The sequence below is a fragment of the Sporothrix brasiliensis genome (genome assembly GCF_000820605.1).
Source record: "Sporothrix brasiliensis 5110 chromosome Unknown Cont15, whole genome shotgun sequence".
NCBI classification, from domain to species: Eukaryota; Fungi; Ascomycota; class Sordariomycetes; order Ophiostomatales; family Ophiostomataceae; genus Sporothrix; species Sporothrix brasiliensis.
In genome coordinates this window covers 2,505,387-2,640,429 of record NW_024467134.1, presented here as the reverse complement: position 1 = coordinate 2,640,429, position 135,043 = coordinate 2,505,387, and the positions used below count along the sequence as shown (strand labels likewise).

General features: G+C 54.5%; 35 protein-coding genes across 35 annotated transcripts in view; 25 read left to right on the top strand and 10 right to left on the bottom strand.

Annotated features, from left to right (window-relative positions):
- The window catches only part of SPBR_05667 (dimethyladenosine transferase), a gene marked incomplete at both ends in the record, with an annotated part of 2,325 nt that extends 2,100 nt beyond the window's left edge, over positions 1-225 (top strand). The window contains 2 exons of the mRNA XM_040763930.1: positions 1-91; positions 196-225. The exon at positions 1-91 is cut by the window's left edge and continues 353 nt beyond it. Of these exons, the coding sequence (XP_040622492.1) occupies positions 1-91; positions 196-225 (121 nt within the window). The remainder of the gene's footprint in view (positions 92-195) is intronic.
- Positions 226-1,497: 1,272 nt separating this feature from the next.
- On the top strand, positions 1,498-2,947 carry SPBR_05905 (oxoglutarate/iron-dependent oxygenase; the record flags this gene model as incomplete). The annotated part of the gene is made up of 2 exons (XM_040764168.1): positions 1,498-2,504; positions 2,587-2,947. 2 exons carry the CDS (start codon positions 1,498-1,500, stop codon positions 2,945-2,947), a joined length of 1,368 nt encoding a protein of 455 aa, XP_040622491.1.
- Positions 2,948-3,513: 566 nt separating this feature from the next.
- SPBR_06054 (signal sequence receptor alpha chain) lies at positions 3,514-4,575 on the bottom strand (the record flags this gene model as incomplete). Its single annotated transcript, XM_040764316.1, has 3 exons — positions 3,514-3,814; positions 3,885-4,345; positions 4,513-4,575. The coding sequence occupies 3 exons, from the start codon at positions 4,573-4,575 to the stop codon at positions 3,514-3,516; spliced, it is 825 nt and encodes a 274-aa protein (XP_040622490.1).
- Positions 4,576-5,436: 861 nt separating this feature from the next.
- Positions 5,437-6,943, bottom strand: SPBR_05892 (uncharacterized protein; the record flags this gene model as incomplete). Its single annotated transcript, XM_040764155.1, has 2 exons — positions 5,437-6,364; positions 6,450-6,943. The coding sequence occupies 2 exons, from the start codon at positions 6,941-6,943 to the stop codon at positions 5,437-5,439; spliced, it is 1,422 nt and encodes a 473-aa protein (XP_040622489.1).
- A 2,139-nt stretch (positions 6,944-9,082) lies between these two features.
- SPBR_06171 (uncharacterized protein) lies at positions 9,083-9,818 on the top strand (the record flags this gene model as incomplete). Its single annotated transcript, XM_040764433.1, has 4 exons — positions 9,083-9,208; positions 9,244-9,450; positions 9,476-9,614; positions 9,760-9,818. The coding sequence occupies 4 exons, from the start codon at positions 9,083-9,085 to the stop codon at positions 9,816-9,818; spliced, it is 531 nt and encodes a 176-aa protein (XP_040622488.1).
- Positions 9,819-9,974: 156 nt separating this feature from the next.
- Positions 9,975-10,389, top strand: SPBR_06262 (uncharacterized protein; the record flags this gene model as incomplete). The annotated part of the gene is made up of 2 exons (XM_040764524.1): positions 9,975-10,067; positions 10,267-10,389. 2 exons carry the CDS (start codon positions 9,975-9,977, stop codon positions 10,387-10,389), a joined length of 216 nt encoding a protein of 71 aa, XP_040622487.1.
- An 865-nt stretch (positions 10,390-11,254) lies between these two features.
- On the top strand, positions 11,255-12,239 carry SPBR_06084 (C-8 sterol isomerase; the record flags this gene model as incomplete). Its single annotated transcript, XM_040764346.1, has 2 exons — positions 11,255-11,558; positions 11,902-12,239. 2 exons carry the CDS (start codon positions 11,255-11,257, stop codon positions 12,237-12,239), a joined length of 642 nt encoding a protein of 213 aa, XP_040622486.1.
- Positions 12,240-13,224: 985 nt separating this feature from the next.
- SPBR_05523 (leucyl-tRNA synthetase) lies at positions 13,225-16,988 on the top strand (the record flags this gene model as incomplete). The annotated part of the gene is made up of 5 exons (XM_040763787.1): positions 13,225-13,281; positions 13,360-13,386; positions 13,474-13,974; positions 14,040-16,322; positions 16,470-16,988. The coding sequence occupies 5 exons, from the start codon at positions 13,225-13,227 to the stop codon at positions 16,986-16,988; spliced, it is 3,387 nt and encodes a 1,128-aa protein (XP_040622485.1).
- A 2,261-nt stretch (positions 16,989-19,249) lies between these two features.
- On the top strand, positions 19,250-20,938 carry SPBR_05817 (uncharacterized protein; the record flags this gene model as incomplete). The annotated part of the gene is made up of 1 exon (XM_040764080.1): positions 19,250-20,938. One exon carries the CDS (start codon positions 19,250-19,252, stop codon positions 20,936-20,938), a length of 1,689 nt encoding a protein of 562 aa, XP_040622484.1.
- Positions 20,939-23,306: 2,368 nt separating this feature from the next.
- On the top strand, positions 23,307-26,662 carry SPBR_05552 (uncharacterized protein; the record flags this gene model as incomplete). The annotated part of the gene is made up of 7 exons (XM_040763815.1): positions 23,307-23,342; positions 23,470-23,497; positions 23,679-23,785; positions 23,873-24,460; positions 24,646-24,692; positions 24,734-25,133; positions 25,232-26,662. The coding sequence occupies 7 exons, from the start codon at positions 23,307-23,309 to the stop codon at positions 26,660-26,662; spliced, it is 2,637 nt and encodes an 878-aa protein (XP_040622483.1).
- Positions 26,663-27,019: 357 nt separating this feature from the next.
- On the bottom strand, positions 27,020-28,124 carry SPBR_06034 (uncharacterized protein; the record flags this gene model as incomplete). Its single annotated transcript, XM_040764296.1, has 2 exons — positions 27,020-27,988; positions 28,059-28,124. The coding sequence occupies 2 exons, from the start codon at positions 28,122-28,124 to the stop codon at positions 27,020-27,022; spliced, it is 1,035 nt and encodes a 344-aa protein (XP_040622482.1).
- A 1,808-nt stretch (positions 28,125-29,932) lies between these two features.
- SPBR_05596 (mhck ef2 kinase domain family protein) lies at positions 29,933-32,821 on the top strand (the record flags this gene model as incomplete). Its single annotated transcript, XM_040763859.1, has 1 exon — positions 29,933-32,821. The coding sequence occupies one exon, from the start codon at positions 29,933-29,935 to the stop codon at positions 32,819-32,821; it is 2,889 nt and encodes a 962-aa protein (XP_040622481.1).
- Positions 32,822-33,611: 790 nt separating this feature from the next.
- On the top strand, positions 33,612-35,284 carry SPBR_05823 (acyl-CoA dehydrogenase family protein; the record flags this gene model as incomplete). Its single annotated transcript, XM_040764086.1, has 2 exons — positions 33,612-34,864; positions 34,948-35,284. The coding sequence occupies 2 exons, from the start codon at positions 33,612-33,614 to the stop codon at positions 35,282-35,284; spliced, it is 1,590 nt and encodes a 529-aa protein (XP_040622480.1).
- A 1,720-nt stretch (positions 35,285-37,004) lies between these two features.
- On the bottom strand, positions 37,005-38,564 carry SPBR_05873 (cellular nucleic acid-binding protein; the record flags this gene model as incomplete). Its single annotated transcript, XM_040764136.1, has 6 exons — positions 37,005-37,153; positions 37,244-37,522; positions 37,610-37,638; positions 37,708-37,742; positions 37,890-37,909; positions 38,507-38,564. 6 exons carry the CDS (start codon positions 38,562-38,564, stop codon positions 37,005-37,007), a joined length of 570 nt encoding a protein of 189 aa, XP_040622479.1.
- Positions 38,565-43,666: 5,102 nt separating this feature from the next.
- Positions 43,667-46,098, top strand: SPBR_05654 (DNA repair protein sae2/ctip; the record flags this gene model as incomplete). Its single annotated transcript, XM_040763917.1, has 2 exons — positions 43,667-43,754; positions 43,841-46,098. 2 exons carry the CDS (start codon positions 43,667-43,669, stop codon positions 46,096-46,098), a joined length of 2,346 nt encoding a protein of 781 aa, XP_040622478.1.
- A 1,525-nt stretch (positions 46,099-47,623) lies between these two features.
- SPBR_05549 (uncharacterized protein) lies at positions 47,624-51,047 on the top strand (the record flags this gene model as incomplete). The annotated part of the gene is made up of 3 exons (XM_040763812.1): positions 47,624-48,829; positions 48,909-49,871; positions 49,959-51,047. The coding sequence occupies 3 exons, from the start codon at positions 47,624-47,626 to the stop codon at positions 51,045-51,047; spliced, it is 3,258 nt and encodes a 1,085-aa protein (XP_040622477.1).
- Positions 51,048-52,058: 1,011 nt separating this feature from the next.
- Positions 52,059-56,283, top strand: SPBR_05502 (uncharacterized protein; the record flags this gene model as incomplete). The annotated part of the gene is made up of 4 exons (XM_040763766.1): positions 52,059-54,890; positions 54,965-55,432; positions 55,477-55,974; positions 56,038-56,283. The coding sequence occupies 4 exons, from the start codon at positions 52,059-52,061 to the stop codon at positions 56,281-56,283; spliced, it is 4,044 nt and encodes a 1,347-aa protein (XP_040622476.1).
- A 431-nt stretch (positions 56,284-56,714) lies between these two features.
- Positions 56,715-58,225, bottom strand: SPBR_05890 (amidohydrolase; the record flags this gene model as incomplete). The annotated part of the gene is made up of 2 exons (XM_040764153.1): positions 56,715-57,851; positions 58,136-58,225. 2 exons carry the CDS (start codon positions 58,223-58,225, stop codon positions 56,715-56,717), a joined length of 1,227 nt encoding a protein of 408 aa, XP_040622475.1.
- Positions 58,226-59,591: 1,366 nt separating this feature from the next.
- Positions 59,592-61,341, bottom strand: SPBR_05791 (uncharacterized protein; the record flags this gene model as incomplete). The annotated part of the gene is made up of 3 exons (XM_040764054.1): positions 59,592-59,662; positions 59,905-60,451; positions 60,517-61,341. The coding sequence occupies 3 exons, from the start codon at positions 61,339-61,341 to the stop codon at positions 59,592-59,594; spliced, it is 1,443 nt and encodes a 480-aa protein (XP_040622474.1).
- Positions 61,342-62,796: 1,455 nt separating this feature from the next.
- On the top strand, positions 62,797-64,335 carry SPBR_05883 (uncharacterized protein; the record flags this gene model as incomplete). The annotated part of the gene is made up of 1 exon (XM_040764146.1): positions 62,797-64,335. One exon carries the CDS (start codon positions 62,797-62,799, stop codon positions 64,333-64,335), a length of 1,539 nt encoding a protein of 512 aa, XP_040622473.1.
- Positions 64,336-65,616: 1,281 nt separating this feature from the next.
- Positions 65,617-67,239, top strand: SPBR_05842 (MFS transporter; the record flags this gene model as incomplete). The annotated part of the gene is made up of 1 exon (XM_040764105.1): positions 65,617-67,239. One exon carries the CDS (start codon positions 65,617-65,619, stop codon positions 67,237-67,239), a length of 1,623 nt encoding a protein of 540 aa, XP_040622472.1.
- A 3,367-nt stretch (positions 67,240-70,606) lies between these two features.
- SPBR_05807 (er membrane protein) lies at positions 70,607-72,318 on the top strand (the record flags this gene model as incomplete). Its single annotated transcript, XM_040764070.1, has 2 exons — positions 70,607-71,386; positions 71,491-72,318. 2 exons carry the CDS (start codon positions 70,607-70,609, stop codon positions 72,316-72,318), a joined length of 1,608 nt encoding a protein of 535 aa, XP_040622471.1.
- A 2,286-nt stretch (positions 72,319-74,604) lies between these two features.
- SPBR_05649 (uncharacterized protein) lies at positions 74,605-77,059 on the top strand (the record flags this gene model as incomplete). Its single annotated transcript, XM_040763912.1, has 3 exons — positions 74,605-74,615; positions 74,752-75,640; positions 75,710-77,059. 3 exons carry the CDS (start codon positions 74,605-74,607, stop codon positions 77,057-77,059), a joined length of 2,250 nt encoding a protein of 749 aa, XP_040622470.1.
- A 2,630-nt stretch (positions 77,060-79,689) lies between these two features.
- SPBR_05471 (uncharacterized protein) lies at positions 79,690-85,433 on the top strand (the record flags this gene model as incomplete). Its single annotated transcript, XM_040763735.1, has 8 exons — positions 79,690-80,160; positions 80,263-80,397; positions 80,578-80,642; positions 80,717-81,501; positions 81,615-82,783; positions 82,846-82,989; positions 83,057-84,009; positions 84,080-85,433. The coding sequence occupies 8 exons, from the start codon at positions 79,690-79,692 to the stop codon at positions 85,431-85,433; spliced, it is 5,076 nt and encodes a 1,691-aa protein (XP_040622469.1).
- A 786-nt stretch (positions 85,434-86,219) lies between these two features.
- SPBR_05907 (folylpolyglutamate synthase) lies at positions 86,220-87,665 on the top strand (the record flags this gene model as incomplete). The annotated part of the gene is made up of 1 exon (XM_040764170.1): positions 86,220-87,665. The coding sequence occupies one exon, from the start codon at positions 86,220-86,222 to the stop codon at positions 87,663-87,665; it is 1,446 nt and encodes a 481-aa protein (XP_040622468.1).
- Positions 87,666-89,310: 1,645 nt separating this feature from the next.
- On the top strand, positions 89,311-90,588 carry SPBR_05962 (uncharacterized protein; the record flags this gene model as incomplete). The annotated part of the gene is made up of 1 exon (XM_040764224.1): positions 89,311-90,588. One exon carries the CDS (start codon positions 89,311-89,313, stop codon positions 90,586-90,588), a length of 1,278 nt encoding a protein of 425 aa, XP_040622467.1.
- Positions 90,589-91,416: 828 nt separating this feature from the next.
- Positions 91,417-92,436, top strand: SPBR_06065 (uncharacterized protein; the record flags this gene model as incomplete). The annotated part of the gene is made up of 1 exon (XM_040764327.1): positions 91,417-92,436. One exon carries the CDS (start codon positions 91,417-91,419, stop codon positions 92,434-92,436), a length of 1,020 nt encoding a protein of 339 aa, XP_040622466.1.
- Positions 92,437-92,569: 133 nt separating this feature from the next.
- SPBR_05981 (uncharacterized protein) lies at positions 92,570-93,806 on the bottom strand (the record flags this gene model as incomplete). The annotated part of the gene is made up of 2 exons (XM_040764243.1): positions 92,570-93,054; positions 93,134-93,806. 2 exons carry the CDS (start codon positions 93,804-93,806, stop codon positions 92,570-92,572), a joined length of 1,158 nt encoding a protein of 385 aa, XP_040622465.1.
- A 1,913-nt stretch (positions 93,807-95,719) lies between these two features.
- Positions 95,720-97,601, top strand: SPBR_05753 (uncharacterized protein; the record flags this gene model as incomplete). Its single annotated transcript, XM_040764016.1, has 2 exons — positions 95,720-95,783; positions 95,887-97,601. 2 exons carry the CDS (start codon positions 95,720-95,722, stop codon positions 97,599-97,601), a joined length of 1,779 nt encoding a protein of 592 aa, XP_040622464.1.
- Positions 97,602-98,895: 1,294 nt separating this feature from the next.
- Positions 98,896-100,749, top strand: SPBR_05763 (uncharacterized protein; the record flags this gene model as incomplete). The annotated part of the gene is made up of 1 exon (XM_040764026.1): positions 98,896-100,749. The coding sequence occupies one exon, from the start codon at positions 98,896-98,898 to the stop codon at positions 100,747-100,749; it is 1,854 nt and encodes a 617-aa protein (XP_040622463.1).
- A 491-nt stretch (positions 100,750-101,240) lies between these two features.
- SPBR_05594 (kexin) lies at positions 101,241-104,143 on the bottom strand (the record flags this gene model as incomplete). The annotated part of the gene is made up of 2 exons (XM_040763857.1): positions 101,241-102,327; positions 102,402-104,143. The coding sequence occupies 2 exons, from the start codon at positions 104,141-104,143 to the stop codon at positions 101,241-101,243; spliced, it is 2,829 nt and encodes a 942-aa protein (XP_040622462.1).
- A 15,103-nt stretch (positions 104,144-119,246) lies between these two features.
- SPBR_05468 (uncharacterized protein) lies at positions 119,247-125,175 on the top strand (the record flags this gene model as incomplete). Its single annotated transcript, XM_040763732.1, has 2 exons — positions 119,247-123,427; positions 123,504-125,175. 2 exons carry the CDS (start codon positions 119,247-119,249, stop codon positions 125,173-125,175), a joined length of 5,853 nt encoding a protein of 1,950 aa, XP_040622461.1.
- Positions 125,176-125,691: 516 nt separating this feature from the next.
- SPBR_06170 (RNA-binding protein 8A) lies at positions 125,692-126,431 on the bottom strand (the record flags this gene model as incomplete). Its single annotated transcript, XM_040764432.1, has 2 exons — positions 125,692-126,051; positions 126,117-126,431. The coding sequence occupies 2 exons, from the start codon at positions 126,429-126,431 to the stop codon at positions 125,692-125,694; spliced, it is 675 nt and encodes a 224-aa protein (XP_040622460.1).
- Positions 126,432-128,525: 2,094 nt separating this feature from the next.
- On the top strand, positions 128,526-131,488 carry SPBR_05584 (signal transducing adaptor molecule; the record flags this gene model as incomplete). Its single annotated transcript, XM_040763847.1, has 5 exons — positions 128,526-128,568; positions 128,652-129,628; positions 129,716-129,788; positions 129,872-130,198; positions 130,473-131,488. 5 exons carry the CDS (start codon positions 128,526-128,528, stop codon positions 131,486-131,488), a joined length of 2,436 nt encoding a protein of 811 aa, XP_040622459.1.
- A 447-nt stretch (positions 131,489-131,935) lies between these two features.
- SPBR_05529 (snf2 family helicase) overlaps positions 131,936-135,043 on the bottom strand; it is a gene marked incomplete at both ends in the record, with an annotated part of 3,708 nt that continues 600 nt past the window's right edge. The window contains one exon of the mRNA XM_040763792.1: positions 131,936-135,043. This exon is cut by the window's right edge and continues 600 nt beyond it. Within this exon, the coding sequence (XP_040622458.1) occupies positions 131,936-135,043 (3,108 nt within the window).

Genomic DNA, 135,043 nt, shown 5'->3' with positions numbered 1-135,043 from the left:
AAAAGTGCTGCGCGTTCTAGAGCAACTGGAAATGGCCGACCGGCGCTCCAGGCAGTGTGATGAGACAGACTTTTTAAAGCTTCTGGATGCGGTACGTCCTTCTCTCTCCGCATGTCTCTGTTCGATTCCGATTTTTATTTTTATTTTTGTCACCATCCCTTATCTGTGAGCACATTCTAATCAGCAAAACCACAGATGAACAGCGAGGGTATCCACTTCTCGTGAGCCAACATTGGCCGCGGGTTATGACAGTTTTGCAAAAAAAAAAAAGTTATAGTTACCTTGGGCACGTCTATGTTTATTGGATGTTTAGAACGATGTTTACGCCTATCTTTCTTTTATATTAATTTTCATTGTTTCTTTGTTTCTCCGTTTCTCCGTTTCTCCGTTTCTCCGCTTGACTGCATTTCTACATTTCATATTTTGACAGTTGCAAATGTCGGGCAGAACCCATGTCGTATCTCTTTGACTTCCGAGCATTTGGGTCTCTGGTGTGAAGAGTGGACGCCTGTCCAAAGTGGGGAAAGAAGCGACGGGTACTGTCGGCCTGGCCCGTTCCGAGATGGCTTATTGATAGGGCAGAGGAACATTGACCAACAACAAAGAACAGCAGGCAAAGCAACGAAAAATACATTGAATGGAGCAGCAAGCTGAACGAGAGCGGAACGACGAACATTACCAACTGGCCAAAGACGGGCGAATGTGAATCCCCGGTGAACAAACGGCCGGAAAGGGTTGCATGGCAACATGAGACTCTTTTTGCGCAACAAACTGCATCGTTGCATTTGTTCGCCGAATACGTCCCTTTCCTCTTGTTGCACTTTTGCTCTACGCTCATTCATAGTCTTGCATACAACTTGTCCGCCACTCCCACGGCGCTGTACCATCAAACAGCCGCGGCTGCGCAATCCATTCACCTTTTTTAACGAAGCCCCGTTGACTCCCTCGTGCAAGTCTTCTCAAACCGACGAGCAACGTCCGAGAGTCTGCCTCGGCCGCCCCAGCCAACGAGCATCGGCCGTTACCCAGCGGCAAAGTCACGATACGGGGCCTCCAATGTCGAAGAAGCCTGCTTTTGGCGTTGCACGGGGAATACGCACACATCGTGCCACTTGTCTCTGTCCTTATTTGGCCTCGTTTTTGTTGTCATCGTCACCGCATTCGGTTGCATGGACGTGCGAAAGTGGGTAGAGACAGCATGGCTTGTGAGGACACATGCGGGAGGCTACGGGAAGCAAAATAAAGAGAAACAAGCACAAGCATCTTGTGATACAGGAAGCCACCGAAGAGCTGTTCTCTCGCATCGTCTTGGCCTCATCGTGTGTGGCCTATCCCACTGTCATATATGACACGCCGCGCTCCCATCGATCTGTGTCGTTGCAGAATACAATCAGGTGTGTGTCTCCGCACAGTCTACTTCATCCAACTACTGAATACCGGCGCCTATCAGTTTTACCTTTGTATCATCTCACCTTACCCACGCAATAACCGGTCACAATGGCGTCCCCTCCATGCTCGCCGTCTGCTGAGTACGATGAAACATCCACCTTGGAAGACGTACGATACAGCAGCAAATCCGTTCCTCGTATTTCGTTACACAACTTTGAGGCCCGTGTCGACAGCGTCACGGCTGACATAGCCGCAGCCGCCAAACAGCACGGGTTTTTCATCTTGATCAACCACGCCATTTCACAAGCAGCCATCGACGCACAGTTCTCAGCCGTCGAGCGCTTCTTTGCACTGCCCGACGAGATCAAGGCCAAAACACCCTATGCGACATCGTGCAATGCAGGCTGGGAGCAAGAGACGACGTTCGTGCCGCCATCGGCCGGCGAGACTGCTGCTGCCAACGTGCAGCTGTCCAAAGAGGCGAGCGGCCAGTCCGACAGCCGGTACCAAAAGAAAAAGGAGATGTACTGCATGCAGCTCAACGAGTCGCGCATGGCAAGGCGGTGGGTATCCGACAAGGACCTGCACGGGTTTCGGCACCAAAGCCAGTCGTTTATGCACGCCTGCCACCTCCTTAGCATGCGGCTCATGATCTGCCTAGCACGCGGTCTGGGCTACACCAAGGACAACGGAAAGGACGACCACGTCTTTGCCAAGGCCCACGCCATGTCACGACAGGGGATCCAGACCGTACTGCGTGCGCAACGGTACTATGCCGTGGACCAGCCGCGTCGGCTGTCGTCGCGGGTACCCACCATGCCGACAATGCCGACTATGAAGACAACGCCGACGACACCGACGACACCGACGACACCGACGGCCACGAAGAGCCCTTCCTCGCAGTCCAACGGCTCTGCACACACCCAGATCGACCGTCCTAGCAGTGCGACACATGCCGCCTCAGACTGGTCGTTTTTGACGCTGCGGTTCCTGCGACCGGGCCAGAGTGGGCTCGAGATCTGTCGAGGCCGCAAAACCGTGACACGCCATACGACGAGCGCCAACGCCGAATGGACCAAGATTGAAATAGAAGACGGCGACATCGTCTGCAATGTGTAGGTTCTGGCTGGGAGGGTGTGGGGATCTCTATGTTATTTTCTTTAAGAAAAACACCGAAACTTATTCACCCATGCTTAGGGGCGATCTACTCATGCTCTGGAGCGACGACCAGTACAAGTCGACGCTGTACCGCGAGCAAGCGCCCAGCAATCCGGCCGTTGGCGTTTACGGCGACTGCTACAGCCTCGCGTACTGCAACCAGCCCAGCAGAGACTGTGTTCTGCAGGGTCCGTTGCGCAAGTACCCGGCAATGGCAGCCGGCAAACTGATGGATCTGGTGCGGAAGCGCAACATGGCAGAGCTGGAAGACAAGCGCCGGCGCAAAGAAGTTGCAGAAACGATTGCGGCGACGTCGGACGATCCCAGCGCAGTCGCTGGAACGGCCGCAGCTGCAGTTGCTTCGCATATGTCGTCATACATGGAGTCGTATTGTATGTGAGTCCGTGAGGGAACAGTTGTTTTCTGTTCGAATTATAGACTGTGACCGCCGGAACAATGTTTGTTTAATATTTTTATGTCTTGGTATTGTTTTGCTTCGAAACGTTATTGTTTTATTGTTTATATTTTCAGATCCTAGGACGGCAGGTAATCACAGACGCAAATCCAGGAAAAGGCAAAGGCATCTATAGGCAAGGGATTTGTCATTCTCGTCTTTTATCGTTTTCATCATTTTCTTAATTCTTTCCAGTTTTGTTATTTATTTTGTCGGCCTATTTTCCAGCCCATAGATTTATATTTTTGTACACCGGATTCGCCAGTCCAGGTAAACGAACCGAAAAAAAGAAAAATACCATAATAATGAAGACGATCACCTCAGCCGTTCGTAGTGTTCTTTTTATGTAGTGACAAGACAGATCGAGAATGGACAATCTGTGACATGTACAGCACATTCCACCTTCAATAGTTGGTGCTCTATAGTCTCTGTAGTCCGCCGTATCGTTCCCTCCAGACACGCATCCCCCAAAGACATCCTTTTATACACCATTTGTATCTTATCGGACCATCTTACTCGGCAGTGGCCTTCTTCTTGGAGGCACCGCTCTTGACACGCTTGGCGACGGGGCGGTTGATATGGTGGGCGGGGATCCAGCTGGCGTCAAAGTCCTCGGCACCGGTACCAGCGCCCGTCGACTCGTTGCCGGACAGTGCGTCGGCGCTGGCAGCCTCAGCAGCAGCAGCCACCTTGCGGGCTTTGCGGCCGCCGCTGGAGCGCTTGGCCTGCGGGAAGAGAGCCTCGATCCAGGTCTTGTAGACAAAGTACAGGGTGGCACCGAACACACCAGTCAGGAAGACGTAGAGGAAGATGCTGCACACGTTAGCGGGGAAGAGAGAGAGAGAGAGAGAATACGACGGAAGAACGCCACGGAATCACGCACATCTGAGGGTCAAAGATGTTGATCGGGGGGTCGACAATGGTGGCGGTATCGCTGTGGGCAATGACCTGGAACAGCTGGCCCTTGGCGTTGGTGACAATGGCCATGAGGTCGAGGCGCAGCTCACGGGGCTGCAGGTCGAGGACAAAGTTGTAAGGGTAGCCGCGCTTCTCGCCAGGCTGCAGGACGGCGTCCTTGGAGCTCTCGAAGCTGACGGTGGTCAGGTTGACGACAATGTTGGCGGAGGGGGGGACGCCCTCGGGGAGCGGCTGGGGGTTGACGAGGGCACCGCCGAGGATAGAGACGCGGACGGGGCTGTCCTCCTGGTTGGTGATCTCGACGATGGCCTTGGTGGCGCGGCCGTTGATGAGCTTGAGGCCGAAGATGTCGGCCTCGGGGAACTTGGTGTCGACGTCAATCTTGACCTCGGCAGCGGCCTTGCCGGCGAGGGGTTCCTCGACAGCCTGATTGACAAAAAAAACATTGTTAGCAAAACTGCATAATGCGGCAATGCGCAAAATGAAGCAAATGAAGCTTCAATGACGAGAAAGGCCCGATGGGCCGCGCACAGAAAGCCGCCGAAGAAGCTTCAACGAGCCCGGGAATGCCAATTGGCAAAGAGCTAACTCACCGCAGCGGCACCGAGAACCTGCAGCGCGAACAGCGCGACGGTAGAGAGCTTGAAGGAAACCATTTTGGACGATGAGAGCGACGGGGGGAGACGAAGAAGAAAAAGAAGAGAAAACGGTAGAGTGCGAAAATCCAATTAAATAAGGATACCGAAAGAAAGAGAACCGAGACCGGACGAAAAGAAAGAAACGGAAGGCTGGGAAAAGGACGTCGACAACGACGAATTGAAGTCCAGGTGGCTGGTGGAGGAAGACAGAAGACGAAGAAGAACAAAAGGGAGAGAATGGTGGAGAGAAGAAAGGGGTTGCGATGCGAAGATGGATTCGATCTGAGTCGTGTGCGGTCGCTCCTGCGCGTTGAGTTGTGCGTCGCACGAGGGAAGGAGCTATGTGGAGAGCATGGAATTCGGGGTTCCAGGGCAAAGGGGGGCGAGGCTAAGGGCCATTGGCAGGCGCGACACAGAAGCTCTGGAAGGAACGAAGCACAAAAGTGTGAAATCTGGCCTTCTGAAGCTCCTGCCAGATGGAAGTGGAGCCCTGCGCCGACTTGGCTTATGTAATGAAATTTGTTGAGCTCAGGGCATACAGCAGACACTATGAACGCAAACCGAGTCGTTTCAACTCCCAAGTGCCAATATCTCTCAACCAACACCTCCGAGACCACTCGCGAATACTAATGCAACCAGACTGTTCTATGCAGATGATCGAGCTACAAAGAAAATAGATAGCGATGATGCGCAAAACGCCGCCGACTCGAGAGGGCGGACACCCTCGAAACATGACAAAATTCTTTATTAACCAAGAAACCATTCAAGGGAAGAGAAGACAAGGGAAGAGAAAATAAGAACACGAAATAGAAAAACGGCCCTGATGACTTCTCGTCGACCGCGACCACACCTCCCTCGCTGTTCGACTACACCCCCACATTATGCCAGCTCCCGCAGCTCGCCGTCGTTCCGCTCCGTCGGCAGCTCTGCCACATCCAGCGTCGTCGGCACAGGTCCGCTGTGGAAGCCCATGCCGGGCTGCGGCGGCGGCGCGCTGTAGGGCGAAATGGTCTCGTTGGGGCTGATGTGGCCAGCGCCGGCAGGGGCGACGGCCGCCGCGTTGTAGGCACCAGACTGGGGCCCTTGGGCCAGCGGGGGGCTGCCGGCGGCGGAGGGCGCATTGGGGTCGAACGGCTGCTGCTGGCCGTTGGAGAGATACGGGTCGTAGGCCTTGGCGTCCTGCTGCAGGGGCGGGGACTGCTGCGGCGAGTAGCCGGCGTACTGGTTGTTGTACTGCTGCTGCTGCTGGGGGTCGTGGTAGGCGGCGGCACCGACACCGGCGGCAGCACCACCGGCGGCATAGCCCGCAGGGTCGCCGCCAGGGCCGCCATAGTACGGTCCCTGCTGTGGCTGGCCCATGGGCGGCGGCGCACCGCCAGCGTTGTTGCCGTTGTTGTTGACTTTGTTTTGGTTGCTGCGGCGGAGCAAGAAGAAGGCACCGAGGCCAATGAGGCCGAGACCGGCGACGCCACCGACGACGCCGCCGGCAATGGCGCCGGTGTTGGACTTCTTGCCGTTGTTACCGCCACCATTGCCGCTGCCGTCGGGCGAGGACGACGAGGAGGCCGAGTTCGACGCGGGCGAGCCGTTGGACGTCGTCGGAGACTTGGTGGACTTGCTCGAAGACGAAGACGACGGAGACGAGGACGACATCGACGAAGACAAAGATGAAGATGAAGAGGCCGAGGTGGGCAGGAACCAGACCTTGTCGACAGCTTGGGTCTTGCCACAGCCAAGAAGAGTGTAGCCGGAGAAGACCGAGTCCGCATAGTAGTGTGTCACACACTCGGGGTACGCGGAGTCTCCACTGGAGAGGGGGAATAAGGGAAGGTGTTAGCATTTTGCTATAAACAAAAAAGGTCAGCAACAGCGGGGCGCCGAGAGACACATACCACCACAGGGTGTACCCGTTGCTGGTCGTGTACAGCGAGTGCTTGGACGAGGGATAGCACGTCGTTGGGAGGGGACAGGCCGTCGAGGTGTCCGGGCAGCAGCCGGCAAATTTATTGATTGAGTTGGCGACGCACTCCTGATACGTTTCGCAGTAGAGCGAGATGCTGCTGATGCCGCTGAGGTAGGCGCAGGTGTTGTCGGTCGTGTGGCGCTTGGCGACGAAGCGCGGATCCAAGGCCGGCGGGGGCGTGGTGGCAGGCGGCTCAGGGGCGTCGACATAGTCGTGCATCGCAGCCTGGAAGCTGGACTCGGCATCGCCATAGCCCTCGCCGGCAGCAATGAGGACGGCAGCGGCGATGGCCGTCTCAACAGGCGGCTGCCAGTTGCGCTCAACGTTGTGGTGGTCGTAAAGGGCGCTGCGGCGAGCCTCGGCCGCGGTGGCCAAGCAGGCGGCCGCGGCGACGGCCGTCGCGACGTGTGAGAACTGCTTCATATCCTCCTAACAGCTGCTGTTCCTCTAAATAAACCGATTCGTCGTAGTCTTCTCGGGCCTGGAATATTATTGTGAGCGCGCGTTCGGGTAATTCGTTATGTGGTTCTGTGCACGACGGAGCGGATACAGCCGAAGCTCAATCTATTTATTTGGTAAATAGGAGAGAGCGTGGGTGCATGGTGTGAAGGCAATATATGCGCACACACGGCACAAAAGGGACGAAGAGAGTGTCGCGGAACGTACACGATGAGATTCAACGGGATGCTGTGCAGCAGGATGCAACCAGACGCAAAAAGAATCAAAACCAAAACCGCAAAACCGTGCGGGAAGAAGCAAGTCAGAAAACAAAATCGAGCACCAAGAGAAAGGGGCCAAGAAAAGCGCAGGCCAAGAATTGCGGAACTGGGGAAATGAATGGTGAGAAAGCCTGCCCGACAAGTCTTGCTGGAACTGAACTGACCCGACCAGGGTGCGGCAGTCTGTCTGTTGTAATTACCACGACGAACACGAGTAATACGCCTGTTGTCCGTACGAAGCAGAACTAGCCCGCTCCGCTTCCAGTTCCGCTCAGCCTCACCACCCTGCCACGACCGTTGCATGCTTGCAGACTGCCCACACCACCCGGTTGACTGGTTCGTGGGAGCGGCGGCAGGCGGACTCAAATGTTTATTACAGAGGATTCAAACGACGGTAGGGCATATGGTCGACAGTGACAGCTATCTCGATATGACCCCATCGTCAACAATGACGATGGCGAGATGCAATTTGCAATGCTGCAGCGCCGAGTATTGTCCTGCGTTGCATCACACTGACCAGCACAGAACAGAAACAACAGCCGACACCTCCACAGTCGTGGGCAGAAACGAGGCGTTGTGCTTCATGCGCGGCGTTTTCTTGCCCACATGGCATGCTGTGAGGCAGAACCGACGAGAAAGGGGGTTGTGGAAATAGGGGACCTGAAGCCGCGTCGCAGAAGTGGCTACGGAAAGGGCCTAGTGCGCTGGGGAATATTGATTGACACTGGCAACAAAGACAGAACAGGCAAGAGAGAGGGTGGGAAAGACCGACCGCGGTTACACCTTGGGCTGGAAGCTAGTGGCCATGGATACGTGAGAGGGAAAGCGCTGTTGGGCTGTGCCTTCTTGGTTTGTCGTGCGCGCCCATGAGGAAAGAGCCCTGGCCGACGATGACGTTTTCTGGAAAGAGCGATGCAGCCCTGGCTGTTGAAACGAAACAACAGCACAGCCAAAAATGGCGAATGAAACGAAACAAAATCACAAGCGAACCGAATAGAGGTGCCCGTTCGACGAGATGCGCGTAAACCATTCAGTAGAACACGGGGGAAGCATCTAAGTCCGCTGTCCCCTTGTCCACATGGGACCCACCTAAAGGCTGACTGCGCCCTGAAGCGTAGGCGAAAAAGGCGCCTTTTAGCTATTTTAGCGGGGCTGAGGGCTGAAATTGGGTAGCGTCTGCGTTGGTCTCCGTTTTTCGCTCACCACCCTTTCTCAACTTTTGCATCTTTTTCTCCTCATTTCCCGCCTGTTCGCCCGCCATCTTCTACTTATCCTACTTGCGGCTCCCGTTGTTTGTTAACTGTGGTTTTCATCTCGTCCGCGCGGGTCTCGCCTTTGTTTCGCTCCAAAACCACACCAAACCTTATCCTTATTTTCTTGGCGCGGCGCCAGCTTCCCAGTTTTTCTGCTTTCTACAGTCTATTTTGATACGAACATCGCGAGGACCTGTAAATCGGGTCTCTTGGCCTGTTAGTGCGGGCTTGTGAACGTTACATGCACAACACCGTGAAAACGTGGCGCTGTTTCTCTCAGCCACCTTCTCTCACCTTGCTTACCAAAAGCCCTGCCAGAAGCCTGGCCAAAGTCTGTCCGGCCGAATTGCGCGTTGGAAGCTCAGTAATAACGTGGATATGCGGCTCTGCGTGGGTTTCGTTTGCTGGAGATGTATACGAAGTAGAGAATGCTGAGAAGATGGTTCCAGACTCTTGCCGACACCTCGAATAGACGGTAAAGGACATGCCGAATGCTCTAGAAATCACTCTGACGCAACAGCTGCTGCTCAACTCTTGACTGCCGCGTTCTTCGTCCTCGATGGAGGTCGTCTACGGTGACCGGCACGGCAATGTCGCAGGATGCGGCTACGCGCGACTTCGATGCAGAGCCACAAGGTCCTGCGCCGGCACGCCGAGATTCGACCAAGACGCGCCTGGATCTTGCTGGCGCCGTCGAAGAAGGAAACATGAGCGACGTTCGCAACATCGTTACCCGCAAGCTTGGTGACAGAGACGCCGACACCGCGTCAACGACGATGCCATGGGCTACCGTCTCATCCGCCAGGCTGCCGTACCTACCGGTGCGCCGCCAACGGCGCCGAAGAGTGGCCTGTGCATCCGTCGTATACTCGACCATGGCGCCGGTATGAATGCAGAGGGCACCGGCTGTCAGCTCCGCGCAACTGCCGATCTGTTGCTCGAACGCGGTGCCGACTGTGTCTGTCTTTCATCGTCGTCGGCAGAATGTGGCGCGACATCTGGCAACGCCGTATATCATGGGCGTCTTGATTTCAGCGTACATGTCGTCCAACAGGGCACTTGTGCGGCTTCAGCTAGACCTAGACCTCGTCTTTGATGTCGACGAGGTGTTCGATGAAAGAAGTCGGAAATTGAGCACATCAGCAAGGCTATCGTTGACGTGCACATCCAGCGTGACAGTTCCAAAGGTAACCAGATTGTTGCCTAGAAAGCTCTACTGCTCTGACGCCCACAGAGCAAGGAGCGGTTGGCATCCACCCTGTCACAGCCTACAGCACGAACAAGAACGGGTCGGCTCCGCCAATGTTAAACCAACAACTTAGGTGACAACGAACAAGGCCCAAGAAGCCAACGTTATAACTGCAACTCGGACTGCGTCCTACGTTCGCTGCAACGTACAACGCCGACGAGGCAGGACATACTTGTCGTCCGTCCGCCGAGATAACGCAGGAACTGGCCAAGCAGCAGGACATTGCGTAATGTATGGCCATCGAGGGTGCCCAGGGTCCGCTGTTGGGCGGAAAGTATGGCAACCTGGACATGTCTGCTCGCGACATTGCGAAAGATCTTCGTGCCGTCCGTGTTGGGAGGAAAAGGAGCCAAAAGGCATGCCCAGAATCACCCAGGAGGTGACGAATGGTCCCCATAAACAGAAGCTGCATACCTAATGCCTGTCATCAACAGAATTGTGTGCTGTTGCCCGCTCGTTTTCGGGTTCTGTCCCGTGCGTTCGTGCGGTTCGCAGGTTGTCTGGCCCCACTTGTTTTCTAAGCAGAGTCCGGATCGCTTTGATTCCGAGAGCTTGGTCTCGTACGAGTTGGCCAGATGCAGCAGCACCGGCTGCGGGGACGACCTCCTTCTGGCGTCCACCGCCAAGCAATGTGCCGAGACAAGCTGACAGCACGGCATGCATTTGACTATCGCCGAAGCAGCCGCAGCTTCACTCTTGCGCTGTAGAAACGAGTGCCTGCGGGCTGCTTGATGCGACATGTCGTCGTCACAAGCCACGACAGTTGCTTGGCAGCTGCAGCGCAAGTTGGTGAGGCCGGCCGCCGAAGCCTCAGTATGTCCATTGTCTGTTAGTTGATTCCAAGTGCTGCGTCTTGGACCAGTCCGACAGCCACGCTGCAAGTTCAGCGCACATGGCAGAAACGGCCGCACAAACAGCAGAGTAATGGACAAATTCCGCCGGCAACAATGCTGACGGCTGTCGCCCCTCTCTCTGCGGTTGGTCGTTGATTCCATGTCTGCACTTCGCTAATTGAATTGCAGACTGGCCAGGTCGACTTACAGCGTTCAGCCCCCGCCTTTGGCTGCAACGTCGGACGTTTTATGTATGTCGTGCATGTGCTCTGTTGTGTGTTTTTCGTCGTGCTTGATTTCGGTTGAGAAAAGGCAAGCTCTCAGCGTCCGAATACGAGTCCCGGACACTTATTGTAGCTGGGCAAAAACAGCAACTGCGATAAGTGGGGCGGCGTTGCTGAGAGGCTCTAATAAGTGGGCCTGCCAGGGGGAAAATCAGGGTCGGCAAAGCATGCGCTTCTCCCACGGCATTTACCACTTTCCAGATCTTTTCGCAGGAGCTTCGCGCGGATTGGCAGGCGCAAACCACACCTGCTCGATAAAATTGGTGGCTCGTCCCTTCCCTTCGTTTTTATATATCGTTTCGTTCTTTCCCTCGTCGCTCCTTTGTCTTTGTCTGCTCTCCACGCTCGTTTCCATCTCACCAACCGTCCTCTTCGTCTCTCCCCAGCACCGCCGCCATGAAGGTCCTTGCCATTGTTGTCGCCGTCCTGGCGTCCCTCGTCTTCCTGATCGAGAAGAACCTCGACTCCTTCTACATCTTCGACACCGTCCACCTGCACGACCTGGCCCAGCGCGCCGTGGCTGCCCACGGCAACGACACGGGCGCCATTGTCAACTTCATCACCAGCGAGCTCAAGGGCCATGCGAAGCTGTCCTCGTACGTCAGCGACAATGGCGAGTGGATCCTCAACAACGCCGGCGGTGCCATGGGCGGCATGACCATCCTGCACGCCAGCATCACCGAGTACCTGATTGTCTTTGGTAGGTCCCGATCTTGTTTTTCTCCTTTTGTTCTCCTTGTGTCTCCTTGTGTCTCCTTGTGTCTCCTTGTGTCTCCTTGTGTCTCCTTGTGTCTCCTTGTGTCTCCTTGTGTCTCCTTGTGTCTCCTTGTGTCTCCTTGTGTCTCCTTGTGTCTCCTTGTGTCTCCTTGTGTCTCCTTGTGTCTCCTTGTGTCTCCTTGTGTCTCCTTGTGTCTCCTTGTGTCTCCTTGTGTCTCCTTGTGTCTCCTTGTCTCCTTGGGTTCTCCTTGGGTTCCTTGTGTTCTCCCTTGTTTTCTCTCCCCGCCCTCTACCGCTGCTCGGCATAGACCACGACTAACAAACAGGCACCACCGTGGGCACCGAGGGCCACACCGGCCGCCACACCGCCGACGACTACTTCCACATCCTGACCGGCGAACAGTGGGCCTACGTGCCCGGCCTGTTCCAGCGCGAAGTCTACGGTCCCGGCGAGGTCCACCACCTGCGTCGTGGCGACGTCAAGCAGTACAAGATGCCCGAAAACTGCTTCGCCCTCGAATACGCCCGTGGCTGGATCCCTCCCATGATGTTCTTTGGCTTTGCCGACGGCTTCTTCAGCACCCTCGACCTGCCGACCCTGTGGCGCACGACGTACGTCACGGCCGTCCAAATGATTGGCAACCTCCTGGTTGGCAAGATCTAAGGGCGCAGGCCATTTGGAGAGGTACATAACAGAAAGTAAAAACAGCGTTGGATGAAGAGAAGATGGTGGCAGGACCGGACACAAGGCAAACTAGGACGACCCTGCACCCCGTGGTTGTGGTACAGCGCAGCTACTATCTTAGGTCCATGCCGCGGGCTGTGTGTAGGCACTGATTTATATTTCTTTTGAGGATCGGTGACTGTCACTCCACAGCGTCCTGTACAACTAAATATACGACTTTTAATATACAGATCTTGGCTGCAGCTATTTGGGGTATCATACGTCGGCAACTTCAAGTGCGTTCCTTGGTACCGTCGCCAGACCAATTCGACTCATAGCAAGCCGCCATCAGCAATACGGCTCAGGCTTCAGATCACGAGTCCTTTTACATCAATGACTCCAAAATACCCAGTAAAGAGTCTCAATGGCGAGAGTTGTGCTTTGCAAAGAGTATCCCGTTATGGAAACAGTGCATGTGATTCTGAGTCACGAGAGCGCCGATAAGAGTCTTAAGCAGCCTGTCATAAAGTGCAATCCTTCAATGCGAAACAGAAAGTAAGAGATCGCCTCCAGAGCCAGGCATTGTTTCAGCTACATTGTGGGAAAAGCGCCTTGTGATCAGAGACGTCGTCTCTCTTGCGCCTCGCCCAAATGGACTTTCCGTTTTGGCGTGACTCAAATGGGTTTGTTCCTGCCCAGAAAAAAAAGGGCGGTCAGAGGCGGCGATAAAATACTGGCCAACGTCGCCGCGGGGAAGGCACGGCTGCGAGTCAGCAGAGGAGAGGGGCATGTTTCCTATTTTTGTTGCTGTTAGCGGGCTAAAGTGCCACCAATTCAGCCTTTGGCGCCCGTTTCACAGGTGCTCCTTCTGGATTTTTTTAGACGTCCTTTTTTCGTCGCTCCTGCCTTTTCCTGAGCCTTCTTCTCTCTGCAACATAAACACATCGTCACCACTTTTTTTCAAATCTGCCCGCAGACCGACAAAATGGACGGACAGGACGCCAAACCCCTGGCGGCTGACCGTACGCTGAAGCTGGAAAATGTATGCTGCTGCACCACTCTTGCGCTCAAAGAACGTGTCTGGACGCTGATATGACTGACTCTCTTGACTCCGAAACAGACGGAAAAACGTGACACTCTGATTGCCGTAAGTCGAAAACCCGTCCACCGTCCACTGCTCCTCTCGACCCATATGCGCTTCGAATCAACGTCTGACCCTCTGTCTCTGCTCTAGGACGAGCTGCGGTTCCAAGATGAGTGGGCCAAGGCCAAGCACTTTGAGCAGGATGCTCCCCTGCCCTCCGAGCCCGAGCAGGACAAGCTCTTCACGACCATGGCCTACCCCTACATGAACGGCAGTCTGCACGCCGGCCACTGCTTCACATTCTCCAAAGTCGAGTTCATGACCGGCTTCGCCCGCATGGAGGGCCGCCGCGCCCTGCTGCCCCAGGGCTTCCACTGCACCGGCATGCCGATCAAGGCTGCCGCCGACAAGCTGACGAGAGAGGTGGAGATGTTCGGCCAGTTCTTTGAGCGTGCGCCCGGCGCCGAAGAGGAGCAGGGCCTGGCCATCCGCCCCGCGGCGGGTGCTGAGGCCCCTGCTGCTGCTGCTGCTGCTGCTGCTGCTGCCGACGCGGCTCCCGCAGACGCCAAGGCGAAGACGGACATGAGCAAGTTCAGCAGCAGCAAGAGCAAGGCTGTCGCCAAGAGCGGCAAGACCAAGTACCAGTATGAGGTGGGTACTTTTCGGAAGTACGTGTACGTCGGGCCACAATGGCCGCTAACAGTGGCGTTCCCCAGATCATGGTGTCCCTGGGCTTCGACCTGAAGGAGATCCACAAGTTCACCGACCCCGAGCACTGGCTGCAGGTGTTCCCTGAGCGCTGCGAGACCGACCTGCGCCGCATGGGTGCCCGCGTCGACTGGCGCCGCTCCTTCGTCACCACCCCCGCCAACCTGTACTACGACGCGTTTGTCCGCTGGCAGATTACCCGCCTGCGCGAGCTGGGCAAGATCAAGTTCGGCAAGCGCTACACCGTCTACAGCCCCAAGGATGGCCAGCCCTGCCTGGACCACGACCGCAGCTCCGGTGAGGGTATCACCGTCCAGGAGTACGTCGCCCTCAAGATGAAGACCCTGGCGTGGTCCGAGACCGCCAAGCAGATCATCGGCGACAAGATCCCCACCGACGCCGATGTCTACTTCGTCCCCGCCACCCTGCGCCCCGAAACCATGTACGGCCAGATTTGCTGCTTCGTCGGCCCCAGCGTCGCCTACGGCATCTTCAAGGCCCCCGTCGCCGGCAAGGAGGGCAAGGAGGGCAAGTTCGAGTACTACCTGTGCACAGAGCGCGCTGCGCGCAACATGGCGTACCAGAACGTCTTGCCGTGGGGCGCGTTCGAGTCCGTCGTGCAGCTGATGGGCTCCGACGTCATCGGGACCCTGGTCAACGCCCCGCTGTCCGTCTACGAGAAGGTGTACATCCTGCCCATGCAGACCCTGAAGCCCACCAAGGGTACCGGAGTCGTCACGTGCGTGCCATCCGACAGCCCCGACGACTACGCCACCGTCACGGATCTGCTGCGCAAGCCGGAGTACTACCACATCCAGAAGGAGTGGCTGGACAAGGACATTCTGCCCGTCATTCAGACCCCCTCGTCCGACCTCATTGCCAAGTTTTTGGTCGAGAAGCTGAAGATCAACTCGCCCAAGGACACGAAGCTGCTGGAGCAGGCCAAGGAGCAGGCATACAAGGAGGGCTTCTACCAGGGCACCATGCTGGTCGGCGCGCACAAGGGCACGCCCGTACAGGACGCCAAACCCCTGATCCGCAAGCAGCTGCTGGATGCCGGCCTGGCCTTCAACTACGCCGAGCCCGATGGCGAAGTCATCTCCCGCTCCGCCGACGTATGCGTTGCCGCGTACCTGGACCAGTGGTACCTGAACTACGGCACGACCGAAAACGGCGGCGACGGCGAGTGGTGCGAGCAGGTGCTGGACGCTCTGGAGGACGGCACCGTCAACTGCTTCTACCCGGAGGCGAAGCACGCGTTTGAGCAGACGCTGAACTGGCTGGGCCACTGGGCGTGCTCGCGCTCGTACGGCCTGGGCACCAAGCTGCCGTGGGACGTCTCGCAGCTGGTCGAGAGTCTGAGCGACAGCACCGTCTACATGGCGTACTACACCGTCTGCGTGTACCTGCACAGCGACATCTTTGGCAAGACGCCCGGCAAGGCCTCCAAGCCGATCACGCCGCAGCAGATGACCAACGAGGTCTGGGACTACGTCTTCTGCCGCACCGACGCGGTGGAGAGCGACATCCCCAGGGAGGACCTGGAGGGCATGCGCCGCGAGTTCCAGTACTTTTACCCGCTGGATGCGCGCATCTCGGGCAAGGACCTGATCAACAACCACCTGACGTTCTGCCTGTACCACCACGCCGCCCTGTTCCCCAAGCAGTACTGGCCGCGCGGCATGCGCGTCAACGGCCACCTGCTGATCAATGGCCAGAAGATGAGCAAGAGCACGGGCAACTTTTTGACGCTGCGCGAGTCCACCGAGAAGTTCGGCGCCGATGCCACGCGCGTCGCCCTGGCCGATGCCGGCGACGGTATTGAGGACGCCAACTTTGAGGAGTCGGTGGCCAACGCCACGATTCTGCGGCTGTACGAGCTGCGCAAGTGGGCGCAGGAGACGGTCGCCGACACCACGCTGCGCACGGGCGAGCTGGGTCTGTTCGACAAGATGTTTGACAACGAGATGAACACGCTGGTCATCGAGACCAAGAAGCACTACCAGGACACCTTCTTCAAGCTGGCCCTGAAGAGCGGCTTCTACGACTTCACCGCCTCGCGCGATTGGTACCGCGACATCACCAAGGCGTCAGGCGACGGCATGCACCTCGACCTGGTAAAGCGCTACGTCGAGCTGCAGGCGCTGCTGCTGACGCCCATTGCGCCGCACGTCTGCGAGTACCTGTGGCGCGATGTCCTGAAGCACGAGGACAGCGTGCAGACGGCGCTGTACCCGACCGTGCCGGACCCCAGCCCAAGCCTGACGGCGGCCCGCAACTACATCCGCAACGTACGTTCCTACCCCCCCCCCCCCCCCCCCCCCAGCATGAATGCCATGACCAAATCTGTATGACTCTATGAGCTCATGTAATACTGACTACTGAATCTGTATGACTCTATGAGCTCATGTAATACTGACTACTGACGCTGCTACTAGACCACCTCAAACATCACGGCCGCCGAGGGCCTGCAGACGAAGAAGCTGGCCAAGGGCAAGGCCATTGCGTTCGACCCCAAGAAGGCCAAGAAGCTGACCGTCTTTGTTGCCGACGCCTTCCCCGAGTGGCAGGACAAGTGCATTGAGGTCGTGAAGCAGGTGCTGGAGGCGACGGGCAGCATCGACGTCAAGAACGTCTCAGGCAAGCTCGACAAGGCGGAGCTGAAGAAGTCGATGCCGTTCATCCAGGCGCTGAAGAAGCGCATCGACGGCGGCGAGGACGCGACGGCCGTGTTTGACCGCAAGCTCGCGTTTGACGAGCTGTCCACGCTGGAGACCATGATCCCGGGCCTGAAGCAGACGGTCAACAAGCTGGAGACGGTCGTGGTTGTGTCTGTCAAGCCGGGCGCGACGTCTGGCGTTGTGCACAAGGGCGAGGGCCAGACGCTGGATCCCCTGCCGCAAGCGGCGGCGGCTGCCACGCCGGGCAACCCGAGCTTCCTGTTCGAGAACGCGTAAGTGACTAGACATGGAGAAAAGAAATAGAAAGTAAAAAAGGTGACTGAAATCTACACGGAGGATTTTGGACGTATCAGGTTAGGGTAGAGAGGCATATTACCCCTTTGTGTTTTTATTTTTATTTGTCGCGCTTTTTCCAGTGTTTTTTTTTTTACATAAAATAAGAAAAAATAAAATAAAAGAATACAAAAAGGAACACCAATATCTGGTTGGTTATAAGATCCAATTACTCCGTATACTCTGTAGAGCATTACAAAACGCAAAATCGCTTGCCTCGCCTCAAGTTACCTTTCATCATAGAATGATCTGCGGGTTTTCGTGTTGCGAACCGCGTTTTCCTCAAGAACGGCTCGAGACGTTCTGGAATGGTGACAGGTTCGGCAAATGTAGCAAATGTAGCAAAGGTAACGAGTTGATGTGCGCGTTGACACCAGTTTTTGCGCACAAAATACAGCGATTCGGTGTTTGATGGACAAGTCTGATGGAGACGTTGTAATCAGCCCGATTGAGAAAGTCCGACAAAGGGGCTTGAGCGCTCATCCACAAGCGGTTGTGAAACGGCAGGAACGACAGCAGTGCTGGCCAACGCTCCTGCCTTTGCGCTGCCGGAGAGCAGTTCCTTCCCGTCTTTCGTAGAATTTGTGTTGTCACCTTCGTACCTTCCTGATCTGCTGTCCATCCCTTCCCTGCGGGTTGAAACTTTTGGATGTGGGCAGTTTTGCCGGCCGCGCTTTCTCGACCCGTTTGCGTCTGCTTACATGTACCAGAGTTCTTACACCTGCCAAACGCACGTTCCGCTGGAGGCCGCCTCTAAGAAGAGGCAGGCGCCATCGGGCAACTGCCACACCCACTGACAGATGTGGGACCCTTACGGCTAATTTGGAGCCTAGCAATCCAGAGCAGCTCCTGCAGTGGAGACGGAGGAAAGCTGTCGCTCTGGAACAGCTTGGCAGCTTGATCAGCGACAACTACGACGACAGTGTTCAGACGCTTCCTTGAACTGTTCTGTACGAGTCGTTGGATTGAAGTCGGCTGTCTCATTGCACGATTCCACTGCTCAGAAGAGCCTGGTGCAACAAAAACGTTGGAGCGTGCCAAGCGGAGAACGGTGTCTGACAGTCGCGCCTTCCCAACGTTGTATCCTCAACTCACAGTGGGGCATGTACACACGTGCGCCTAAAACTGCCCGGGAGGCAAGAGCGCTGCGACACTGCAAGCCATCGAACTGTCCATCTGCAAAATGTACATTTTGTCATTTTGCTCTTGTGCTCGATTCCCTGTTCCTATCAGTTCCCTTTCGCGCCCCTTTCGATATTGCACGCGACCTTATCGTGCCAACGGACGAGTTAGGAAACCCAGCAGCGCAGCCAACACGGGGCTACGAACGGGCACGCAAACAGGGGCAGTTTGATGCGAGCAAGACGCAGCAACAGGAGGATCTACGGCAAAGACGGCAAAGACGGCACGAAGAAACAGGAAAGCAGAGAGAAAGACAAGAAACACCTCAAATCGAACAAAATACGCGACCCGACCGATCGCCGCCCGTCCAAGAACGCAACGACTTTCCCAGGCGTGCGCCCCCCCCATTCTTATCTGCTGCATCGAATCTTGGCTTGTGTGGAGACGCATCTAATCTTCTGGGTTTTGTGTTTCCTCCACCGCCTCCCCCCTCTTCCTCGTTCTCGATTTGTGCAAGATTTCGGGGTCCGAGGTTGTGCTGCCGAGGGGCGGCGCTTTGTCGCTGACTCTGCCGCCTGTGGTCTGTGTGTTGAACACCGGCTTCTCTCTTTCTTTCTTTATTTCTATTTTATTTTTATTTTATTTTTATTTTATTTTTATTTTATTTTTATTTTATTTTTATTTTTATTTTTTATTATCTTATCCTGCCCTGCGCTTGAGACCTGCAGCTCCTTCCTCTTTTCGGTTTCCGCGAGACCCTCTCCTCTTTCCCTATCCCGCATTCATCCAATTTAATGTCTCACATCCACCCTCACAATTTTATTTCCATCTAAATTGACTCTTTTCCTCCGCACAGCTACTTTGCATCTCCTCCTCCATTTTCACTTTTCTTTTCTTTCTCTTCCACCTTCGGTTCTTCTTTCGCATGCGAACTACATCGTCCCGTTAGGCCAGCGACGTGCCTCTTCTGATAGACTTGCCATTCGAAAGGAGCACCTCGCCAAGCTCCACACAAACAACACCCAAAACGCTTCGCCTTTTAGTTTGAGTTGTGGCCCAGCGCCGAGGTACACGAACAAGCCATGGAGCCCGACTTGAGCGCCAGCATCACAAAACACCCTCACCCCTTCCGGCTCGAGCACTCGGCCCCGGCGAGCCGCTCATCGTCGCGCACACCAGGCGCCCTGGACCGCATCGACCGCACCGATCGCAGCACCGGCCAAAACAATGCCTCTAGTACAGGCGTTGATTACAAGCCCGAGGAGGACGATGGTGCTGCCGTGGAGCGGCACCAGGCGATCCACCCGGGGAGCCCCAGCGAACAGAGCGCGATGAGCAGCCAGACAGCCGGCCGGGTCACCGATGTCGAAGGCCAGACGACGGTCGGTCCTGGTGGCGCCGGGCGTCTGCCGCATGTCCTCGCCGAGAACGACCCGTACGGCCTGTCGTCGGCCTACAAGACCGACAAGGAACTCGAACAAATCCAGTCGACCCTTACGCAGAGGAAGAATGCCAAGAATGCCGCCGGTGTAGGGAGCGGCGGCGACGGCGGCAGCGGTGGAAGCAGCCCCGGTGGCAACACCAGAGCCGACGTGGGTGTCGTCAGCAGCAGCAGCAGCAGCAGCAGCAGCGGGGGACACGCCAATGGCCCCGGCGGCCAGCAGAGGAGCAACAAGGGGCTGTTGGCACGGTGTTTGCCGATCCCGTTTCCGTCCATTCGGTTTCCCGGCATGCCGTCGTTTGCGCGCCGCGCGCTCCAGAAGCGCAAGCTACAGGGCTTCTACAAGTCGCAGAACGCCACCATCGAGAACATGCTCAAGAGCGTCGAGGAGCACCAGGCCGAGGCCCGCCAGGAGCACGGCGATGACCAACTGCGCTACCGCATCGCCGTGTACGGCTCGTTCGCGGCCAACCTGATTCTGGCTGCGCTGCAAATCTACGGCGCCGTGTCGTCCGGCTCGCTCTCGCTCTTCACGACCATGGCCGATGCCATCTTCGACCCGCTCTCCAACGTCACCCTCATTGTGTCCAACCGCGCCGTCAAGCGTGTCGACCCGGCGCGGTTCCCGTCCGGCAAGGCCCGCCTCGAGACTGTGGGCAATATCGTGTTCTGCTTCCTGATGACGGCCGTCTCCTTCATTCTGATTGCCTTTTCCATTCGCGAGCTCGTCGAGGGCCGCTCCCCCGACGAGGGCGACACCAAAAAGTTCCACCTGCCGTCGGTGCTCGCCGTGGCCATTGCGTTTGCCACGAAGCTCGTGCTGTTCTTTTACACCTGGGCCATCAAGGACCGCTACAGCCAGGTCAACATTCTGTGGCAGGACCACCGCAACGACCTGCTGATCAACGGCTTTGGTCTGTTCACGAGCGTCGGCGGCAGCAAGCTCGTCTGGTGGATCGACCCGGCGGGCGCCGTGCTGATTGGTGTCATTGTGTCCACCATCTGGCTGCGCACGGCCTTTGCCGAGTTCCTGCTGCTCGTCGGCGTCGTCGCGTCCGTCGAGACGCAGCAGCTCATCACCTACGTCTGCGTGACGCACTCGCCGGCCGTGCAGCAGATTGACACGGTGCGCGTGTACCACTCGGGCCCGCGCCTGATTGCCGAGGTGGACGTGGTGATGCCGCAGGACGCGACGCTCGGCGAGACGCACGATGTCGCAGAGGCGCTGCAGTCGAAGTTGGAGTGCCTGCCGGACGTGGAGCGCGCGTATGTGCACGTGGACTACGAGACGACGCACAAGCCCGAGCACGCCTACAAGAAGGACCTGTGAGGAGGCGGGGCGGGAAAGTGTGTGGCCGAAGGGAGGTCGGAGAGTGGCGTTGTAGATGCTTTGGTGAGGCGTGTCTCGGTTGGTTGGGTTGGGTTGGGTTGATTATTTGATATTTCTCTGTGTGATACTCCTCTTTGTTCTAGATCTCTCTCCCAGTGCGCAGCATGATTTTCCTTTTGCATTTTTGACCACGACCGTACGAACACGACACTGCCTTTGAAACAGAAAAGCTTCAAATAAAAATGCTTCAAAAATACAACATACAGCTGCATTGCGGACAAGCACCCTGCCTCCCTGCTTTGCAGAGTGAAGGGCCATGTCTGCCACAATGTCACGCGCGCACATTGCGTTGCAGACGGAAAACCAGTCTTTCTGCAGCGTCCTCTGCCGTCATCAGCTAGATGGCGGCTGCAGCGGAAACTCATGTCCAGCAATTGCAGGTTTTACGGCAGCCAATGGAGAGGGGGCAGCTGCTCGCCTCCGCAGCCGACGTTATGCGGGGAAAGCTGCAGCTCGCAGCAAACGAGGCGATGGGCGCAGATCAGCGGAGCATTCTTTGGCTTGACATGCAAAACATGCTCTGCTGCCAACAGCCTGAGTGGTGGGTGGTGCTGCAGAAAGTGGAGATAGTCGGAGATGGTGGCAGTCTCTGTTTAGCTGCCCTACCTTCCAGCGGGCGCGTCTCCTAGTTTGGCAGCTAGCGTTGGCAGCGGGATCTGGCAGCTGGCAGCGCGCTCGACGCTGCTTTTCATAATCCAACGTAGTCTTCAGAATTGGCTCTTTCCTATTTTACGGTAGCAGACCCCGATGATTGACTTTGTCTGGCCAGAAAAGGAAAGTCCCGGAGCCAGGGACAAGGCTGCCAAAGACAAGGAAACTGGAAGGAGCGGACGAGGTAAAACGAGTATGGTGTGCAAAGTAAGATGAATGACATGGTTTGAGGCTGTCTTATATGGTTCTGAATCGCATTCCGCCGTTGGTCTCGGGTGCCTTTGCAGACGAGACAGCATCTGCCAAGATTAGACAATACGCCTTCTCGAGACATAGAGGGATAAATACGACGCAAAAGGATGGCCTTGTCCCAAGCTTCATCAATCCAAGGCAATATCTGAGCTTGGGAGGTGCGAGGATGCGGCAGAGGGCCGAGAGGCAACTAAAAGCTGCACTGTGTCCAAATACCACCACCTGGAACTTCTTAATTGCAAAGCATTCTAGAGGTGACAAGAGAGTCCTGCAGCTCAGAATGTCAATGTAGTTTGCGGTGTCAAAGCCGCCGTCTTGCTTCCTTCCCGTTTGAGAGCAGCGATGTTGTTGCCACGAACTTCTCTCAAAGATCAGTGGAAGGAGCCCCCGATGCGCCGACCCGTTGGTCTGGCCCGCTGGCTCCACCAAACAATCCAGTCATGGACTAATTACGAAATATATAGCAAAAGCTCTGGCCACCAGCAAAGACAGGGTTCCTTTTCCCAAACTGGCCTAGACGGAGAGGAGGCATTCGCAAAAACACAAGGAAAAGAAAACAAGAAACAAGAACGAGCGAGAGAAAGAACGGCTATGTCGCCTCCTCCACTCTTACATGCCTGCACACATGCATACATGCACATGGTCACATAGCACGACGTGCCTCATTTTCTTCCTCTTGTCTCGATGCTCTCCGCATTCTATCCTCGCCGTGTCGAAGCTGTGCTGCATCAAACAGGCGTTCTTCCTTTGTCTCTCTGGCATCTCATCTTCGCCTTGGTACCTGCCTTCCCGTCTGCCGTCCCAACGCTCTTTCCGTCTTGTCCTCCCGGCTCCATTCTCCAGCTCCTTCCTCCAGCCGGCTCTATCTATGTGGTGACGCCACTTTTGTACATCATTTGTGTATTTGGTGTTGCTTCGTGTTTTGTCTCGGTCGACATCCCCTCTTTCCTGGCTAATATCGCCTGCGTGTCTCCGCCCCTCGGACCTCTCTTCATTCCTCTCCTGACTGCTCCGTTTTCTTTCCCTTGTTCTCTTTGCTGTTTTCTGTACAAGTCTCAGCCATTTGGCGGCTTCTCGTCTTGCCGTCGTGTTTTGGCCCATCGCTCTTGCCTCGCGGTTCCTGGTGTCTCGCTTGTTTAGCTCCAGTCGCCCTTTCCACTGCTCGTTCCTCACGCCTCGCGACCCACTTATCGGGCAACCACCACCCCTAACAACCCCCCAAGCTCATTTAAAGCTCCGCGTCGCGGCTCCTTCTTCCGGACGCTCTTTCTTTCGCTCTTCTTGCCTTGTTGCCTTCTCGTCTGCGTGATTTTTTGTTGTCCTTTTCTGCATCGTCCATTTTGCTTTCGATTGCTTATCGCGCTTCACTTCTCCCCTCAGGACGCTCAATCGCTTTTCCAACGCGATGGCTCTTCAGAGTGGGGAGGACATCTACGCCACGGTACGCATCTTTGTCTCAGCTTCCCAGACGGTGGTCACCTGTCTCTCCCCCGCAAACCGCAGCGACATCGCCTTTTAATATTTATGTTTTCTCGTGAGATTAACATGCTGATGACGCCCCATTGCAGCTTCTTACGAGCGACACGTACTTGCCAGGTATGTTTTGGTTGAGACAACTGAGATTCTGGGCTTATTGTTGCGAGGCCGAACTGAGCTCTCGAAGCTCCGGAAGCTGACCGAGCTCCGGATCGCGAGACCTCCTTTCGGCCCGGTTTACAGCTGCACGTCTTCTTTTGTCTGCTTCGGTGCACGTGCTAAAGCCCTGTCCACCCTCCAGGCGCCCTTGTTCTGGCCCACTCGCTCCGCGATGCCGGCACGTCCAAGAAGCTGGCCGTCCTGGCCACGCTCGACTCCGTGTCCGCCGAGGTCATTACCCAGCTCAAAGTGCGCTCCCAGCTCCCAGCTCCCAGCCTCGTCCTTGTTCCTCTTCCCACTCCTCGGCTGTGCTTTCTTGGCAACTGACACGCGCAGAATGTGTACGACTACGTGATATCCGTGCCGCGTATCAAAAACGAGGCCTCGGCCGGCAAACTTCACCTCATGAACCGCCCCGATCTCCACTCCGCCTTCACCAAGATCAACCTCTGGAAACAAGCCCAGTTCCGCAAGATCGTCTACATCGACGCCGATGTTGTCGCGTACCGGGCCCCCGATGAGCTCTTTGACCTCCCCCACGCCTTTGCCGCAGCACCAGACATCGGCTGGCCCGATCTGTTCAACACCGGCGTCATGGTCCTCACACCCAATGTCGGCGAGTACTACGCCCTCTCTGCCATGGCCCAGCGCGGCATCTCTTTTGACGGCGCCGACCAGGGCCTCCTGAACATGTATTTTAAGAACTCCTACCACCGCCTGCCATTTACCTACAACGTCACTCCGTCTGCTCACTACCAGTACCTTCCGGCGTACCGCCACTTCCAATCGAATGTCACCATGGTCCACTTCATCGGCTCCGACAAACCATGGACCCGGGGCCGCGGTGCTTCCCACGGTGGCGGTGTCTACGACGAGATGGTCGGACAGTGGTGGGCTGTTTACGATCGCCATTATCGCCCTGCTGTACGTTAGCTCCTTGTTGGTCTTCTATGGGCTTGGCGCCCGTTCCATATTATATGGCGTACTGACATGACCTTCCCCTGACAGTCCCCTCCTCCGAAGGGGTCCAATCTTCCCGCGAAGAATCCACCCCCAGAGATTGTTCAGTACTTTGTGAAAGGCGAATATCACCCGACCATTACGTACAGAATAACTCCCGGCGAGCCCTCCTTGGATCTCGGGCGCTCGACATACGGTCAGCATTCAGAAACTCTGCCGCCTCCTCCCCCGTCCCAGTCGTTTTATGCGTCCCGCGAGCATCAGCACCTGCAACATTCCCCAGCACCAGCAGCACCACCACCACAAAACAATGAACATGACCATGGACCACCTGACCAGCAACCTCATTATCCTCATCACCACCATGAACATCAACATGACAAATTTCACAGTCATCATGATCAAAACCAGTCCCATGAGCATGATCGCTCCGAACCTGCTCCTCCCCCAGCGTCCTCTCTTTTGTTTCAGCAAGACACCTCGCACCACCCGCCCCATGTTGTCTCTTTTGCGATTTCTGATGGGAACACGCGCACTGAGACTCGAGAAGACCAGGTTCCGGGTCCACAACCGGGAACGTCTCAACCTCCGGCACAAGAGCAAAAGCATGAGCCAGAACGACCCCCAATGGAGCCCAGTTGGGATGCTCAATGGTATGTTGGCCGCTGTACTGAATTATAGAGATCCCAAAATGAGACGTCTTGCTAACATGCTGTCCTTCTCTTTTTTAGGCAGCCACCGCCGACAAATGCTAAACCGGAGGCAATGAACTTCCCGCAGACCCACTACGAAATGTCCCGCGACGCAACGCCGTTCATCCCGCCGCCGCGGTACGCGAGTCCGCCGCGCGACATGTGGTATGAAGTGCCAAAGGCGGCCCCTGCCCCTGCGCACGAGCGGCCGGCAGCCATCTTCCCATGGGAGACGCACCAACCACCAGCGACCCGTGTCTTTGCCGAGCCACCGCCGCCACCAGCCCCCTTATCTGAACCGACCCGAGCCGAAACGCATTCGGGTCAGTCGGGCGACCATCCACACCCTTCCTTCCAGGAGCCAGGAGCTGAGCCATCTATGACCACAGGTTCGCCCTCGATGGATTTGAAGACGGAGCCCACCACACCAACCATGCCATCGACCGCTCGTGACGTGCCGCCCTCTGACCCCTGGGCGTCGTTTACGCGAACCAACGCTTGGGACGGGGTGCCCCAGATCGAGCGGTACGTCGACGCTTTCCAGAAGCAGCACCGCCGAGTGAGGAGCCGTGGCCAAGCGCCCGGTGGCGGTCTGCGATCAGGAACCAGTGTCGGTGACGTGAGCGGTGGCGGTGGCGCTGACGACGCCGCCTCCGCGCCGTGGAGGCGCGGCTCCAAAGTCACAGACTTCCCCAGCGAAGTAGAACGACCCAGTCTACCCGTCACACCAGCGCCGATTCGTCGATCCAGTTACTGGGGCAGTGGTGGTCCCAGCTTTGGCACAGACGATGACGATGCGGAAGGCGGTGACGGCACGCACCTGCTGCCGGCTGCCGATGGTGTGCCGAAGCAGGCCGACTGGGTATGTGTGCATGGCGTAGTGTGGACGCCGGCAGACTGCCTCTGCGAACATCTGCGACGCTATCGTATTGCTGGTCTTGGCGATCATAGCGATCTAAAAGACCAAGATCGTAGTGATGACCTGAAACGTACTAACAATCTTGGGAACAACAAGGATCCGGCCACGCAGCTGCAGAAGCTGGCCAAACAGCAGTCAGAAATACTATTCCAGAAGCTGGGCAACGCCGGCGATGCCGACCGGGGTGAGGCTAGCGATGCACCCCGTACCATCCCGCTGCGGCCGCTTCCTTTTGGATCCGAGAACATCGAGTCCCCAACCTATGTCGCCCAGGCGCCGCCCGCCGTGGTCAGCCCGAAACCGATCAAGCCCGGCGGTCTCGAGACCAGCTCAGTGCGCAGCATTTACGACCAAAGCAGTAGCAACAGCGGTGCAGCAGGCGCCGGCACGGGCGGCGACGACGTTACCATACCGCCCAATACCTCGGACACAAAGATTGCCGAGCCCTCGTATCTCGGCCCCGGCATCGTTTTCGAAAAGGACGAGAGCTACCCCGAGCAGGAAGTGGCGGCAGCGCTGCCCTCGGAAGAGGAATTGGATGTACTGGATACATGAGAGGTTTGTTTCCCTTTGTTTTGCTGCTGTATTTCTTTTGTTTTGGCACTTTTTGAGAGGAGCGGGGAAGAGACTTTGGAAGCAAAATTGGATAATGGCATGATAGGGAGGACATCAATGGGTCGGGGACGGTGCGAGGCACCATTGTACTGTACGATGGTAGGACTATTGCATGTGTATGGCATATATTTCTTTCTTCCCTCTCTCGTGGCCTCATTTATTGTCGCCCACTTTGTCGGCGATTCGTACGGCAATAATGCATGTATGGAGGGTATATTTCAAAACACTATCCAACGGAAATAAGAACATCCTAATAAAGCACACAATCCAGGTGTCCTTCGCATAACAACTACAATCTTACAGCTTTGACTCGGCCGCAGCAGTAGCAGCAGCTGCCTCCGTAGCAGGGGCATCTTGCACAGCAGGAGCGCCGTCGGTATCGGCAGCAGGAGCAGAGACAAGGGCGTCAGCAGCAGCACCAGCCGCGTCTTCCTTGGCACCGCCGGCGCGCTCCAGAATCCAGTCGCCGACCTCGCGGTAAAACAGCTGGCGGTCCGCCAGGGGCTCGCCGTGCAGCTGGTGCACCCACTTCTCGTAGCTGCGGAAGGTCTTGTCCGGGACGGCCGTTGCCGACGTGTCGAACCACTTCTTGCTGGCGACGAAGCTGGTGCACTTGTCGGCGTCGCCGTGGCCCACCCAGATGCTCTTGACGCTGGGGCCCGGCTTCACGCGGCCCTGGGCAATCTCCGTCACACGGTCCAGCAGGGCCGCCAAGCCCTCGAGGGTGCCCGTGTCGTGGCACAGCGGATCGGCCTCGAGTGCGGCCCGGATGTCCTTGTCGCGGCTGAGGTACGCGACGGGGATCTTGTTCTTGATCTGGAAGTTGGGCAGCAGGCGGCTCGCGAGGCGGCCCACGGAAATCTTCAGGGCGCTGGGCTCCTCGCCGGCGGGGAACCCGAAAAAGGGCGCCTCGAGCAGCCAGCCGCGGACCTTGGACACGACCTCCGCCTCGTGCGCCGAGCCGGCGGGCGCCGCCATGAGCGTGGCGACCTCGTTGCCGCCCATGGAGTGGCCGGCCACAAAGACGGGCGTCTCGTCGCCGAGGTGCGGCTTGATGAAGGCGACAATGTCGGCCAAGACCGTGGCCGTGGGCCCCGAGCGGCCCTTGTCGGCGGGTTTCTGGACGCTGCGGCCCCAGCCGCGCTGGTCGAAACCGTAGACGGCGATGCCGCGTTCGGCGAGGGTGGGGAAGAATTCGCGGTAGTTGTTGATGTGGTCGCTGAAGCCGTGGATGGCGATGAGCTTGGCACGGACGGGGCCGTCAGGCTGTACGAGAAAGGGGGAGGTCAGCTCGATGTTCAGTCCAGAAGCAGACCAAAGGCCGGCGGCGACTTACCAGCCACGTCTTGGTGTACAGCTCCTGGCCGTTCACCGTAAAGGTGCCTTCTGAAATGTTGACCATTGTGGCGATGTGCAAAACCGCAAAGATTAGAAATGGGTGGTTGGAGGAGTCGAAACGCTGTCGAACGATGGGGGAGAGGGTGCGAGAGGATGTGTGTGCAGGGCGATGGCGTTATACGAGGCGTTTGAAGAGGGATGGGCGACGTATGGGACCAAAATGCACGTGAAGGTCAGATTGGCAAACAAGCAACAGCTTTTGGAAGGCACAGTGGAGAAACGCAGCAGCTGTCGCGTCTATTGTGGGTCGATCCAGCAGCGCGGTTGGTGGGGATTTGGGGAGAGCTTGGAGCGGGGATGGGCACTAAAGTCTCGGGGAAAGATGGGCTGTGATGGTCAAAGGCGGAAAGAACGAGCGGGAGGAAAGAGCATTCCGGAGTGAGCCCAGTGTTCGCGCCATAGCTCCTTCCAGAGACATGACTACTCAGGCCAAACGCCTCACAGCAGCTACATCGTGGTCATTGTTACAGTACACCAAGGACGCCACGCCATGATATACTCTGTAGAGAGCAATGTCGAAAGCAGTACAAATCTTGCAGCTTGACTGAAGGTCCGACGATGCGCCTTATTGCCCGTACGACGTTCTCCGTGTCTGGTAGGCGTACCTGCCCGAATAGTGGAGCTTGTTCGGCCTTAGCATCTTGTCTCAGGGAGAGCACATATGCTCTACGACGTAGATATGCTATTACGCCAAGGCTACCAACTCGGTAACCTTTGTCGCTTCCCGGTGGGCAAGCTGTATCGATTGCACAGCTGAGAAGCGGAGAAGCGGAGAAGCAGCCGCAGCTGCAGCCATAGCCATAGGAGATGTAGCAATCTTAACTTGCCGAGACGTTGACACGGTTTGAAGCGTTGAGATGCAAGAAGACGTTGGCCAATGCTTGCACGAGGCTTACGCACGGCACCATGAGCACTTGTTCAAAGGACACGACGGACGTTTGCGCGTGGAGTGATGTTGATGGTGCCGCTGTTCTGGCTGTCGGATCTCTTGATCTTTCCCACTGTGACTCACTAGTGCAGTTCTCCGGACGGGGCGCAGTCGTGCCTTCCCTCGAACCCCAACCCAACAGCGTCACTTGCAAGGCAGGAGCCATCCCGCTGTCCCAAACAAACCCCTAAACGCAGATCGCCCGTCCAGTTCGCCTTGTTCTCTTCGACCGAGCCTCAGTCTCAGTCTCAATCTCTCGGTCACGATCCCAGTGAGCCAGTCTAATCGCTGCCCAATGTCTGCCTCTCGCATGGCTGGTGCATGTTTTCTCCTCGCACCATGGCTCCGCCTCAACACTTCCCCGTCCGACCCGCCTGCTGCCATTACACCACCAAAAATGCTACGACGCGAGATACAACCAACAAACAGCAAAGGATTCCCTTGTACGGAATCCGTCGTGCACTTGACGGAATTCAACTAGCGGTCCCAGCGATGTTACTCGCTGATAGGTAGCTGCGTGCTGCGGTGCTCGTTCGCCTGACTCCACTCCCTCGACGCGCAGTGGTCTGGAGACAGCCATAACCGTCCGTCCAGTAATCGGCGTCAAGGCAGCCTTGCCAAGAATCGAAGGACTCATTCGGCTGCATTGCCAGTTGGCACATGCGCTTGGATAAGGAGAGGCATCGGGGAGGCATTAAATATTTGCGTCTCTCCTGCTCTCGCAAAGTTGAACTCGTCTTTGCCTGCTTGAAGATTCTCAGGCCATTTGTTGTTTCTTTTATCGTGATTCTTCCACAAAAAGGCATCGACAAATTTACACTCACTGAAACCGGAACCAAGTCAGCTGGACACGGGCTTGCTTTCCCATCACACCACATAACATAATGTCCGCTCCAACACAGCGCCCCCGGCGCTCGTCTGACCTAGCGCTGCCTCCGCCATATGAGGCGACTGATTCGGCCAACAGCGGTGCAGATATCGACACGCACAGCGAACAAGCACCAGGGGCCACCGAGTATCCGGACGAAAAGGCCATTCTCAAACAGCGGGATGCCCAGCAAAATGCAGCCTCCCGTGACAACGCCTATTCCAACCCGTACACCAGCCCGGTTGCCAACCAGTCCTCTCAGCGGGGCTTTTTCCGCAGCTCCATCAGCAACCTGCGGGAGACCTTTTCAGGGCCCTGGACAGCAGCCGAGCGAAACGCCAGCCAGATGGAGCAGTTTGCCCGGCGCCTCGAAGTTCAGAACCGGATGGGGCCGTCCGCGGCCGAGGCTGAAAAGCGAGTCCTGCAGCTCCAAAGCGACGCCGCGCAGGCTAGCACCCGCGCCGGGCCCCGCGTGTCGACGGGCATCTTCAAGGCCTCGTGCTCGACCGACCTGCTGTTTCTCATTGACGCCACAGGCTCCATGATGCCCTACATCGAGGCCGCCAAGATCCAAGTCAAGGAAATTGTCAACGACATCAACCGGACATTCTTCAATGAAGCCGACGTGCGCGTGGCCGTCGTCGCGTACCGCGACCACGGAGAAAAGAAACACTTTCAGTTTCTGGATTTCACCGCGGACGTCCACAAGGTCTTCAAGTTCCTCGACAAGCTAACGGCCTATGGTGGCGGCGACACCGCGGAAGACGTCCTGGGTGGCCTCGACCAGGCACTCAAAGCGTCGTGGAAGCACCAGACACGGTGCATCATGCACATTGCCGACGCGCCCGCCCACGGCTCCAACCTGCACGACATGGGCCGCGAAAAGGACCACTTCCATATGGTCGGCAAGGAGCCGCATGGCCTGCAGTACCAGCTGGTCCTCAAGGAGATGATCAATCGCAAGCTCAACTACGTGTTCTTTCGAATCAGGTTCATCACGGACCGCATGCTCTTTTCGTTCATGATGGTCTACGGCCAACACACGACGGCCTGCAATCTTCATCGCGAGAACAAACATGCCCTCGAATCCCGCCGGTGGTTGAAGAGCCAGACGGCCCGCAACCGGGCGCAGATGCAGCGGGCGTCGTCGGACAAGGAGTACGCGGAGAAGAAGATGCAGGACGAGGGCGGCCTCTACTTTGCAGAGGTGCAGCTCGGCAGCAGCTACAGCTCGCTCCGCCACCTGGTCGTCAATGGCGTCACGGCATCCTCATCGCGGACTGCCGTGCGTCTGTCATCCAGCCTGTCGGCCAGCGGCAGACGCAATCGGCCGAGCATCACGAATTCCAAGCTGGCACACCAGAAGGCACCGCTCAGCGATCTGGCCGAGGACGACGAGGTGGATGTTTTCGAAGATTGCCGCGAGTGGCTGAATGGGCGCGACGTTCGTGGGGCCCGCGATGCGACCGATGCCAGTACGCTGGCCGAGACGATTGTCGAGGCCGACGAAGAGGACGAAGAGGGGAAGGACCCGGTCGAGCCAAACAAGCCAAACCCCTTTGAATTTGACACGAGCGAGCCGCAGTGGAACGTACCGGGCTGGCTGGACCATACCATGCACGTCAAGGCCTTTTCACCGGATGTGATTGACATTGCGCCGCCAACGACTGCCTCGGCAGGCCAAGCGAGCGAAGCCACTGCTGCTGCTGCCGCGCCTGGAGCTGCTACATCGATTCTTGACCGCATGATGCTGAGCGACGACAACATCCGCATCAGCACAAACGAGCTGGTCATCCTCCGGCGCACGAAGCCGTTTGCCCAAGGCGCCCTGCGCTTCGCGTCGTATGCGCGGACGCGAGAATCCACCAACCCGCTGGTCGTCAAGACGTTCAAGGCCAACGGCAAGCGGCTGGCCGATCTCGCCGAGGACATGCGCATGCAGGCGCTGTGCAAGGCGTTTGCGCTCGAGTTCAACAGCCTGGTGACCAGCGAGGCGCACGCGCTCGACTTTATTGTGGTGACGTGCCTGCAGCCGATGACGGCGGACGGCGTCGTGTCCAGGGGCAGCAGCACGGCCCGTGACGAAGAGACACAGGAGTGCCTGTCGCTCGAGCCGATGCTGGACAACGGCCGCTATGTCAAGTACAACAACAACTGCGGCGGCGTCAACGACGACAGCGGGTCCGAGATCAGCAAGGCGGCGCAGGCCTTTTCGCACTTTACCTTTGAGCGGTCGCGGGGTGAGCTGCTCGTGGCGGACCTGCAGGGCGTCGACAACGTGCTGACAGACCCGGCCATCCACACGCGGGACCCGCACCGGTTCGTGCTGACGGACACGAACCTGGGCGTGGACGGCTTCAAGCTCTTCTTCTCGACGCACACGTGCAACAGCGTGTGCGAGACGCTGGGCCTCCGGTCCAAGTCGGAGATGTTTATCAGCAACGCCTTTGACTACCGCACCGACTGGCCAGCGATTCCCTACCACCACGCCACGGCCGTCCACGGCGCCGCCGCGACCAGCAACAGCAGCAACAGCAGCAACTCCGGCCCCAATGCCAGCAAGCGCTCCGGCAAGAACAACGAGCCCGACACGCTCGTCTGCTGCTCCAACAAGCTGTGCAGCAAGATTGTGCGTGTCTCGACGGCCAAGAAGACGCCGCCCAGCTTCTACTGGTGCAACAAGTGCTGGCCGCAGCTGCGCTCGTCGACGGTCAAGCGCGTGTGCGCGACGCCCGGCGCGTTCCACGAGTTTGAGGTGTCCAAGTTCTTCTTTGAGTCGCAGGGCCAGTTGATGCCGCAGACCTGCGCCGCCCACGGCGGCATGCCCAGTCTGCCGGTCGCCTTTGATCCCAAGGCCAAGGCGCTCGCCTTTTTCAAGCGCCGCCGTCCTGGCGCCGCAAACTAAGCGGGTGCGGTCGGTGGGCATGTGGCGTGTCTTGTTTTCCATTTCTCGTGATTCCCATTCTTGTCGGAGGTTCGTTTTGGATTGTGGTCTACTTTGTCGGTTTTGTTTTCACAGCATAATATGTGTATAAAATATCGTTTTGCGTCATGAATTGTTTGTTTCCAGCATGTTTGTTCACCGAATCATGTTATATTTCTGCAACATTCGAGTTCCGCGTCTATGCATCTCTGGTGATAAAAAGTGTACTGAGGTATTGGTGGTGGTAAAAGCACTCCATATTCAATAAGAGCCTCATATGAATGCCAAAGTGAACCGTTCCTGGACGACTCCCACATTCGGAACAGCTAGGCGAGTTTACTGGCACGCGAATGTGGAGCAGGCTGTGCCGTTCGGCCAATCATACGGCGTCTAATGTGGCTATCGGTCAGCGGGTCTGGGGAGCCCAGACACCAGTTCCGTTTCTGGGGCGTCCCACTGCTGAGAGCCGAGGCACAACTCGTTGTAGGTGTGCTGACTCGCATAACTGGCGACTCTGATTACAGAAGGTCCGGCTGGCGTCGGGGTAGGCCACCAGTGGGCGTCTTTGAGGGGAAGGCACGATTGATGACCACGAACGTCGCTTGCCCTTTGAGTAACTTGTCTTGTTTCTGTTCCTTCTTTGTGTTTTCCTTTTTGTCCTCTTCTTTTCTTTTTCGCTCCCACATCCCTACTTCGTCTTCTTGCCGAACCAACACAATCCGCTGCGTCACGACACCCCCGATTCTTCCACAGATTCCATCACATGCACAAAATGCCTATTCCGGACAAGACGTTTACACGGGACGAGGTCGCCGCGTCGGCCAAGAAGCTGACGGCCGAGGGCGGCGACGATGCCCCTGTGCTCTTCATCATCGACGCCGTCGTCTACGATGTGGCCGACTTCCTCGACGCGCACCCCGGCGGCGAGTTCGTGCTGCGCCAGGTCGCCGGCAAGGACGCCACGTCGGACTTTTACAACCTGCACCGCCAGGAGGCGCTCGAGAAGTACATTGACGACCTGGCCGTCGGCACGATCAAGGGCGAGACGCCCAGCATCGTGCGGCCCAAGCCGGGCGACCTGTCGCTTGTGCCCTATGCCGAGCCGCTGTGGCTGTCGCCCGTGTTCAAGACGCCGTACTTTAACGACTCGCACCGCCGGCTGCAGCGCGCGCTGCGCCAGTTTGTCGACACGCACGTCAAGCCCGAGGCCATTGAGAAGGAGCGCACGGGCGAGCACCTGGGCCAGCCGCTGATTGACAAGATGGCGGCCGCGGGCATCCTGCACATGCGCCTGGGGCCGGGCAAGCACCTGCACGGCGTGCGGCTGCTCAAGAGCGAGGCGAACCCCGACGGCGTCATGGACGGAAGCGAGTTTGACTACTTCCACGACATGATTGCGGCCCAGGAGTTTGTGCGGCCGGCGTCGCGCGGGTTCCAAGACGGCAACATGGCCGGGCTGACGATTGGCCTGACGGTGGTGCTGCACTACTCCAACGACGCGGCGCTGCAGAAGCGGGTCATGGAGGAGTGCCTGACGGGCCGCAAGAAGATTTGCCTGGCGATTACGGAGGCGTTTGCGGGCTCGGACGTGGCGCGGCTGCGCACGACGGCGGTCAAGACGGCCGACGGCAAGCACTACATTGTCAACGGCACCAAGAAGTGGATCACCAACGGCGTGTTCTGCGACTACTTTGTCGTGGGCTGCCAGACGGACAAGGGCATGAGCGTGCTGCTGGTGGAGCGCGGCGAGGGCGTCGAGACCAAGGCCATCAAGACGAGCTACTCGGCCGCAGCCGGCACCACCTACATCACCTTTGACAATGTCAAGGTGCCCGCCGGCAACCTCATGGGCCAAGAGAACAAGGGCATCTACGTCATCCTGGCCAACTTCAACCACGAGCGCTGGGGCATGGCCTGCGCCGTCAACCGCTACAGCCGCCTCGTCGTCGAGGAGTGCCTCAAGTGGTCGCACCAGCGCCTCGTCTTCGGCAAGCGTCTCATTGACCAGCCCGTCATTCGTCTAAAGTGAGTCCCACATCACCATACATGACACTATACATGGCACCATACGTGGCACCATCCATACGCGTGCATGGCTAACCGGACAGGCTCGCCAAAATGATTGCCCTCGTCGAGAGCCACCAGTCGTGGCTCGAGACCATCACCTACCAGATGTGCAAGCTGCCCTTTGACCAGCAGGCCAAGCACATGGGCGGCCCCATCGGCCTGCTCAAGATGAGCAGCACCCGCATGGCCCACGAGATCGCCGACGAGGCGGTCCAGATCTGGGGCGGCCGCGGTCTCACCCAGACCGGCATGGGCCGCGTCATTGAGAACTTCAACCGCACCTACAAGTTCGACGCCATCCTGGGCGGCGCCGAGGAGGTCCTGGGCGACCTGGGTGTGCGGCAAGCCATGAAGTTCATGCCCAAGGCCGTGCTATAAGGAGCTTGTCGTGTTGTAAAGGGTGATGGTGATGGTGATGGTGGACGTGTTTAGATACGAGGGCATTTGAATAGCATTTGAATAGCATTTGCGTAATGAAATAGTTTGGACGAGTCGAAATGGGTTTTTCTTTTTTTCTCAAATTTACATTGATTTACTTGTGATTTAATTGTTAAGTGAATCGAGTAGAATTTTCAGTGTTTGGATTGATTTTAAAAACATATAATATTTTTTTTAAAAAAAAAAATGAAATGAAAAAAAATTTTTAATTAATACTCTATGCCTATAAGGATTCTGTTCTATTTCATTGATTCGTCCTCACAATACACATTTATTCAACAACACGTGCCAGGCCTCACGGAAAATAAAACCTTTTACACCCGCCAAAGCCAAAGCCAAAAAAAAAAAAAGACTCCTGCAGAGGAAACCCTTTCAATAAAAAAGAGCATTATAATCCGGATGTTGACAACATGGAGGATCTAACGTGGGCCATGCTGGGGATTTGCGACAGCGCTGTCTGATGCGCAGCAGCACAAAAAGGGACAGGACACGGAGCGGAGAGAACGAGTGAGGGTCGTATGCAGGAGAAAAACGGTCACACGCATCAAAAGGGGTGGAAAACGGGGTGAGCAGCTGCAGCGGTTCGTCTGATCTCTCTGCCCCTCTCCTTCCTGCCTTGCTGCGACCCTCGTCAACCACACCCCAATTGGGAAGGCCCGAGAGGCAGACGGGGGAGAAGACCAGAAGGAAAGAAGGCTGGACGACAATATGGGATTACCCACAGACGTCGGAACGCCACACGAACCTTGGGTCTTCTAGAACACCCCTGCTTCCGTGATTGCCGTATTAGCCACCGAACGGATCAAACATCACCGAGCCGAGAGTGAACCGCCAGTTGCCTCTTTGGGACGATTTGCACTATACACTTTTCACGTCACACTTTTCTCTTTTCACTTTTCACGGCACGGAAGAGTTTGATAGTTAACTGCAATTTTTTTGGTGGCCTCCTCACAGGACGACCACATCATTGACGTGTGGTCCGACCGTTTTGACTCCGTTGGTAGAGAAATCCCTTTGCAAACGTTTCCATCATCCAGCGTCTTTTGCGCAAAAATCAGTACAAAGTTCGTTACGTTCAAATTTCTCGTGCAGAACATGGGAAAACGTGAAAGACAACAGAAGAATGCGACATGCGACATGCGATATGCGAAATGCGAGTGAAAAAGACGACAATTTCGGCTGTTGGACAGGGGGGGCAAAGTGGAAGACGAGAGAAAAGACACTTGGAAGTGACAAAATGAAACTTGTAAAAACGACGAAAATGAAATAACGACACAAGGAGAATATGAGAAGCATCCCGAAGAACAGCAGGAAGACGTCGAAAAAACACAGAAAAATCAAAGAATAAATCCCTTTGAATCACAGAGATCCCGTCCGCTTTTGTGTATCCAGTTGCCCATGTTCATACCATGCCCGACCCGTTTTGTGAACCTTTGCGCGTGAGCGGACAAAGGGTGCTTCCACAAGGAAAAAGGGAAAATGTATCTTGCCAACCTCTCTCCATCGATCTCGTGACTAAGCGCAATTCAAAAGAAGGCTGCTGCTTCGCTCTCTGGTGTACAGGGATTGTGGGTATGTCCGTTCTTTTCGTGGCCGAGGTGAGGTATGCCTACGATGAGCATGCTGCCGCTAAGGCAAGGCTACTGCTGGCATGGCCTCCTTAGTTGTTGGGGCAGTCGGCCTGGATGTGGCCGGGCTGCTGGCACTTGTAGCAGATCTTCTCGCCCGAGGTCGAGGCCTTGGGGCAGTCGCGCGAGAAGTGGCCGGTCTCGCCGCAATTGTAGCACTTGCTGCCGTTAACGCAATCGCCTGTCAAATGCTGTTAGCAAAAGTGTTCCGTAGGACTATACTTGTACGCTTCTAAGTGTGTGCGTGCATGGAAGACTCCGTAGTACTTACGCGACATGTGACCGACACCGCCGCAAGAGTAGCAGGTCTTGGCAGCACCACCGTACGAGCCGTAGCCGCCCGAGCTGCCGCCGTACGAGTTGTTGTAAGAGCTCTTGGGGCAGTTGCGAGCAATGTGGCCGACTTCACCGCACTTGTAGCACTCGGCGCCCGACGACTGGCCACCACCAGGGGCACCACCCGAGCTGGGGCAGTCACGGGAGATGTGGCCAGCCTGGCCGCACCGGTAGCACGTCTTGGTATCCTTAGGACCTTCCGGGCAGTCACGGCCTATCAAGCATAGTTAGTTTTCGAGATTCGAGTGCGCATGTATAAACAGCCACAAATGCTGTACGCCATCACGGGTTCAAAGCTTACTCATGTGACCCTCGTTGCCACAGTTGTAGCTGGACAAAGAACGTTAGCTAATGTCGTCTGAAGGATGGCAGTACTGGCTGTCAGAACAGGTAACATACCACTTAGCAGCGCCACGGTTGGGGCAGTCACGGGCCTGATGAAAGGAGTTAGTATATCATTCGCAAAAGGAGGCGAGGAATCGTGAGATCCGCTGCAACGGCTGGAAGGCCGAAGCCGATCCCCGGGCCTCGAAAAATCCTCGAGACATGCATCGCGGCCCGAGAGCTTTATTTTGTCATACCTGATGGGTGGTAGCGCCGCCTAGACGGGTGAATGGTCAGCCTTGTTACTCCACACATGTACCAAATCAAGACAGAAAACGCGGGAAAATGGAAATATGAAGATCTGGGCAAGGCACCGGCTCCTTGGGCCTGCCCATACATGTTCACAACATTGAGAATGGGGCCTGGTGAAGATGGGTGAGAGGGGGTGGAGGCCGCCAATAGGAATTGCGTGTGGCCCGTCAAAGAGGCCATCAAGGTTGCTCGAATGACAATCTTCGGCCTCTTAAAGTAGCTTGGGGTGCAGACGACTGCGTCTTGTTCGGGAATACCCGAAACTAGCACGATCCCTCAGATCTGGCATCTGGGCATGGAGTATGGGGTAGATGTGTATTAAACAAAGTCGATGTCGCACGCCAGATGTGTGTCAAGTGACGACAACATGAGCTGCAATGGTGCAGGAACGGCAGTGATGCCAATGCATGGCTGGCCCCCGCCCCGCTTTGAGGGGGGAAAGTCCGCTTTTAGTGTAGTTCAGATTTTTTCGTTTTTCGATAACGATATTTTCCTGGTTGGAATCTCGCGCGGTGCCGATAAAGAAATCAATGCAAAAGAGCAGAAACAATCACAAACTTACAGCTGAAGCAAGCTCTGCCGCCGCTCTGCTGGCCGCCCTGCTGACCCTGGAAATCCATTTTGATTGTTGGTGGGAGGAAGAAACTGAAACCGTGGGAGGAAAAGTAGAGCAAGTCGTGGAGGATCGGATGTCTGCAAGTGCATTTGTTAGCTGTAATTCGGCGACAAGCAAGCGAGACCGCAAGGCCAATTGGTGTTCCAAAAGAGGCTCGAGGCCTGAAGATTCAGGTCCCGGTAGACAATAGACAAAGGCGAGGAGGAGAAACGCGTATTCGGTGACACTTTCGTGGGATCTGACGCGGCGAAGAGGTCCAAAAGATCTCGATCGCGGTGAGGGGAGAGGGGGCAAAGTAGCGTTGGGGGGAGGTACAGCGGAGGAGCATACAGACGCAAGACAGCTTCACAGAGGGTAATGTCGTGATGCGTAGGAAATGGGACAATGGAGGGTACTCACGAAAGACGGTTTGCGTGTGTGTTTGTTTTGGTTGAGGACAAGTTTGAGGCGAAGAGGCTCGAAAGTGGGAAGTGGATTTGTAGAAGGAGGGGCAACGGTTGAGATTTTATGGTTTGGTAAGATTTTTTTTCTTCTCGTTTTTAGTATTTATTTTTTTTGGCGTTAGTGTCGTTTTGCTGTCTGAAAACGTTTAGGGCTATGTTGGCAGGAGAGAAGTAGCGACTGTAGCGAAAGGCAGGAACGAAAAACGTATGGGGAAGGCACGCGAAGATATGAATCGAGCTGGAGGCGAAGAAAACGAATGGGACGGGAAGGCACGAAGGAGACATGGACGACTTGCTCGAGGAGTTTATGTAGGGAAGGTACGATGGACACGAGGATCCACAAGGACGGCGTGGAAAGTGAAAGCGGACGTCACAGGCAAGAGGTGAATGTGCAAAGCAAGAGCGAGCCAGGACGTGCGTGTCAGAATATGCGAGAACGACAACGACATCAAAGAAATGCATGTGTTCCCTACAGAAATATCCTCAGAGACGGCAAGGGTGAAATGGAGTGGAAAAAAGGAAACGCAAAGACCAACGGTACGGAACAGGCGTGGGATGGGTCGGACGAAACGGGCGAGAGGGTGTGGAATGGCACTGCAGGGGAACCACAGACGAGATCTTCGTGGGAACCTGTGCAGACGACAGCGAGATGCATCTGTGAGTTCGGAAGGGGTGTGTGGGCAATGTGGTGGGCGGTGGGATATGGCTCGAGCGCGCGGATGACGCATGCAACCAACTAACAAGGCCAAGCGAGGACAGTGCCGAGCTGAGAACTTTTTTCGACTTGCGCAACGTCGCGAGGAGGAGATGACGAGACGGCAATTTGTGACGATTTGTGGCGAGAGGCGACTGACAGACAATTCTGGTCGTTTCTTTATGGGTGAGGACGCGAGTGACGGACCATGGCGAGATGCTCTCTGCCCTGAGCAGACCCCTGGTCCCTGTCGATGCCACCCGGCCAGGCAAAGCTGCGACTCTGAGTCCCTCACGATACTCATGATCGCTCTTATTCGCCTTCCACGACCCCTTCCACGACCCCTTCCACGACCCCTTCCATGACTCCCTTCCACGACCCCCTTCCATGGCTACTTCATGTCTTTCATTTTGATCCTCGTCCGCCCTGTTCAGGCTGCACTGAAGCGGCCTTCCATCGTCTGGATCAAACCGACGGGGGTGTGTCGGCCTTCGCATTTTGCCATCTGCCATCTCAGATCACAATCCCCCCAGCTCGGCCAGCACCTGGCGGATCGTCGTGTTCGTCTTTTCAGCGACAGCTTGCCAGGGTCCGTCTTCAACGTCTCGCGTCACCAACCCAACCGGAGATGCTCAGACCTGCGAATCTGCCTTTGCAAATTTGTCATTTGTCCCGTCTGTCTGTCTATCTGTTTACCTGACTGTCGTTTTGCTGGTCCGGCGGTAGGCGACGAATGGATGCGCCTTTCCCCGGCCCACAACCACACAAGGACGGTCCTTATGTGGACGCAGCAGCATCGAGAACCACGGGTTTGTCTGTCTGACCGCGTGGGATATCGTGCGTTGGGGCAGCATGCAGCGCACGTTGGCGATACGGCGGTGTTGAGAGCGGCATATTGCCTTGTACTCTGGATGGGGTGCTACAGTGTTTTGTCTGTCGTGTAACGGCCGTTTAGCAATATGCGCCAATTGGCCCTGGAGGTGCTTTCTTGTTGGGAAGAGATGGGTGCTTATCGCTTTTGATCCGTTCTTGTTTCCGACCCTTCTTACTGTTTGTCTTTGGTTAACAGAACACCCCCCCCCCCCCCCCCCCCCCCAAAACGGCTTCCCACCCCTGGTTACGGCTCGTATTGCTCCGGCATTACCTCCCGCCAAGCAAACAAATCCTTCGAACGGAATCTAAAACGACACGCCGGCGATATGCAGGATACAAGGGCCAGACGAAGTAAGGCGACGAACAGCCTTGAGCGGTCAACCACAAACGAATCTGGAAGGATGGCCAGAATATGTTGATATTGACCGGGATAGCTGCTCTCATGCATGTCGGAGGCAGCCTCGCCCGTATATCCACGGAGACGGCGGTCGGAGCATGGCACTCGCAACGCTGTGCAGCATACAAGTATATGATCAAATGGCAGTGGCCCAGAAGAGGTAAAGGTCGGATGCGTTGCACTCACGGTGCTCCTGTTGGCTGCCGCTGTTGAAATTGGCAAGCCTTGGACGACAGTTGGTGGTCCAACGGTTTTTGAGCGTGGTTTTGCGAATCAGCCACAGGTGGCACCGTTGCTGTTGCCAATGCTTTGGAAACTGCATTCTAGAAAAGGACGGAGTCGGCGATGAATGCCTTCCCCCCAGCCTTGTCGTTTGACCCGTGAATCTCGCCACGCGCAGTCAAACTCGGGAAAGAGGCATGCGGAAGAAGCCAAAAGAGCCGCCTCGAATTATGCCGCCAGTTCCATGCTGACGATCCCACGAACCGCCTGTTGTCGAACGACGCGCTGAGAGACTTGCATTTTAGCGACCGGCCAAGATGTAGGAGAGCTTGTGCTCGGTCACGAGGATCTTTCCAAGCTTCCCATTCCTCTCAAGCTTCTTTGTTGAAGTCTCGCCAAATATCCATTTCGCCATGTCCGTTACTTTCTAGGCTTGGTTTTGTTGGCCCAGTGGACGAGTGCCATCCCGCTCTCCCCGTCGAACGTGTCCCAGCGCAGCCTGATCTTCGGTGGGGTCCGTGTGTTTGCCATGGTTGGCGTGCATGCTCGGTCTGATGTGCCTTCTGGAAGCCTTCCGAGCTTGTAAGGTCCGGCTTGGCAAAATGTGCACCCTACCCTTTGGGTTCTGGAAGCTTTCTACGTTCGGCACTGTGTCATGTGCCTTGTACGACTTGGTGGACGAGCTCTTTTCCCTTTGGCTCTCGTTTTGGCGCGAGCACTCGTCGTTCTCCCTGCGAACTCGCTTCGGTTTGATTGTCTGACCTGCGGCGTGCTTTGCCTGGCAACTTGAGATGGGTTCGGACAATGCTGCTCTTGGCCAGATCTTGCCGCGTCTTGTTACGTCTGCCAATCTGTCATGTTCTGACTTTGCGCCCGGCCGGTCGTGCAGCAAATCCTCGTCCCATCTTCGTCTGGTTTTTATACTTTGAGAATCCATGGCTCTATCGTGCATCCGACATCTGCTCTTGTGCCTCCCTTGGCTACACACACGGCGACCCCGTCCGGCTGCGATCAGCCTAAGCCTACAGAGCGCCATTGCCTTGCGCGTCCGATCGTGACTATCGACAGATCATGCCATCTCTTTGCATCTGGATCTGATCTGGTTCCTACCACGGAATCGTTCGTGCCACGAGATAACGGCTGTCTCTGACCGATCCGCTCGCGGGCCTTCCAGCTCCCGAAGTCACCAAGATGAAGGACATGGCATTTCGACCTGCCGTTGGTCATTCCAGTCTCGCGATGCAGCCGGGACGGAATCTGGTAGTGTCCAACTTTTTATCTTTTCACTCGACCACTGGACGACACCGACCGTGGAGATATGTCTCCAGTTGTGCCGTGTCCATACAAGTGCAGGCGCCAGTCCGTGAATGTACGGATCATGGCAAGACACAGACGTCCGTACATGGGACTTGAGCGAAAGTGAGCTTCAAGAGAACGCCCGTTTTGCATACATGGGAAAATTCAAAAGGCAACGTTGATTGCCGCCGCCTTGTCACAAATGATCCCACGGGGTTGAAAGAGGAGGGCGAGTATCCTACACGAAGACGACGATCACGGAGGGCAGCTGTGAGAGTGGCACTTTCTGTGTCGCCTGATGCTTGGCTCGCCTTTCACGGGCCGCCACACCGTCTTCACCTGGGAAGATTACACCGTTGATATGCCTTCGACGCCCAACGCCGAGAGGTGAGCCAGCGGGCGGCTTCTTGGCATTTGTTCACCGAGCCACGCCGACGCTGGCAGAAAGAAGGAAGATGGGAAACATGAACAGCTCACAGGGCAAGGTGTGATATTATAACGGGCCAGAAATTATGCGTTTTGGCATACGATAAGAAGAAAGACTATCATGTCGTTCAGAAACGACCGCGAGCCGTCAGGCTGTTGGCTTGGTCCCTTTCCTTTCTTTGTTCCTTTTGTGTCTCTTCTAGGCAAGGCTACAATGCATATTTTACCTAGCATTCTGACTTCCTGTAAATGGTATTACAGAATGTGCCAAAATCCGCCAAATTGTGCTGGATAGCCCTGATGTGCTACTGTAGGGTTTCAGCTTAAACGGCGTGGTTTTACGTGCAGCTGGTGCGGCCGTGAGAGGCAAAAAGGCTACGGGTATGGTTTTAGGGGTGGATCAGCCGAAACAGTGCCATCCAAGTGCTGGGAGCGATTGGCAGGGGCGGTTCTCCATAATTATGCGATAGAGTATTGCCCTGAAAGGCCACTGAAAACTTGGGGCAAAGTGCTATCACGTGCCTTGGCGCGTCAAGAATATAGTGTGGAGAACGCGGTCGGCGCGTTGTGCCCCACGCGTCTACCAATGACAACGACGAGCAGTAGGGACTTTCGCCGTCACAATTCGACGACGACGCTCCTGGGCCACGACAAAGGAGGACCAAACGCCTAATGAAGTGGTATGCTCGGTCGAAAAGGATGACTTTGATCTGACGCAGCACCGCAACGGCAGCCGCATTCGACAGCTCGCGGTCATGTCTGACGCCGTCCGTCAAGGGCGGCCAGCCTTGCTTCAGGCAATTGAGCGCGCGTTGGATGGAATGAACGAGAAAGTGACAGCAGGTGAGTTGGGGAGAGACGATGGGGGCGCACTGCACATGAAGAAGCGAATGGCGTGCTGACAACGGCCATCGATGGCCGGCGTCCAGACTTTCAGAGGCGCGACGAAGAATGGCGGCAAAAGTACAACAAACTGCGAGCAGACTCGCAGGCATCGCAGGGGCAGATGGAATCCGAGATGAGCCAGCTGCGGAGTCAGGTTGCGACGCTGACAGATTCTCTTCAGCGGTCCGAGGCCGCACGGAATGCCGCGCACCAGAGTGGGCCGGTCACAGCAGGCGACGTCAATTCACAGGAGAGCATGTCCGAGCTCGTGCAAGAGCTTCAGGAGGCCCTAGAAAAGTCGAATATGCGACATGCGGTGGCCAAGTCGCAGCTCGAAGAAGTGGTGGCGTTGGTTCGGAAGCGCAAGGCCGAAACGCTCCGATGGGTGGAATATGCCGACAGCCTCGAGGTGAAAATCAAGAAGCTGGAGAAGAAACTGGCCGCGGCCCGACAGACGGCCGTACCGCTCGAGGACCGTACATCCACGCCAGCAGCACTCGATATGGTAGAGAAAACACAGCCACAGCCACAGCCGCAACCGCAACCACAGGCCGAAGTCACCAAGCCGACCCTGAGCGCTAGTTTCACCTCATCGGAAACATATTCTTTCTTGGGCCACCCGACGGCGGACGATGACGGCGCTGAGCCGGAACTGCCGCCACAAAAAGTCCCTAAAGGGACCCGTGCGGATGGTGCGAACAACGAGACTGTACCGGACTCCACACAAAGCGAGCCGTCGTCAGACGCGGCGCAGCCCGACCTTCCCGACCTGACCGCGCTTCCCACGCCGCGTGCGACCAGCTCAGACGACGTTGCTGGCCATGTGACGATTAAGAACGAGCCGTCCTCCGACGGGCCTGAGATCATCTGGGAACGAGTGACTAAGAAGCTCAAGAAGGGCGCGAACGACCGATCGAACGACCGCCAAACACCGCAGATCCTGCCGGCGGTGAAGCGAGAAAGCTCCGACAACACGCCTCGGGCACTGGGTTTAGCGAACTACCGGGAGTCACAAGAGAGCATCGACCTCGACGAGGGGCAGCTCACAGTGCAAACACCACGGAAAAGGCATCTCTTTTACCAGCAACAACTGCTCTTGGAAAGAGACAACAGCGACGAGTCGAGTCCAGCTGCGTCCCAAGAAAAGCCCGCAGATGAGCCAGGCGCCCAAGTCTCCAGGGACACTGAAGACTCCAAGCCCGCTACCGTAGCAGCGTGTCTGGTTCCGCAGCCACCACCTCCCGCGCGACCTTTGCCGTGCACGCCATCTACGCCGCTGGCGCCGATTTCTGGCAACGTCCGCCGTGGGCCCAAGGACCCGGTGAAGGGCCTTACGTCTCTGAAGCGAGGTATCGAATCGCTGGCTGAAGACAATCAGGCCTACGACTCGCCCTCTGTCACTTCAAAGCGCACGGCCATGGAGCCACCGAGCACGACAAGACAGACTCGACTCCGCTCGCTGCTTAATTCGCGGCCATCCGAGCCGAGTCCTGTTTCGTCGTCGCTTCCACGAGCAACCGCTATCCCGCGAACTCATGGCGGCACAGACAGTCCGACTGCTGGTCTCTTTGGACGGCCACCGCCGACGCGGAAGCTGCCGCATCTTCGCGATGACGACAACGTGTCTCTGCCGAGAACGCCCAGCGCGGCTCCTGCACGACATGCTGGCACGCCCGCGGCCGCGGGGCTCGCTACACCCACCACAAACCCATTGACAGCGGCGCTGCTGGCCGCCAAGGCCGAGAGCACGGCCAAGAAGGTGTCGTCGCCCCTGCGCGGCCGGCCCGTCGACCGCCTCAAGCTGGACGACTTCAAAATCAACCCAGCCTTCAACAACGGCGAGACGTTTGCGTACAACGAAGTGGTGCGCGGCCGGGCAGACCGTGCCGGCCTGTCGGGCTGCACCGACCCGCAGTGCTGCGGCAAGGCCTTTCGCAGCATGGCGACGTCCGAGCTGGACGCCGCCGGCCCCGCCCATCTCCGACGCTCCGAGTGCCTTGTCTTGATGGAGCGGCACCTGGGCGACGGCGCCTACATGCTGGGCCAGATGTCGCCCGAGGAGAAGAAGGCGCTGTGGCTCGAGGCGCGCACAAAAGAGCTTGCTGACAAGTACGGCAAGCACCGGCACCGCTTCCACCGGAGGGCGTCGCCGCCCGGGTTCTGGGACACCGACTTCCCCACCACCCAGGACGAGGAGCACAACCGAGCCGAGGCGGACAAGGTCGAGCGGATCACGGTCCAGGAGCGGTATCGGGAGGCGATGCGGTCTGGAGGCGGCCGATGGATGTTCCGCGACGAATGAAGCGGGCAAAGGGGCGCGGCAGGTCTACAGAACAATTCACAAACGACACGAGCATGGCGACGGCGCACTTTTGTGGCTTTCTTTTCCATTTTCCTGTCCCATTTTCGGGTTGTATTGCATGTGTGGCCTGGAACATCCAGCCAGGGCTTGAGTAGCATAGTTTCTTTCGGTGTCTGTCCTTGCATGCATCCGACACTGCATATGATGCACGATGCCATGCAAGTTGACTTGCATAATGGACGGCCGAAGCGATGTCCTAGCTTGCAGCATAGCAATGGTTCTCTGGTTCCAACGCATCTGCTTTGTTCATTGCGCTTCTGTATTGTTGACGCTGGATAGGCTTTGATGCAATGTAAAGTTGTCGCTACCACGGACTCATCGCTCCGGGGAAGCTCCTGCAATGTCGTGCACGTGCACATTCACTGGCTGACCAATAAACGTATGTTTTCGTATTAGTCAGAAAAGACGCAACGGGCCCAATAATTTTTGTGGGGAGTGTCGTGCGCCTGAAAAAAAAGCGAAAAGGATCCAACGCGTGGGAAGGAGCGAATGGCAGCGCCCAGAACCTAATGAATGAGACAGTAGCGAACGACAGCAGAAGCCAGGCGCACTCCACTCAGTGACGGTCTTTCCTTCCCTTTTCCGCACTCCTTCCTCGGCCAGCCTTTTTCATCCTCCTTCCCCATCACCATCCATCAAACCTCGATGCCCTCGCCGAGCATCGCCCGCCCTCCTTCTTCTCCCCCTTTTTTTCTTCTTTTCCTTCTTGACGGTCCTTTGTTTCCAACCATTTCTTGACCCAGTCCTTTTTTTCTGCGTGTTTTGTTCGCTGTTGTTCCTTTTCGACGCTCATTTCCCCTATTCGCGTTCTATTGCGCCCTGTACTTTTCTTCGGCATCCTTGTTCCTGATATCGAGAGGGCAACCCCAAAAAAACGACGACACGACAACGCATCTTTTGCTTCCGCAGAGTTTGCCAACGCATCGCACCATCGCTGCGATTCGACGTTGGAAGCTTGTCGACGGTCGCTGCGTTTGCTACTTCTTTTTTTCGACTCGGTATTGTTTGATACAGTGCGATAACCACTCGCCGCGCCACACTGTGACGCACCAACAGGCATAGCAGGCGTTCTGATTCAAGGTTTGGTTTCGTTTCCTTGCAACACGAAGAAGCCGTCCATCCCCGGGAGCATTTTGGATTATTCTAGTTCGTTTCCTTCCTCTACACTCGACCGTGCGATCGTCCTCTGTGCATCTGCATCCGACAAGCATTGCACATCGCCCTTTTTCCCGCAATCTCAACGTGGCGCGAAAGCCTTGCCCGTCACGAAACACAATCATTTCCGATCGCGCCATCTTGTTTCTTCCATCCGCACACATCCACGCGACTCTCCTGCCGCTCTCTGCGACTCGCAACGACTGCGCAGACAGCCTTCGACCCCGAAAACCAGAACGCTTGGCGCGTACAGTTCCATTGTGACTGTAGGCCTCCAGGCGACGCGGACACATTTCCCCAAGCCGGCAAGATGAATAACAGTCATCTGCCGGCTGGGCGGGCCGGCCTCGGAGCCAGTGCAGCGCAAGGCATGGCCGACATACCGGGCGGCAGCTTCGGGACCACCCAAGGGAACAACGGTGCCGGTAGCGGCAACCACAATGTCCAGAACGGTCACAACAGCCACAATAACCACAATGGCCACAATAGCAACAATAGCCACAATGGCCACAACGGCCACAACGGCCACAACGGCCACAGTGGTCATAATGGCCATCACGGTGGCCGCGGCGGCGGGCCGCGGCGAGGTCGCCACTACGGTAACAACTACAATAACCAGAACAATGGCCAGTACGGCTACAACAACCACAATGGCCCGTACCAGCAGCAGATGTTCCAGCACGGGTACATGCCCCTGTATGGCAGCCAGCAGTTTGGTTATCCCCAGATGCCGTACATGCAGAACCAAGCAATGCCCGCTCCCTTCATGCAGTTCCAACAGCAGCAGCAGCAGCAGCAGCAACAGCAACAGCAGCAGCAGCAGCATGGTCGCCCTGGTATGCCGGGTCAATTTGCTCCTATGGGGATGCATCCGCCGCCGCCGCCTCCACCACCGCAGTCGCAACAGCATGCTCCTCTGGCTTCCCACGCACAGCACCCGCAAGGACTGCCACATAACATGCAGCAGCCGCATTTGTCTCCCTATGTGCGGAACGCCCAGAATGTGCCTCTTGTTGTCGCCACGCCTCAGGCCCAGCAGCTGCCGCCTCCGTATCCTCTGCACGGCATGATCCCTCAGCAATCTCCGCCAGCTGGCATCGCGTCCTACCAGCCTCCTCCCATGCAGGCATCGATGGGCCTGCCTCCTTCTCTCCCGCCGCATATCCCTCTAGTTGGCCGTGGCGATGTGCCACACAACAACGCCATCGTTAACGCCGCCGCCGGCAACCCCTATACACCGAACGACAACCCTCCTCCCGCCTCAATACCTTCGCTCTCGACCCACTCTACGACCACCCCGATGTCGGCCATATCTACCCAACAGAACGCCCCGCCTGCCCCTGAAGGCAATGCCTTCACTCCCTCTACGGACGCGGGACCTACTCCGACGTCCGAAGCGGATCCATCTTTGCTGCAAGAGAACGTCGAGTCCTCCCCCGCTGTCCAGGCTCCTTCCGAGCCAGAGGCGCCTGGTGTAGCAAAGGCCTCTCAGCCTTCAAAACGTTTCAGAGCACCAGTACGTTGTATCTTCCAACTCTCGTGACGCGAAGGAAAGAATTTGAAAATTTGAAGCTGACCATGATTTTTACGTAAAGCTACCGTGGTACTCCTCGCCCAAAGAGGCCTTCCCGCCGAGACGCGCAATTGCACGCCGGAAACGTCGGGACATGGGTGGCTTTGAGAGTGTTGAGCTGCCTCCCAGCCAGCACGAGGCTGTAGCAGCCACCGTCGCTTCTACTACCGCGCCGCAGACCCCCAAGCCTGGCCCTGCTTCCACCTCCGCCACCACACCTAGCCCTGCCAAGGCATCTGTGACTAGCCCAACGGCTCCCGCAGTTCCCGTGATTCCTGCTCTTCCTGTTCGCGCAGCTGCCACAAAGCCAATTACGGATGGCCCTGTGGCCAGCGCTACGGCAATAGAGGCTCCTGAACTGCCACGGGAGGGCGAAGCTGCTCCTGTTAACGGCGAGGCTGCGACCAACGGCGACGTCGCCGAGAAGGCCGAGAAGGATGAGCCAGCTGCCGTTCCGGTGCCGTCGGGCCCCAAGCTGTGGACTGGCCTGTTTTCAAAGGCCGCTGCAGCAGGAAACGCCGGCGTGAACGGCGCCGCTGCCACCAACGGTCATGCCGCTGCCAACGGCACGAACGGTTCGACTGGTGTCTTTGCCAAGTCGAACGCCAATTCGCTGGCCGAGGCGGTCTCTTCATACCGTGTCGGTACCGCGGACAAGGTGGCTTTCATTGAGCCGCGCGGTCTGATCAACACGGGCAACATGTGCTACATGAACTCCGTGCTCCAAGTCCTCACGTTCTGCATCCCCTTCTACGACTTTCTCGACCAGGTTGGCCAGAAGGCGGTGTTTAGCTTCAAGAGCGAGACGCCCATGATCGACGCCATGATCATGTTCCTGCGCGAGTTCAAGGTCATCGACCGTGCCGACCCCGCGGCCCTCCAGAAACGCCTCAAGAGCGATGACCTGGAGCGGTACGGCGAGGCTTTTACCCCTGAATTTGTGTACAACGCCATTAAGCAACTGCCACGATTCTCCAGCATGATTGTAAGTTGCACCCCCTGCTGCGAACACCCTTCTCCCCCGACCGAGCGTAGCAGAAGCAGCAACAGAAGCTAATACCATTCTCTCCAGCGTGGTCATCAGCAAGATGCCGAAGAGTTCCTCGGCTTCCTGCTCGAGACTCTCAACGACGAGTGCGCCAAGGTTCTGCAGGACGTGGCCAACGCGGCCAACACCAACGGCTCGTCACCCACGTCTGCACAGGCCACGCCGGCTCTTTCTGTGACGTCTGACGGTGCTGACCCTTCCGGAGGTTGGCTCGAGGTTGGCCCCCGGCAGCGCGCCGCCGAGACGCGGTCATCGGGACACGCCATGACCTCGCCCATCAACAGTATCTTCAGTGGTCTTCTGCGGTCGGAGCTGCGCGTTCCTGGGCGCAAGGATTCCGTGACCCTGGAGCCGTACCAGTCTCTGCAGCTACACATTGACTCGCCCGAGGTCCGCAACATTGTCGATGCGCTGCGCAACCTCACGAACCCCGAGATTCTGCACGCCGACTTCAAGTCCCCCCAGGGCAAGGACGTCCGCGCAACGAAGCAAGTGTTTATTGAGGACCTGCCGCCGGTCCTGATTCTGCACCTCAAGCGCTTCCAGTTCGACTGGCAGGGCAACGGCACTGTCAAGATCTGGAAGAAGATTGGCTACCCGCTGGAGCTGGAGATCCCACGCGAGATCTTCAGCCGCCGCAAGCGCAACACGTTCCTGTCGGAGCCCCTCCCCAAATACCGCCTCAACGCCGTCGTCTACCACCACGGCAAGCAGGCCAGCGGTGGCCACTACACCGTCGATGCGCTCCGCGAGGATGGCCGCGAGTGGATCCGTCTGGACGACACCGTCATCCGCCGCATTCGCCGCGAGGAGGTGGCCCAGGGCGGCGCTGAGGAGTCTGCTGGCTCGAGCAGCTCGGCGCCGCCAAGCAACCCGTCCAACGCCGTCAAGGCCACACCGAACCCAGCTGCGGGCAACCCGAACCGCTTTGCTGGCATGGGCGAGGAGGAAGCCGGCGACAGCGACAACGACTGGAGCGCGCCTGTCAACGGCAATGGTAAGAAGTGGAGCTCGGTCGCGAATGGCGCGACGAGCCCCAAGAACAAGGCGCCCAAGGAGAGCATCAAGGACAACAAGGTTGCATACCTGTTGTTCTACCAGCGCATCAACTGAGCGGTGCCCGCTCCGAAGGGCGTAACGGCAACGCTGCAGATGGGCGTATCCACTCACCCACAACGCTGGCATCACACACAGCAACAAACAGCACAAATCGTACGACGCCAACTACCCCAAAGCGAATATCGAGCGACTCCATTCCCTGGTCACACATGCATTTGCATGACATATGGACGAACTCTCTGCGCCCCCTTTATTTAGACGAAGACGTTATTGAGGCGTTCAAGGTAGAACCGCGGGATCTCGTTCCCATGCCATGTTCTATTAATTTCCCGAAGAAAATAACGGAAGGACGGACAAGACAAAACGAGCAGACAATTTTGGACCGGCCACAATGCTGCCAAGGAAACGTTGTTTATAGACAAGAGGATGATGAAGAGAGCAGGGCGAGAGGCAGATGGAAGATGAGAGGCGATGATGTGTTGTTAAAAAAAGCAAAAGGTATTGTTTTGTCTTTTTATATTCATGGAGCGAAGAATGGTGTTTTTTTTTCTCTGTTTTTCTTCTCGGTCTTCCTCCAGGTTGGCTCTCGTATCTGGCGTCCTTTGCGAAGGATGCTGGGAATGTCACTATAGACAACAGTACTACCAATTTAATAATTCATAATCTACGACATACAAGTATTCAGTTTGATGCGTGCAATGCAATGGTGGGAGATGAAAGTGATGCCAGTTGATGCCTGAATGGATGGTCTTGATGGTGACTACCGAGTCGTCTTGATCACGTGACTCTCAGTCGCGTTGTGCGGCGCGCTTGAGCTGTGGAGGAGGTGGCAGGAGCTAAGCTTTTTTCTGAGGAAGGTACACACCCAGCAACAGAAAGACTCCAAAATATCCAAACAAAACAATCCAGCGTCAGCTTCAAGCTGCCTTTTCGTCGTCTGCAAAACGCCCAATTGATGCCATCTGATGTCAACGATATTGCATTAGCGACAAGCAGTCGAGCCTTTTCACTTTTCATTCTCCGCGCTTCTCTTTCTGCCCTCTCGCGCCGTCCGCGTAAACGACAATGCCTAACAAGTTTTCGCTGCCGGACGACGACGACGACGACGGCGGCTTCTCGTCGCCGGCCACTCCTGGTGGCGGCTTTGGCGGCGGTGCCGGCGGCGGTCGCGGTAGCCTGTTTCGCTTTGATGGCGGCGCCACATCTTCGACAACCCCCGGCGGCCTGCCACCGCCCTCGTCGGCAGGCAGCTTCACACCAGCTGGCGCACCCTCGGCGTCGTATCTGGGCAGCTCCATGATGCGGGGCGTGGCGGGCACAGCCAAGTCCACGGGCTCACCATTGCCATCGACCTCGCGGAACATCTTTGCTGCGGGCGGCGGCAGTTTCGGCGGCTTCAAGGCAGGCAGTGGTGGCGGCAGCTCCAACTCACCCCTTGGCCGCTCGATTCAAGGTAGCAAGCCCACCTTTGGACCGGGATCGACACGGCAGCCCTCGCGACTAAGCCAAGTGATGGCCGACGACGACGAGGAAGATGACGAGGAGGAAGAGGAAGAGGAGGAGGAAGACGAAGACGAGGAGAATGAGGAAGAGGAGGATGAGGATGACGATGATGCCGAAGGCGAAGACGAGGAGGACAACGAGGCCTACTACCGGCCACGAGTAGCAACAAAGGTTCCTGCCAACCGGAGCCGTGCTCCCGCTTACCAAAACGACGAAGACGGCGAAGACGACGACGACGACGAGGGCTCATACGACGACGAGGAGGATGCAGAGGGTGAATACGACGAGGAGGAGGAGGACGAGAACGGAGCGGGCAGCGACCCATGGCTCGACCTGGCGCAGAGTGCCGTCCGAGAGCGTGCCTCCTTGCAGGGCCGCGCGCCATGGATGCCTGCCGGCGGCGAGGCGGACGGCGGCGAGGGCGAAGTCGCGATGGGCGGCACGGACGGCGTTAACAACAGCGACCTGCTCACCTTTGCCACGCCTGCCATCAACGACCGCATTCGCAAAGAGGCCGAAGACATTTTCCGTGCATCAGCCGCCCGCAGCGGCGGCGGCAGCGGTCGTCTTTTGGGCGGTGCTGCATCGACGCGCGGACCCCGCGAACTCAAATACGCATCCATTGCCAAGAGCATGTACGGCCAAATGGGCTGTGCCAGCCTGGCCGAGGCGCCACAGCTGATCCGCCAGACAGAGGTGCAGATTAGCAAGCTCTACAGCCAGGGCGTGGGTGTGGAGGACAACGCGGACCGGCTTGACCAGGCTCTGGCCGACGCGTCTGCACAGCTCGTCGCCCTTTGGCAGGCGTACGCCGACAGCCTTCCGGAGACGGCGCACTCCGAGCACGACGACGAACAGTTCGCAAGCATCGGCCCCGGGCCCGACGCGAGCGCGTTCGAGAATGCCGCGTATGTTGCGACGGTTGCACTGCAGCTTCACCACACGCGCAGCACGGACAACGACACGGGCGTGCTGTCGCCCGAGCCGCTGACCGAAACCCTCTTCCGCTGGATGGCCGACTACCACAACGTCTATCCCGACCAGGTGCATGATGTGCTGCAGTTCCAGCCCAGCCCGGCCTCGCACGGCATGTTCTGGCAGACCGTCTTTGTGAGCCTGCTGCAGGGCCGCGTCGAGGACGCCGTCGAGCTGCTGCGGGCCGGCGGCTGGGACAAGGTGCGGCGTGCGGGTGTGCAGGCGTACAGCGGCCGCGCCCTCTCCAACGTGGAGCGTGCTGTGCAGGAGACGATTGCGATGCTGGACACGTGCCCGGGCAAGTTTGGCAGCTGGGACATTTGGAACAGCGAGTGGACCCTGTTTCGGATCCGTGCCAAGGGGGCCCTCGACCACCTACGACGGTTTGCTGAGGGAGGCCGAGGTGCCGGTGCCGGCACCGGCACCGGCAATGACGACGACGACGACGCCGAAGGCGAGGATGAGTTTGGCGAGCCATACCGGGGCGGTCGCCAGTCGATGGCCGGCATGGCGCGCAAGGCCGAGAGCCAGGTGCCGTGGGACATTTACGAGAACCTCAACATTGTGTTTGACATTGCCCTGGGCTCGCGCGAGCGCATCCTGGGCGTCTCGCAGGACTGGTGCGAGGCGACGCTGGGCCTGTTTGGGTGGTGGGACGAGACCAAGGTAGCGCCGACGCCAAACGCCCCCAATTTCGGCACGAGCCGCCACGGCCAGTCGATGTCGATGACGATGACGCTGCGCGGCCACGCGGCCGGCGGCTTGGACGGCGCAGCGTCGACCTTTGCGGACTACCTGGACCGGCTGACGCGGTCGTTCCGGGCGACGACGGAGGCTGGTCTGGAAATCAACACCAACAGCCCGCTCGAGGTGGCCCTGGCGTGTATCTTTGAGGACAACCCGCGCGGCCTGCTCGGCCTTCTGCGGGCCTGGTCGCTACCCGTGGCCTCGGCGGTCGTGGAGATTGCCGCGCTCGGCGGCTGGCTGCCGACACAGTCGTCTACGTCGGCTCTGGCGACGGCACTGGGCGGCCTGGACATGGAGGACCTCGAGGTGCTCGGCGTGGACCCGACGGACCCCGACGAGTCAGACGGCTTCAAAGACAACACACTGGTCCAGTATGCGCAGGCCCTCATCAACAACAAGGAGCTGCAGCCGACGGGCGACGAGGAGGCGGACAACGAGCGTGAGGAGGCTGCCGGAAGCAGCGATGCTTCGCCTGCCAATATGGACGGCTGGGAACTGGCCATTCACGTCCTCGGCCGCATGAACTCGCAGGAGCGGGCGGAGGAGACGATCGGCGAGCTGGTGCGGACGATCCTGCTTCGCTTGGACGTGGACTCGGGCGCGACAGTGGACAAGATCTGGCGCTTGCTGAGCGACCTGGGCATGTCCTCGTTCGCAGAAGAAGCGGCGGAGGTAAGAGCCACCCATTCTGAAGCAGACACATACACACATACACACATACAAAAACACTGACACTGACGACGTAGCACTACGGCTACCTCCTAGCCAATAAATCGTACCGGTTCGGCGAGGCGGTGTGGTACTTTGCCATTGCCCACCGGCCCGGCAAGGTGCGCGAGGTGATGAACCTGCTCATCTCGTACTCTCTGGTGCAGTCGGCAGCTTACCCCCTCGAAGCGGACCTCGACGACTACCTGCGGCGCCTGCTGTTTGAGCGCAAGACGTCTCTGGAGCAGCTGGCGCGGCGCGACCTTGTGGCGGCGGAGCTCCTTGGCCGGCTGCTGAGTGGCTACGCGACGCTTCGTCACTTTTACAACGTGCGCGACGACCCGTCGACGGATATTCCGCCTGTGCGGCGGCGCACGGCTGCGGCTGCGGCTCTGACGGCCGTGATTGCGAGCGCCGACGACAACATCCGCGGCGGGCTGTACGACGCCGCACGCGACGCCGTGGTCTCTGAGGATTTCCTGTTGGCGCTGCTGGGCGAGGCGCTCGTGTTTACCGAGGCCGTGCCGAGCACCACCGCCGTGTCTGGCAGCCCATCTGGCCGCCCGACGCCACGTCGGCCGGCCACGTCACGGCGCCGCCCGTGGTGGCCGCCGAGACGGTCGACGTGCTGCTCAAGGCCGTCGAGGACCTGCAGACGCTGGCGGGCTCGCGCGTGTACGCGACCTGCGACGAGTTCTTCCAGGTGGTGCTGGCCAGCGTGCCGGGCGGGCTCAAGGGCTCATCGCCGGCCGATCTGCTGCGCAAGACGACGAGCGACCTGTCGGCGGCGTCGGGCGCCTCGTCGTTCCTCATGACGGGCAGCTCCATGCTCGCGAGCCAGCTGCACCGCAGCATGTCGGGTGCGCGGACGAGCGCGCCTGGTTCCGTGGCGTGGCCCGCGTCGTCGGCGTCGACTGGCATGCAGCGTGGCTGGGACTGGCGCAGCGGGCTGCCGGCCAACACGACCGCGGCAGACGTTCTACAACGGGTGCGGGTGGGCCTGAGCCGCGCACTGGCCCGGCTGTGGGTGGCCGAGGCGGACGAGATGGTGGGTTTGCCGGTGATTGGCAGCAGCGGCGGCGCGTCGTCGCTGATCCTGGGCCGGTCATAGGATCGCCGGTTGCGGGAGGTGTGCAGCGAGGCCCAGCGCATGCGCAGGAAGCGGCGTGTGGCCGACATGGAGGACAGCGAGACCGGCGTGGCCGAGGCAATTGTGAGGGCCAAGAGCGAAGAAGAAACGGAGGACAAGGAGGACAAGGAGGACAAGGAGGAGGCGCACTTCAGATTGGGGCACGTCCAGGACAACAAGACGGAGAGGGCGCCCGTGGCGGCGAGAGACATTGAGGGTTTATGTTGATGGACGTGTAATATAGAGGGCATACGCGATTTATCACCAGTCTTGTTTGTCTAATGTGTCTTGTTGTTATTTTACTTTACATTTTTTCATCATGATACTTACAAGGGTGTGCCTGCTCGGCTTCTTTCTGTTGGCTATTGTTTACACCCCTTTTCATGCTTTGCAAAGCGTCACTCGTCTATAAAGATCCACGGCACAGCGCTAGAAAAAGCACTGCTGGCCATACGTCGATTTTGAAGAACGATCTTTTATTCTCGAGGTCAAAGTTTTGACGTCGTCACTGCCGATCCTCAAGCACGCCAATCAAGTCACCGTGCATTGACTACAAACATTTGTTGCGTGCCAGGGTCTAGTTCCTCTCTGTACGCTATATATGCCATATATACCGTATATGCCGTATATGCTTGTTATATGCTCGCTACAATGCACACTCAGTCGTGCCTCTTTTGCTCCTCAAACGCAGCCTTGACATCCGCCGCCAGCTCGTCGTCGACGAGGAACCGGTAGCCCACTGCTGCCATGCCCTCACTGTTCTCCAGCGCACGGTCAAATGACTTGCGCAGTCCAGCGCCCCTGGCAAAGTTTTCCGTATGGGGAAACGCCCCGCCCTCGGACGGAATGCCGAACATGCCGTGCCAGCTCGGGCACTCGTATGACACGTTGCCCTGGTCCGTCGACGCCGGCGTCGTGTGGTCCGTGTCGCACAGCACCTCGCGTCCCAGCGCGCCCATGGCCTCGACAAACGCGTTGCAGATCGGCATGTTGGCGCGCAGGTCGGCGTAGCCCCCCAGATCCTGCGTCGCCATCGTGCACCCCGTCGACTCGGCTGCGCCCGCAAAGCACTTGACTGCCCGCTTCTGCAGCGCCAGCGCGCCCGCCAGCGTCGGCGCACGCACGCCGTACTCGAGCCGCGCCGCGTCGGGAATGATGTTGGACTGCTTGCCGCCGTTGGTAATGATGTCGTGGATCCGTTCCTGGGGCCGGATCTGCTGCCGCAGCACCGAGATGGCAGTGTACCCCGCCACGGCCGCATCCAGCGCGTTGACGCCCTCCCACGGCGCCAGCGCCGCATGCGCCGGCTTGCCCTTGAAGTCGATCGCGAAGCGCGCAATCGCCAGCGTCCGGTCGAATGCGTTTCCGTACACCGACGCGGGCCCGAAGGCTGCCCGTGCCGTCGGATGCATCATCAAGCACGCGCCCACGTCCTTGTACGCGCCCGCCTCAATCAGCTTGATCTTGCCGCCGCCCGACTCCTCGGCCGGCGTGCCCAGCAGCCGCACGCGGCCTGGCGCCCCGCTGGCCCGCAGCGCGTCGACCACGGCCAGGAACGAGCTCAGGCCGACCGTCGCAATCAGGTTGTGGCCGCAGGCGTGGCCGATGCCGGGCAGCGCGTCGTACTCGGCATTGAACACGAGCACGCGGCCGCCCGCGCCGTACTCGGCCTCAAACGACGTCTCGAGGCCGTATGCGTGTGGCGTCACGCGCACACCCTCGACTGTGCTGAGCATGCCAACAATCGCATCGTGTGCACCGGCCTCTTTGTATGCGAGCTCGGGGTTGTTGAAGATCTGGTGGTTTGGAGACCGCTGAAGTTAGTCATCACCAGCACCAAGACCGGAAGGAGGGCTGGCTCCCAAAATGGAAAGACGAACGTATGCACCTCCTGCCCGGAGTCGAGACGATTGTATTTGGCAGTCGCTCTTTTGTTCCTTCCGAAAACAGTGTTCGGCGTAGTTGGCAAGAACGGCCCCTGAATGCCACAAAACATCGCCAGCTTGCATTTCAGCAACTCAACAAAAACATAAGAACAAAAAAAAAAAAAAAAAAAAATAGAACGCACCTTTTGACTCACTGCCCACACCTGCTCTGTATAGGCCACCAGCGACTGCTTGATCATGGACTTGGCTGCCTCCATTGTATCCGTCTTGATGAGTCTGGTCATTGTCGCTCTACAGTCGCAAAATTCGATGATCCGGCCGCTTTTATGTCGTCTTCTCGAGCCGACTGTATCTGCCTCGCCTGGGTTTTCGTCTGTGCTTCGCTTCGTCGTCCATCCTCACGTCGCTCACATTGCCGTCGACAACTGCCTCTTATATGTCGACAACACCCAGCACTCTCAAACAGGCTCCTTTGCGGACCCCCGCTGCCCAGCCGCAAGCTTGACACGTCCCTCGGCCAAAGCGCGGACGCACGGCAACCCCCAGCGGCAGATAACTTGCAGGAGGCGGCGTTGCTCCGCAAAGATAGCTTGGCCGCTAGGGGCGGGCAATACCGGGTACCTGGAACTGGCGCGGCGCGGCTCGGGGTTAGCTTATCCTCCGCGACTGTCAAGTTGATAGTCGGCGACGCGAAACAGCCGCTTATCCTCCCCGGACGTCACAGTCCTACACGTTCTGCTTTTGTTTCCAGTCGTGCCTGGGCATGCCTGGGCGTTCATCAGACAACCCCAGACCGACCTCACTAGAGTGCGTAGTCAGGCGCCCAGACTCGGCTCTCTTTACGGAAAATCAGAAGCTCCGCTCGGGGCAATTCGTCGTCGACATTGGTAGTTGGTGGTACCACATCCGACGATGGCGTTCTCCTTGCCAGCGGCTTCCCCCGCCTGGCCGGCTCCGTCGCTGAAATTGGCGGCGATCGCGGTGGCGGAGCAACTTCGAATACGCCTTTGGATGTCGGGAAATTTGTGATGTTCGTTATGGTAGTTTTTTTTTAAAAAAAAAGTGGAAGAACATGAACAAAAAAGAAAAAAAAAGAAAAAAAAAAGAAAAAAAAAAAAAAGAAAAAGGGGAATAAAACAAAATCAAGTGTATATGAGAAGAAAATCAACTCGCTTAAAAAAATATTCCAAAAAGGCGAAAAGGATATAAACCAAACCCCCCAAAAAATTGAGATGATACGAGATGGTTGTGGCCGTAAACATTATGCCACATAGGGTGTCAAGGAGACGTACCAACCAATTTTAATGACTGGCGCCTCATCTTGGGAAACCACCGGGAAGATTCCAGGAAGATTGTGACGAATGAGCAACTTCCTTTCCTTTCGGGTTCGACTTCCTGTTGTCTTGGACTCTTTGTGCGGTCGCCATTTCTCCCCGTTGTGCTAGATCTTCCCCGTTGCCTTTGCGAGCCTCTCTGAGCCGACCTGGAGGATCGGCCCAGCCATTCACGTCTTGGGGCACTAACGTCTCATAGTTTGGCCGTCTTGTAAGGTTTTGTTCCCTGCCTGCCTGCGCACCCGGCTCCGTGACTCGTCCTTGTACCAGCATGCCGGGGCCAGGCCTCGACGCAAGATTCCCTGTCACCAACCTGTCAGCTTGTGTCGCTGCTGCCCTGCCCGCTCTGGCAAGTTCCAACCGTCTGCGTTGCCGCGTCCGTGGGTACTGCACCAGCGGGAGCCGTTTTGACACTGGGACAGCTTCTGCAGGGGTTCGAGCGGCCCATGCAGTAGGCACATTGGACGGGCCGGGGTCTGGCTTCATCAAGCCTGCTTCGGGGATACCGGTCATTTCCACAGACACTACAGAAGGCGCTGTAGCTAAAGGTTTGATATATTTTGTTGCTGTTGTTAGGCCGCGCTCGCCGAAGAAATACTTAAGCATCTGAGCGGCCGATGCTCGCACACAAGGGTCCATGTGCACCATCCAGCCAAGATCAGGCAGGCCCGCTGCAATCGCCGGGATGGCAACAAGGGCTAGCCTGAACTGTGTTCTAGTGTCACTGTCACATGTTGGTGGGAAGTTGAAATTTGTGTGAACGTCGATGACTGTAGCGAAGAGAGACCAGACGTCCATTTTGGGACTCTGGGCATATGGGCTATCGTCCCATGTTTCTGGGGCCATGTAGAACCCTGTTCCGCCCAAGCCCACGGCCAGCGTTGTGTGTCTCGCCAAGCCAAAATCGGCCAGCTGAAAGATGTAGTTTCCGTGTTTCGATTCGTCAAAATAGAGAATGTTGTCTGGTTTGATGTCACGATGGCATATGGATTGCGAGGCCAAGTAGTCTAGGGCAGAGAGTATCTGCTCCAAAACCCGGTTACATAGGTCGTCGATACTGCAGAGCCTATTTGGGGAGTTTTGTAGATTGCGAAGAGTCCCAGGCCGCATCGGCATGAAGATTTCGGGTTTGGGTGTGTCCATCTGGGCATAGCCGAGGTACTCGATAATGTTCCGCTGCCGGCACTGTTAGTTATGCCAATGTCTCTCATCGACTTTGCCAACGCTGTACCAGTACTTACGTGCTTCAGCTTCTGCAGTGTTTTCACCTCATTGTGAACGGATGCCCGTGCATACTCGACATCACGCTGACTGTCCAGCTTCGTGAGGTCGATGACCTTAATGGCAAACGGGTCACCGGACTCACGATCCGTAGCCTGGAAAACACTACCAAAGCTGCCTGCATCGAGCATGTGGCGTTCTGCCCCGGGGGCCTCGCGAAACAGGGGGCGATTGGCTGTATGAATTCTCGTGTTGTGCCATGTGTTCAGCGTCGAGCTGTCGTAGGTCGGAAGATCGCAGGAGCGGGCAAGTTTTTCGCGCTCCACGGCCTTCTGATACTCGCGTCGAGCAAAGATGCGCCATACCTCGTCCTTGGACTGCCGCACCTCGCGTTTGGGACACCAGGCGACATCGAAACTGTAGACACCGATTTTGATGTTGTACGGCTGCTCGAAAACAAGAACACAGTCCCCCTCGACCACATCTCCTCGTCCTGTGTCTGCCACTGCTCCGCTTTCTCCGTCATCCTCTACAGGCTCCACGGTGACGGACGATGCATTCTTTGCTCGTACCGAGAGAAGAACAGCAAGTGTATCGGGGTGAAGCTCAAATGCAACGTGGATGGACGAAATATTTCTTCCAAGAAGCCTTATGTCGGCCGTTAGGCCACGGCCAAGGCGTGCCATAACGCGACCGGGCACTTTCGAGACATGGTATCCGATTTCAAGTCCTTTCTTTCCATCAGTCGTTTCCGATACAAAACGCCAGTTTTCGCGAAGGTCCAGAATGGGAAGAGACTCTTCATTCCGTGGTACCAAATGAAAGAACGTATCAGGGTGAGCCATTGCGGCAGATATGTGGCGTGGATTTGTGAAAATGATGAGTTGTGGTAGTTGTTGGCACCAGAATTAAAAACGACAGTCTCTGGGGAAGGGGGAGAGAGACAGGCAGACAAGGAGGAAAGAAGAGAGGAAAAGACAAGGAGCATATGGTGAAGAGAGAAGAATTTAGAGAGGAAGCAGAGTCGGAGTATATGACTGGAAGGTCACGACGGAAAGTCACGACAGAAGGTCATGGCGGGAAAGAGCGCTGGGATGCAGGACCATGGCAAGGTGGAAACAAGAAGGAGCGGACAAGGGGAAGGAAGAGCCGCAAAACCCAGCACTGCCAACTAAACGAGGCAGGCGCCGCACTCCTCGCAACCGCCCTTCAGTTTGTGTCTTTCGTGCCATGTTTCAACGACGGCGGTTGTTGAGGCGCAATGGTTGGTGTAGGAGGAGAAAGTCGCAATTTGCAGCATGTCATTTCTATATTTACCGCCGCAAAGAAAGCATGGGCCGCTTCACGTCCAGCCGACAAATGTGACCAACGGCGTCCTCATAGCGCATGGGGTCCCAAAATAAAAGCAAGAGAGTAAATAGAAACGATAGATCATGGCCGTATTTCAACACGCTGGTGGTGTCATAATATGGTGTCCGTTGAAGAAACAAGTTGGGACGCAGGGACGAGCGTGATTGGCTCAAATCCGTCACGTTGATGCCAGATACACGGCCGTCCACAGTAGGACAGCGCAAATTGGAAGTCACCCTGGTTTCAGCTCTGGCTGGCCTCACCTCTGGGCCTGCCAGAGTCATAATCACGAACCATACTCTGCGGGTCTCATCGGCGAACGCCGTGTTTCCATCATGAAAGAGTCAAAGAGGAGATATTGAGCAACAGATCAAGATAGTTGGCAACCCATACCACGGCCATGCCGCAACCGGTGTCACCGCAATCATCATAAAGAGATGGACGGTATTTATATCGTCGCATTGCACGCTCAATGAAGTCGATTTTAAACGCCCTGTCTGGATCGACAAAAGCGGGGCCTTTCTGAGTTGAGTGGCTGTGGAGACTCCGAAAGCCGTTTGCGGCAAAGAGTGGATATAGCGGATTTAGTGAGTTTGGCGCTCGGCCTACGCGTAACGCGGTGTACTTACGGCGTCTTATAGAGTACAAAACCGCGGCTACCGCCCACAAAGCTTACAGGCCACAGGGACTACAGGGACCGCAGGGACCACAGGGACCACAGGGACCACAGGAACCAGCCACCACAAGACCATCGCTCTTTCCGCAAATGCCCATCAAGGCAAAGCCATACCTTCCTTCCCCAAGCGAATGCCAACGATTATGCTGGAGAAGAACTTGAGAAGAGCGTACAACTGACCCTCAAAACAATGCAGTCACCGACACGACACCAACAACAGACGAGAACACTGAACACTGAACGCTGAACGCTGAACGCTGAATGCTGAACAGCCATGCCTCCCCTCTACGACGCGATGGGCCTCGCGAATGCGCTCCGTGAGGACGCGCTCCCCGCTCTGCAGGCCCTCGAAGACCGACCACATCTACGCGAGCGCGGCCTCCGTCGCTTTGAAAGCGACGAGCCTCCTCCCTACGAATCATCCACCGAATATGACGAGGAAGATCTACTTTCACGGGTCATGCCGGCTGGCGCAAGCGAACTGACTCAAGAGGATCGCGACATATTCATGGCGCCGCTTAACGAAAGCGAACGTCGCTCTGTTGCGTCGTTTTTGTTCGGAAAGTATGAAGCCGGTTCGCGGTTTGCATTGGAGGCGAATGTCCAGCGCGACCGTATTTGTAGTTGGGCTAAGCACCATCCCAACCCGGACGTGCGCCGCCTCTTGGCGCCTCTTGGGTCTGGGAAGAAGCTTCAACTTGCTGAGCGGCGATGCTCCATCGTTGCTCGGCACATTGTCAAGCGGCGGTGGGAGAGGCTTGGCGTGTGGGGCCCAGAATGGGGCATCCCCGATAGTGGTTGCCATTTCGATGACCCAACATACCGGCCTGCTCGCTTGGGCCCATGGCCAGGCGAATTCGACCAGGCATCCGACTACCATCCCGTTCGGCGAGCTGCTGAGTTGCGCCAGGGTCTTTACCACGGCGAATATGCCCCGGTCCAACCTCGCTCGCACTTGACCGCGTCGTCCTCGGATTCTCAAAAGGAGTCGTTCATTACGTCCCGCCCTTGGTTTCAGTTTTCCTTGGAGTCTGTAGAGTGGTTTTGCAGAGCTGATCGTTTCGACAATCGTGCAAAACGCACCAGTTTCAAGAGGGACACATACCAGCGATGGGTGGACCGTGGTGATTGGCAAGACAAGTGGAACCACCAATTACATGGCAAGAGTGTCGTCGGCTGGAAATGGCGCCACGAGAGTCCAAGCCCGGAGCCGGACGACCTTTCGGACGTTGAAGATATTGCCGGCCTGGAACTTACTCCCTCTGAAGCCGATGCGTTTGACAACATCCCCAGTGCACCTCCGACGCCACCACCACGACCGCCATCACCGATTGATCTTACAAAGCCGCCGACGAATCCCTTTGCGAGAATGATGCAGGACATGAGGCGGGCCGAGCTCGCGAGGGAGGCCGCGGCGGCAGAAGCAGCGGCGGCCGCAGCCGAGGCCGCGGACGATGGCAACGCTGCTGGCGACGTCGCTTCTTCGTCCCAGCCGGACGAAGAACGTCCGGGCGGTGATCAGCTGCCACATCCATCACTGCCGCAGCCGGCGCCCACGCGGGCCTCTCGACGGAAAAAGGCAATGCCACCACCTCAAGAGCCACGTCCACTCCGGCGCAGTGCTCGCATCGCCGCCTTGGCCGCGCGACAGCCACCAGCGCCAGTGAAACCGCAGCCAGCGCGGCAGACGCGCCGTGGAAAAGGACAACAACCGGCAAAGCAAGCTGCCACGGCAGACAATAGCCGGTCGAAACAGAGGAAAGGAAGTGCGGGCATCAGAAAGCGGAAACCCGCGCCGAAGCGTCGGCGTTGATGGTTGAATGGTGCATGAGCCGCCAGCGGTGGACACGGCAGGAAGGATACCAAATGTTTTTTCAGTAGCTAGCGGAGACGGCCTGGATTTTTTAAATAATGAATGCAATGGAGATTGTCAGATGGCATGGAACGTCAGCTGCTTTGACAGGTGACCGTGGACTGGACTTGAAGAGCCTCGCCATAAGCCGTACTTTGCTTCAAAGTCGATGTACAGATAAAGCCCATGAGCAGCGGCAGAGAGTGGCATCGGCCAGCAGATATGTAGGTACTGCAAGGAGGAAAAGAATGCAAATTGAACACAAATAAGACGGGATCGTTGACTGCACGTAGATGTTCAAGGAGACAACAACAGCATCATCATATCGGTTCCAGACATTAACGACACACCAGCTCCTTCGTGCTACCTAAATATCGCAGAGGAGACTGTCTCATGGACACTCTTTCTTATAGACACTCTGTCTTATGGAAACTTTTGGCCGCTCATTGTAGCCCTGTTGCGCGACCCGTGTCCGTAACAGTCTCCTCAAAGAGGTTCTCGCCCGGATGTCTTCTGAGAGCCAGACTGAGCCCCGGTGCGTGTCACTTCAAACCTCGTTGTATACGACGAATTGTGTGCAGACTTTTGTGTTGTTATTTTTTTTTTTTTTTTTTTTTAATAACCACTTCGATGTCTCGTTCATGTTCACCCCGGTCGCCCTTTCCTTAGCTGTCGCAACTGTGTCGCCGTTCCTTCCTGATCGCTGCTTCCTTTTTCCCCTCTTTTTTTCCCCGACCAGCACAAGCTCTCCTTCGCACTAGCACCAGTTGTGGTCAAGCGCCAGCCAGGCCCAGACCGACCCGGCGAGCCGGCGAAGCACGCCCTGGCTTCTTTAGCTTTGCCGCGTTAGCTCTTGCCGCCCCACAACTTTCGGTTATGGATCACAGGTTTTTTTTTTTTTTTTGTTGAGTCAATTTTCCTTCTCCTCTTCCACACCTCTACCCTCCTCGCCTCTCCCTTCTCTTCCATTTCCTGTCCTTACTTTCACTTACGTCCCCTTCCCCTTCCCTGTCCCATCCACTCCGCCTTACGTCACCGGCCCCTTGCGGAATTTGCCCCCATCTGCCCTTTCAGCATCGCGAGATTAAGATTGAGATTCGTTTGCCTCACCTCTTCTGACGATTGCAGAGAACAGACAACCAGGCTAGCACGCGTCCCATTGCTTCCTCTGGCTGTTGTCTCCTGTGGCTGCCCCCTCCTTCTCCTTGTCACTTCACAGACAGCACAGTTTTCCGAGTCAGAATGGCTCCCCAAGACGCCGACGGCCAGGAACCGGGTAAGAATGGCATCGTCACCTCCTCACTAGCTGACGAGGGCATCGCTACGGCCGCCCCGGACATCGTCGAGTACGACACCAAGTGCGTTGAGCGGGTGTACCGCAAGCTTGACTGGCGCATTATCCCGCCGTTCTGGGTCCTCTACTTCCTCTGCTCGGCCATCCGCTCCAACATTGGCATCGCCCAGACCATGAACGCGGCCCAGGGCCACGACCTGATGAAGGTGCTGCACCTGTCGTCCAAGGACGTCTCCACCGCGCTTGCGCTCTTCTACGTCTCGTACGTCGTCTTCGACTTTCCCTCCAACCTGATCATGACCCGCCTCAGCCCCCGCGTGTGGATGGCCCGCATTGTCTTCGCCGTCGGCGTTATCGGCGTCTGCTTCACGGCCGTCCAGGCCGCCTGGAGTCTCAAGCTGCTGCGGTTCCTGCTCGGCGTCGTCATTGCCGGCATGTGGCCCGGCATGGCATACTACCTGACGCTCTTCTACCCGCCCTCGCGCCTGGCCAAGCGCATTGGCTACTACTTCACGGCGGCCCAGTTGTCGGCGTCCGTGGTCGGCCTCGTGTCGGCCGGCTTCCAAAAGATGGACGGCCTGGGCGGCCTGGTTGGTTTCCAGTGGATGTTTTTGGTGTACGGCCTCCTGGCTGTCGTTCTCGGCGTTGCTCTGCTCTGGTGGCTGCCCGACCGTCCGCTGCCGCCGGGCACCGCGCGCCGGCCCCCGCATCCCCTGTTGTCCTGGGTGCCGCGGTCGCCCGAGGCTCTGAGGGGGGAGGATGCGCTGGTCCACTACCACGAAATGCGCCGTGTCTACCACCCGCGCCCGTGGACGGTGCGGGACCTGCTGCATGTGCTGATTGACTGGCGCCTGTGGCCGCTGGTGCTCATGTACTTTGGCGTGGTCGGCGTCGGCATTGGCACGCAGCTCTACGGCTCCGTGATTATCAGCGCCATCAACCCCCACTTTAGCAGCATTGTCGTCAGCCTGCTGTTTGCGCCCATCTGGATCATGGACCTGGTTGCCATCCTGCTGGTCACGCCCATCTCGGACCGTTTCCACCGGTACCGCGCCGCCTTCTTTTCGGCCGCCGTGTGCATCCAGATCGTCGGCCTCCTCGTCGTGTCGTTTGCGCCCGGGTCCAATCCCTGGGCGCGCTACGGCGGCATGCTGATGCTGGGCTTCGGTCTGGGACCCACGGTGCCCATCTGCATGACGTGGACGGGCGAGATCTTCCAGCACCGCCACGGCGAGGTCGGCGTGGCCGCGGCCTCGGCGCTTGTGTCCGGCCTCGGCAACCTGGGCAGCATCACGACGACGTACGCGCTGTACACGGGCTGGCCGGCCGATGCGTCGCCCAAGAACCCGCACCAGTTCCGCAAGAGCAACCTCGTCATGATTGCTATTCTGGTGGTCAGCATTGCGAGCAGCTTCATCAACGTCGTGCTGTTGCGCCTGTTTGGCAACAAGCGCCGCACCCCGACGAAGGCGGCCGACGACTCCAACGACGACGAGGTCCTGGACGGTGCTGCCCGTCGCGAGGCTGTGCAGCGCGGCTTTACGCGGATACTGCCGGTTGGCGGCAACTAGAGAGCGAGCCCCGTCGTTTGTCCGCCTTGCCCCTATCTCTGTTCAATTTTCAAGAGACATCATTTCAACAGCCGCTCGAGGGCGGGCATACGCAATGACACAAGGATGGCCTGTGGAGATTCGATCCCGCATCCTCAAGGCAGCGCAACCTGCCGCCAGGGGCTCAATTATGTTTTAACCCTTTCCTTCGATTTTAACGCCACCAGCCTGCCTTGCCATTTTATACGACACTTTTGAAAACAGTCTTTTTATTCAACGCGTCTTCGTCGCCTCAGTTTACAATCATCTTTGACCAATAGATCGTCTTTTTGTTGCTGTCTTTATGACGACAATGCTAACGCGCTATCGTTGGGACACAAGCAAAGGACGGTCCCTGGGCTGATGGATTGGATGCTTGTTGTTCGTGGCTGGATTCTTTCTTTGCCACCTCTTCTCTACTTCCTTTCTTACTTCCCTTCTCTTTGCTTTTCCACAAGCTGGCTGGTCGGCAATTTTTGTGGCTTCTCTTATTTTCGTCTTTCCTTTTCTTTTTCGTTTCTGCATCTGCATTTTTTCTGCGACTACATTATGATACCCCCATTTGTGTTTGAATGCGCTGTCGGACGGTGACGACGAAAACAACCAACCATTGTTGTTTTCAGCCATGTCCGCTTTATTTTTACCTCGAGGTCTCCCCCGTATTTCTCTATTCCTTTTTTATGGTACTTAACCATCTTTTGCTCTCTGGGGGAGACACTCGAACCAGCAACAGTGCTACTACGCCATTGCTGACAGAAACAAGGGACGGCGCGTTGGGACCGAGACTCTGCCTTTGCGACAATGCTCACTACGCTATCGCTTGCCGGTCTCGTGGGTTGGGACTTGCTTTTTTGTCTTTTTGTTGCGTCTTGTTTTTACACTTGCAAATCTGTACTTTCTTGGTACAGTTTTGGATACATATTACTTATCACGTAGCCTTTTTGATAGACTCTTCTCTTCTGCGGTTTCTGCCCATGCGGCTCGACCCTGCCAATATCAAAGCGCTCTTTGTTCGATGTCGTTATTTCGAGTTCTGCTGTCCTCTATGATCCACCGTTCTTGTGGTGATGTATTATGTGAAATGCACCCGCACGACGACCGGGCCGCGCCGATTGCTTCGACTTGTTTGGTGGGCGCTGTGTTTCAAGAACGTGACGAGACGTGAACCAGTCAAAATAAAATCCCAAACAGTATGACCGCACTCTCCACACCGCTCGGCAGGATTCTCGCTTCCTCGTCGCCCCGTCCAGCCAGAAGATGGCCGCCGTCGGTTGTGAGTCCATCGCTGACGCATCCCACTCCGTCCACTCAACCCACTCCGGTACGTAGCTCGCGGAGTCCACCCACACGCACAACCCACTCCCCAGCCGCAGCCTGCCACGCCGCCGCCTCTCGTTCGCTGCTCAGTTCAGCTCTTGTCAGCTCGTCTTCACCGCATATTTGACCGCACAGATCAGCAACGTGGGGAAAACAAGCTGCAAGGCGATTGCAAAAAGAACATGCCCAAACGCAACGACAGAGCCTGCAGACTATCGACTCGTACGGTGTAGCTTGTCCGCGGGAAAATATGCAGGAAATTCAAGAACGAACCTCTCATAGGCAAAGAAAAAAGTAGACAAAGTGAACAATCCTCAGCTCGCCTCAATCAGGGTATAGAAAAGAGAAGAAAAGAGGTCAAGAGCCCATGCGAAGAGAAGAGACTGCGTCAAACAATCACAGAAACCGACAATCCTTGCGATTCTCGTCGTTTTTCAGCTCCCATTCGGTCTCGTCTTCTTGTCTCAGCGTACTTCTGTACGAATTACTTCTCTCCTGCTTCGTACCCGGCGTTGGAAGAGATCTGGCGTTGCACCACACACACAGCCATATCTGAATCTCGATGCTAAGTGTGGTGGCTTCAACGGAGACCTCCGCACCGTCTGCCAGACACACCATGTTGGAGAACGTCGCAGTTTTATCCAGACTCGCCCGGTTCCTTCCCAGGCACGCGCCGAATCACACCAACTCGATGGAGTAGCACTGCATATCTTCCCTGTATGAGGGGAACAGAGGAAAGAGGAAAGTGGCACGCGACTTCCACCTGCCCTCCAGCGATCAAATTGCGTGCAAAAATCTCCATCGGCTGGAGGCATGTCAATCACTCCTTCCTTTTCGGCCTCGTTCGCTATCTTCATCCTTGGCCTCTTCTCTCCTTCCTTCCATCTTCATTACAACAGAGTATTTCGTACTTTCCCTTAGCAGCCGTTTGCCCCTTCCTATTCTTTGCTCCAGCGGCCCAGTCATCAGTGCCTGTAGTTCACCCTGAACGCTGCCCCCGCCGTCCCCTATTGGCACGTGAAGATACGGTACCACCAGCCCAGCAGCCCAACCCACCTGCCGCTAGGATTGCGACCTTCCGTGGTAGCGACTTTACTAGCAGCCTAACACCTGCAAGCTTCACACCTGCACCTGCCCACCCAACCACCATCCATCCACCATTCACTCTCCACTATCCACTTTGAAATTTTTGGAAAGTGCATGCTGCACGCCGCCTAGCTCCCCGTAGCAGTTCCTGCCTATGGCGTGTGCCTGCCACGTCTTGACGAGATTAAGTCAGAAGCTGTTGAAAAAAAAGGACAATTAAAAAAAGGAAAGAAAACCTCTCCTTTGTCACTCTCGCATCAACACTCCTCGCCTCACGACGTCTATCCAGATTCTTTCTTGCGTCCCGCCTACCAGCCCCTTCCCTCATCTTTACCTCTTTTTTCTGCCAGTCCGTCGCAAACGGCTTCCCCCTTACCTCGTTTCGCGTCCGCCCTCACTTAAACCCCCTCCCTATTCAATTTTCTTCGGCGCTCTTTTTCTTTTCTTCTCCTCCCCCGAATCGGTCAGAGCATACGCTTACACCCTCTCGAGGCGCAAACGACACGACGAAAGAACCGGCCACCGGAACAGAGCAACACCAGGCGGACAGAACGACCCGCTTGCTCGACCAAGCTTCGGCGTCAGACGCGGCTCCTCCTTCATCTATAGCCGCTACAAGATCCTTCGCTCGACCTCGCCGAACGCGACAAGAGACGCCAGCGAATCGCGACACGACGATCTTGCCGGTGCTGATACTCTTTTGTGCGGCCTTCACTGTCCCGCCGTCTCGAACCCCACGACACGGCCAGCGATCGTGCTCGTCCTCGCCTCCTATCTTCCGTCCGAGTTGGGGCTTGACAAAGAGTGACCTCCAAAGCGCGCGCTGCGCGGTTCTCCGCGCGCACGCTCTGGGCTGTCTCGACATCGACATCGACATCGATAGTCACGCCCTTCTTTCTTTTCTCGATTTCTTTCTCCCCCGTGTCTTGCCGTTTTTCCAGACAACATGTTGTGGATATTTCGGGTGCTCTTGAGCACCATCTTCTTGCTGAGCGTCGTCCTCTCGATCCCAATCGCCTTTGATGTCGGCGGTCGCGACGCCGGTCTCGCCTACAGCTTGGCGCTCTTCCTCTACTACAGCGCCTACTCGTCCATCAAGATCGCCGTGCGCCTCGTCGCCCCGTCCGACCGCGCCAGCGCGCAGCGCCTCCGCTGGACCGTCGCCGCCACCCTACGCCTGTCGCAGTGGGTTGTCATTCCCAGCCTGCTGATCTGGTCCTTGAGCCGCTTCTCCATCGACGCAAGCAGCACCGACTGGGTCGCCCGCACCGTGGCCCACGTTACCGGCGGGGAGAGTGGTGCCAGCAAGGTCGTAAGCAGCGTCATCGGCGCAAGCACCGCCGGTGGTGTTGGCAGCGGCGGCGGCGGCGGCGGCGGAGGCGGCTTTGGCATCTCCAACTTTTTCGGCCTCATCAGTCGAGGTGCCAGCAGCAGCAGCAGCAGCGTCAGCAGTAAGATGAGTGCTAGCGCGTCTGCCAGCGCCGCCAGCGCGAGTGCCTCGTCCTCCGTCTTTACGAGCCGGCCGGCCAGCACGAGCTGGAGCGACTGGATTTTTGGCCGCGGCGGTATTGTCGAGTCGGCGGCCCTGGGCGGCTGGGACAAGTCGCTGCAGTACTCGAGCCCTATTTTCCAGGTCCTCGAGGGCTTCTGCACACTGCTGGTCATCCAGGCCGCCGGCCAGATCACACGCTGGCTTGTCAACCGCGGTCGAAGCGATTCATGGCTGGTGCGTAGTTTCTGCCACGGGCATCCACGAATCCGACGAGAGCGTTGCTACACTGCTCTATTTGCTAAATGGCTCGATGGCTAACATGTACTGCGTTCGTATAGATAATCCTGGTCGTCTTTTCCGGCTCCGTCATTGCGAGCGCCGTCTACTTTTTGTCGCGCATTGCCCGCTTTCCGCAAATCGACAACATCGACGCCATCCTCATTGGCGTCACCATTACGTCGGTCGTGTTCTTGTCGGCCTACGGCATCGGCAGTGGCCGCGGCAACCCGGTCGAGTCGTCCCTGTTGTTTGCGTATGTCGTCTTGTGCGTGTACCAGATCTTCACCGACTACCAGCCGTCGTCGCCCGAGGCCGCGGAGCGCCGCCGGCAGCAGCAGCAGCAAGCAGCCGCGCTCGAGCCCGAGTTCCCGCCGCTGCCGCCCATCATCATGGCGTCCTACTCGACGCTCGTGCACCTGCTGAGCACCTTGCCGACCGCTGTTAGCTCCGCCCTTCACTTTTTGCACGCCGCCTTCCAGACCATTACGCCGTCCGTCATCATCTCCCTGACCTACCGCATCATTGTCTTTTATTGCGCCACGCGCATCATCCCCGCCGTGCGCGAATCCGGCGCCCGTGCCCTGCTGCAGGAGCCCACGCTCGAGGACTCGGACGCCGCTAGCAAGCTGCTCGGGTTCCTGTCGTGGTACTCCGCCTCGATCCTCATCGCCATCTACACCAGCTTGCTGTTGCAGCACTTTACCGTCGCCTCCAACGCGGCTGGCCACGACGCCGGCTGGTCCTTGCTGCGCGCAGGCGAGATCGCAGGCGGCACAACGACGCGCTGGGTCAATGTTGTGGGCGTCATGGTGCTCTACGCCGTCGAAATGTACCTGGGCAGCGATGACATGGACGGCGGCCTGACCAACCACTGGAAGATGGAGTAAAGATGTTTCTACGTCCATGTCGCTTCCTCTACCACTTTCCACCTCAACAGCTCTGGACGACATAGTCATTCACGCACTGCGTGCTACAAGTGCAGAACCTCAGAATCTCAGAACCTCAGAGCCTCAGAGCTTCAGAACCTCAGAACCTCACACTCGGCTTCTAACATCCTAGGAACGACATGCTGGATACCCACGTCTCAAACATGACAACCATTCACACCTTTTTATCAAAATTTAAATCCACACTCTTAGCACAATCCATCCACCCCTTCCTCATCACCCTTTTGCCATCTCGTTTTATTTGATTTTTAGTTTTCTTGGTTTCCCTCCTCGTTTGATTCGCCTATTTTCTCCCTGATGCTGACCCTATGACTCTCGTTTTACTTTTCTATTCTCTTTGTGAGAGGGTGTTTATATGGCTCGCTTTAATTATGCAAGCAAAATTACACGGCATACACCATTTTCACACCTTATACCCCGCTTTGTTATTGTTTCGCTTTATGTCCTTTTATGTCAACTATGTTTTCGTTTTCTTCCTTTGTTGTTTTTCGTTCTGGGCCTTATGCCCCGGTTGCGTCAACTCCTACGGCGGTATTATGTATTAAGAAAGGGCTAGGCGGCTGGTTTCTTTGTTTCTCGTATTTTCTACTCCTCCATTCACGGTCACCGGTTTTCTTCGTGTGTCACCTTTGATGTTCGTCCTTTATGCAAGAGATACTATGCATTAGTAACTTGGTAACGAAACGGTATGTCTTTCTTATGTCATCTTTCTCCTGTCCTCATCGTATAATTATTCTTTGTGCCTTTTATGGACAGTTAGAGCATCGGACCAGAGGCTCACCAATGTATTCATGTATTCAAGACGCTCGAAACAAAAACAAAGCACTTACACTATCAAGAGCGAAGCAAATGATGTTTATTCAATTTATTTATTTATTTTAAAAAAAAATCGAGGACGACATTTGTTTTACTGACATAGGTGATAGATCAACCTCGTTATAAGTGACCACAGACGAGGCTGTTACGTCACGGAGGCTTGAAAGACTCAATAGCCAACGCAGACCAGTGAAACCGTGTGCATAGGTTCGTTGCCAGATTCACTTTAACCACCTCTGTGACGCAAATCGCATAAAAATGGGGCATAATGTCGTGGACAAGACCTATGGGCGCGTTTCACGCTTTTGGACGGAAGGAACGCGACTTTTCTTCTCGCTTAGCGGACGCGGCGCGACGCCCACACGCGACAGGCACAGCAGATCCGCCTTACAAGGGGGACGTACCTGCCTGCAAAGTCGTATGCTTGGTTGGTGTTTCAAGGACTAGGGCGGTGAGAGTCGGCAGTATTATCTGCACACCTCATATGATTGGTTCGTTGGTGCCTGAAAAGGAGGAAAGCACGGACCACACGCCTTTCGCCTTCCCCAGCCAACCAGCATTGCGCGACTGCCCGATTTAGAGACAGGGGCCGTCGCCGCTCAAGCGGGCGCCTCGTACGTACCATTTGTGAAGTTGCAGTAGCAAAAGCTACATTGTCAAAACAGCGAGCCGGGCCCGGGGGTGGCGGCGGCTGCCAGTCAAAGTATGGGTGAGCGAGAGAAAGGAAGAAAAAACCAAATCGCAAAATCGCTTCGCTGCGACGCCCCTAGATCGCCAATCCCCTCCTTCCTTTCCTTTCGCCTCAGCCCTCCTTCCCTATTCATCATTCGGCGCCCTCACTCTTTCCGTTTTGGCCATCACCATCCGGATCGCACCTTCCTCGTTGTTGATGTTTTAAAAAAGTTGTTGTTTGTTGTTGTTTTTTCCCCCTGGCACTTGTTCCTTCCTTTCTTTCATGTCATAATAGCTTTTCCCTCCTTCTTTTCCTCCTTCTGCAATTCCAGGTCTTGTTTCGTCTTCTTTTCTTCACCCTTGTGTTGATTTCGTCTTTCATCATCGCGCGCGATCCACCTTCGACCATTCCATCTACCCAAGTGCCGAACACTTTCATATTGAAACGATCTCGACTTTTGTTCCGGGTTGGTTCCTGAAATACGTCGACTGTCGCTTGTTGGTACCAAAAAAACGCGCCAGCAACTCTCATTTGGCCCTTATTCGCACGGCTTTCGCACTCTTGCGTGTTGCGCATCCAACCTCCTCCAACCCTTGCAGCCCTCCGGTTTCTCCACTCGACGATTACTGTCGCATCACCGGCGTAAACACTCGCGACGATACAAACACGGCCGAAGCAGCAGACTTGTGTCGGCTTCACTTTCCATTCGACGCGCCAATTTTGTTACAATCCCGACGATGGGTCTTCCGTATGTTTTGTTCTGATCTTCTCATGACTTGCGCCGTCCGACGCATCAAAACAATTTGCCTGCAGTGTTCTCGTCCCCACTGCAGCGATTGAAATGCATTAGTTTCCGTCCGCTGTTTTGTCTAACAACACCGCAGTCTGTACGTCGCCCCGGTCGAATCTGACCTGCACGACAAGCACGCGGCCGGTCGCAGCAGCCCTACCCATGGCCCGAATCGCATCCGTCGCACGCGCCGGAGCATCGAGAGTCTGGTGCAGAGCCGCCGTCGTGCTATTCTCACGGCGGTGGCGAACCTCCCTCGCCTCGAAAGCTTGACCGACAGTCAGCGAGCCAACATCCGGCAACGGCAACGAGAACTGGACGAGATGCAAGAGCGGATGGAGCGTCGGCATGAGATGCATATCGGTGCCCTTCCCGAATCCCAGCGCGAACGGTTAAACCGCACCCGGGAACCGTTGGTAAACGCGTATGACCTGTCTGCGCCGCCGGCGCCAAGGGGAGAACATTTACTCCAGCAGTATCTCACACGCGACTCCGAGCAAGCGAGGGCAGCGGCGAGCCACGCCCGGGAACAGGCGAGAGGTAGAATCAACGGCCACATTGCGGACGGGAACTCCAGCGGTAGCACCCGACGTGCTGCTATTAGCGGTGGCGGCGGTCTTCGCGAAGAACACCGGCGCTGGTACGAACATGTTGTGTCCCGCGCCCGCGAAACGCCCTCGGCGCTACTCGAAGAAGGGCCTGGCTCGCTCATGACCGCAGCCATCGCCAGTAGCCTGGAAGACTCCGACGACGCATACACCGGGGAGCTTATGGCAGCACTTGGCAGCCGCTTGGCCCGGTCTTCGGCTTTTGTCCACAGTCTCGACCCGACATCAACATCGACATCGCAGCCCGATGGAGCGCTCCAACAGCAGCAGCCCCGTGAATCTGTGGACTCCGATGGTCCCGATTCCGAGACGAGACCTACGAATGTCCGTTCCCGTCACCGGTTGGTGCGTTCGTCCTCTTTGCGCCGTGTTACAGTAAGTACACATAATCTACCGTGCTGTGTACTAGTAAAACCAGAGGGGCTACTGACCAAACCAAATTAGAATGCATCTGCACCTGCGAGACGGCCGACCGTGGGCTGGTCCGACAGCAACGATCGCGCCACCAGCCGGTCCCGTGAGTCCCGCGAATCGTCCCAGTCCCGCATTTTCGGCGATACCAGCCAGATCCCCAACGGTGGCGGTTCCACACCTGGCTCGAACGGCCGGGCGACACCCGACGCCGCAGCCAGTCGCCGCCATGCGTGGCGGGTTGGGTATCTCGACGTGAACGGCGATCGTCACCGTCCGCTGCCAGAAACATCATCGCGACGTGACGCCCCGCTTCGCTCTGGCGACTATGATCTAACTGATGAGGACGGCAACCCACTCGAAGACGGATACGGGGTCCCTGTGGACCCTGTCGACGGGCTTGGTGACCGCCGTCGCAGCCTGAGCCCCGAGGTCAACTCTTGGGAGACGATCCTGACGACCCTGACGGCCGACCCGCAACTTCCTAGCGTGGGCTTGTCGTTTGTCTCCTCAACGTCGGCGCTGGCTGCTGCGACGGCGCAGGGCCAGTCGGCGTGGGCCTCTTCGTCTCAGCCGACCGTGACGCAGACACCGGTTGTGCCTGCTCCTCCTGCCGTCCCATCGCCTGTCACGAGAGACCAGGACGACAATGACAACGGCACAAACGGTTCCACACCCGCACCAGTCCTTGTTGAAATGTCGCGCACTCCGTCATGGCTCGCGGAAGACCACCCAGTCCTCACCGATAGCGTGCCTTCGGGTGCCACGTCTGCGGGCACATCTCAGCGCATTCGCTCGCCCTTTACAGTGGTGTCGGCGGATGCCGAAACGGCAGACGAGTCGCCTGTGTTGTTCAATGGCCTGGAGAACGATGCCGACGATGTGGCGTGCGAAGACTCTGAGATGGACGATGGTGTGCACCGAGATGGCGACGAGGAGGGCCTTTACGACGAAGAGGAGGAACGCGAGGCGGAAGAGGCGCGGGCGTATCTACTGGGCCTGTCCGACGAACGGCCTGGCCGCCGGCCTGGACAAGGTGGCGCGGATCCGATGGAGCGCATGCTACATTTTGCGAGCCGTGATCGGCCGATGCGTACTGGCTTTGGTGGTGCTCATCCCGACAACCACGACGCCAACGACAACACCACCGGCAACACCAGCGCCAATAACTCCAACACCAATACCAGCACCAACAACAGCAGCGGCAGCGGCAGCAACACCAACGACAGTAACAACAACAACACAGACGAGACGCTCGACACTCTCGGCATTGGCGGTATGCAGCATATTGTGCGCAGCCTGGCTCGGCGCGAAGACATTCCGGACGAGTGGTGGGCTGAGGCCGGTCTGAGCCGCACGCTTCCTCGTGAAGCGTCGAATTAGAGAATTTCGATCCCTTTTCTGACGGACAGCGTTTGATTTTGTTTTGTTTCTCGTTTTGACGCCAAAAGTTTACCTAGGCGGAAGGATATTATGGCATGGCGTTGGAATTTTGTGGTAGTCTATTTTGAGCACCCAACGATTTGGGCCAAGGCGACTTTATTTTTCTTGGTTGTTTGATTTGCAGGCTTTTGAGTCTTGATATTTTGCTTGATTTTGACACGAATTTTTTTTGATTTTTTTTTGTTTATTTTTTTTTTTTTTTTTTTTTTTTTTTTTTTTTTTTTTTTTTTTTTTTTTTTTTTTTGATTTTTTGCGTTTTCGTGTTTGAGACGTCATCTTTTGCTATTTTTTGAGCGCAGCTTCAATGGCTGAGGACAGGAGGATAAACCAGACGAACTGGTTGGCATCGCCACTCGCAAAGCGAGACATTGTACGAAATATTTCACGGCACATTCCATAAAAGGCGGACGAAATGAGAAGAAGAGTGGACGAAGATTCAACAAACGTACTGAGATGACCGTGTGCTCCCCCGTTCCCCGAGAGAAGTTAGGTCCGAATTTTGCGTCTGTTCCCATGCAGCAAGCGTCCAAGACCAGAGCCTGGACAGAAAACAGGAATCACAGGGATTCTCTACGAGATGGACGACCCCTGCTGCCGTCTCTTTCGTGACTATTATGTTGTACCTCAGCGCCGAACAGTTGCCCCTGGGCTGGAGTGACACAATACAAGTATCGTGACCCTTATGTCGAAGAGACTGTAAAATGGACGGGGAACTGCAATATCAAATAAACGTCTGGTTGGAAACAACTGAACACTGCATGCTCCACTTGCACTATTTCTGGCGTCTGTAGAAGGTCGCATATGGCGCTGTGATCCACCGGTCGCTCAATCCTGGTATCGTGCTGCGTTCTCCTCTCCTGTGCCAGAGTTCAGGGCCGAACGTGAAACGAGAACCAGCTTTGCGTGTCGCCGTGATCCGTCCATCCAGCTCACCTATCACACACTTGTGCTCATTTTTAGCCTTTTCTCTCTTTGTTCTTTTTTTTTTTTTTTTTTTTTTTTTTTTCGGTGACACGCGCATGGGTGCTTTACGTGTTTTTCGTGTATTGTGCTCAATATAAAATCGGGTTCTATTAATCTCGAGCCCCGTTTGGTTCTTCTGTTCCGGCCAGTAATCCGTTCTCACACACACTTACCCGGGTGCCTTGACCGAACCCTTTGCTTCTTCCTTTTCTTTCTCACCACTCCTTCTAGGGTTTCCCCATCGCGCGTTCAGTATTGCCCTTTCCCCTTTGGTTGCGATCCAAATGAAGCCCTCCGTGCTCCTTCCCCTGGCAGACCATTTAGGTGTGCCAGCTGCCACGGATTCGGGTATCGAAACTTGGGCAAGAGCACGTTTGCACAAAGCTTAAACGCTCCTGCTATGAAGCTGCCCGCCGAGTGACTTTTGTGCCCGGGTAGGAATGCATTGCTATGGCCACAAGTCGCTCCTGCCGTCACTCTGCTCTGGAATGTTTCTCTTTCGCTCCTGCTAATCGCCCATGCCTTTTGTTTCCTTTGTGCTTTCCAGTAATTACAGACTACACTTTCACTGTAAATACAACCCGTATCGGGCAGTCACATAATACGTCGAATACGCCCACCCCTGAAATTCACGATGGTTTTTGTATGTCCCAATTTTTTGATTCTTCCTTTCGACATCGTCTTCGTCAGATATGGGCCATGTTGTGCACCACACCACGCGTTTTAGTCCCCTCCATACTGTTCTCTCCCCTTGCGTTTTTATCGACTGGTCCGACCAGCTTTCAGCCTCGACCCGCTTTATGCCCACTGGCCCTGACCTGACGGTCGCTGTCCCCTCCTCCACATCCATAAGCCAAAAAGGGTGGACACCCAAAAAAACAACACACGGCAAGCTGGAAACAGCCAAGCATTGCGAATGGCCAAACGTTAAACGACAAGAGACACGACCTGGGTCTTGCTCGCTCGCCTGAGCTCATCGTCGCTGCGCATTCTCTCTTTGCACACCGCGCACGACAGCGGCTCCCACGACAGCCCGTCTCGACAACAATTTTGCCGTAACGATTCGGCCACCTCTGTGGGCGGCTGCGACGGCATTGCCTTTTGACGCGCCTGGCTCATGCAACGCAGTGCTCAAGAAAGTCACCAGCATCGACGGATCTGCTTCCTGGACTCTGAGAGGCTGCAGACGAGAAGAACAGCACATCCTCAAACACCCCCCCGAGCTCTCATTTTCGACGCGACCTAGAGCCACAGGGATTGCACCAGCACGCCCATTCCAAAGCACCTCGTCTCAACACGTCCTCCCTCTACCTTCACGAGAGCCGTGAATGGTGCCCGATTTGATAGCCACCTTAACCCCCGATTTCCCACGGCCTTATAGTGTATACTTTTCTTCCGGCCAGAGTCGAACGGCCCCACTCACTTCCTTGACCGATTCATCCCGACTTCGCACATGCTCCGGTAGCTGAGCTGCCGTCGCCGAGGCAGTTACACGACGCGACACACCGCAACTGCGAACATCTACAGACTCTCCGGGCTTGGATAGACGGTGAAATCTTGGCCGAGTGCACGTCCCGGCGAAATCCCACCCTGGCGCCCCTTCGGCCATGGCGTCAGGCAGCTCCTCTGCGGCGGAGCAACGCGCGCAACACTCGCAGTCGCAGTCGCAGTCGCACTCACATTCACATACGAGTCACGAAAGCCGACAACGGCGCCTGAATGGAGAGAGCAGTAATGGTGGCAACAGCAGTGGCAGCGGCAGCGGCAGGAATAGAAGCCAGAGTGGCAGCCGGAGCGGAACCCGAAGCGGGGGCGGAAGCGGAAGCGGCAGCGGCAGCAATGTACGTGTGGCAGCAGCCAAAGTCGTCCCTGGAACGCCAAGGAGGGATGCACCGTCGTCGTCCGGCGGCGGGAGCCGTGGTAGTGCCCATGCCAGCGGCGGTGCGCCTCCATCAACCACATCATCCGCTTCGTCGGCACAGGCACCGGCATTGCGCAAGGCTGCGAGCAGCAGCAGTGCAAGTGCGAGCAGCCGGGACCGGTCTGGCGCGTTACAAGACCCAGGACTCAAAGACTACGTATGTGCTATGCCAGCTTTTCCAGGGCCTTCTCACTCGATGTGCCACCGCAGACTCTTTGTCGCCTGTCCGCGATACCTGCTAACTATCACACATGCACAGCGTCTAGGAGATTGCATTGGCAAGGGCGCATTCGGCTCTGTATACAAGGCCTTCAACTGGGGGACCGGCGAGGCCGTGGCCGTCAAGCAGATCAAGCTGACGGACCTGCCTAAGAGCGAGCTGCGCATGATTGAGGTATATCTTAGCGCCCTCTATGGATCTAGAGACTGTACGTGACATATGATGCTAACATGTTACCGCCATAGGCCGAAATCGACTTACTCAAAAACCTACACGTATGTGGCACCCGGTGTCAAGCCTGTCTGCCGATGAGCAGTACTGAGGCCTACATTACTGACCCTTCTCGCCTTCTAGCACGACAATATTGTCAAATACATCGGCTTTGTCAAATCCGTTGACTGCCTGAACATCATATTAGAGTATGCTGTTCCAGTACTCGGGATGCGCGGGCCACCGCAGATCTCTTTGTCGTTTAAGCTAACAGTCCCTTTAGATATTGCGAAAACGGCTCGTTGCACTCCATATGCAAAGCATATGGAAAGTTCCCCGAGAATCTTGTCGGCGTTTACATGACGCAGGTTTTGCAAGGCCTGCAGTACCTTCATGACCAAGGTGTCATTCATCGCGACATCAAGGGCGCAAACATCTTGACTACAAAAGACGGTACAGTCAAGCTCGCCGACTTTGGTGTCTCCACCAGCAGTCTGGCCGGTCCAGATAAGGAAGCACAGGTTGTCGGCACACCATATTGGATGGCCCCCGAGATCATCCAGCTATCCGGCGCAACCTCTGCGTCTGATATTTGGAGCGTAGGCTGCACTGTGATCGAGCTGTTGCAGGGTCGGCCACCCTACCACAACCTGGCTGCCATGCCAGCCTTGTTTGCCATCGTCAACGATGACCACCCACCACTCCCAGAGGGCGTATCGCCGGCCGCACGGGACTTCCTCATGCAATGCTTCCAGAAGGACCCCAATTTGAGAGTATCTGCGAAAAAGCTGGGCCGGCACCCTTGGATCGTGAGCTGCCGTCGGAGTGACGCACCGGTCTCCAAAAACCCGTCGGAAGCTGTCGAAGAAGTCGTGCGCTGGAACCGCGCTCTTGAGTCGTCCGAGACAAACTTGAGAGCTTCGACCGGTTCAGACAACTCGGGACCCCCGTTGATGGGGCCGCTAATCTCAAGGCACGGTGCCAGTGAGATTCAACGTGGCGCTCGCGCGCTCCATCTTGCCAAACCCCGACCAATGGCCGACGTTTTCAGCTCACCCGAGCTTGCAGGTCAGTTCTTTTTTCTCTCTCTCTCTCTTCTTTTTTTTTCTTTTTTTTTTTTTTTTTTTTTTTTTTTTGTTTCTCCTTTGTCAGCTTCGATCCCTATCTAACAAGCAATAAAGATGAGGACAACTGGGATAATGATTTTGCAACTGCCATCTCGCCAACGGCACTGCAGAACCTTAAGCCCCACGACAACTTTGGCGGCCTGCTGTCCAGCGACCGGCTGAAGCAGTTCGCGTCAAGTGACTCCCGCAATGTGTCCGCCAACTGGGATAACGACGCTCTGGAGGGTGAGCAGTTGATGACAATTAAACCTGTGAAAGAGCTTGCGGAGCCCGACTTCCAGGAGCAGACGATCCGCCCAATCAACAGAAAATCGGACAAGGCGACCGTGACTGCTGCCATCGCAGCTGCAACAACAGCTAGCAATGCATTCGCGAGAGGAGACGCGATATCACCTCCTCCAATGCCGTCTTCCGCATCCTCCAGCACAGTGACGTCGCCTCAAGCCGACTCGCCGAAACCCATCCGAAGACGTAGGAGCAAGTATGCATCCCCCATTTCTCACGACTCGTCAATGACCAGGTCACCTACGAAAATGTCCTTTGGCAGCAAATTCGAACTGCCGTCCCGCCCTGAGATGGCCTACCAAGAGCAGCCAGTGGAAGACTATTCCGACTTACTGGCGGAGAGCGACCTGGTATTTACTAGCAACCGGTTAAATATGGTGCTGAACGGCCCTGCTGAACCTCCGGCTCCGGTCCCTCGCTCCGAACTTGTTCGCTCTTACAGTACACCACAGGACTCTCCTCAGCTTTTCCACCCCTCCGACCTCACCAGCCTTCCCCGTTCAATGCAGGCTCCTGCAGGGGGCAGCATGCGCCGACAAGCTGCCTCTCGGCCGTCTGTGCTGCCAGACCGGCCCATGCGCCGAACGAGGTCGTCTGTTGAAATCGAGCGTTTTGCCGAAGACGCAGAAGACGAAGACTTCTCTGACATTTTCGGCCCCGGCGACAACCTCACCGACAAAGAGGAAAGTGATGCTGGATCGGAGGACGGCGGTGGTCTGATGCTCCTATCCAAGCTCTCTCATAGTTCGTGGCTCGGTGACGAGGAAGATGAAGACGACCCATTTGCCATGATGGATCCTGGCTGGGACGAGATGGACCTCGAAGCGAACATTGCCAGAGATCGGCATGCGCGCTTGGCTGAGAGGGTCGAGGAGCTCGTCAGGTCGTTGAAAACCACGGAAGGAGAAGACCAACTGTCCGAATTGACAGAGGACCTGGTAAGCTCTGTTCCCCTTAATCTTGTTATGTCTGCGGTACGTTACTAATCACTCTCTTCCAGCTATCCCTGCTATGGGAGAACACCGAAATCAAAGACCTCATCATCAGCTCCCACGGGTTGCTACCAATTCTCGAGATTCTGGAGCCCTGCACGGTTAAGAGCCGCCAGGATATGATTTTGCAGCTTCTGAAAATCGTCAACGCGGTAAGTTTTCGAATAAGTTTTTGCTATCTATCCACTACCCGGCATTATGCTAACGTTTTCATCTCAGATTATTCTCGATGATGTCGAGCTTCAAGAAAACCTTTGCTTCGTCGGTGGGATTCCTATCATCACCAAGTTTGCTGCTCGGCAATACTCCAACGAGATTCGGCTCGAGGCTGCTGCCTTTGTTCGACAAATGTACCAGACATCTACGACCACACTACAGATGTTTGTCAGCGCTGGTGGTCTCAACGTGCTCGTCGAGTTCTTGGATGAAGACTACGACTCCTCCCGTGACTTGGTCTTGATCGGTGTCAACGGCATCTGGAACGTATTTGAACTGCAAGGACCTACGCCAAAGAACGACTTCTGCCGTATTTTCTCACGCAGCAAGATTCTCGACCCGTTGGCACTCGTTTTACACAAGGTGCTTGATGAAGATGACGAAGACGGAACCGGCCTGTCCGAGCTGATCGAAGGCCGCATCGTGAACATTTTCTACCTTTTCTCGCAGGCGGAAAACTATGTGAAGGAGGTTGTTGCGGATAGACAAGTTCTCAAGACCGTTCTGAAGGACCTGCGGCGCATGACGCCCATCCACCAGATCACGATGCTCAAGTTCATCAAGAACCTGTCGATGCTTTCTACGACGTTGGAGACCCTTCACTCTGCCGATGGCATTGACTTCTTAATAGATGTGTTGAGCCAGAGCATGAAGAAGGGCCAGAATCACTTCCGCGAAATTTCGAACCAGGTCCTCAACACCATGTTCAACCTCTGCCGTCTCAGCAAGGAGCGTCAAGAGTACGCAGCCGTCAACGGTATCATCCCTCTTCTATTGAAGATCATGCAGACCGAACGTCCTCCGAAGGAGTTTGCTCTTCCAATTCTGTGCGACATGGCCCACTCGGGCAGCAAAGGACGGCGCTATCTCTGGCAAAACAAGGGCCTGGACTTTTACGTTTCCCTGTTGGCCGACCAGTACTGGCAGGTCACTGCCCTTGACGCTATCTTCATTTGGTGAGTTCAGTTGCCCGTTCCACACAATCTCGCTACAATGTTCAATGTTCTCCTCACTAACACAACATAGGCTTCAGGAAGAGACAGCAAAGGTGGAGGCACATCTTCTCAACGACGGGCGATTCAAGACGGCCATCGTTGCGTGCTTCAACACGGCCAAGGTCAACGCATTCGACCCGAACCTTCTGGAGCCGCTCCTCAAGGTCTTGCGGCTGAGTCCTTCGCTGGCGGCGGACCTGGCCCAGGCCGAGATGTACTCTGGCGTGGCACAAAAGTTCACGCACAAGAAAGCCGTAGTACGGCTGAACCTCCTGCGTCTTGTACGCAACATTATGGACAACTCGGGCGCCGACATGGGCGTCAGCTCCACACGGGCGGGCCGCATGCACCTCTCGATCCTGTTTGAGGCTGTCCAGAAGCTGGCTGAGAAGGACTCGGCCGTTCTGGTGCGGAACTTGGCTGCAGAGCTTGTGCGGTCCCACATTGACGTTCCGCCCGATGCGGCCGCTATGGCGATGGCCACCAACAATGCATCGTCCATGGCAGCACCGAGCTCCTCGAGAGCAAGACCCGGTGCGCAACGCCGGACAACACTTTACACGCCGCCGGGACTACAGTCGTCCGTGTCTGCACCCCTGACGCCCACACACAACGGTGCAGCAGCCCTAGCGCACAACCAGCGGCACAGCCAGTACAACCAGTACCGCGCGCTCCAGCACTCACAATCGTCCTTGTCATCTGCGAGCCCGGCTTTGATCGAGGTGGCAGCAACGCACCGGAGGTCGGCTGTGGCGTTGGCCCACGAGCGAGATGCCCTAGCATACCGGCCACGGAGCCGAGACGGTGTATCGGCTATTCCCCGGCGCGTCAGCGGCGACTCGAGCAGTGGAAGCAGCGTCTCCTCGCTGTCCAAGGTTAGTGGGATTGGGAGCGCGAGCAACAGCAGCCTTGCGTCACTCTCCAGCACCAACGGCTCGACAATGACGTCTACGACGCCTACGAATGGTGGGGGAAGCCGGCTTCCTCGTCAGCCCATGGGCCACGGTCGCCACGGCAGCCGGTCGAGCCTCGGGCCAGCCATTATCAGCCGATCGGATAGCTCCATGTCGAATAAGGAGAATGTGGGTGGGCGGTATTCGATGGCTGGCGGACTGGGGCTGGGACTCGGCCTGTCGGCCGTGGCTGCGGGGGCAGGAGAGCGTGTCGAGCGATTGTCGGCTCTCGGCAGTGGAATGACTGGCCACGGCGGTAGCAGCGGCACCGGCAGCAGCAGCAGCAGCAGCGATCGACGCACCAGCATCATTGCTGCGACCAATGCTAACGGCACCGGTGGGGCCGGCAGCCGTCACGGCGCGGGCAGCGAGGTCAAAGTGAGCAACCGACGCCGTACACGAGCGCCCAGTGCCGATGTCAAGTGGTCCTAGGATATCGCTCGGCAGCGGCGGCGATACGCGGGCGCTGCCTCTCGGTCTAGCTCGCTGCTGCTTATTCCTGATCGTGACGATCGTGATATGCTTGCGCAGGACAGCGAGCTAGTCGATACCGTACGGGATAGAGGAGGGAGTCCAGAGAGTCCTAGCCGCTACTAGTTCTCATTACTTCATTTGTTCTGTTTTGTTTTGGACTTCTTTTTTCGCGCGCCTATTTCATGTCCTATGGGCTGTGTGTGTCTCTCTACTTAATCCCGCATAGCATTCACAGGGGCGTGCATCCGTTCCATACAACTTTATATGACACTTATTTTTCTTTTCTCGTTGTCCTTTTTCGATTCAATTTCCGTTTTGGGGATTCCGGAGTCGGGTAGATTTAGCAGATGACGAGCAAAAGGGAACGGTGGCATGTTTTGATTCTTTATACTGTCATGGACCGCATTTCCTCTTTGTAGGTGCATCAAAGTTGACGGCAAGGGCAAGGCCCGCGTTTAGCAATTAGGCATGCGTATTCTTGTTTCGTGTTTTTTTATTGTTTTCTGTGATAACTCTGGACGGAATGAGGTGAAGGTGAGATAAGCTTCAAGGTTGTGCGCTTAGAGCTCGCCCAGCGATAGTGTATGGCAGACTAACTAACGACACTGGCCAACAATAGTGGGTCCAGCCGATATATAAAATCGCACAGACATCAGATTCACCCGATCATTCACAAGCTCGTCATATCGCGTTCGTTTCACGTCGCAACCACGCCACACCACATCGCTTTGCCTTGTTCCGACAATGATCGACCTCGGCCTTGCTCGTATCGGACGGCTACTGCAGCACGCACCGCCACGGGCGTGGAAAGCCGTCCACGTTGCCGGCACCAACGGCAAGGGCTCTGTCTGCGCGTATCTGTCGGCGATGTTCCATGCGCGCGGTGTGCCCTCAGCGCGGTTCACGTCGCCGCACTTTGTCGACCGCTGGGATTGCGTGGTCGTTGATGAGCGCGTGGTGCCCGAGGCCACCTTCCACAGTGCCGAAGAGGCTGTCCTCCAACGCGACCGAGCCGAGCAGATTGGCGCCACGGAGTTTGAGCTGCTGACAGCAACGGCCTTTGAGGTATTCAACGCGGTCCTGCCCAGCGGCGGATTCGGTGTCGTGGAGTGTGGTCTTGGCGGCAGCCTCGACGCTACAACGGCCATGCGTGCGGAGCGCGCCGTCACGATCGTCACACGCATCGGCCTCGACCACCAAGGACTGCTAGGCAGCACCACAGCGGCTATCGCGGCGCACAAGGCGGGCATCATGCAACCAGGCGTGCCCTGCGTCGTGGACCCGGCCAACCGCGACGACCACGCCGTGCGGGACGTGCTGGAGGCACGGGCCAAGGCGGTCGGCGCACCGCTCGTGTACCCGGACCCGTTGTTGCTCCTGCGAGGCGGACACAGCGCCAACGCCAGTGGGGGGTTGGCGCGTCCCGTGGCCCGGCTGGGACTTGAACCGCACCAGCTGACCAACTTGGCATGCGCTTATGCGGCGTTCCAGATTGCCACGGGCCAGATAGGCAGTAAAGACGGTAATGTTGGTAGTGCAGACGCAACCGCCGACGCCGAAAATGAACCTGACACGGAGTTTCTTGCGTCTATTGCACAACAGCTGCGCTGGCCCGGTCGGCTGCAGAAGCTCGATGTTGCCCCACTGCTAAAGGCGAAAGGCAATGCCGATGACGACCATATACCAAACAAGGTTCCAGTCCTCCTCGACGGCGCACACAACCCGCAGTCCGCCGATGCCCTGGCAGCCTACGTCAACAAGCACCTGCGCGGCGGTCACAGTAGCGGGCCCATCACCTGGATTCTTGCTGCCTCGCAGGGCAAGGACCTTGACGAGATCCTGCGGCCACTGTTACGGCCAGGTGACCGCGTGGCGGCCGTCACATTCGGCCCTGTGGATGGTATGCCATGGGTGAAGCCGGCGGCACCCAGTGCCATTCTAAAGCGCGCAACAGAGCTGGGTTTGAACGCAGAGACGGACCAGCACCCCACCACCCAGTCTGTAATCGAGGAGGGCAGCATCGTCCATGATCCCAACAGTCTCGCATCAGCGCTCCGCTGGGCGACGGCCGACGGTGGTCACGGCTACCCGGTTGTGATTGCCGGCAGTCTCTACCTAGTATCGGATACACTCCGTCTCCTGCGCCAGTCAGGCGGCGAAACCGGGCTGCCGCGAGTGTCCGTGTTGTGACGCAGGGATATCCCGCTTTAGTCCCTTTAATACTGGTCACATGATTCGGCGAAGTCGGCAATGTAATAAATCAGCCCAATATACGAACCGAAAACCCTCACTTGAAATTTCCTTCTTTGGACGTGCCCCTGCGCCGTCCCTGCTCCAAGCTGCTTAGCGAATGTGCTCCCCTGTGCTTGTGCTCCCTGTTCCACCTGTGCTCGCTGTGCCTGTTGTGCTGGAGGCACAGCCACAGGACCTTCTACTTGTACTAGGCCAACATCTTACAATAAGAGTTACGCTTAAGTGTATCTCGGAAAGTTGCAACTGAATGACGGCCGCTTGCTCTGTGACAGTGATGTAACGGGCTAGCTGGCAAAGCACAGGTAGCCTCGAGGCAATGGAGCTCAATTCTAACGAAACTTCCAGATACCGAAGGAAAGGAGAGAAAGGAAAGAAGAAAGTCCGGGCGGTGAGACTTCTGATCAGGAGCGTGCCCCTATTCCCGGGCCCCGTGCCTACACCCTGGGCAGTGCCTCTGCCTGCCCAGCCTCAACGGCCCTACGCCGTTACAGACTGGGCGGCCAAGCATGGATGCCAGTTTAACCGGGCAAAATACGAGCTGGTGCACTTTATAAGAGACACGACGGCCAATTCGACACACGCCCTCCGGCTGCCGCATGCCACAGCCCAAGCATCCTCATCATGTAAATATACGGTTGTTTACCGACGGCAGCGCGATCAACGGGCACGTAGGGGCCGCCGCCGTCGCACTTACACCAACGGGAGGACTGGGTGCGAGGAGACGACAATACATGGGACCGATATCTACGTCAACGTGTACGCGGCAGACCTTCAAGCTACTGGCCCTACAGATCGTACTCGACATCCATAGGGTCGGCCATGGGCAGATCAAGCGGCAAAGAAGGCGGCTCCGACCCCCGCGGCAGCTCTGGGCAACCCACTCAAAAATTACTCATGGCCACGACAAAACTCTCGATCCGCCAGGCCATGCAACGCGAGTGGAAGGAAGCATGGGAAAAGGCAAAGCACGGAAGGGAACTCCATCGACCCGGGATTCGGCCGGGTAAAGCAACACTCAAAGCCCATATCGGAACACACCGCCGGCAGGGCCTGACAAGACCTCATAGATAGAACAGATAGGAAGGCTGTTAATGCTGGAGCTCCCACATCTCGTTAGACGGACAACACCTCTTGGACGAACGGCTTCGTGTACAAGACGGGCAATTCTTGAAGGGGGAAAGTTGAATCCGGAAAACGGGATGCGGGAGAACCAGTATTAATAGTCGCACACTACTGCATAGCTGCCACAGGGCGGCTGGGACAGTCTATGATTAAAAAAAAAAAGGGTGGTCTGACATCTCCCACAGCTTTGTTTGGTAGAGTCTGGCCAGGTAATGAAGTGTATCCCGCTTCGCTGGGCGTGCACTGACTCGTAATCTGCCTCCAGCGCCACTTTCTCCTATCTAAGTGCCTCAGGAACAAGGATCAACCCATCGGCTGCTCGATTTAAAGGCGGCCCAGCCCGCGAAACTAAAACACGGATTTAAAAAAACGCCAGCCTCCCTTCCCTTCACTCCCTAACAACAACAACAACAACAACAACAAAAACAATCGAAATAAGAACAACGCGGAGAAGATAAAAATGGAAAACGAAATAAAACACGAAACGCATTCTCCTTCCGGTTCAAGCGACACCGAGGACGATTTTGACGGAAACGACTTTGACGGAGACGACTATGACGGGGACAATGTCGACATCATCCAACTGCACTTCGGAGACGAATTTGAAGCCGACATTATGCTGCTTTTCAACGACGAGCTGATTTCGATCACGGTTTTGGCGCCCCTCGAGTCTAAGGAAAGCTCCATAGAGAAACGCGTTGTTGATCTGATTAGCCAAATTTCCGTTGATACACACAACACCGTCTCCACCGCAATTCTCGACATCATCCAGCCGGCGGGAGAGGAAGAATTTCGGCGCGTCGCCCCAAAGGCTCCCGCGCCGTCGCCACATCAAGGCAACAGCAGACTCCACTCGCTGCTCTACCCCAAGACACATTATTTTGCCTTTCGGAGAGAGGCCCCCGATACACAGCCCAAGATTGTACCCATGTCCCTAAGCGAGGTCCAAGACCGCTGGGCGCCTCCTTCCGAAGACTACGTTGATGGTAGTGTTGAGGAAATCCAATCGCTCTTATCCCGTCTGTATCATTTTCCGCGGTACACAACAAACGACATCAACGTTATCGAAGAGATCCTTAGTGGTGGTACCGTAACGCGTGTCCGTGTCGTGCCACGCAACAACGGGGACGACGTCGACAGCCACGACATCTACACGGCCTCGAACGATCTTCTTTGTAAAGCGACGGAATACTCGGCCGGCCTCATAGCAAGTCCTACGTTGCGGCGCGAGCTTGAGTGCCTCTTGGCGCTGCACGAACACAAATATCAGGCATCAACGTTTTCTGCGCCGGCAGAGTCCATGCGCGTGTTCACGCCGCGTCTCGTCGGCCTGGTCACACACCCAGAGAACCAGCGCATCGTCGGCTTTGTCCGCGAGTGGATATCAGGCGAGAGGCTATCCAATGTGTTAAAGCGCGAGAAGCGCGGGAAGCGTAAGCCACTCGCTGCGCACCACAAGCAGCGATGGGCCCGGCAGCTCCGCGCATCCGTGGACGCCCTGCACGCCCTGGGTCTTGTCTGGGGCGACGGGAAAACGGGCAATCTCATTGTCGGCGTTGGCGGGGCCGACGACCTGACGGGGGCTGTGCATGGGGAAGAAGAAGCCCCTGTCGGCGACTTGTGGCTAATTGACTTTGGGGGCGGATGGACAAATGGGTGGGTGGACAGCGACAAGGAGAATACGATACAAGGAGACGAACAGGCTGTCCAGAAGATTTTGGGCGCACTGCGTATTTGAGGGGAAAAAAATATCGATTGGATATGTCAAGCCCCATCATACGTGTTGATTATTATTCGACCGTTACACCTTCTCATTGTTTTATAAGAACAAGAACCCCCTCCCTAGCCTGATCACCTAGCAGAGACTCTCTCCCTTGGGAAGTGCCTTTGTAACATTAGGGAGCCCGTTTTTTAAAGTAAACGCGATAGCTTCGTCTGGATAAGTTGCTCTTCGGCCCCAGGTTAAACTGCGAGAACTCATGATTCGGCTGATGCGTAAGACGGCTTTCTGTCAAAGTGAAGCTTTAGAATGAAAAAGGGCACACTAGATGGTCTTGATTAGGAGGAGGAAATCCAGCGAGCCTCTAGTGCGGGATAGTACCATATTTATAGACGTTTATGGTAGTATAGGCAGTAAGAACTACAGAGAGCCACATTACCTTTCGAGGACTTTACAACACTTGTTAGAACTTGTTTGGGGCCTCCTTCTTTGTGTCCCTCGTTAATGGATGAGGCCGTACGCTTAGAGCTATATACTTATAACCGCGTGCATACTTGCTGTGGCGCAGACGGTGCACAGGACGTGCACACCTGTGCAGGCATGCTTAGCGCATGTGCCAGGCTGTGTAGCGCCGGTGCTTGGCCCCCAAAGACGGGCCGCGATTTGCAGGGAGGTTGTTGAGGTTATTCGGCGGGTATAACACCGTGTTTATTATATCGTCTGTACACACATACGCTCAACCCATGGCTACTACTGCTACTCCATACACACCCTTCAACAAAAGCGAGGCTATTTAACCTTCCCAATGTGCGTGCCAATCGATTGTTACAGCGCTTGCTCTTTACGATGACAACATCACCGCCGCTTCCCAATCATCTCGTGGTGGTGTGCGGCCACGGCATCTGGCGCGGCGGACCGGCGCGCGGCCATGACGAGGCCGAGTGGCTGATTGAGAGCTACAAGGCCGGCGAGACGCCCACGTTCATCGAGCACATCAAAGCTGGCATCCAGGCGCTGGCGGACGACGGGCGTGCCGTTGTGGCCTTTTCGGGCGGTCCCACACGCAAAGAGACGCCGCTGTCTGAAGCCCGCAGCTATGCCAATCTAGCAGCCGCCAACGACTACTTTGGACTGCTGCCAGACGCTGGTGACGCACAACAACAGCAACAACAGCAACAACAGGGCGCGCATCCGCTCTCGCCGATTCCGCTCCACCGGCGCATTCTGGTCGAAGAACAAGCCCTCGACTCGTACTACAACATCCTCTTCAGCCTCGTTGCCTTTTGGAGGCACGTCCACGAGCTGGCCGCCTCTACCGCGGCTGCTTCGTCTCCTCTGCCAGCCTCGTCTGCCTGGCCAGCTCGGCTCACGATTGTCAGCCATGCTTTCAAACTGTCCCGCCTGGTCGACTGCCACTGCGGGCCCGACGCCATTGGGTTCCTCCCAGTCGAGAGCCGTGTAGCGTTTATTGGCATCAACCCGCCGAACCTACCGGCCGAGTTTGGCAACGCACACCCCAAGGACAACAAAAGTAGCAACGACGGCAGCGACAGCAGCGACAGCAGCGACAGCAGCGACAGCAGCGACAGCAGCGACAGCAGCGACAGCAACAGCAAGGCGTCGGTGTCCCAAGACAAGCAAAAGGCCATGGCGGGCGCGCACACCGTCGTCGACCACTGGACCGAGGATCCGCACGGCGTCGGCGACCTTCTCGCCGGCAAGCGACGGGCACGCAACCCGTGGAAGATCAGCCAGCTGTTGTTTGTGGACGACGAGGAACGGCAGCGCAGCAGACTGCGGACGCGGATGGTGGGCATCGATATGGAGGCCCTGGACGATGACGTTCCGCGGCCGTGGAACAGCTGAAACGGTCGTTGGCACGTTTCTGGGTCATGTGGCGGTCGATGGAATGCAATGATAGACCATGCTATAAACAGTTTTTATCTTTATTTTTATTTATTTTCTGTTCTGTTTGCTCACCGAGTGTGTCATGATCCCATTATATCTTTGACGTCTTTGGACTCTGACCGCCATCTGCAGCCGGCGCGTCCGCCACCGTCTCCACGACAAACTGGATGGCGTCCACGACCATGTCCGAGCTGAACTGGTGTCCAATACCATCGTATATCTTGTCTGTCACCGACAGCCTCAGGTCCGGCCACGTCGCCGCCGCCTTCTTAAACACGTCCAAAAACGGCTTGCCGTTCTTGTACGGCACCAGCTTGTCCGCGCCGCCTGAGCACACGAGGAACCGCTTGCCGACGACGTGCTTCTGCAAGGTGTCGTGCACGGCCTTTTCGCCGTCGGCCGTCGACGGCCACACGGCCGCGTTGGTGCCGAATACAATACCCTTGGGGTCGCGCTTGAGGACGGAGCCAACGAGTGCCGCAGGGAAATCGCGGCTGCCCAAGAACGGCGGGCCGCCCTCGGCAGCGGCCTTGTACGTGGCCAGCTTGGAAAGGCGGGCGCGCTCGACCATGAGATCTAGCACGGTTAGCGGAAGCATGCCCAGGACGCAGATGATGAAGCGCTGGACAGGAAACAAGACAACATGAAAACATACCAATATAGTCTGGGCACCCGATAATGAGGACACCCGCCGTGACGCGTTCGTCGGCAAACAGCAGCTGCCACCCGCTGTGCCCGCCGAGCGACACGCCCAGCACCACATGCTGCGTCACCGCCACGTGGGCCGGCAGAATGCCGCTTGCATAGGCGGCGTCTCTCTCGTCCGAGGCGGCGTGGCCCTTCTTTTGCGCGGGCTCGCTCCCCGGCCCTGCCTTCACCTGTCCCCGGCCGTCGTGTCCGTCGTGGTGATGGTACCCGTCCACCAGGTCAATCAGCAGGTGCGTGTCCGAGACCGTCCCGGCAATCATCCCAAACATGTCCTGGGCGTGCGTCGTGTTGCCCTCGCGCCACGCCGCGTTCGCCCGCGGCGACACCAGCCGCGAACCGTGGTTGCGCTGGTCGAACGCGGCCGCGACCAGGCGGTGTTTCGTGCGCGTCGTGGCGCTCTCATCGGCCACCACCTGCACGCACCGCGCGCCAATGTCGGCCATGTCCTCGCGCGACCGCAGCCGCGGGTGGTGCAGCCACAGCACCGAGACGGACTCGGTGTCTGCCGGCAGCTCGTCGAGGCCGTAAAAGTCGACCAGCAGACCGGCCACGGGGATGGTGCGTCGGGACACGGGCGGCGGCGGCGGCAGGTCCGGCATCGGGTTTGTGGTGTGAGCCATGTTTGGGGCGCTGGGAGACGGGGGACGCGAATTGGTGGAGTGCATCCAGACGGAAGAAGCTCTTGCTGAATTGGGGGTCTGTGCTAAGTGGGCAGGAGCGATCAAAGTATAAAGTACAGAATATAGAGCGGCACTTGCCTCGGTCTAAGACCCGGGGATGAGGGGCAGCTTCCAAATTCCAAGATTAAATACGGCAACCGCAAAGATGCCAAAATTAGTTTGTCCGTCCACAGAAAGCAGGAACGGCCTAAGATGCAGCTGTCACGGCGACATCACATCGGAAGGAGCGATGCACCCAACCGACTGTCGCATTACTCCGTGTTGAACAGCAAAATAACAACGACTACGCCAAGTGCCAGGTAGCTAGACCGGCAGGCAAGTCGATGTCAGCGGGTCGGCAAGTAGGCGGCAAATAAAGAGACCCTGCAGCTAGGCATGGGATATTCGATTAACACAAGCGCAGAGATGAGGCGGCAAGAGCTCGGGCAGCAAAGACAGGTTAGGATTGAGGAAGGAGCGATCCTGCAATGTCGAGATACTTCATCTCCTAACAAGAGACTCGAGATTAAATTGTTTCGTTTTCGGGTTCTCGCAAGCACACCTCGAGCATGCTCCGGGGCGGGGCGGCCTTGCCAACTGTTGAGCTCGCTGCTCGTTCGACCAAGACAGGGGCTCGAGGGGCTAAAACACTAGCACAGGCACTCTACAGATATGCCAAGGAGCAAGGGCAAGCAAAGGCTTACATCATTTTTCCGCCTGGGAGACGCTTGGCTGAACAGGAACATAGCTTCCCATGGTCCGGGCAAAGTAAACTTGAAAGAATGCCACAGGTGGTCATCGGCCCAAGAAGCCAAGGACCGGAAACAAGCAATGCCGAAAGGCCCAACTCCGTCTTGTGCCAGCACACTCCGTAAGTCGTAACATACACGTACTTGGAGCTGCCACCCGGTGGTTCCGGGCAGACGGCGGCGTTCAAACCACCAACACAGCAAGACGGCACGCTTTCCAGCGTCACAACCGCCGCATTGCGTCCAAGTCGGATTATGTGTGTCCACTATCTTCTGTTGCATCCCACGTCTTTCCTCTTTTGTCGGTTGTGCTATTTCCCGTTTCATCCGCTTTCTTTCATTACATACGTGCTTTCCGTTTAGCTAGGACAAAAACTCCGTGCTCCGTACATCTTCTTGGGAACTTGGTAGTTAAGCAGGGCCAGGCCACTACTGCCCGCCATCCGTCAGCGCATTCCCTCTCTCCAGGCCGGCCCCAGCACGAGGTACGTAATTCGTACATACATCGTATGGCCTCTTCCACAGCGGACCCGCTTTTCGCCCAGTTTCTGGAACAGGAACCGAAACGGAAACTCACAGAAGAGCAAGAGCCACGCACTGTGGGGCTGCACGTGACTCTCCCTCGAACGGAACGAGCTACTCAGCGCCCACGACTCTTGCGCCGATTGGTTGACAAGGCAGGAGCATGACGGGACGCCCTGGGGCTTATTACCCGCCCGGAGCCAGCTGGCTCGCCTGGGTCTTGCCTCTTCTAGGCCTTTTGTCCTCCTGCCTTACGCTGTTTTTCACTCCTTTGTCCCTCCGCCTCTTTCTTGTCCTTTTTCTGCCATCCTTGTGCCTTCACTTCCGTTCCTCGACAAACACCACCCGAACAGCAGCTCATCTTCCTGCACCTCTCGCCATCGCAACGTTCTGCACGCCTTGCCGAACATTCCGTGCGTTCCATTATACTTGTCATTGTCGACGTCCTGTTCTTCCGCTGCCATCCGGCGTCTTCCTCGCCTAGACCCCGACATCTGCGCATTTTCCAGTTGTAGTCCAAAATAGCTACATCGACCTCTTCCATCTTGCACAGCATCTGCGCCCATCGCCGGCTCTACATCTTCGGTCAACCGTTGCTCCATCATGAGCGTGTCTCTCAATGCCGCCCGCCGGGCCACGGCCTCCAACAACCCGTTCCTGGGACGAGGTATGTCGCATTGCGTCCTTGCTGCGCATGTACCTTTTTTTTATGTTATGAATCTCTTCCCCCTTTGTGGCCCCAATTAACAGACTCTCCTCTCCCCTTCCAGGCCGCAACATGCCCCGGACCGCCATGCGCGCCGCCTCCATGCACCTAATGCACAATTCGCGGAACCTCGGCGCCCGCAACAACGTCGCTTTCGCGCTCTGCGTGCCCATGCGCGCCTTGTCCACCGACACGCACACATCCGCCGGCGGCCCGCCGTCCGGTCCGCCACCCGGCTTTGACCCAGAAAAGGCTAAGATTCCTCTTTCCAAGGAGAGCCAGAAGGCTGCCGCCGCCAAGGCTTCGAACGCTACGCAGACCCAGTCGTCCCCCGGCAGCAGCGCATCGCCAAGCACTGCCCAGACGTCGTCGTCCAAGGGCGCCACATCCACAACGGCTGCCGCTCCGTCGTCATCCGATGCCTCTGCGCCAACAGCTGTCACTGCCACGTCTGCGGACGCTGACGCGACCGGTGTCGACGTCGAGGGGAAAGAGGGCAAGAAGGAGGAGAAGAAGCTGACGCTCGGCCAAAAGATCAAGAAGGAGGCGCAGCACTACTGGGACGGCACCAAGCTGCTGGCCACCGAGGTCAAGATCAGCACGCGCCTGGCCGTCAAGATGGCGGCCGGCTACGAGCTCACCCGCCGCGAGAACCGCCAGCTGCAGCGCACCGTGCAGGACCTGGGCCGGCTCGTGCCCTTCTCCGTGTTTGTCATTGTGCCCTTTGCCGAGCTGCTGCTGCCCATCGCCCTGCGCCTGTTCCCCAACCTGCTGCCCAGCACGTACGAGGGCAAGACGTCGCGCGACAAGAAGGCCTCGTTCCTGCGTGCCACGCGCAAGGAGGTCAGCGACTTTCTGCGCCTGACCCTCAAGGAGACGGGCCTGCCGATCCAGGCGGCGACCACGCAGCGCGCCGAGTTCACCAACTTCTTCCGCAAGGTGCGCGCCACCGGCGAGAAGCCCACGGCCGACGACGTGATCAAGGTGTGCAAGATCTTCAAGGACGACGTCACGCTCGACAACCTGTCGCGGCCGCAGCTGGTCTCCATGTGCCGCTACCTCAACCTCAACACCTTTGGCACCGACATGATGCTGCGCTACCAGATCCGCCACCGCATGCGCCAGATCAAGCGCGACGACCGCGCCATCAGCTACGAGGGCGTGGACAGCCTGACCGTGGGCGAGCTGCAGACGGCCTGCGCCAGCCGCGGCATCCAGTCGTACGGCGTGTCGCCCGCGCGTCTGCGCGAGGACCTGCAGACCTGGCTGGACCTGCGCCTCAAGGAGGGCGTGCCCTCGACGCTGCTCGTGCTGAGCAACGCCTACATGTACGGCCAGACGTCGTCGGCCACGACCTCGTCGCCGGCCGGCAGCAGCAGCAGCGTCAGCGCCGTCGACACGCAGATCGAGGCGCTGACGGGCGTGCTGTCGTCGATCCCCGAGGAGCTCTTCCACGAGATTGAGCTCGAGGTCCACAACGCCGAGGGCGCCGCCACCAACAAGCAGCGTCTCGAGGTGCTCAAGGAGCAGGAGGAGCTGATTGAGGACGAGGCCGAGCAGAACCAGGAGAACCAGGAGACGGGCTTTGCGACGCCCCGAGACGTCGAAGACATTGACGAGAAGGAGGAGCGCCAGCTGCACGCCGAGGCGGATGCCAACATTACCACCGCCCAGGCCACCGAGGCCATTGACGCCGAGCAGGACCGGGCCAACGCCGGCCGCCAGGCGCAGGCGCCCGCGGCGGCCGACGCGGCCAAGGACGCAAAGAAGGCCGAGTAAACTGATCGTTGCCTGGTGTCTGGTCGGTTGTCTCGCCCTATTCGCTTCTGCATTCTATTCTTTCTTCTCTCGTCTTGTACGGCCGCACTTATTCACAAACAATCGACTTTTTACAAGGCTGTTTTTTTAACTACACCGACTGATACGCACACCATGCATTTTTATTTCCCATTTTCCTTTTCGTTTCGTCTCTTCATGCATCTCCCTTCATCATCTGACGTTTGAATTTTTATTATTTCCTTGTTCTTTACGTCATTTTTCTCATGTCTACATTTTAACAACCCCTTTCCCTTGCGAGGCGAAATGGGACGAGAGCGGCCATCGACCGGCTTACCATACACTTCTCTGTACGATATCAAACAGACAAACAAACCGAAAAAAAATGGGACAAAACAAACACTACAAAAATACTGGCATTATATAGGATGGAAGGGTATGATCTTACAGGGATACATGGGTTTGGCGAATGAACCGAGGATGGCTCAGGATAGAAGAATCACCATTGCTCCTTGGACAACAAAGAGGGGCCAAATTCACAATAGAATTCCGCTTTAACATTGCATGCACGCTGTACGAAATACTCCATATACTCTTTTCTGTTTTGGTTGGTGCTGCGTTGTGTCGTAAGCAACTGAGACAACTGAGACATTCGTCGTGGTTTTTGGCAGCATATTCCACAGCCAAAATGGCTTCATCCAAAGCATAGCTGCCTATCCGCACCGACCAAATTCACTAGCACGCGCAAGCCCCGTTTCACCAGCCACTGCAATTCAGAAACCACCCCGCCCACTACGTCAGCCGGTTTGGCACCTGTCCGTGGCTGCCTCGTGCTGCTGAATAGTGCTTGGTTTGCCCGAGCTTCGTCTTCGGTCGCTGTTTCCCCGTTGCCTAGCCCAGCGCTTTCCCTTGGCTTCCACCTTCCCTGCTTCTGTCCTTGGATGCCTTTCTCTGTCGTCCCTTCCTCCTTCTTCTGATGCTGTCACGCGAAACGTAAGGCGACACCGAATTGGATCCGATCCTACAACCACAATTCGCACCTTCCCCCCAACAACCATTGACCTGACCAGCGCCAACCCGGCCAGGCCGCTCTTACCCCTCTAGATACCTTCTACAGCAGCTAGCCGAAACCGCCACCATCCAACCAAGCTATCGCACCTTCCCTGCACTCCCCACGCGTGAACAGCGCTCTTTCCCGTTGTCCCATTTTCCCCCGTCGCTCCTTCAGCGTACGATTGCACTTGCCATCTACTCCGTACGTCGGACATTTCTTTTTTACCAAAACCCTCCTGGCGCTATGGCCGTCATTGACCAGGACACTTTCTCCAACATCTCCTGGAACAGCGATCAGCGCACCGACGACGAAGGCGTCATCGCCAACGACAACAACGACAACAGCACTACATACGACGCCGCAGCAAGCAAGACCAAGAACAGCAGCAACGTAAACAGATCGAGGATGGCCGACGACGACTTTGAGCAGCCGCTGTTGCCGGGCGGCGACGAACGACAGAAGGAGACACAGAAGCAGAAACAGAAGCAGAAACAGCCAGCCAGCAGCAGCAGCCGTGGCGGCGGAAGCCGAGACGCTGGTGAGATCAACTACGACGAGCACGATGCTGCGGCGCTTGGGCCCGAGATCCTGCAGTGCCGCGTCTCCTCGCCGCTGACCGAGAACGAGGGCGGCAGCAACCCCTTCACCTCCTATCTCGTGACGACAACGTCCACCTTTCCCACGTTCCAGAAGCCGACAGTGTCCGTCCGCCGCCGCTTCACCGACTTCCTGTACCTCTACAACTCCCTCTGCAGGGACTATCCCGCCACCGCCGTGCCGCCCATCCCGGACAAGCAGCGCATGGTCCGCGTCACGGGCGACCGCTTTGGCCCCGACTTCACCAACCGCCGCGCCTACTCCCTGCAGCGCTTCCTCTTCCGTCTGTCGTTGCATCCGGACCTGCGCCGCGCTCCGCTGCTGCACATCTTCCTCGAGTCGGGCGAGTGGAATGCCACCATGCGCAGCCACTCGGTGCGTGTGTCGTCCGCGGACGGCAGCGGCTACGGTGCCGGTGGTGGCTACGGTGGGCCTGGCGGCGGCAGCTCGGGCGGCGGCGGCGCGGGTGGCGGCGGCAGCGAACAGGGTGTGACCAGCAGCATGTTTGACGCCTTTGCCGACAGCTTCATCAACGTCTTCACCAAGGTCCACCGCCTCGACCGCCGCTTCGTCGAGGTCCGCGAGAAGACCGACCGCCTCGACGACGACCTCGCCCACGTCGAAAAGGTCGTGTCCCGCGTCGTGCGCCGCGAGGCCGACCTCGAGGCCGACCTCAAGGACCTGGCCGAGCAGTTCCAGAAACTCATCACGCTCGAGCCGGGCGTCGAAGACGCCGTGCGCGCCTTTGCCGCATCCGTCGAGGACACCGCCGCAGGCCTGCGCGGCCTGCGCGACATCACCGACCAGGACTACCTCAGCAGCCTGCGCGACATGGTCGCCTACAGCGGCTCGCTCAAGAACCTGCTCAAGGCCCGCGAGCAGAAGCAGCTCGACTTTGAGCAGCTCACCGAATACCTCAACAAAAACACGGCCGACCGCGACCATCTGGCCCAGACGTCCGGCGGCTACTACCACAGCGGCCTGTCTGCCGGCGGGGGGTCCAGCACGCGGAGGGACAGCAGCAGCGGCGGTGGGAGTGGTGGTCTGGGCGAGAGCAGCGTGGGCGGCGGCGGCGGCGGCGCGGCGGGCGGTGCCGGCTCGTCCCACGCTGGCGGGTCTGCGTCCGCCGGCGGTGGTGTCGCCTCGTACGTCACGAGCAGCGGCGGTGGCGCGCTGGCGGGTGCCAGCGGCTTTTTGCGCAGCAAACTGGAAGACGTCCGCGGCGTCGACCACGAGCAGAGCCGGCGTGAGCGGCAGCGCAAGCTGGAGCTGCGGGTGGAGGAGCTGACGACCGAGGTAGAGCGGGCCAAGAAGACGAGCGAGTTGTTTGATGAGGAAGTCGTCAAGGAGGTAGCCTACTTTGAGCGCATCAAGCGCACCGAGTTCAAGAAGCAACTGGGCGGCCTGGCCGATGCGCACATTGCGTACTACGATGCCGTAGCCGGCGTGTGGGAGGCCTATGTACGGGAGATGGAAAAGGACGGCGTGCTGGCGGTCTAGGCTGCCTTTGTGTTGACGTTTCATGTTGCGCGTTATCGTTTCCTGCTTTGAAGATGTGGGCTTCTGAATTGTGCGGCTATGGCACTGCTTCCATGTTTTGTATTCTCGTTGCGTTTGAACTCGTCACATGGAGTGTTATATCGGTAGTTGGCGTTTCCGGGTTGACTTTCATTATCGACATTAATATGACATCCGTTTTTAATCCTGTAACAGGTTTACATGCCAAGTTTTTCTTAAAAGAAATACGAAAAAAATACAAATGTGAGACGAAAGAACACAACTATAAATCCACGGGGAAGAAGCAAAACTATACGCGTGAAACTAAAACCGTTGTGTGCGATTGGGAATTTTGGTCACTGGTATTGAATATGTATTATACACTCTATGAACGAAATGCCTGCACAAAAGGAAAAGAAGAAAAAATATACAATCAAGCAAGCATACACGCTCCTGTTCTTTGTTTGGCCTCTTTGGTCTTCTATCGTGTGCCCTCACAACAGCCTTGTGTTGTTGCCAGGCCGTGCTGCGGCACCATCGCCGTCTTCGTCTGAATCGTCCGAGTCACTGCCAATCACGTGGTGCTGCGGCTCCTCTTCATCGGCGACTTGTCGCCGCGCTGCTGCTGTGGTGGTCGTGTCGGTGGTCGCCGCGGGCAAGTGCTCGCTGGACCGGTCATGGTACGCCCGCTGGCGCCCTGCATCGACGTCGTCGTAGCTGTCGTCATCGTCGTCTTCGTCCAAGCTCAGACTGAAACGCCGGACACCGTGCCCGTGGCCATGGCTACCAGACCCGCTGCTTTCGCCTTCCAGGTCGTCCTCGTCGTCCTCGGACCCATCGGCAAACGCGTCGTACAGCTCCCGGCCGCGCGTGGCCTTGCGGCGTCCCTTGCGGCCACCCAATCCCTTCTCGCCGTGGCTGCCGAGCCCGCCGCCGCCGCCACCACCGTTCAGAGCCTCGCCCTCTTCTTCGTCGAGCAGCTCGAATTCGTAGTTATCGCGAGAGTCGTTCCGGAGCCGCTTGCGGCGGGCCATGTACAGGTACACGCCCAGACCCAGACAAAAGGCAACAATGGCGCCTAGCGCGCCGTAAATCCAAATCTGCTTCTTCGTCGACATGTTGGCCATAAAGGCAGGCAGCCAGGATGTCTGACTGGTTGTGGCGGCGGGTGCTGTATCGTGCTCGACTTCAGTGCCGCCCTTGTCGCCGGCGCCGTCTGTCGGCTTGGCCGGTGAAGCACCCTGGGATGTTGACGACGTGGGCTGTGACGCGGGCTTTGACGCGGGCTTCGACGTGGGCTTGACGGGGCGGTCGGGGTGGTCGCCAGGTTTGGTGGTCACCGAGTTGCCCGTAGATTGCCCACCAGGAGGGAGCGTGGTGGTGGACGCTTGCAACGTAGTGGTACTAGTAATATCATGGTCGTCATCGTCGGTCTCCTTGGGCATGGGGAGCAGAGTGGCCTTGGAGGCATCGATGCACTCGCCCCACAGCTTGAGGTGGAAGTCGGTCAGGTTGCCGCTGTGTTCGTTGACAACGGTGTCCTTGACGACGAGCGTCCATTTTCCAACACCAAATTCGCCCCTGTCTGGTTAGCAAAACGTCGAATACCATAAAAGAAACGACAGGCCCAAACCGGCGGGACGGAGAATACGTACCAGTGAACAACGCTCATGAAGGTCCAGTCTTGGTAGCCTGTGGTGGCCTTGTCATGCTTGCGGGTGGCGGAGAGGTGGCTGACAATGTTGTCGGGACTGATCAAATCAACGCTGAGGTCACCGCGGCAGGTGTGCTCAACGTTCATGGTGACAGTGACGTGTTCGATGCGCTCAAAATTGACCTCGTCGAGCATGTCCTCGGTGATTTCAATGGACACAGCGAGACCGACATCGCCCTGCGGGATCGCCTGGTGGACGTGGATCCAAGGGCTGTAGTACCGGGCCTGCGGCTTGACATTCTTCCATGTCTTGGCCATCTCGACGAGCGCGTACGAATCAACCTTGCCGTAGGCATAGGTGTGGCTGTAGTAGCGGCCAATGGAAGTCTTCTGCCAGTCCTTATCGTCGGTGTTGACAGGCACAGCCGTGAGCATGACGAGGTACTGCATGTCGCGCCACGTGAGGTCAGGCCGAACCTGCAGGGCGAGCGCGAAGATACCGGCCGCCAGCGGCGCCGCAGCCGACGTTCCACCGTGTTGGTTGTAGCAGGCATTGGTACCGACATCGGTGGTGTGGATGGCCTCGCCGCCGCCACTGGAGTAGGTAACAACCAGGCTGGCGGAGCATTTCTCGGAGTAGTATGGGTGGTTGCCCTGGTAGTCGATGGCGCCAACGGTGATGCTGTAGATGCTGTTGGTGTAGCCGTCAAAGTTGCAGTTGTCCTCTTGGGCAGCACCGTTGCCACTGGCAAATACGTAGATGGAACCGAGGCCGTTACGACCCTTCTGGACCGCGTTTAGCATGGCGCGGCGGATGATGATGCCGGGGGCGTCCATGCTACGGCCGTCGTCCGGTGGGCCCCAGGAGCAGGAGTAGATGAGGTTGTTCTGCATGTCGTAGTTGAGGGCGACGGCCTCGTCGGCATCCGATATGGCCTTGGAGAGGATACGAAGCCCGGCAATCTTGGAGTTAAAGGCAACGCCAACACCACACACGTCGTTCTTGGCGGCCGAGATCTCGCCAGCACAGCGCGTGCCATGCCTATCGTCGGAGAGCTTGGGACGCGGCTCGGGGTTCTTGTCGTTAAAGTCGTAGGAGCCGGCCGCGTAGTAGTTCGGTTTCAGGTCGTCGCTGTACATGTCGAGCCCGTCGTCCACAATGGCGACGGTGGTGTTCTGGCCGGTGATGCCCTCCAGCCAGAGGTCGGTGACGTTGACGTCGTGGCCCGGATACAGTGTGTTGATCAGATGCCACTGCTCCTTGAAGATGGGGTCCTTGATGCCCAAGGTGTCGGCGACCTTGTTGAGCTTGGCCAACGCTGCAGGGTTGACTGTGTCCGCCTTGGTTTGGAGTGCGGGGAGCGACGGACCAACCCGCGGCGGGACGACGCGCTTCTCCCACGGCTTGCGCAGGGCCTGCTTCTGGGCAAAGAGCACGCCGTCCAGGGCGTTGCGGTCGGCCAGTTCAGGAAGGTCCCGCTTCCGCCGTTTTCTCTCCGTCAGCTCGCGCTTGACGACATCGTGCTCCGTTTTGTCGCTAGAGAAGACGTGATGGTCTTCGAGCTCGCCGAGCTGGCCTTCGTGTGTCAGGCCGAGGTGCAGGGCGACCTGGTCTGGGGAGGTTTCGGGGTCGAGGTGGAGGACATAGTAGTCGTTTGTGTCGTGGTTGCGGTGGACCGACCGGAACGACGAAGCCGCCGAAGCCAGGCCGGCCAGGCCCAGCAGCGCAGCGGACAGCTTCATGGTGTGTCAAGAAGGAGGAGAAGGGCGTGGTAGCGGGAGCAAGATGGGAGAGAGGAGAAAGGAGAGGGGAGAGAGGATAGCGGAAAGAGAAGGTCGGTCGGACCGCGGGAGCACGAGATTCGATGCTGCCTGTTTGAGGTGTAAGATACCAATCGAAAGGGAGAAAGGGCAGGGATGAAGATGGACGCGGCGTCAAAGTTCAACGTGGGTGCGAAAGAAAAGAACACTGTAGTAAGACCCGAGATCCAGCCTCATTGGGACCGACGCGAGCTGGCACCAGCAGACAACGACAGATTTGAAGCAAACAGGGAGATGAGCTCTTGGTCGTGGACTTGGTGGCCGGCTTGGGCAGGCTTCGTGCGGAAAGGGATGGGCCCGACACCTGGCAGACTGCAAAGGGAGGAGACGCAATAAAACAAAAGATGAGGCGTCCTGGGCGGATGCCGAAAGCAATGCAGGCAGACCAAATTGAGGGAACAAAACGAAGAGGAAAGATGAACAAGTAAAAAAAAAGGCAGAGGACAGAATGACAAAAAGATGGTGCAGAGTCCTAGTGTCGAGCAGATGCAGGAAGACGGCAAAAACCCAACCAAGAAGCCAAGAGTAGCCAAGAACGATACGAAAAGGAATGCAAGAGGCAGAGAAACACAGCACGGGCGAGGCAGTGACAAAAAGGGCAGAAGCAGAACAAAGGAAACGCAAAACCGTTTCCGCGGGCGCCGTCTGGGGGATCTGGATCGCGGCAGGCCCTGGCGAGGACGTTTTCGTGGTCTTGGTGTTTCGAAGCGGTCCTTGGCTCGTCGAAAGCCCCCTTGTCGCTGGGTGGCCGGGGGGGACGTCGTATGGGGTTATGGATGGAGGATGTATCGAGTCTGTCGTCCGTGTTTGTGCTCGACCCTTTTTGTCGTTGAAGAGAACGAGTTGTGTTTTGGCGAGGTGGCCTTGCTGCATGCGGGTGGCAGTTGCCTCTTTGGGGCTTGCTGTTTGGGCATTGGCGTGCTGCGGCGCGGCAGTAACGAGGGAGGCAAGTGCGCCGTGTTGCGGCGGGTTTTGCAGGGCAGGTGCCACTGCCTATCGCTGAATTGCCCCAATAGGACCAAAAAGGGAAGTGACCACCCAGGGGCTGCAGCGGTGTATCAGAAATTAGGAGGCAGGCGTCGTAAGACAGCGGCAGGTAGGTACGTGCAGGTCTCTGAGCCAGGACGTCCTATAATCGTACAACAAAAAACTCGGATCATGTGACAAAAGTGACTAAAATAGGTCATGTGATCAATCCGCCAGGAACGCGAGCGATTGCCCGCGCATCAAAAAAGTGAGGCTACAAAAATGTATCGCGAAGAATATCGTTAAAATGACCACGTTTTATATTAAGTAGAAGAAAATTATTTTTATATTATAGATATATTAATTACGTATTGTTTTTTAATACCTTTTTTTATTTTTCCGATTTTTTTTTTATAAAAGTAGTATAATAACCGAAGTATAATAATTTTAAATTAAAATTATACTTTTTTAATATTATAATATTACTTTTTATTATTTTAACTATACTTAATGTTTTTTTTATATATTTTAAGGTTAAAAAAACGTTTTTATTATAATATTTATTATTATATTTTTATAAAGTTATAAGTATTTAAAGTAAAAGAATTATTATTATATTATTAATTACTTATTATTTATATTATTAAAACTTTTATTTATAAATAAACGGTAAAATATCGTTAAAGGATATTTATATATATTTTAAGTATAAAGTATCGTATACCGTCTTTATAAACTATCGATATCGTCGATTAACCGTATAAAAAAGTGTAAAAGTATATTTAAACCGTTAATAAACCTCGTATTTTATTATACTTTTTATTTTTAAATTAAAGAAAAAAAACGTTTAATATAATCTTTAATATTACGGTCTTACTTATTAATAACCTCGTCTTTTAAATCGTTTAAGTTAATATTAATAATAAAAATACTCGACGTATTATTAAAAACCTTCCTACCTACCCCCCGTATATTTATAACGTTAACTTACTTTATTACTTACGAGAGTTTATATTTTAACTTTAAAAAAAACTACTTATAACTTTAAAAAGGATACGTTTTATACTTTTATATATTATTAAAAAAGTATATATTATTAATTAAAGGTTCGAAATAATAAAAAATATATTTATAAAAAAAGAAACGGTTTATTAAAAAAGTAAAGTAACCGTATACTTAACGTCGTAAGTTTATATAATATCGTTAAATAATTATAAGATTTATAAACCGTTAAATCGTTGTTTTTTATTACTTTTTAAAGGTTTTACGTTAACTTATACGGATAATACGGTGGTTTTTTTTTAAGTATTATATATATTTACTTAACCGTATTAAAAATACACGTATAATTAAAACTTATATTATTAAATCGATATATATATTATAAGTGATTGTAGGATAAGTCTTTATAATAGATTAGTTAATAAAAAGTATTAGTTTCGAGGGCGAAGGTAGGTGTGTATTATAACAAAGACTAATTCTTACCCCTTCTTTCCGGTAAGAAGAAGGGAGTCCTTTTATTTAAGGAGAAAAGGTTTCTTACTAACGTGGTGTTAACGTATAGTTAGGGACTAGTTATACTACGCCTTATTATATAAGTCTAGTCACTTAATTCGTGGTCTTCGGTTACGAATCGATTATAATAATTATCCTCCCTTTTCGATAAACTAAACCTTAGTTTTTTTTACGACTTCCTTTAATCTCTTTACTTTTACTCGGGTAAAAAGTATCGGAAGTTATAATTAGTCCTTTAATTATATACGATAGTCCGTTAATTCGTGTACGAGTTACTTTATAATCTTTTATATTATATAATGATCCGGTCCGTCGGTCACCGACGTAGTACGAGGTTTAGGAGTGTTAAACACGTTTAGACTATTTATCGTTAAACGTCGATGTTTAAATAAATATTCTCGTTTTCGGTTAAATACCGTTTAACGTCGTCGTTTTCGTAAAGTATATTAATAATTATATAGTAAATAAGTAACGACGAGTGTTCGTAAGTTATTTTTACCCGAAACGTTTATTCGTAAATATCGTTCTTTTTATAAACGTTATTTACCTTTATCGTTCTTTCTTCGTATACGAGTATAAAGTTAGTTGTTCGGTTAAACCTTCGTTATAACTCGTTTTTACCCTTTTTATTCCTTACCCGTTTTTAACTTAACGAACGTTTTTTAAGTAAATTATTTTTTACTCGTAAAAGAATCGTCGTTCGTTTTTTTTTCCCTTTTCCTTTAACACTTCGTAAGATTATCGATTATTTATCGTTTATAAATCGTTAGTCGAGTTTTTTTAATAACTTTTTTTTATTCGTTATTATATTACTATCGGTTCGTTTAAAAGTCGTTCTTACTTAATTACTTTTTATTATACTTTTTAAAACTTTTTAACGTTATAAACGTAGTAAGGATAAGTCTTTAAACGATATTATAGTAAGAATTTCGTAGTCTTCGTCTTTTATCTCTTCGTTTTCGTATAATAACGTAAGTAATTCGAACTTAATTATTTAACGTTTATCGACCGTATTAAACTATACGTTTATCCGACGTATTACGGACTCGTTTCGTCGTTCGTTTACCCTTTTTTATACTAATTAACTCGTAGTGTCGAAGGTTAAAAAACACGTCCGTGTTCGTATTATCGTTCGGTATATCGACGTTAATTCGTTTACGAGTCGTTCGATAATCGTTAAACCTTTTTAACCTCGGTTTAATATATTACGGTTTATTTAATAAGTAACTTTACTACTCGTAAAAGAATCTTAACCACGTCCGTTCTTTTCGGGTTTATCGTTTAGTTCGTTTATAGTTTCGTTTATTCCGTTTTTTAAGGTTACTTTTTTTATATCTCGTATTTAAGTTATAAACCCTTTAGGTTTAAACCACCTTTAACCGTTTAATAACTTTACGTTTTACGACGTAATTATAAGTTTTTTAAACACTAATTACCCTCGGCCCGTTATAACTCCCGTTACTTTTACGACTCGACCGTATATTACTAACGATACTATTTCCGTTTCCTTTATAATATAAACCTTGTCCGTAACTTTTTAACGTTTTATTTACGAAACGTCGGACCACGATACTTTTAACGATATATACTTAAACGAGAATAGTAATATAATAAATAATAAATCCGACGACGAGTCGTTAAGGATTTAAAATAACGACGACCCCGAGTCGGAGTTTACCACCGACCTTTAAGTTTATACGTATATTACTTATCTTTTTAATACGGTTAATAGTCTTTAAAGTGTTAACCTTTATTAAACTTTATATTACGTACGTAAAGTAACGACGAGATATTAACGATATAAAACTCGTTATTATTTTTATAAGAAGGTTTTTACATTATTTATAAAAAACGTTTGTATCGTTTTTCGTATTATTATTAAAGTAATCGACCTTTCGTTAAAACCGGACAAGGAAACGTTTTTAACCTTATTATATATTATAAACGAATTTATACACCGGTTAGTAGTGTTCGTACGGGGTTATAAAAAAACTTACCGGTTAATTACTAGTTTTAATAAAGTAGTAAGTCGGGCCGTTTATAAAGGAATCGTAATAAAGTCGTAGGTTACTCGTAACCGTATCCTTTTCGTTATTAATAATAATAAGTCGGACTTTAAACGGTTTTATTTATAACTCGGGCCCGGGGATCCTTTATATTAAAAGTAGTTAAAGGATCGTCGTATCTTTTTTAACTTAATCGGTCGGAACGTAACTAAAAAGGGCCTCTCTTTCGTTTACGTAAAACGTCGTAAACGTCGTTTTAACCCCTCTTTTTTTTAAAACGTCTTCGTCGTATATCACTCGTTTATCTTTATTAAGTCGTACTAAGTGTTAATAATAGTTTTTTTCCGGGTTAAACGTTACGAGTACGTAACTAGGTCGTTTATATACCGAGTCGTTCTTTATATTCTTTTAATTAAGTAGACGCCTTTAACGTATAACGTTTGTATATCGTTATAAAGTCGTTGTTTAAATCTTTTTTTATTAAGTAAACGTTTTTAATACGTGTCGTACTTACGTTTCACCGTAAAGTTACTAACCGAATTTAAATAGTAATTTTATAAATCTACTTTCTTTTTTACGGAGTAATTTTTTTATACTTTTTTTCGTAATTTTAAATAACCTTTTTAATATATTTTATATCCTTTTTAAGTACCTACTAGTTATATTTTACGGGTTATTTTACTTATTTTATTAAATAGTAAACCTTTTTATTACGTTTCGTTTTATCTTTAACTACTTTTACCTTTTATTTTTTTTAGTCCTTTTTAAGTACGGGTAACGGTATCTTTTTTACCGGCTCTTTTTTTCGGGACTTTTAAGGTTTTAATAAAAAGACCGAGAATATATTATAGATACGGTTATATACTTATAGTAACGTTAGTTTATATATTTATAAACTAATTTCTTTAATAACCTTAAAAGGTTTAATAAATTTCGGTGTTATTTTCTTTTTAATTACTTATAATTTAAGATTTTACGTTGATAATACGACGAGATCTTTTACTTTAAAAGTTTTTAATTAATATTTTTTATTATAGTATTTTTTATACGTTTCTTAAACTTTTCTTTAATAATTCTCTACCTTTTTTTTAAAGGTATAAATTTTCTCGATCCTATTTACGATAACTAGTACCCCCCTTTTATAAACGTCGGCCTCGACGTTAATATATATATCTAGATTATATCCGTATAATATATTAAAAGGTGTAACTTTAATAGTTACGTTAATAGTATTATTAACCGTAAACTCTACGTCTTATAAAAGTAACGGTTAATTCGACTACTCGTCGTTAAAAAATACCTTTAAATAATATTTTAAGGTTTAGTTTATACGTTTAGTCTATTTATCGGTTTAAAGGTAGTATATTATTAAGAGTCTCCGACGAATTAATAACGTTATATATATTTTTAATTAAAATTAACTTATAAACACACTTCTTTTATCGGAGATAATTCCTTTAAGTATCCCGTACCGGTTTTTAATCTTACTATATATTATTCGTACTAGTCTTTCGGACGTAATAATAGTTAAAACTAAAAGAAAACGACACATTTTCGTATATCGGTCGACTACTACTAAAATACTATCTACTAGTTCTTTTTAATAGTAAACGATAAGTAATCTTGTAATAAAATTTATAGAAATCTTTTACTAAAGTCCTTATAAGATTAATAAAGGTTACAACTTTTTATATAGTTTATATCTTCTCGTAACGATTCGTTAATAAATCGGATATGAATCGATAAATTTATATATATTTTTAATTATATCTAGTTAATAGAATTTTCTTTTTATTATTTCTTTTATTTTAACTTTTTTAAAGTAACCCGTTAAAGGTTTACTATAATATCGGTTAAGTATCTTTTAACGTACCGAACTTTCTACCGGGATATAAATATAATAACGGTACTTTAATAATCCGTCCTAGTCTAGTCTTTATCGAAAGTCTCGTAACTTTCCCGTTTACGTAACGTTTCGTTTCGTTATATAAAACGAATCGTTAACTTATAAGGTTAATAATAAGTCTTATAACGGGGTAAAAGGATTTACTAACGTAACCTTCTTTTATATAGTTATAGACTATACTAGAGTCTTTAAAATATACTACGTTATAAGTAGTTTCGATTAAAAGTTACGAGTTAACGACGAGGCTCTCGAACTTCTTATTCGAGCCTAGTTTTTTTAAAGACGAGTTTAAATCTATTAAACCTATAAAGGCTTCTCGTTTAACTCTCGTTATAAAGACACGACCTTTTCCTTTTAGTCTTAATTATAAACTTATTAATACTCTTATTATAAGATTAATACCTATTACGTTATCGTTAACCTTTATTATAATGTAAGTAAAAGGTCTTTATAGTTATAATCTTCGTTATTAAACTTATAGTCCGGACGATACGACGGCGCGTCGGTAAGGTTTCTTTTCTTTACTTAATATTTAATCTTAAAATTAAATAGTATTAAAAATATACACTATCTAGTTTACCGGTCATTTAACTTTTATTAACTTATAAACGCTTTTAAATTAACGTAGTCCGATAAGACTTCGACTCTTTAACGACTTTTATTTAAGTATTATCGTTAATACTTAAAACTTTTTATAATTATTATTATTTCTTAGTCGAGGGTGTTATAGTTTAACTTTAACCCTTTCCATTTCCTTAACTAAAAGACGATTAAGTAGTATTTATCTTATTCGTTTAGTTAAGATAGTACCCCGGAGCCACCCTCCTTTAACGCGTTCGTCTCGAGTCGGGTTTATAATTTAAAATTAAAGTACTTTAATAACGGCGTTTTTTTAAAAATAAACTTTAAACTCGTCGAAAACTTTTCGTTTACGAGTCGAAAACGTGACTATTCCCGGCTTTTTTTTATTTTATATACCTTTTAAAAGGTTATTAAGTAGGGTTATAATTTATAAATACGTAAGGATAAATCGTTTATAAAAGTTATAAAATCTTAAAAATACCTGTATATTACGGTAAGACTTCGGTTTTAACCACTTTATAATAGTAGTTATTCGCTCCGGGTTTATTTTAACTTTATAACGTATAAGGATAAATTTTAAGAATTTTACCTTATTTATAAAAAATTTACACTTATATAAATTAGTATATAATTAAACTCGTTTAAGTCTTTTTAATACTTCGTATAAATATCGTACGTACTACTCCCGGGATTAAAAGAATATTAAAACGTTATTTATATATATTATATATATAATATTAATTAACCTTTATAAAGTTATATAAATATAATATTAAAAGGTAGTAAAAGTATTAGTTAAACCGAAAAGAAGAACTATATACTCGAAGTGGTTATATCGTATACGAAACGTAGTCTTTTACTTATCACCCTTTTTAATCCGGATTCGATAATAAGTATCTTTAATATCGAGTTTAAAGAAAAACTAAGTCTTATTTATTCGATTTAAGATCTCGGAAATTAATAAAAGAGTATACTAGTTTTTTACGGTAACTTTGTTTAATTTACGATAGTCGACGTAAAGTCGTAACGTACTATCCTTTTTTAATATAAATAATATAAGTACGTTAGTTAACGACTTAAAGGGACGGATACGTCCGTTTTATAAGTTCTTTTTAATATAAAGTCGTAACTTTTATAATTCCCGTTTAAATAACGGGTAAATCGTTTTATATAAGAGTTACGTGTCCGGTAAAAGATTTATAATATAATTAGTTTATTTAAACGGTGGGATAATTATCGTTTTAAATATACTAAAAATATCCGTAAAGTCTTTTAACTCGACGAGTAGTACGACTTCCCCGTAAGTCTCTTACTCTTTTATATCGAGAGGATAGTCCTTATAAAGGCGTTTATTCGAGACTACCGGGAACGTTATAACCGTATACACTACCGTCTCGTTTCGTATAATTTTCGTAAACTTTTTTAAAGTCTTAATATAAATCTTTAAGGTTTTATATACGAAACGTTATAGTACTCTTATTAAAATATTAATATTTAACGTTTTTAAACCTATAACACTTAATAAAATAAGGTTAATATCTAAACTCTCCGACTTATCGAGTATAATATAAAAACGGATCGTCTCTTTAATCCTTTTACGGAAATCCGTAAGAGTGATAAGGATATTTTAAATTTTAAATGTTTAAGTTTTAAAGGCGTTTATTAAACGCGTTACCGGATCGAGATATCTCGTTTTTCGTAGTTAAAGTCGTTTTACGAATTAAATACTTACGATATTTAACCTTACGGTAGTGTTTAAAGTAATAGTCGTCTTTTCCTCGACTCTCCCGTAATATATTATTAACGCGTTCTTTAATAGTTTATATTTTATTTTTATCGTCTCTTTTTTAAACTCGAAAGAGGTAATTAAAGGTTTTTTAACTTAACGGGCTTTTTAATAATAGTATTTTAAATAAGTACGTTTTTTAAGTAGTTATTTATATAGTGTCCTACTTTATTACACTTAAAGTAAGTAACCGAGGGTTTCTTTTATAACTCTTTTTATTTTATAAACGAAAAGGTTAAAAGTCCGTTATATTCCTCTCTCTTTCGTTTTTACGATTTTTATAACCGTTCGAACGACGTTAACGTTTCTTTTTTTAAAATACGTCTTTTTACGGTTTATCGTCGAGTCGTTTACGACTTTTTTACGAATTACGAACGTTATCGGTAAAACGATTTCTTATCCGTTATATAAATAATAATTCGACTTTTACGTATAAGTCTCGGAGGTTAATCTTTTTATAATCGATAGTTCCGTTTAACGTATACTTAAGTTAATTATTTAATTTAAAATAAAAAGCCTTTTTTTTAAATTTATTAAAAAGAAACGTTATTTACTCTTTTAAAAAACGTAAGTAGTTTAAAAACTCGAATAACGGTTAGTTAGGTCGAGAACGTGTCTTTTTATATAACTTATAAGTTTATATCGACGGGTCGTTTATAATAAAGACGAGTATCGTTATTTACTCTTTAAATTTATTTTAAAAACGTTCGAGTTACTAACGTTTTTTAAAATCTTTAACGTTACGTATATACTAGTTTTATTACTTTTTAAACGGTTTATTTATATAGTTATAAGTAACGACGACTCGATTACGAGAATTCGAGAATTCGTACGGTTTAACTTTAAATATTATTTTTAATTTTAAGATTTAAAATTCCCGGTCTTTAAAAGTGGAATAATTCTTATAAACTTTAAACGATAGTTGTATTTTTAAATCTTTTAACTTACGACCCTTTTACGTTTCTTCGTCGACTTTCGAGTTATTATTCGGTTTAAAAGAATTTTTTTTAAATAACGGGGTTAAAGAAAGGGAAACGGTAAATATTATAAGTGATTATAAGATAGGTTTTTATAATAAATTAGTTGATAAAAAATATTAGTTTTAAGGGTAAAGGTAAGTGTGTATTATAATAAAGACTAATTCTTACTCTTTTTTCCCGGTAAGAAAAAGGGAGTCCTTTTATTTAAAAAGAAAAGGTTTTTTATTAACGTAACGTTAACGTATAATTAAAGACTAGTTATATTATACTTTATTATATAAACCTAGTCACTTAATTCGTAACCTTTAATTACGAATCGATTATAATAATAAATTTATCCTTAATCTTTTCGTTTTAACGAGGGACTTATTAACGTCTCGTATCTTTTAAAACCACGATCCTTTCTTCGAAAACTCGTTTCTTTTTAAACGTCGTTAACCTTTTTTTAAACGTTTTTTCTTCGTCGTCTTTCTTTTCGACTTATTCTTCCGTAATAGTATTAATCTTACCACCTTCTTCTCCCTTTTCTCCACTAGTCGGTACTATTATCACTACTCTAGTACCCGAAGATCCGATCGGGTCTTCGACCGTTAGTTATAAGTTAAAGTTTTCAAGGATAAGGTCGACGTTTACTTACGGGAGACTCGTAAGGCCTCGTAAGTACGAACGTGTAACTCGGCTCGACCTAACGGAGAGTAAGTTTATCACTTCTCTTCTTCCAACTATCGTAAAAAGGTATCCGTAAAGAGAAGAATTAAAATTATTATAAGTGATTGTAAAATAAGTCTTTATAATAGATTAATTAATAAAAAGTATTAGTTTTAAGGACGAAGGTAAGTGTATATTATAATAAAGACTAATTCTTACCCTTTCTTCCTAGTGGGAAGAAGGGAGTCCTTTTATTTAAGGAGAAAAGGTTTCTCATTAACGTGGCGTTAACGTGTGGTTGGGGACCAGCCACACTACGCCCTATTATGTAAGTCTAGTCATTTGATTCGTGGTCTTCGACTACGAATCGATTATAATAATATAATCGATTAAAACGATATAAAAAGTCGTATTTAATCCGACGTTAATAAGACTCGATAATTATAATCGTTTTTAAAATAAAAATCTTTACGACGTTTATAAAACGAGTTTATAAAGACTAATAATTTTACTTATATTAGTTAAAATATATATAAACTTAAAGTTTAAAGTAGTTACGAACTCGACACCACCCGTATATCTCGTTTACGTATACTTTATAAATAAACTTTACGTTATAACGAGTCCCGTTACCGTTTAATATTAACGGGTATACGTTAAAGTAACGTATAAATATTTTAAATATAGTTTTTTTTTTTATTTAAAAATAAAGACTTTAACGAAACGTTTTTTAATATATTAATAATACGTTACGTATAACTATATATCCTTTTACGATATAATCCTTTAAACCGTCGTATTAATAAAGATCTTTAATAAGACTTTAAATTAAAAACGAATTATAAAACTTTAAAAGGGTAGTATTATAATAAACTCGTTATTTTAATACTTATTAACCTCGTTTTTATTATATACTTTATATATTAAATATATAACTATACTTTAATAACCGGGAAAACGTAACGAATAACCGTAATTTTAAATTAATCTTTATTATAACTAAAAAACGAAGGTATAAAACTATTATTTCGTATAAAAGTTAAAAAAAAGATTATTATAACCCCCGTAGTATTAACGTCGGTCTTTTTAACGTTAAACGTTATTTTTATTATTTCGAAGAAAAGGTATACGAAAAAGACGTTAGTCCCGTTAACCTTCGTAAAAATAATAAATAAATTTATATTAACGTTATTTATACTAAAAGTAACGTTAATAAAAAACTCTTTTATAATAAAAGTAAACGGTTATATTATTTCTTTATAAAAAAAACAAACCCTTTTATATTATTATAAACGTACTCTTTAAAAGTGAATTTATCGGTTTTTTTTTAATAAAAGTAATAGTATAAAAACGTATTAATTTTAATCTCGTACTTAAAGATTTTTATTAACCTTCCTTTACTAATAATAAACTTAAAAAAGGGTTATACGACTTATATTAAACACTTTATTAATAATAAAGTCGTAATAAATCTTTACGGGAGTGTAAAAGTTAAACCGTATATCGATATACTTTAAGACTTTTAGTTTAAGATTAATATTTATATATATTTTATAGTAATAGTAACGGAGAGAGAGTATAAACGTATACTTAATATAATATACTTTAATCGTTAAACGATTATTATAATCGTAACGTTTAAAACTTCTTTTATTTTATTAACTCTCGTTTTTATTTTTTTATTTTATATTTACGTTTTAATAATAATAAAAATAAAACGTAAACGAAATATAAGTTTTATAAGTTATTTTTAAAAAAAACGATAATTATTAATCTATTAAATAGTATCGATTAAAGTTAAAATAACTTACGAGACGTCGTTTTCGAGTGTCTTTTTTTTTCTTTTAAATTTTATTAATTTAACGAGAGAAAAAAAAAGGGGATAAGTAAACGGTCGATAATAAATAATATATTAATAAACGTAGGTTTATTATTCTTTTAATTATATTAATTATAAAAAAAATAAAAAAGAATAAATAATTAAGTAAAAAAATATATTAATAACTTTTACGTTTATAACTTTTAATAAAAACCTTTTAAACGTTTAATTTAAAAGTAAAACGTTTTTTTTATACTTTATATAAATCCTTTTTTACTTACTATTTTATAAAAACCCGAATTCGGTAATATCTTATATTATTTAATATTTCGAATAATACCTTTTAATAAGGTTACCGGAAAAAAGGTCGAAAGGTAAAAAAGAAAGGTCGAGAGATAAAAAAGGAGGGTTTAAAGGTAAAAAGAGAGGGTCGAAAGGTAAGGAGGGGTCGAGAAACGGTTAAGGTTTTAAAGAGGTACCGATTTTTAACGACGGTAAAACGTTATAATATCTTAAAAAAGAAAAGAAAAGTTAACCATATATATAAAAAGACGGTCGAAAAAATAACATAAAAATAATCTACATACCGTCTTCCATAGTAGTTCAATTACCGAAAAACGATAAGAGTAAAAGAACGTACAGATTATACAAACGGAGGATTATAGTGATAGATACGGGCAAAAGTAAACAAAAAAGAGGGCGCGGCGCGTTTTCGACGTGGTCACGAGAAAAGCGGACCCGTTAGTCCTTAAAAGGATGGCGTTTTAGTCACATGATCCGAGTTTTTTATTGTACGATTATAGTTCATGTGAGCCATACGAAATACTTCGTAGACTACGGAGCAATTACGTGGTCGCATGCCGCACCGCTTTGTTAGTTTGTCCAGTGACGTACGCAGTCCCACTGCTTAGTCATCCGGCCAACCCAGCGACAGGAAACGATACTTTGGGTACCAGCGCTCGATTAGAGAGCGACCCCTCATAGTGCTCCGAGACGTTTCGCATTCAAGTCGCAGGAAAAGAAGAAATGTGAGTACTAGTAAATAGAAGTCGTACGGCGGACGTTGTACATTCCCACGGGCACCATTTGGTTGCTGGGGGCGGACAATCAGAAATAACTGGCAGATACGACGTCTCATCGTCACTGTCTGTCTCCATTTGGGTCGGCGAGATCTCGAGATCCGCCAGTTTGGTACAGTGTCTTGAGACTGGAATGTTCATGACGACATTCCGCTGCAGGAAGAAATCGTACTAGCTGGAATCGAGAAACCACATGTAATCAGTGTCTCACTGCTAGCGACGGACCTGCCATGGGCGTCTGTTGAGGACAGGCAGGACACACGGCATCTGCTTGTATTGACGCCGCAGTCACATCTGCTCGTCTTGGTTCATACAGCAGTGCGAACCAGCGTGGAAAAGACGGTGAGTGAGTATAGCTATGTCTGAGAAGGATGGACCCTTATACGGAGTACGACAGCGACACACATGCACGGCATCAAGTCCGCCCGTCATGGAAGGGAACAAGAGAAGCCGTGGCCACTCTCCCAGCGACACTTTTCTCTGGGCCATTCTGGGCGCCAATGGGAGGTCGTGAGAAAAGTCGAGTCCGGCAGCGTCAAGAATGACCGGCACGGCTCCTGGCATGGCACGTTTATGTATCCTTGGCTATAAGACACCATACAAGCGCGTTTTGCAGTGTTCTAGAAGCATATCTCGTAAACTGGCGGTCTGTTCTGTTTCTTTGTTGGACTACTCTGTATTTTATACAGTGTTGGTCACCGCAAATAGGCTCCAATGCCGCCTGTATTAGCACTGTTTATACCGAGACTGCGCCCGCTAACTCAAGCGATAGGGCGTCATTCGGCTGGTCCCGGCCACACCGTTTGCTTTTGGACGTTTGAGGGGCCAGCCAGCCAACACACCACCTCACAGACAAGCAAATTGCACATGTTGAACAACTTTTACCAAGGGCACCAAAAGCTGGGCATTTTCTCGTATCGGAAAGACACATTGTTTTACGCCGTATTACGCAGTGCCCCGTCCCGTTGCGCCTCTTGTCTCGCTCTGTTTGCGTAAGAGGCCTCGAAGACGGAAGGAGCAGGGGATGTGCAGCTTTCGGTGTCGATGGAGCTCTGCAGCCAGCTTCGAGGAAGCCAGTCGCTCTTGCCAGCCTCCGCACGTCTCCACCAGAGAACGTAGCTGCCGTCGTTGCGACCAGGGGATGCACCAAGTGGCAGGCGCGATTTGGGAGGCCGCTACTGTGGAAACCCAGGAAAGAGAGAGAAGGAAAGAAGGAAAGAAAGCACCCCCTGGCCGTCTTCAACCTCCCGATTTTCGATTGCTCCTGCCAGCTCTGTTGTTTTTTTTTTTTTTTGTTGTGTGCGTTTCTGTGAGAGCTTCGTTATTGCTGTCCGGCTTTCTCGCTGCTTCCCTCTCGCTCTGCTTTCATCCAAATGCGCCTTCCTAATTTCTGCATCTCGTCGCCCTCGCACTTTCCCTTGTTACTGCTTTCGCGTTCCTGCCCAAGTTATGGCAGTTTACCTGGGCACCCCTTCATTTGCCGCCATATAGCTTCACCTGCTGCAGGCAAAACAAAAACAACATCGCATCTCGACTCGACATAATCCCCTGACACAACCAAGAAACGAGCATCGACGCCTGCACCTCAGGATCTGCGGTCCAAAGCAGCCGACTCCCGCAGTGTCCCCCCTCCCTTGCAGGTCTCTGATTCGCAGTGTCGTAATCCTCTCCCTGCTTCTCTGTAATTATTTCCATACTTTTGCCTCGCCCCTCGACCGCCTAACCAAAAACCCAAGACATGGGGCCGTACTGGGGAAACTTGCCAGACGCAAGAGACGTCCAAAAAGCAAGAGATGCAAAAGCAGCAGAAGCAGCAGAAGCAGCCGCTGGTCAGGCAAGGAATGGCCCGTCTGCCGCTCCTTCAGGCCTGACAGCTCCCGACGGTCAGACCCAACCACAGGGCCACGCTCGTCTCCCGTCATTGGACACGATGGCCCAGCTGCAGCCCAAGCCGAACCGCGCGTCCATCCAGACAGCACACACTACAAATACCGATGCGCCGACCGAGTCCACAATGAGCCCGTTCGTGTCGCCCACCAGCCCCCAATTTCCCGACCAAGGCCTCGCTCCGCGCCCTCCTTCATTTCCCTACAACGGCGCTGCTGCTGCCGCCGCCGCCGCCAGCCTCAACCGCCCGAGCCAGCGACACCAGCGACAGCTGTCGCAAGACAGCGCCGATCGTAGCTTTGACCGGAACAACAGACGCCGCGACAGTCGCGACCAGAGCGAGGACGTCGGCTACGACGACACGTTCCGTGGCAGCCAGGAGCCGCTTGACGACCTCGACAAGGGTGTCGATCCTCCTCCAGCGGCACCCGACGTCCCGCGTGGCCCGCCCCTGAGCTACCGACCGCCTGGCTACGCCGTCGCCAGTTCTGCCTACCCGCCAGTGTCCTCCAGCTCGCCCCATACGCCCCGAAGCATGCAGCGGCCCGAGGTGTCGCTCTCCGTCGACGCAATGGCCGTCGATGGTCCCGGCCAATACTACGTGTCTGCGCCAGTCGCGGCACCTGCACCACGCACCGCTGGCGACGGCCGCTCCCGCAATCCCGTCGATCCCAACGCCAGCCCAGGAACGCGCCGGCGCCCGTCGGTTAGCGGTGGCGCCAGGCCGCAACCAGCCTCAGCAACAACACCACGGCGGTCGCAGTCAGGCACCGAGACTGGCCTTGGTCTCGGCTCTGCAGCACCACAAGATGCCAGCGGAACTGCGCCGCCACGGCGTCGCGTGTCCACCGGCGGCAGCCCGGCCGACCGCACCCAGAAAAAGTTCGACGAAGTCCGCTCGCCCCTCCAAAAGCTTGAGCTAACGCTCGACAGCATTACAAAAGAAGAAAAACGCGCACGCGTTGCTGCTGCTGAACAAGCGGCTCGAGAGAAGGAGCGCCGTCGTACAGAGGCAGGGTCTCAACAACAGCGGCAGCAATCCAGTCAACAATACGCCCAGCAGGCGAGATCGCAAGCGCGACCGCATCAACCCGCGCGTCAACAACAGCCACAGCCGCAGCCCCTACCACAGCAGCAACAGCCGCAGCATCAACCACAGCAACAGCAGGTCCGCTTCCGGGACCGTGCACCGCCGGCCATTGATGGAGAACCTCGACCTCTTCTGCAGCCCGAGATGAGCCCCGTTGAGGAGAGTTACCTGCCAATTGCTGCCGCCGCCGCCGCCTCTGCGCAGAGAGGCAACCCGCCTCAGTATGACACCGATGGCACACCTCCGCCGCCGCCTCCCGACTCGGAGAAGCCTCGCAATCTTCCACAGCAGACACGCATTGTTCCGTCCGGGTCGGGTATCCCCCAGCGCAATCTCAGTTTCCGCGAACGAGCCGCGCATGGCAATGTCAGACTGCCCCAGGCTGATGAGCAGTCGCCTACCCTTCCCACGCAAGCCGTGGCTCCAAACAATGCAGTTCCCCACAGACAAAACAGCGCACGCTCCGGGAAGCTGCAGAAGGAACCGCCCAGCGACTTGCGGTATACCCAGCCACAGAATGCATACCCGGCAGCCCAGCCGCACAGCGCGCAACCCCCGGCAGGTGGAGTTCCTGCTGAAGCCATCCCGAGAACCATGCCCACCGACCTTGATGCGGCCCTTTTACGAGGTCGTTCTCAACAAGAGCCACCGCCGGCTCCGCAGGCCTCGACATACCAGTTTCCCCCGCAACAGCCAGCAAAATTAGTGAAATCACCAAGCCAGCGGAAAGCACCTGCAAATAGCTCCTATCCGAACCGCGCTGTCCTGCAAGCAGCGAACGGAACCTTTGATGGTTCGTACAACAGTCCTGTCGACAACAGCGTCAACAATAATGCTGCAGAGGACGCAGTCGCCGCTAGTGTCACGGGTGTTGCGGGTGCATCAGGCGCTGCGTCTGCCGCTGCTGCTGAATCCTCAGCCGACGCACCATTGAAGAGGACGGCTCGATTCGGCCAGGACGTGATTGACAACGAGCCAGAGCCAAGTCTACCTACTCGTGGCGACAGGCACTTTGACGACCCCCACCACCACCGCTTTTCCAACATGGTCTACCGCGCACGTAACAACCTGCAACCGGGCCAGGGCAAATACAACCCGCCCAACTACCTAGACGAGTGGAAACAAGGGACCGTCGGTACCCTCGCAGCCGGTCTCCTGGACTTGTCCGACAAGACCTCGCCGTCTGCTGACCGAGACAAGGCTTGGTGGGAGAAGAGCAAGCGCCGCGGCAGCGCCTCCACTGCACCGCCCCGTCCTAGGAAAGGCGAGGCATTTGACGGGGAGTATGACGAGGCCAACGGCCCATCACGCTTCAAGCCGCCTCTACACCTTGTCTGTGGACCATTGCTACGATACTGTGGTATGCGCAAAGAGCGCTCTCCCTCGCGGGGCGCCCGCAATGGAAGTCGCAACCAGATAGCCGAGCGCGAGTTCTGGCGCGGCAGCGTCATGATCGTCACTCGCGACACCGACTCGTCGTACGAAATCGCCCCGACACTCCGCTTGTTTTCGCAGCCCCTTGATGTGCTGCCGCCGCCACCGAGCGAGGTCGAAGGTACTCTGTCGCCCGAGTACGTGGATCCCCTCGTTGGGCATCCCAAACTCGGCCGCAACGGCGAGACTCTTTATGTGCGTCCTGTCGAGCACCTTGAGCAAGCCAAGGATCTGTCCCGCGATGAGTCCGACGAGGGCTTGTTTGAGAAGACAAAGAGCCCTGTGGACGGCGTAGGCCCTGCAGGCCAGGCCGTGGACTTGCCTGGCTCGTTTGCGGATCGCCTGAAAAAGACCGACCTGGACGGAGAAAAGGCGGGCAAATTCAAGGACGTTCGTGGTTTCCGGCTGCACTTCGAGCGCGGCGTGACTTTCTGGCGATTCAACATTGAGGTCGAACTGCTGGACAAGCAGCAGCGGATCGCGTACCGCATAAATCGTGGCCCGGCCACCGGCTTCTGGGTGCCGGCCAAGGGCCAGTCGATGCACATTATGTTCTACTCGTGCAACGGCTTCAGCCTCAGTGTCAAGCCGGACGAATTTAGCGGCCCGGATCCGATGTGGCGCGACGTCCTCAACAACCACCAGACGCAGCCCTTCCATGTGATGATTGGCGGTGGCGATCAGCTCTACAACGACGCCATCATGAACCAAACGACAATCTTCCAGGAGTGGCTCACCATCCGCAACCCCCTCACAAAGGGCAACATGCCATTTACCCCTGAAATGCAGGACGAGATGGAGGAGTTCTACCTCAACCGCTATGCCATGTGGTTCTCACAGGGCCTCTTCTCCTTGGCCAACTCGCAAATTCCCATGGTCAACATGTACGATGACCATGACATTATTGATGGATTTGGCTCCTACCCGCAACACTTTATGCAGTCTCCCGTCTTCGCTGGATTGGGCAACGTCGCTTTCAAGTACTATATGCTGTTCCAACACCAGAGCGTGATTGGGGAGACGGAGGAGTCGGAGCCGAGCTGGATTCTGGGCCAGACCCCTGGCCCCTACATCAACGAGGTCAGCCGCAGTACTTTTATGCATCTTGGCGCGAAGGTGGCACTCCTGGCCGTCGACTGCCGCACGGAGCGGACGCGAGAGGAGGTTCTTCGTGAAGACACGTGGAAGCGCATCGTCGACCGGTGTTACAAGGAGATCGAAAAGGGCCAGACCGAGCATCTTCTCGTCCAGCTCGGCATTCCAATTGCCTATCCACGCCTTGTCTGGCTGGAGAACATCCTGACGTCTCGGCTTATGGAGCCCGTCAAGCTGCTTGGCAAGACGGGCATCCTCGGCAACTTCCTCAACCATTTTGACGGCGGCGTGGAGATCCTCGACGACCTTGACGACCACTGGACGGCCAAGAACCACAAGGACGAGCGGAAGGTTGTCATTGAAGACCTGCAAGACCTGGCGGCTGACCGCTCGGTGCGCATAACCATTCTCAGGTGAGTTTTCACTTTCGATGCGCCCGTGCAAAAAACAAACCCAACATAAAAATACTAAGCATGTCTCCTTGTACAGTGGCGACGTCCATTTGGCAGCCATTGGACAGTTCTACTCGAATTCCAAGCAGGGCCTGGCGAAGCACAAGGATTTCCGGTACATGCCCAACGTTATCTCGTCCGCAATTGCCAACACGCCGCCACCAGACATCATGGCCGACATCCTCAACAAGCGCAACAAGGTCCACCACTTTGACAAGGAGACGGACGAGGACATGATCCCGCTCTTTGGTCACGGCGTGGACGGCAAGCCAAGAAATAACAAGACCCTGCTGCCCCACCGCAACTGGTGTTCGATCCAGCCCTATGCACCAGGAGATAATCCAGATCCAGCGTTCCAGCACTCAGGCCTCAACGTTGCAGCGGACGACATGTCGACAAGCAGCCGCGGAAACTTCTTCATGCGGACCGTCTCGTTCCGTCGCAACCCCTACAATGGCAACAGCGGCAACAACGGCGATCTGTCACGGCCCCCTATATCCGGTGGAGGTGGGAGCCTTCTCCGGCGGTTCAGCCGCGGCAGGCAGTCCGTGGACTCTGTGCAGCGTCCCGTTGTGCCTAACAACGGTGTGCGCCGATCGTTCTCCCTGGCACGCGCGAATCCTTCCAACTTGTTCCGCCGTCTCAGCAGCCGTCGTCAGAGAAGACCAGATGATGGCGGCATCAACGGCAGCTGGGGCCCAGACAGTGAGGAGGCGCTGCCGCAACAACAATACGAACAGGCGGCGAACCAACAGGCCTATCAGCAGGAACGGTACCCACCACCACAGCAGCAGCAGCAGCAGCAGCAGTCGGGTGCGCCACCTATTCCGGGCAAGATCCCTGTCAACTACGCAAACGGGCAAGGCCACAACCACGGCCAGGGCCATGGCCGCGGATACGACCAGTCTCGTCGTCGGGGTGTACACCCCGGCCAGTACCCAGATGACCAGAGTACGATTAGCAGTGAGGAAGATGTGCCCGGTGCGCCGGCGTCGGGTGGTCAATCGCAGCAGGCTCGCATCCGCGGCGGTGCGGGCTCACCGTCTGACCTGGCCAGCCAAGCCTACGACGAGTACGAAAACGGCGACGAGGGCTACTTTTCAGTCAAGAGGCGCCCAGCCGGTCCCGGGCGCAGCCAGACGGCTCCCGATATGGGTGCTACAGGTTTTGCACCTCATCAGCAGCAGCAGCGGGCCCCGCAAGCCTCGGGCGGCACACTGCCGACGATGTCGGATGCCGCCGACGGCAGCATGGGCGGCAGCATGGGACCACCGACGCGACCGTTCTACCGCACACCGACGGGCCTAACGGCCCGGCAGATGAAGAAAGCCGAGAAGTACGAGGTCAACCTCGAGGGCGGCCTGGACATCCGGCTCAACGTCGAGGTCAACCCCAAGGACCCGTCGGGCATCACAGTGCCGTACCGACTGGTTGTGCCCAGGCTGTGGTATACGTACGAGAGCGACCCTGTGGCCGGGGCGATGGGTGGTGGGAAAGTGGCTACGGCGCCAACGGGAATCAAGCGGCTTCTCAGCATCGGCCGTCGGAAACCGTCTCTGTCCTTGCCCCCGCCACAGCCCATGCAGCAGGTCGAGCCATTGCAGCCAGTGCAACCTATACAGCCCATACAACAGGCACCACAGATGCAGCAAATGCAGCAAGTTCCGCCAGAGACATATGGTGGTGCCGAAAACCAGTATGCCCGCTAAGCATATGGCAGGTGAACTGGTTGGGCTACGTCTTGTCATCTTTCTTCAATATTCTTTCCTTTCAGCATTGTGTTAAGACTGCCATTATACTTTTTTTTTAGTTTCACATGTTCCTTGTCCGTTATATTCTTGCATATTGGCAGCGTCGTTGTTTTGGGAAATTTCATGGAGGAAGCACCTGCGGCCCTCAATCTTTGTCGTGAGGCCTTGGGCGAACCCCAAATAGAAGAATTCTTAGATAGCATCTTCATTTGTCCACTTTCTTAAAGCATTATACATTGTAATTTCATTATGACCCTGGCCGATATACGCCTACGCGAAGTGTTTCTGTTGCCAGTGACGGATACAAATAAAATGTCTTTTCGATACCGAGAGGCGCCGTCCCGCCGGTGATTTTGTATATAAAATAAAGATGAAAGGAAAATAAAACATTAAATCAAAACGCCAGCCGCCCTTCCGCTTTTCGTCTCATTGTATGATGGTCCCGACCCTGATCCTCATCTCGCCCACCCTGTCTCACGCGCCAGCCTCGGCCCCTGGACTCCTACTCCGGCTGCGGCCTGTCCGGCCACCCGGCGGGCCGCGTCTGTGTTCCTCGCTTGGACTCCGATCCCGCGCGCCGTCGCGGTCGCCGCCATCGTGTCTGTCGTGTCTGTCGTTGCGTTCGCGGGTCCGGTCGTTGCGGCCTCCACGGTCGCGGTCGCGGTCCCGGTCGCGGTCGCGGTCACGGTCACGATCGTTGCGCGCCTTGGCCGGCGGCGGACGCACAAACGCAAAGTCCACCTGCACCGTCTGGTCCAGCAGCTTCGTCTGGTGCGCGCCGTCAATGGCCGCACGCGCCTCCTTGAGGGTCGGGTATTCGATTAAGCAGTAGCCCTGGCGGGTGTGAGCGAGCGGGCCAACCAAAACAAGTAGGTACAGAAAAACAGGGTCGGGCCTACCTTGACATAGCCGCTGCGGCGGTCGAGGTTGAGGTGCATATTCTTAATCTCGCCAAACTCGGAAAACATGTCGTGCAGGGCCTCCTCATCGGCCTCTTCGTGGACGTTGGTCACGACAATGATCCAGCCCTCAATGGACCGGACGGCCGTGGCCTTGGCATGGGTCTGCATGTCGGCACTCCGCGGGCCGTCGGCGGCGGCCTCGCCGTTGTCGTTGCTGTTGTCGTTGCTGTTGTCGTTGCTGTTGTCGTTGCCGTTGTTGACGCCCGTCGCCGGCGGCGCGACGTCGTCGATTTCCATGTCGACGTCGGCCATGGTGGGGTGCTGTTGGGCCGGTGGGCAGACAGAAGCGAAGATTGGGGGTGGAGGTTGGCCAAAACGAGACGACGGCGGGTAGAGGACGCAGACGGGGGTTGGTGTTGAGGTTCGTCGTGGGAGAACTGGCTTCAATCTGAACGCGATCGCACAAGTCAATGGCAGGCGAGCTCCAGCCGTAGTCCGCATTCAATGGGGCAAGCACGGCACGACAGCGCAAAGCTTCCCCAGAGGAAGGTGGGTCGCAACAAAGATTTTCCCGCCGTCCGTCATTGGCTCCTACTGTTTTGAGAGAGCTGTGTTGTGCTCCAAGACAGCTTTGGATTCATACATTTTTCGAAAGGCTTCACTTCATTGCTTGTTCTGCTTGATTACTATGTATTTCTGCAATATTTCTGTAGCTAAATCGTAGCTGGTCTTTTTTTCTTTTTTTTCCTTTACTTTTCCAAAACTTAATATGAATTTATTGAAATAATGACATGATAACAAAATATTAGGAAAATCGGCATCACTTATGTATCTTTTAATGTCATATTTATTCCTTTAATTTATTTTTGAAGTATTCCCGACTTATGCCTTGACTCTTTTCTTCTGTCCATGGCTCCCCATCTGTACGGACGGCCTCTGCTTGTCTCATTACCTTTTCAATTTGTAGTAGACCAGTGGCATTGAACGGCCTTTGCAATAGCCACTGATTCCAGCACAAGTCGATGTTACAGGCTAAAATGAATGACGAGATGTCCAGGAGATGGTATGATCGAGAGGGAGCCGATCATATTGTTGCATTTGAGTCGTTTGTATGCCCGTCGGCCCGTTTTAGAACACCGCTCTGCTTCAACATCTTTTGGAGGCAGCCTGTCTTATTGCCAACAGAATGCGTCGACGGGCCTACGCAATCGGCAGCGGTAGACTGAGGCAGCAGGGAGCAGGAAAGACCGCCGAAAAAAAAAATAGAAAATCTCCCAGCCTTGCAGGCCCTTTCAAGCCGCTCACAATGGCTCTCAGAGTCGGTGCCCTCCACATCCTCCCTACCCCTTCACCACCCAAGTCCACACTATTCAAGAGGCGACGACTACGTCAGGATCGTTGGCGGAGGTGGGTTGCGATGTGGCGAGGAAGGCTCGGCTCTGCCACATTTGAGAGTGGCTTGGCCAAGAACAAAGTATGGAGTGGATGACAGATACTTGACGTTGCTGGATGGCTCTTGAAGGAGAGGGCAAAACCGCCTCGAATGACGATACTTTGCGTTTCTTGATAAACTGATCGATCACGTTCGTTCTTTCCTTCTTCTGCATCTTGCCATCTCTAGCCTGTCCAGTTGCAGTTTCCGTCCTGCTTGAACTGCGACACAAGGTAACAACCACCCAGTAATTACAGGTGTTTCCTGTTTGAGCGGCCCCACAATAGTCACCACGCACTGTGACTGGACAGCCTCACGCTCTCATCCTTCCCGGCCCTGCGGCCCTGTTGCGACTGCCTTGTGGACGACGTGACAGCGCTCTAAAATAGCACCACAAGGCACGCACTTCATACCACGTAGTTTCCTCGAGTGGCGGGTGGGCATCCATCATTGCCCAACTGGGCCTAACCTGCGCCTGCTCGTGCCTTCTTCTTTGCCTCTCGCACCTGCCCGCTCAGCTGCAACTCCACCTCCTGCCCCCGACCTTCCCTTTTACCCCCTCCCCTCCTGACAGCATTCGTCGAAGCAGCTTCACCCAAACTCTCCCAAAGCAATCATTTGTCTTCTTTCTTTTTGACAGCTTGCCAGACGTCTTTATCAGCCTTCACTCTGTCGTGATCGCGCGCTTTTCAAACGGGACCCGCCGCCGTTCGTGACAACCCTCCATTTGCAAGCTACAGCCCCCAAACCATCGTCATCGCATCTGAAGCGAAGCTCTGCTGCCTGATTGGCAGCCGACTCTTTTTCGCCAAGCTCACATCGACCTCGTTTTCTGTGGTATCCTTCTCTCTTTCAGGCCGCGACCCGTCCTGATTTCGGACACCAACCGCACCGTCTTTATCGTCTTTGCTTTCCATTCCGCCTGCCCGCCCAAAGCACCACACCCGGCTGGTCTCTTCTGCGTGTCCGCCGCCATGTTTCGCGCAGCCGCTCCCGGCCCCTTTGACGAGGCCGTCGGTATGTCGTCTGTCGTCTGTCTTCGTCGTTTGCCATGTGTCGTTCCTCTGGTCTAACACAGCTGTTTCTCCCACCCCCCACAGGCAAGGCCACCGACGAAAACGCCACCTCCGAGGACTGGTCCGCCATCCTCGAAGTGTGTGACCGTGTCTCGAGCGACCCCGTCAACGGCCCCAAAGAGGCCGTCCAGAGCCTCATCAAGCGCCTCGCCCACCGCAACGCCAACGTCCAGCTCTACACGCTCGAGCTCGCCAACGCGCTGAGCCAGAACTGCGGGACGCCCCTGCACCGCGAACTCGCCTCGCGCGCCTTTACCGACGCCCTGCTCAAGCTCGCCAACGACCGCAATACCCACAACCTCGTCCGCCTCAAGATCTTGGAGCGTATGAAGGAGTGGTCCGACATGTTCCGCAGCAACACCGACCTCGGCATCATGCAGGACGCCTACAGCCGCCTGCAGCACGCCCAGCCCCAGCTGCAACCTCCGCCCTCCGCGCCCCAGAAGAACAGCCTGACCGAGCAGGATCGCCAGCGCGAAGAGGAGGACCTGCAGCGGGCCCTCAAGCTGTCGCTCGAGGACGAGGCGAGCAAGAAACAGGCCGCCCCCGGTGGCAGCGGGGCTGGTGGAGCAGCTGGTGCGGGTCCGTCGGGCGCTGCTGGCCCCTCGGCCTACGGCGGAGCTACTGCGGGCGGCTCTGGAGGGCCGGCAGCCGCAGCCGCTCCCACGCAAGGCACGACGGCGGCGACCGTGTCCCGCGTGCGTGCACTCTTTGATTTCGCCGCGTCAGAACAGGACGAGCTCGACTTCAAGAAGGGCGATGTTATCGCCGTGCTCGAGTCCGTCTACCGCGACTGGTGGCGTGGCTCGCTCAAGGGCCGCACCGGCATTTTCCCACTCAACTACGTCGAAATCCTGGCCGACCCGACACCCGACGAGCTGCAGCGCGAGGCCCAGATGGAGGCCGAGGTGTTTGCCGAGATTAAGAACGTCGAGAAGCTGCTGACCCTGCTGAGCGTCTCCAATACCGCGCCGCGGGAGGAGGACACGGACGAGATTTCAGTAGGAGCCTTCCCCCCCTCCCCACCTTCTACGCTTTTACTTTCCCTTCTCACCCATCGAAAGCCGCTTCGTACTGACACACTACAGAAACTCTATCACCAGACCCTCGCCATTCGGCCGAAGCTGATTAAGCTTATCGAGAAATACTCACAGAAGAAGGGTGCGTATGCAGCTACATAGCCAATGTTTGGCCCTTTGCGCTGTATGCCATTTATCCGTTTATGCTGACACTGACAACACCAGACGACTTCACCCAGCTCAACGAAAAGTTCATCAAGGCCCGCCGCGATTACGAGGCCCTGCTCGAATCGTCCATGTCCCACCCGCCCCAGCCCAACTACCAGCAATACGCCATGCACCAGCACGCCAGTCCCCAGGGCTACCCCATCGGCCCAGGCGGCCCCGCCGGCTCTGGCACGTCCCATATCGCACCCCATGCAGGCTATGCGGCGCCAGGCGTGGGCCAGCAGCCGCCACCACAGCAGCAACTGCAACTGCAGCAGCAGCAGTCGCAGCCGCAGCAGCCGCCACCAGACCAGAGATACTACACTCCCGGGCCACAACGTCAGGGTCAGTCTTTATACTAGAAAACAAAGCGTGCATCAAAGTGGCCAGGACACTGTACAAAGGCAGCATAATTTGCACTCTTGGAGGGCGAGACAGCAGGAGAAAAGGCATGCCCAACTATTTACAGGTCTTTTCTTCGGTCTACCTCTTATAATGATCTTTTATACCCATGCACCCGCCCATGCATTTTATGCCAGCAACTGTGCACGTTCACACTGCGCCCATGGATCTTTTTCTCCGTTGCTTCGTTGTAAATTTATATACTAACTGAATATAGACCAGCAACAGCAGCAGTATCCCCAGTCGCCTTCGCCGAACACACATCGTCCGAACGCCGGTGCACCGTCTGCCTTTTACCTAGCCAATGCCGAGATCCCGCCAGCGCAACCGCAGCAGCCGCCGCCGCAGCAACAGCAGCAACAGCAGCAGCAACAACATCAGCAACAACAACCGCCTCCCCAGCATCAGCAGCAAGTGCCATACCCGCCCCAGGGCCACCAGCAGGGCCAGCGCATCCCGTCCGGCAGTGGTCTCAGCGGTGAGCCGCTCAAGCAGCCCTCCCCGCTCCAGACGAACATTGCCCCTGCCCAGCGTCCGGCCGCCGACAACACCTACCTTCCCTACAACCCCAACCAGCAACAGCAGCAACAACAGCAACCACAGCATCAGCCGCAGCCGCAACAGCAGCAGGGTGGCTCTGTCTCGGGGCCCGGTGGCGGCAATGGCCCGCACAGCACGTACGGCAACCCACAGGAGCTTTCCACATCGGCCTACGACTCGCCCATTGCCGCGCACAACCCCAATGCCGTTAACATGCCCCCCATCCAACCTACCCAGCCCACTTCTGCCCACACGTACTCTTCGTCTGTCTACTCGCCGGACCAGTATGGGCCGCCGTCTGTCGTTGGTCTTCCTACCGGACCCCCACCGACTGAAACGAACAGCAACACGTCGGCGCCTCCCAACCCTTCGTATCAGGCCTACAACAGCTACCCGTCTTCTGCACCCGCACCGCCCCAGTCCTCGACTCCGGCACCCGCGCCGCCCACCGCGTCTCCGCCGCCCGCTCCTGGTGGTGGCGGTGGTGGGCACTACGACTCCCGCCAGAGCCTGCCGAGCCGCCTGAGCACCAGTGGGCCGTCCGCGCCAGGTGCCGGGCCCGGCTCGCCGCCGCCCGAGCAGCAGCAGTACCGGCCGTATGTGCCCCCTACAGACGCCTCTGTCGCGCACCAGGGTGGTAGCAGTCCGCCCGTGGACGATTACTACCGGCAGACGGGTCGGGTAGGTTACTAAGTCAGTCAAATGAAAGAGGGTTGCAGGGGAGGGCTGGAATGGGAGTGTGGCATTCCATTTGGTGCTGTTTCGTGATTTCATCTTCTTTTTGCTTTCGTGCCCACCCTGTATCTACCAACCTACCAACCTACCAACCCATGCATGCACTTGATTTTTGTTTTCATGTATTTATTTCTCATTGTGATGCTTTTGATTTTCTGCGTTGTAATGCTCCCTCTCTATAACGGCGGCGGCGGGTTTTCTAGCGACGAGTCGGAAATGTGTAGGAATTTAATACCAATGGACATGGATGTGAATTCGTGATACAACTACCGCTGGGTTTATGTCTAGAATCATATAGCGAGTAATAATGACCAAAATGTACGAAACTAGTCGTAAAATAAGTCGCAAATAAATTGCAAAATGCAAAAACCCTCTCTCATTACACCGTCTTCGGCAGTCTCCCGTCTACCACCGCCGGCTGTATGCCGAGTCTTGTGACGCCCCGCCGCCAGCTCTAGACCCGCCGTTGCCACCCTCGCGGCGCCGTAGCAGACCCGAACCCATGGCCGCAAACTGGTCGACGAAAGCGGCTTCTACACTGCCCGGGCCGCCATCGTGGCCGCCATTGGACATGCCGGGCGGACCGCGAGAATCGTGCTTGAAGAGGTCCATGAGCTCTTTGAGGCCCAGCTTGAGGGCATCCTTCTTGCCCTTGCCACCCACCGTGCCAGCCTCGAGCGCCTGGGCCGCCAGCAGCCGCTTCTTGTCCTGCAGGGCCAAGATGCGCTCCTCGACCGTGTTTTCGACGGTCAGCTTGTAGACGGTGACGTCGACGGTCTGTGTCAAACGGTGCACGCGGTCAATGGCCTGTTCCTCGACAAAGGGGTTCCAGAACGGCTCGAGGATGATGACGCGCGTGGCGGCCGTCAGGTTGAGGCCGAGGGCGCCGCACTTGAGACTGCAGAGGAGGACGCGCACGTTGGGGTCGTGGCGCAGACTGTTGAGGCTGGCCTCGCGGGCGTCGTTGCGCATGCTGCCCTCGTAGCGGACGTGGCCGAGGCCGGCGCGCACCAAGAAGGGGCTCACGAGGCTGAGCATGGACGTGAATTGCGAGAAGACGATAAACTTGTGTTCGCCCGCCTCCTTCTTGAGAATCGACAGCATCTTGCGGATCTTGGCCGAGATAAGCACTGTGTCGGAATGGGACGAAGAGCCGAGGCCGGATTTTGTCTTGCGTGAAGGCGCCGGCCGTCTTCCAAGAAGCGACTCGTCATCGACATTGGACAGCAGCTCCGACGTGGAGATGAACGAGTCTTCCTCGTTTTCGCCGCCCAGCGATTCATCAGAACCAGACTCCGACTCTGAGCCATCTCCCAAGTCATCACCCGATTCGTCACCCGATTCGTCCACCGACTCGGTATCACTGCCGGCGGACTGCGCAAACGACTCAAAGTCTTCGTCGCTTTCGTCGCTGTCCCAGTCCTGGCCGCCGACGCGGAGGATCTTCTTTTTGGCGTGTTTCTTTTGGCCCTTGCTGGCAGCTGTGTCGTCTTCCATTTCGTCGTCTTCGATGAAGCTGCCCATACGGCTTGCATCCTTGTCCTCGTCTTCCGACTCGTGGATGGAGTCGTCGCTGTTGATCCAGTCGCCGCCGCCCTCGGCGTTCTCGTCCTCCTCGCCCCCGGCCTTGCCCAGACGCAGGGCCCCGCGTTCTTCTTCTCCCACAAGCCAGCTGCCGTCCTCCTCCTCTTCGTCGTCGCTGTCGACAATGGCACGGCGGTTTCGCGGCTTCCGTGGGGCTGCTTTCCGTGACGCGGGAAGAATGCTGTTGTCATCGTCGACGTCGGCAGCAGTTGCCACCTCTATCTTCGCCTTGTGCCTTTGGCTCTTGTCCTTGTTGCTCTTCTTGTCTTTGCGATGCTTCTTCGACTTCCTGTCTTTCTTCTCCTTCTTCGTTCTCGGTTTGCCAGAAATAATGTCGCGGTCCTCAATGCATTTTGCGCACACCATGCCGTCGCCAGCCGCTTCGCAGTCCCGCTGCTCGTCCTTGGTCAGGTCCGTCATGCACACCTCGCACTTCTTTGCTTGGATGCCGAGGCCGCCAAAAACATCGGCGAGCGCATCGATGTCGCTGTCGGTAGTAGCAGACTTTTGTGACGCAGGCATGGAGTCGGTGGACATGGCATCCTTGTCCTTCTCCAACTTGAATGTGAGCAGGTCAGGGTGGTTGCATGCCTGCCGCAGGCGGAGTAGCAGGACGAGAGCGTTCGCGTAGCTCATGGACTTGCCCTGCATCATTTTCTCAAGACTCTTGTCCGCGCGCTCCTCCAGCCGATCGTAAAAGGCGCGCTCCGACGGCGAGAATTCGGCCAAGACGCTGACCACATTGCGCTCCGTGATCTTGAAGCTGGGGGTGGCGGGAACTTTGGCAGCACCCGGGGTGGACGTTGACGTGTCACTTGTACCAGGTGTCTGTGTGCCATTCTTGAGAACCTTTTCTTCTGCAGCAGCAGCAGCAGCAGCAGCAGCAGCAGCGGCATCGATGGCCTTCTTGCCGCCGGGCACCAAGGCACCCTCCTCCTTGAGGATGTCCTTTGTGCGCCGCTTCATAAAGCACCGAAGGAGACTGTGCAGGCGCCGGATGGCAAGATAGCCGCGGCCGTTTTTGAGAGGCACATCAATGTGATTGCGCCACTCGGTGAGGTTGTCGTAGGGTGTGATGCGAAGGAAGTTGACCAGGCTCTGCAGCTCGTCGAGGTTGTTTTGCATGGGCGTGCCCGTCAAGCACCAGCGAAACTCGGCCGGCATGGCACAGCAGGCCTTGGTCATCTTGGCGTTGCGATTCTTGATGCTGTGCGCTTCGTCGAGGATGATACGGTACCAGTGGAGACCGAAGCAGCCGCTCTGGAGGGCGCTGCTGCTGTGGCCGTGCTCAGAGACCAGAATCTGATACGTTGTGATGACAACATCGAATTTGGCCAGGTCTTGAGGACGGACCGTTCTTTGGGGTCCGTGATGCACACAGACCCTCAACGGCGGGTCGCGGGACACCTTCTCTTTGATCTCGGCCTCCCATTGCCGGATCAGAGCAAGCGGCGCGACGACCAGTGTGCCGCCGGTAATTTTCTCGTAGTGCTTCTTCCAGCCCGGCATGTCCTTTGTAGGCTTGGGATTCGTCAATATCAGCGAAATGGCCTGCAGTGTCTTGCCGAGACCCATGTCATCGGCCAAAATACCGCCCTTGGGCACGCGACCACGCTTGACGGGGCCCAGCTCTCGGCCGCGCATCCACTTGACGCCTTCCACTTGGTGCGGAAGCAGCTTCACCTTGATGCCGTCCACTGTGCCGTCATCGTACCCTTCGGGCTCCTGCTTGTCCTTTTTTTTCTCGGGCGCCTCCTTTGCCTTTTCCGGCGCCGCCGTTATCGCTGTGATTTTGGCAATTTCTTCCGGCGGCGCAGCGGCCGCCGGCACCTCTTCCTCGTCGTCCTCGTCGTCCTCCATGCCACCCTCGAGGAGGGCTTTCAGGTCGGCCGTGGCCTTGTCAGGGTCAGTATAAAAATCCACATCGGC